The sequence below is a fragment of the Xiphophorus couchianus genome, chromosome 7, assembly GCF_001444195.1.
Source record: "Xiphophorus couchianus chromosome 7, X_couchianus-1.0, whole genome shotgun sequence".
NCBI classification, from domain to species: domain Eukaryota; kingdom Metazoa; phylum Chordata; class Actinopteri; order Cyprinodontiformes; family Poeciliidae; genus Xiphophorus; species Xiphophorus couchianus.
This window is the reverse complement of record NC_040234.1, coordinates 8,340,477-8,472,683: the sequence shown is the minus strand read 5'-3', so window position 1 is coordinate 8,472,683 and position 132,207 is coordinate 8,340,477. Positions and strand designations below refer to the sequence as shown.

General features: G+C 40.9%; 1 protein-coding gene and 2 long non-coding RNA genes across 3 annotated transcripts; 2 read left to right on the top strand and 1 right to left on the bottom strand.

The window, feature by feature from the left end:
- Positions 1-18,043: 18,043 nt before the first annotated feature.
- On the bottom strand, positions 18,044-104,986 carry klf7b (Kruppel like factor 7b). Its single transcript, XM_028022959.1, has 4 exons — positions 104,750-104,986; positions 50,684-51,326; positions 36,725-36,848; positions 18,044-28,194 (listed from the first exon to the last, which is right to left on the bottom strand). The coding sequence occupies exons 1-4, from the start codon at positions 104,849-104,851 to the stop codon at positions 28,143-28,145; spliced, it is 921 nt and encodes a 306-aa protein (XP_027878760.1). The 5' UTR covers positions 104,852-104,986; the 3' UTR covers positions 18,044-28,142.
- Positions 30,127-30,597, top strand: LOC114148044 (uncharacterized). Its single transcript, XR_003596186.1, has 2 exons — positions 30,127-30,239; positions 30,333-30,597. It is a non-coding gene; the product is annotated as an uncharacterized LOC114148044 (long non-coding RNA).
- On the top strand, positions 104,758-105,929 carry LOC114148045 (uncharacterized). The gene is made up of 2 exons (XR_003596187.1): positions 104,758-104,879; positions 104,985-105,929. It is a non-coding gene; the product is annotated as an uncharacterized LOC114148045 (long non-coding RNA).
- The last annotated feature ends 26,278 nt before the right edge of the window (positions 105,930-132,207 follow it).

The window sequence follows — 132,207 nt, the reverse complement described above, 5'->3', positions numbered from 1 at the left end:
TGGGGAAAGTGCTTAATTTGCTGCGTTGCTAGCGCTAGCAGTGGCATTGCGCCTAGCTATTTCAGCTTCCATAGCTACATGTTCTTTCAAACATTTTACATGTTCTCTACAACAACAACAAAAAATCACTGATTTTTCTGAGAATAATCTGGAATTACTTTCCACAGAAAAATCCATGAAAAAGTGAATCTGAACACTGAACAGCAAATAGACAGGGGCTCAACAAAACAGCTGCTGCTTCGCACAGCACTCTGAGAGACTTCACATAAATCAGAGAGAAGGTGCTGTGGAGGAATCATCAGCTTTATTTCTGACAAACACAGTTTTGTTTTGTTGTGTTTGTTCCCTTTTCTTCCTCACAATCATAGCAACATTACACCAAGCAGTAGGCTACCAGGGAGCGTTGCAACTTTTTAATATGTCCACCATTTGGCTGACATGACGCATAAATCTGGATGTGTAGGCATAAACACAATAAAAATGACGATTTTGTGTCAAATCCAACAATGCCTCACCGTTTTAGAAGATCAACTTACAGCAGGGCTGTCAAACTCATTTTCATTTTGGGCCATATCACAAATCTGAATGTTCTTAAAGGGCAAGTCATTCCAGAATATATTTATAAAATCCATTAAATTGTTAAAATGGCAATAAATAGATGTTTCAGCATTCAATACGTGTTTCTTAAATAATATTGAACATACTTTCAAACTGATCAGCCCATCCTCAGATTTTGTGGTTTTTTTGTTTGTTTGTTTTTTTCTTTTTGCAATCAAAATCACAGATTTTGTGCTGCTAATTTAGAAATATTTGTAAGGACTTTTTACGATATTTGCACTAATGTATGATGTTAAATGTGACTTTTCATTAATCGCCGTATCGATGACGAACTATAACTTGACATCAAGTAAGGCTGAGGCAGCAGTCAGTTAACTCAATGTTTTTGGCTAATTTTGAGAAAAATTTGCAGTAAAATCTGAAATAAAATGTAGGAATCTGTTGATTTTGTGTGAATTTTGCAGATCTGTGAAAAACTGGAGGGATTTATTGATGTAATTTGGAGTCTATAGGGCCATATAAAAAGCTACAGCGGGCCAGATTTGGCCCCCGGGCCTTGAGTTTGACACATGTGCCTTAAAGGTTTTTCAATCTATTTTGAGGTGGGAAAATGAGTGAAGTTCCCTGCAGTGGTGAAGGCGTACTTATGCTGCCCTGTAACTGTGGGGTGAAAAAGGAAAACGCATAATGAAATATACAAAGGGTCAAATAAATGTGGAAATGACTGAATGATGCAAACTTGGCATCTGAATGTGGGGATGAAGTAGTTTTAAAAGTCTTTCAGCTAAAATTCTTCTGAAATGTTGTACAGCTTGGTGTACTGGAATGGAAACCGTTGCGTACAAACTGCAAAATCTTTTATAAAAACGTGGGGCTTTTCATTCATCATCACCCACACTAATTGAAATTCTAGCTTTCCGAACAAACAGCAGAAAAAGAGAGGAGAAAAGACGCCGATAATACGTCAGCAGTTTACCTTCAACCACCCATAAAACATAAAACCGTGACCTTGCGCGCGCAACAACACGGATCCTTTTAAAAGCATTCTTAACTCTCTTGTTTGAACCTTCAGCCGAAAGATTTCACGCTCATCTTTTAAAAAAAAGTGCTCGTCACGTTGATTACCTGGAGGATGCTGGCCTTGCCTTTCAACGTAGCCTGGGCAACACGTTTTAGAATCCCTCTTTGGAAATCATAGAAAAGAATTCATTGTCGAAGGCAAAGCTGTCAGAGAGGGAAGGTAAGAGCAGAATAGAAAAAGCGGAGGGGAGTTGCGTTCTTATAAAAGCAATTGCAATTGCAAAAATCCTTAACCGTCTGTAATAAACTATCAGGATTTCTGTCTGCATAAGAAGCAAAATGTATCTACAGGTTCTTCCTGTACATTTTAATGTCAGAGGTTCAATTCAGAAACTCTTTTCTTTATTATGACTGAGCGGTGACGAAAACCCAAAACTGATGGATTTCCTAGAAAATTACAATCAACATTAAATAACACCAACAAATTAACATAATTTTGATTGAAAAATAGTTTCAAAAATGGTTATGGATTTGGGCACCCATGTGTTAAGCCAATCCTGTCTGTAAAAGGAAGGACTGGATTTCCCTTCAACAGTGGTCCAATGTCCTCTATTCAGTTGGAAGTAAATTTTGTACGTCTTTTTCGAATCAAATTTCAAGCGATAAAGAGGAGAAACACAGGATGGATGTTACTTGAGATCCAGCGTGACGTTTAGGAGCCATGCAATATGATGGTGTTGGTCCACAGTATTCAAAGTCCAAAATCATAGCAGAAAAAAAGCAACAATTATGTGCTCTCCAGCAATGATTTAAGTTCTCAATCAATCTACCTGGTTAAATAAATAAAAAACACATATCTTAAGACAGCCCCACTGCACTAGGGCCACCTTCTGGCTTAGATTTCTACCCTAATAATTACTTTAACCCTACAATATAAAGTGGAAATGGAGAGAGGTAAATAATGGCCCCCCAAAAATTATGGGTAACACTTTATTTGAAGAAGTCTGCATAAGACTGACATGACACAAAAGTGTCATTTGGTAAGTAATGACACTTTTAATACAACTTTTAAAGCAACTCTGCATTAAAAGTGTCATTATTTACCAAATGATACCTGATCACAACAGTCATAAACATTCATGAAGACTCCTTCATGTTCATAACAGGTGTTATGTGATGTTTATGACAGTGTCATGTCAGTCTTATGAACACCTTCGAATAAAGTGTTACCAAATTGGGTTCATTTTAGAAAAGGTTATTTTAGTTAATACATGTTAAATATTTCTAAAATATTGCAAAGAAGTCATGTCAGGGTCGGTTCGTGCTGTAATTTGCTGTAAAATATTTACTCTTCTTTGTTTACCTTGCTCCACACTTTCCATGCATTTATTGGAGAAAGTTGCGCTCCTGGACTTTATTTGTCAAGTCAGTTACCGGGAGGACATTGTTCCGTCGCCCCCGGAGTTTTAAACTTAACCAAGCAGCTTCGGCGCCACGGTGAACGAAGGCGATTGCGATGCCTGAACCCAACCAATTAGTGATGACAAAAACAAACCAAACAGCGGCGGGGAAGGCATAAACATTCTCGAATGTCAATCCAACACCCCTGCCGCCCCACTTTCCTCTATAACGTATCAAAGTGATCAGGGAGTTACACGGCTCCATTTACCCTTTAAACAGCAGAACTCGCCGTCAGTGTAAGGTAGGGAGTCAGAATACACCACAAGGTTACTGAGACGCAGTCAGTATCTATGCGGTAATATCGCAAACACACGGGCACCCCCGCACACACACACACACGCACACACACACCCTCCATGTACACACTCAGACATCTGCAGGCAACTGGTGCCATGGCAGCTAGCAGCTAATTGGATCACTGTCTATAAAGGAGGGAGGAGAAACGAGGGATGAGGGAGGACAAAATGGAGAGGAAAGCATGCAGAAGGGAGAAAATTAGATTAATGAGACCAAAAGCTCTCAGAAGAGCGCCGGACAAGGTGAAACTCAGCGGGGAGAAGTGCTGCAGATTCATCGGTATTCAAAACAAGCCATGCAGCATTGATATAAACTGTATATATATATATGTATGTACCATGAGCAAAACTAGTTTCTGTTTGCATTTGAGTAAAGTCGGTTAGCATGTTAGATGCTGTTGATGCAAACTAAAAAAGTGTGGCTCTTGACTGATTGGGATACATACAACCAGCTTTTCTCTGGAACATGTCAATCATCTTTAAATGCAATGAACATAGAGTGCTACATAAAATATTTTTAGTTTGTTGGCCCACCTCATGTCTCTTGACAATGTCGTTTAGCTTCATATCATAAAAACTGACAGAACTCGCTCAGAAACCTTGTGAATGCCTCATACAGTGACCTGCCAAGGTATAACACTCCATTTTACATATTTAGTCATTTTTTAACTTGTTCAACCTCTAAAATTATTCTTTTAAGTCTGTTTTAAGTGACAGACCAAAACGAAGTGGCGCACAATTTGGAAATACAAAGAAATGGATAGATGTTTTTATGAAAAGATTATCGTGGCATAAAAAGTTTTTGTAATGGTTCACACATTTGTGACAATTAATGGATAAAAGATCACCTTTTTCTGGTAGTACAGCTGTCTTTTGGCCACATTTTCAATGTTTTTACCAGCTTTACACTGTTATAGACTGATATTTTTTCCTATTTACAAAACAGCTCAAGCTCTTTTGTGACAATCTTGTAAGCCATGTATGATTTTGCTTTCATCTCAAGCTTATCTGCTCCTATTGTTTTGGTCTGTTACATAAAGTTGGCGTAAAACACAATATGTGTATACTGTACTGTGACTTTATTTGCAATTAATCCTATATTGTTTAAGCAATCATTTGCTGCAGTACCTTTTATTTTTTGGTACAAAAACAATTTCCATATTCAACTTCTATTAATCGTATTTTGTCAAAACGTGGCAAAATCATACGTTAAAAACAAACGTAATTGGCAGCAGTTCGCCACGCTGAATGAAAATTTGCAACACAAGTTAATTTATTAATCTTTTCCTGCAGAAGTCACGCACGACTGACTTGATCTTCGCTCCCAGCTTTATCGTCAGGCTATTCGGGCGGCTGACCAATCAGAGTGTTGCAGTGTGACCTAGTCAGACGTGGCATTATGTACAGATGTGAGAAATGAGAAACCACAATGTTAGGGAACGGGGCCAGCCAACCGCACAACAAATTAAGGAAAGTCTTAATCCAAATATGAATAAGGTCACACCAGAGTGAATTAAAGGCCATGGCAGATTTTTTCGTTGTTTATTGGTGGCCCCAAAATAATCCCTGAAACTGTCAGCTGGTTACAAAGATTTTTTTTTTTTTTTTAATTAGTGATGTAAAACAATCTCTGTTTAATTGGATTAATTGATTTCTCCACAGATTTAAAGGGTGACTGCAGCAATAGGTGCCGTGTCATGATCCAAAGCTGTTTTCATGTGTGTTTGTGTTTTATCAGTTTAGTGTTATTAGTGTCTCTCTGTTAGTGAACCAAGAGCGTAAGTCCAGAGGATGATGATTACTCAAACAAGGAACAGGTGAGTCTAACTACACTGATATGTGACAGCTGTGAAGGGGGGCAGGAAGATAAAGGGCTAACATGAGGCAGTATTGCAGGGAAACACAGGGATAAATGAAACTATGACAAAATACAATGATCACAAAAAAAGTAATGACAATGAAGAAACAGCTGTAGTCATTTAGGGATTTGAAGGACAGAAACCGCTTTGAATGTTGCAAAGCATACAAATAATTGATTTAGACTAAAACTGCATGTTTCACTGCATCGTCTAGCAGAATACTGTGAATATATTTGGCATCAATGCGAACAAAAATCAGTAATATTAGTAACAGAAAGTTCATAGTATCTGGTTTAAAACACAAAGCAGTAACAGAAGTAGCGGAGACTGCCACCACTCGCTAGTCACTGCACTACCCATGTAGTGTTGGGTTACTGTGGAGACGGAGCGCAGGCTGGTGGACAGACGTTATCTGCCAAGGAGTTGCACAGATTCTTTTGGGAAGATCTTCGTTTGGTGTTAGGAAATGTAAGAAGTGCCACTCTGCTCCCAAGGTCTCTGTGGTGTTCTACATCTGATAACACTTCATCAATATTCTCCACAGGAGGAATATATTTTTGTTTCATTTAGGGTTATAACGATTCCTCGAATGATTCGAGTACCTCGATTATTAAAATTCCTCAAGGAAAATGTATCTGCTTCGAAGCTTCATTAAATTTTGTTTTATTATTTAGCGCACCGTGTTACTGCCAGATTGGTATTTGTGTTGGGCAGCACGCTGACTTCCCCCTATCAGTTGTTGCTAAATGCTAGCAGCGTAATGTACAATTTTCTGGGTTTTTGTTGCTTTTTTTGGGGGGGGCAATAAATGTTCCTTAATTGAGTAGCACGATGCTTGGAGTACGACAGTCTTTGTCGTCCTGGAACTGTGCAGTGAACGTTTCAAGGTGAATGGTGAGAAGAGCGCTGCTGGTGTATTTATACAAGAGAGAGAGATCTTCCGATTACTCAATTAATTGTAAAAATAATCGATTGGGGACCCGATTACTAAAATATTCTTTTACAACAGCATGGTTTCATTGCTTACTCAGTGCTGTGAGGAAACGTTTGTCTGCTTTTTTTGTCAAACAAGATTTTTTTAAGATAAACAGATTTCATTATCAGTCAAAGATAAATTGGCAACATTAAAGTATTTGCAATAACTGCCAAAGTGTCTTTCACACTGCTTAGCAACAACTTCGGCCCACTCTTCTTTGCCGAATTTCTGCATGTAAGTATGGATGACACCTTGAAGAACATGCAGTTTAAGAACTGCTAGTGAGTAAAATCAATGGTTTCCATCAATTACAGCAATTTGTCCTGAATCAGCAAATCAGACCCACACCATCATAGTAAAGCTACCATGTTTGACTGCTGAAAAAACTCTTGTAATGTTGTTAGGCCGCCTGCCCAGGAATGTTCACCTCTGCCCCCTGTTTTCTCCATTAGACGATAATGGCTCCCTCTATGGTTCCCTGGAGTCCCAAAACCTTAAAAATGGATTTGAAGCTTTTGCAGACTGATAAGAGGTCAATGACCATGTTAGATTGGGGCATGATGTGTCGCTTTCTGAGATTTTTTAGCCTACTTCATCTTGTCAGGGCCTGTTGAGGTGACTTCTTGATTCTACACATAAAACCGTTTTAAGACCTGGTTGTGGATCGTGAACAAAAACAACAAAATCGTGGTTAATTACAGTTAGGTCAAAATTTAAGAAGATTGGGAGGATTTCTATTTTTTTTTTACAAAGGGTCATGTTGGGTTGGATAACTTTTCTCTCTTTACTCACTTAAAACATAGTTTTACTTGTGAAGCTGGGACATCCATTCCAGAGGACAGGCTGGAAAAGTTTAAATTGCTGTAACAAATGAGGTGTAACTTTTCAGATTAGGGTGAAACACTTTATTTGTCTTTAAATGAATGAATCCATTTAAAACCGTGGAGCTCAGGGCATACAGAAAAGAAATGAGGGCAGAGTGTAGAAAGTATTCTCAAAAAGTTCACAGCAGCGAAACTCATTCAGTACAAAGTGAATGAAGGCAAAAACAAATATATAAAAAACGTCTTTATTTGACCCATAGCTGGAAAGAAAAGGCTGCATTAGGTTGTCTGTGTTTGTTTTACTGTAGGGAAGGAACAACTCATATGGATAGTCTAGTGAGACAATGAGGGCCGCTGGAGGATACTGGTCTGTGTGTGTGGAGAGAGCATGTGTGTGTTATCGAGAGCTGACTGAGGGAATGTAACAGAGCGGCGAGGAGGAACCAGGCCAACTGCCACCAGAGTGCTGGCGGTAAATTTGGACGGACTGTCACAGCAGCTAGACTCATGTCCGTGTCGCCTCCTCCTTCCCCCTGTTGCTCTCCAAGCACAAACAGTCTGGATGATCAGTGTGTAAGCGTCTGTACGTGCGGGCGCGCGCCTTTGTGTGTGTTCAGTGGCCTGTCTGTGACATTGGTGTAGCCTTATAGCCAGATGGTAATAATGCCCCAATACCCTCCATGTGGAACAGGAACACTGACATGTTGTGAGCGCTGTGGATGCGGAGCAGCGGTGAGCAGTGACACGACCAAAGCTTTCCGCTGTCACCGCTGGACAACGGCACGGACAGCCCGACACCCTCCACCTCGGACCTCTTCCGCACTTCTCTGAGTCTCTTATTCCGATTGCTGACACCATGTTAGGCAGATATCTTGAGACGATTGATGAATTAACTCCCTCGCTTGCGATTCGTCTGCTACCGAGGCTTTTCCATTCAACTCACGTCACATCTCAAACGTTCATGACTCGGTCTCAAGTCTTTCAAGTCCATGGTTCCTGACCTTTAAGATGAAATGTTATTCAACCGTTTTCCCCTTTTAAAGCTTAGCCACTGGCATTCTTTCTTCCGAGGCCTTACCAGGTCAAAAGCATAAATGTTTCTTCTTTTGAGTCAGATTCTTGATGCTAACTTGATGTTCTCCTATTAAAGGCATGGCTCCACTCACGACAATCCTCGCTTTAGTAAAGTATAGCCTACAGATTCAATCTGCCACTTCAACATCTTAACCCTCGCCCTGCGACCTAAGTCGATTAACACTAAATATGATCACATATAGTGCTATGTAGTTCTACGGTTTCCTTTCTTCAGTCGTTTAAAGGTTTTAGATCACGAAACCCTATTTCAGAAGAAACACTAATGTACCCCCCCAAAAAAATCTGTTTTCAAAAGATGATTTAAAGTATCAAAGGGAAAACGTCATCCAAACCATCCAAACACAATATGTGAAAATATAAATGCCTCCCAAACCCATGAACTCGTTGTGCCCGTCGCAGTGGCAACAACTGCCAGACATTTCCAGTTTTGCCCCTCTCGTCTTTGCAGAGTTTTTTCAAATTCAAGCCCGTTGGATGGTTTTCAAGCATGCGCGTTCTGTTGAAGGTCGTGCCACATCGTTTCAATCAGTTTAAGTCCAGACTTTCACGAGGATGTTCCAGTTTTTTTCTGTTCTGCTGCACAAAGTGCATCTGGGCTTCAGCTGAAAGCAAAGGATCACGCTCCAAACTTCAAGGGATCAAAAATCCTTTTTTTTTTCACTATGTTTCAGTAGTTTGTAGTAACAAACATGTTGGATCCACCAATTTTGTGAGTCATTGATTTTAAGGATTTTTCATTTATTTGTTTTCTACTGTAAGATAACATGCTAATGTGAGTGTAATACATAATAAAGTCTGAGTGTTATTGAAATGATCAGGACTTATAACACTGAAATGGTCTACATTGTGATCAGAACCCCACTAAATAAAAATAGGGAGTAGAGTGAACCCCCCGTATTCACAGAAGTTAGGGAAAATCCACAAATACTTGAGAACCCTCTAAAAACCCTTAAAACCACCAATTGTAATACTTCTAACACGAAATATACCCTAATATTTTTCTTTGCAAAACAGCCAAATAAGTATCAAGTAGCATTGATCCTTGGTATTTCAATTTTCCAAGCTGCATTTTCTTTCCAGTATTTTAGATCTGCTTTAAAAACATATCTGTGAACTGTGAATTTTCTGCAAATAATTTGGAATGATCCACGAACAGGTGGGGATCCACTATGACATAAACTATATGAAAAATAATAAACAAGACTACCAAGAGAAGTACAACGGCATGCAAAAGTTGAGATACGTGGGTGTAAAATGCTATGAGGAGGGTAAGAAATTGGGGGGAACAAATTGGCGAAGTGGAGAATTTACCCTCAGTCACATACAACATAAATGCTACGAACGTTTCTGATTTGTTTCATAGAAACTGATGATGACTTAACTTTTTCTTTAGAAGAATTTGACCAGATGTTCCTCTGGCTCGTAGAATGTGAGACACAAACATGGCCAACATATTTTGACCACTCTTTGCTTGTTGAAGATTTTACATTCATATTTTACCCCTGATGTGCCTTTAAGGGCGCTGGCATTAGAAAACAATTGTGTATGCAAAGCTCATTCCTCTTTGGCAGTGACTGCCAAAACAAATGGATGTATTTCTGTATTGTATCGAGTCTTGGGTTACTTCTTGTTTCAGGTCCATTAAAGCAAACGCTGCAGCAACAACACGAGACCTTGACTCGTAAGAAAAGGTTTGAACTGAAAGTCATGTGTGTTAAATTAAGTGAGCATGTGAACTTCAGGATTCTGTAGTGAGTTAAATGTGGTTTTGCTGAATAAAGCTAAAGCCTTCGTGCAGCAATTTATCTACTGTTGGCGACGTAGTCTCTGCAAGAATGCAGCGAGAAAGGAGGACAGACTTTCCTCTGGTTAACACTGAACTGATGTGCAGCGAGACAGAAGTAGAGAAAATAGAGGTTGCTTTCTAAGACAATATATCTCTCCTCTCTTGGTCCTGTTTTTCTCTAAATCTGAGCAGACTCTAAATAATTTAAGGGGTTGTACAGTACAGCCGGTGATAAAGTCAACCAAACAGCAAAAGCTCTGACGGAGACAGGAGGAGAGGGTGGAGGTACCCTCATTCAATATTTGACTCTCGGTGATAAGAGAGACACACTGTGCTCATATTCTGCCAAGGTGGGAGATTTTCACAAGATTTGTTTGCCAGAAAAGGCAATTTTCCTGCACAACATCTACTATCATCTTAGAGAGGATGTTGATGGACGATTTCTCATGGACGATTATGCTGTAATACTTCCTAGACCATTCTGAACATCATTTGCATTTTGCTGTATGAGGTTAAATAGTCGTAGCAATTTCTTGTCACCTGTTTGTCATAATTTGAAGATTTGTACACTAATCCCAATCTGAGAAGAAAACATGAAAACAAAAAATGTATGATAATGTTTGCGAAGCAAAGAAAATGACAGCCTGGCTTGGATTGTTACAGTGGACCCTTGGTATTCAAGGGATTTAGCGACCACAACCATCTGCTAATAATTAATAGTTAAAACTTGAAACCCTCCTTTAAAAACGAGCATAGTCACATATCTTAATAGTTCAAACACCAAACATACCTGAGTATCAATTAATATGCAAAGTGGACACCGTATTAACTCTACTGACAAAGCAAACATCTAAGGTCTACCATATTTCGGCTCTTGGGGAAACAACCAATCAGTGCAAAACATCATAAGAATTACCATTGTACAATGGTATTGGTCAGGAAAAGGGTCCGAAGAGAACATCCGCGACATGTGTGTGTGTGTGTGTCGTCACAGTCACCAGTAACTTGAGGAAACACAGGGATATTACATGAACTCCAAAATAAATGTCTGAAACTGGTCTGAGAGGCTGCCAGCAACACCAAAAGGGTTTAGATAATTGATAGATGGATGGACAGACAAACACCCAAAAGCTAACTAGTTTTGTTTTTTTCCAAATAAAAGCTATATGCTTTCTGTGAAGGTACAAGCCAAACCTGCTAAGATGAGGTGCATGAGGTAAGAGAGGCTGACAGGGAAACAGAGATTAACTCTGATAGCAGGCTAACATGTGTTTGACCTCCTCAGTGGCTGTAAGCAGCAGATAAGCTAAAGACTTGATTGTCTGCTGCCCTCCGCAGACTCTGGCTGTAATTAGTTCATTTATCAGAACATGTAAAGATAGACTTCACACAAACCACTTCTCTCTGCTCCGGTGACCCCCTCCCCATCGTAGTGTGGACTCTTGACCAGTAATCTCCGCGCAATTATCGGGGGCCAGCTTTTAAATTTCTCTCCACTCGTACTGCACGCCGCACATTAAAAAACCGCGCGTCTGCTGAGAAGACTTTTCAATGAATAAAGTCAGGAGACGAACAGTTAAACGCCAAGACTGAGCGTCAATACTGACACTGCGGTGAAGCTCGTGTTTTAAACTCAGGAAGACAGAGTCACAGCTAATCAGGGTTCCCACCTTCAGCAGCTGGCAGGAGCTGCATTGAGTTTGGCAGCCTGAAACGAAGCAGAGCACCAGGAAGCCGGTGGTAGAGAAACACGGCTGCCCAAGAGCAACTCGGCGGGAGCTCCTGCTTCATTTATATCCTGCAAACACATCAAAAAAATAAGGGCCTCACACTTCTCTGTAGGCTTCAAAGCGGCTCTGATTTTTCACTGTAATGAGAATAAAAAAGAACACAAAGATGAGCTTCTTTACACGGATTAAAAACGGTATGTAATAACACATTCAGACTGTCCTCATTGATCTCTGGGTTGTCTGTTCACTCTGAGCTTATTAAGGGAGAATCTTGAGTGTTGCGGCTACTGTTGACAGTGTGTTCTTTGTGGCTTATTTATTGCATTTTCACCTGGAGTGTAACCGCTAAAGCATGCTTGAGGTGTTCCATGAGATCTCAAAACCTGAAGATGCCACTATTTTCTCCTCAAAGTGAAGCTTGTCTTGAGAGAGAGAGAGGGATTCTAGTTTATGTCTAAGCAATCATGAGCCCCCTTTAGGGTTGACACCTCATAAGTAGTGTTGGAGCATCCTTGGCTGAATAATGTCAAGGATATTATCGGTCCTTTACAAGTGCTGGGAAGTCGAGACTCTTAGAAGACTCACAATGAAAAGTTTTTCTCTAAAACGGGTTGTCGCTTTCAAAAATAACTGCATTGAGAAATGTTGTTATCCACATGGAAGCACTGAGAACAGCCTAAAACACAAGCATTTACACCTCCAAACCTGTAGGTGGTGCTAAACATGAACTATGCTTCATGTTTAGCAGTAAACATGAAAACAAGCATGCCAAACAACAAAGCACAACTGGAGTGTTTTGAGTGGAGTGACGACAAAGTCGCGCTTCTGCTCTTTGGATTTTAGGATTAATAAACTACAAGATGGCGTCACCTGTTATGTCTGCCGTTGTTTTTGCTAAGTATGATGCATTTGAGGTTATAGGTCCGATTGGCAGTTGGGCTAAAATGTTTTCCACTGTTCACATGAATACGCAAGGACAAGGTTTACACTCAGGAACCTGTTTCAGAAAAAAAAAAAAAAAAGAAAAACGTTTAGGGTCCCCTAAAACACCACTTTCAATCATTCCCATTTTCAAAAGTCAATCCCATTTTCTAAAAAATTAATAAAAAAAAATCCTAATGAACTGGGCCTTATTTTTGAAGTAAGACAGTAAGTACACTTGAGTTTGTGTCTTGGGTTATGATGGATTCACGTAATAAAAGCCTGTTTTATATAATTCCTTAAATCTGTTTTCTTTGCTCACTGCTTCAGCTTGGGAGAACTTTCAGCTCCTTTGTGACACATCAGAAGGGAAAACCTTCTTCTTGTGTTGTTTTTAGAACAACCATCGTTAACTGGTTAGAAATCTGAACACTGTTAACATTTAAAAGTGGGGGAGAGATGCTTAAAATAAAAATATCTGAGTATGCCATCTGTAGTCTTCATCAATTTGCATTGTGTTTAATATTTTACTCCGTTGTTTAACGCCATTTCTCATTTTATTGCGCCACCATGATCACGGCTGTAAAAAGGTTTGTTTTTTCCAAAAGGCTTTGAGTTTCTTTAAAACTTGATTTTAGGCTATAGGTTAAACCCATCCTCTAAGTCAAGGAAATCAAAATGAGTTTGACTTCACACCCATCTCACCAAGATTATTTTTCCACAATTACAGCTGCTTTTCTTTTATAACAAATGGTAAAACAGTCCATTGATTTCCAGTGAGAGAAAAAAATAGGCTCCTGAATAGGCAGATTAAAACCGATAAGATGCATCTTACCTCCCACCATACCCACCCACACGCCCGCTCTGTTAAATTTCACGCCCGGCCGATTCTTGTTGTGATTGGATATGTAAGACAAAGAAGATATGAAGTTCACGGCTAAAGCGATATTTAGGAAGACAAGCAGGTAATGAGCAAGAGAAACATGGCCGCTGCCTCCTGGGACACGCTTGTTGCTGCAGTACCTCAGGGCAGAAGAAAGGGAAAGGAAGACAGTTGGAGGTTTGTTATTTTTAGATCAGTGTGGTAGGTAAAAGTCCCAGAGGACGGCTCGGCGTATTTACAGAACTCAAACTGATGAAGAACTTCGCAAAAGTCCTACATATGACATTAAGGACCGACTTAATGTCTATTTTAGATCATAGCAACTCCATGTAGCAACAAAAACAGCCAATCAGTAGTCACTTCAAGCCCATTTACTAGCAATTTGAACAAACCATTTTGGAAAAGGTATTTCCAAGACTTTATCCCAAGATGAACGCTTATTTATTTGTGTGATTATCTTGAAATAACCCACTTTTCTTACGATATTTGCTTTGTTTAATTGTTTTTGAAAAACTTATCTCGTGGTAATTCTAAAATATTTTGAAATCACAATAAAACAAAAAAGGTGTCTGCTTTTGGTAGAGATCTAGACAATCGCACGAAAGATGAAAATATCAAATTAAACTGACAGCCTTTGAGTTTATTCTCATTTTGTCACATTATGCCACAAACTACAGTGGTATGTGAGAGATGAACACAAAACAGGATGTGATTGGGTAGTGGAAAGAGAAAACTAAAGTATTTTTTGTCCTACTTAAATAACATTTTACATTGTTGACCAAAAACTTACATTTTTGTTTCACCTGACCAGAGAACATACTTCCTTCCATGCGATTGTTGGCTTGTGGCAACTGCAAATACATTTTTTTATGCTTTTTTAAAAGTTCAACAATAGTTTTTCTTAAATTGTCAATCTCCCATGAAGACTGGCAATATTATCATGGAGAATATTACCCCTGGCTGCGTCTCTGATTAACGTTTTCCTTTCTTGAACCGTCATTTTCAGTCGACAACCATGTCTTGGTAGGTTTGCGACTTTACACATGTCATTTCTCTAGGAAATGACATGAAACTAGACTAAATGCCTGGGGATCACTTGAAAATTGACAACTTAAGGCTTTCTCATTTTCTGCTTCCATAGATGGGAGAACTTACTTTTCAAAGCGTAAAAAAAACCATTTTGATCTGGACGCTTGAACTCAGTGAACCATAGCTGCAACATGAGCTTTGTATACAAAATTACCTCAAAAAGGACCGCGGCCATGTTGTTTGAGGATAAACATCCTACAAACAGCCCATACTTTAAATGTACTTCAGGGAAAAAAAAGTAAGTAAAGCATCAGCAGCTTTTAATTTACATTAAATTAGCTGGACTGTGCTGATTTCTTCTCATCCCCCCCCCCCTGCTATCAGGAACAACTTTAGAGCTGCATCTGCTTTTTGACCAGATGTCGTCGGGATGGTTTTCACTTTCGCGCCACAATGTGATTATGCAGACCACATCTCACAAACGAGCTGATGTGGTCCTTCCCGGAGATGAGCGTCGGTGGGGGCGAACATGCGCCGCGTTTCTGTTCTGTCGTGCTGTTAAAGAAAGCTGACCACTGTCCCGCAAACACTCGCCAACAACGCCACACACTAGTGCTTGCCGAATAAGAGTATAAAGAGCTCCCTCGCCTGCCTCTCTGCCGCTGAATACGTGTGCAAAACTTCCACCAGGCCGCACTAACCAGCTTTGCGAGTTCCCGTCGTCGCCGAGCCAATGCGACCCGCTGCCGGGGAAACGATGATAATCCTCTGTGCTGGCCTTGCTGAGATGTCTTCATCTTAAAATGCCTGGTAAGCAAAGAAAACATAAACAAATGTAAAAAAAAAAAATAATAATAATAATAATAATTTTTAAAAAAGCTAAGTTAGAATTTACAGACAGGCTTCACACAGGCCTACTAAATCAGGTCAACGGCTATCAGTTCTGTCCTTCCAGATAAAAACAGTTCTGCCTCTTTAAATTAATTAATTAGCTCTTTTTTCTCCCACCATACGAGAACAAACTTACAGCAGGCCATAAACTATATATGAGCTCCCATCATCTGCTTAATTGATCCCCAATTAGCCATCAGTTATTTGATCGTCTCATCTAGTCTGCATGACACTGGTTTGTGTGTCAACTCGCTGAATGGCAAGTAAGCGCTAATTAAAGACTGCGAAGCCATTTTCGAGGGAGGGGGGAGCCATATATATTCATGAGGCTGGATTAATTTGTAATAAAGACGTAATTTACCACCAGTGTGGAGAATATGACCTGTTCCCACGCGAAGCGGCGTCTCCCCGCAGTACGTGGCTGCGCTCTTCGCCTTCTGGCGGACAGGACGGATCCATCTGCCGTAAACGGCCGGAACGGAGGAGCAATCAGAACCCCGTCCAACTCATTATTACCTCTGGATGACCACACAACGGTGATTTCAGTCCTGGTCCAGAAGATTTATTTATTTATTAACTCAGATCTGAACCAGAAGCTGATTTTTTTTTTGTCGTCTCTTACAAGGACATGATCTTTGTTTTGTTTTGTTTTTTTCTTTTAAAAAGATGAAAATCAAAAACTGTGCAGAGAAAAAGCCTTATTTTAAAGTGGAGGTAAATTATCCAAAACGTGCACTCAAAAAAAGTCTAATTGGATTTTTAGGAAAGTAATGGGGTTTCCTTTCTTGTTTAAATCCAATTTGGAGTCGTTAAGACTGTGACTGTTTAGAAAGCACACTGAGGCGAACAAAGAGGAATCCCATCCCCGAGGATATTGTGCGTGTCTGATTTATTTAGAGACTTTAATTGCTGCTCGTTCAACTACAGCAGCAGCATGATGTTCAGGTAAATTTATAGGAAAGTGTGATGAACAAGAAGGTTGTTTTGTGGAGTACTGAGTCATCACTTCCTTACAATGTTTGTTTTTTTTGTTTTTTCTACGTTTAACCAAACACAGATTAATGCTGAAAGTAAAGATGTCTCAGCAAATGCAAATGTGAATAAAATCAAACGTTCTTCTTTTTCACACTCGGGTGTTTCAGACCATAAAGCAAATTTAAATAGAGAAAAATAAAGTAAGTGAACACAAAGTGCAATTATATTTTTATTTATAAAAGGGAGAAAGAGTTATCCAAAACAACCTGACCCTGTGAGAGAAGTAAAAACGGCCAGTTACACGTTTTGCCTCTGGTGTGCAGGAGTTACAACCCTCGTTTCTTTGGGGAATTGATTGAACTTTGCCACATTGGAGGATTTTTGAGCCTGCACACCATGCTTAAGCCCAGACTGTGACAAGAAAACTACAAAATATGTTTTGTTTTTTTAAATTATGATTATTCAGAGGTGGACTTGTTAATTTGATGTGGATTGTCCTGCTGCTGTATAGTTAAAGTGACATTCAGCTTAGGGTCAAACAATGATGGCTGGACTTTCTCCTTTAGGATTTTCTTACAGACAACATCATTCATGGTTCCATTCAGAGTTCACATCCTAGTGAAGCAAAATTACCCAAATTCTTTATCAACTAGAGTTAGATCGGGCCTAAAAATACCAACCCCACCCCAAATGCATTGTGTTTGACCTCGATCCGACCCAACTGATTTACTTTAGAGGCTTGAGCCCAAAGTATACCTGACATATCTTTACTGCTTTTGTTTTTAAACCATTATGTAAGTAAGCAAGTGTAACTTCTTCCATTTTTAGCTTTTGTTTATTGTCTTTCAGCGCCATCTTGTCGCTTGTTGTAACCACAGGGTGAGTCAAGCGCAAACCATCTGAGATATCTGATTGAAAGGATTCTAAATGACTACTTTTCCTTAAAGCATGTGGTTATTTAGTTCAATTAAGTATATTTGATAGGGACAGACACACATCTACATAGAAAAACTGAACAGAACAGCAGTCCCATGTTTGCGTCATAGTGCAATAGCAACAGCTAATTCACAGCCCTTGTCCCTAGATTGGCTTTTTATACAGCACATCTTAAAACTAATACAAATTGAAGTAATAATCATTTAAAATAGCACAACATACTGTTGACAACATATACACAAACAGTGAAACATAAAACGTTAAGTATTTACTATTTACGTTAGTCTGCGTATGTGTCTTTTTATATTCCGGTAAGAATTGTCTTGTTAAAGACAACTTGTTTGTTACAGTGCCACACTGCACGTGCATTATATGTTGGAAGTCAAATGCGGGAACATCCCCCCTGATTTTATCTGTGTTTGGTTGCAGAGCAGAGTCACTAGCTGTTGTGCTATGGGATCAGGCTAACCACTGGTAGCAGTAGAAGCTTTTAACAATGAGTGTGCTCATCTGCGTTTCATTCAGTACCAACATAACGTGTTCAAAACATCACTTTCTGTGTGACTGATTAAACTAAATACAAGTCGTGACTTTCATATGTGGCAGCCATATTGAATTAAAACTTGGCTCAGGAATCTCAGCTGTTCCAAACTGGGATTAAGATTCTCTGGGAGTAATCTTCCTAATCCAGAGTTCAGAGGTTCCAGCTCTAGAACAAACTATAAAGATTGAGATGGGTTTTTTTGGTTTGTTTTTTTAAAAATCTGAGTGCCTTATAATTAAAACAAACACACCACCATAACCAGAGTCTACCATTTATTACACATATTACATTCTTAAATAAAAATGCTCCACTTAACAGTTCTTGCATAGATATCTTACAATACCAATTTAGAAAAGAATTATGAAACAGACCAGTAACAAAAATAAATTTTCTTCTTCCTTAATAAAGAACATTACCATACTAACATCATATAATACAAATAATATTTTAAACACTTTGTACAGCAAAAAATTGCAAGTAAAACAAACAAATTAGAAATAAGAGAAACTGAAGAGAGGTGGTGGTGAGGGGAGTGGGATGTAGGGTGAAGGTTTATGATTATGATGTTGATATGAACCACATGAGTCAAGGAGCCCCTGTTGGTCAGCCTAACGGATATGCTTGTATTTTATTTTATTTTTTAAGTTAATTTATGATGAAGATGTAATTTTAAATCACTTAATAGATAAAAAAAAACACTTTGAAAAAGGACAACATTGAACTAGTGGTAATATATGGTGGAAGCCATGATTGGCCCATTATTCTTTTAGAGTTTTGTTTTCTTGCTATACCAGAAGGAACATTTTAATTATTCTGAGAGACGTCTGCAACGTCTTGTTGCAACCCAGCAGCTTTTAACCGTACATGCTACAAATTATAGTGGAACGTAACCAGATCTTACAGCATTTATCCGTTTGTTTGTGACCTTTTCAGTAATTTTAAATTTTATTCAGTCAGTATTTCAAGGACATTTAGTAGAAATAAATAAATAAAAAAACACAGCGGATTTTGAGGATGTTTTAAAATGTATGTCCACAATCAGCAATAGCGTTAGGATCAAAAGTGTGTTTGGACATTCTTTGTTTTTTTATGACAATGTTGCTTTTTTACACAGCTGACTTTCACATTACAATATTATATGCAGAAGAAACTTCCTTATACACCTTTCAATTGCAATACAAGTTGCTTTTTGTACTCTGTCGTAAAGAAGTATTTGTCCCTCTCCAGATAGCTTCAGGCTTCCATTAGTTATCAACAAACTACTCTTATTAATAGACAAATATAACCAGAGGGAATACAGAAAGCAGTTTTCAAATGATGGTCTCAATTATTATCAAAAAAAGAAGCTGTGCAAAGAAACATTTTCCTTTTTTAAATAGATGATTAAACATCATGACCCAAAACCTTTAAATGTGGCTGAATTAAAACAGTTCTCCAAAAAAAGAGGCAGGAATTCCTCCACTGCCATGTAAGACTCTTTCTGAGTTATTATAGAAATTTAAAGGAAGTTCTAGACACAAACAGTGGCAAAATTACTTTTTGTCATATTGACATGTTTTGGGTTTTTTACTCTGCTAAAGGAAATGATGATCTCAAAACCCTTTCTGATATTAAAATTTGTCAAAAAAAGAGAAAGGAAATCTGCTAAGGGACAAATATTTTTCACAGGAAATAACTTTAGTATAGAAGAAGCTGACCAAGACAAGTTTCCTTTCAACATTTCTGAAAGTAGATCATAAAAGTGGTTACCTCTGAAAGACTTTTAGCCCAACTACAATAAAGAGATCGATCTGGTCGGTGAACAAAAATTTACAATAGTGTATTGCTTGTTAAAATGCCAGAAAGTTTTGGTACCAAACCTATTTAGAAGCAGAAGATAAGAGGAAGCTTTCTAGGCGAGAAAAAGGAGAGAAGTACAAACTAGAGAGCGAGCACCTACAGGGATCGGGAGAGTGGATAAAAGATTGATAGATTGCACTGTAAAGATCTGCTGCCGATGCAGAAAATCTTTCGCGGTCTAACCAAAGAGCATAGCTCAAGAGAAAACTCCTCCAGAACATGCTGGGCCACAGAGGGCTCCGATTGTTGAGGTTTGGGTCAGGAAGGTGCAGGGTGGGTAAGGTGAAACATACAGACAAAAAAATAAAGAAAAAAATTAAGTGAGTGGGTTAAAATGCGTGAGTCTCTTATATACCAACACGTCAAGTATGGACAAACACAATAGTTAGAGAAGGAGTCACTTGGATGGCACTGATACCAAGAAAATCAACCAAGTCACAGCAGGACTGAAAGTTAGCGTGGTACAACAGACTCCCCCAGGGTAATGGTGAAGAAAAGGGGCCTTTCACTGGACGACAGTCCGATCTGTTGAGACTAGACCAGCAGACAACGGTCCTGCAAAGTGCATCCTGGCTGTGTGTTAAATGTTAAGTGGATATTGGACAGAGTGCTCAAACAGACTAGGCTAGCAGTGTGCGCACATGTAGAGTGCAAGAGCTAAGTATGATCACGTAGTGCAATGGTTGCAAAAACTAAAGCAGATCTAGAGAAACGTCTCGGACGGTGTGGCGTCACAACGTCGATCATTTCACACAGAGAAAGAAGTCTGCGTGAGAGATCTTAAAACTATTTACAAAAAGCTGCCAGAAGTAACAATATCTCTTCAGGACAAGGTGGAGGGAAGCGGTGGAAACAAAAGTTTGGTTTCTCAGAGGAGTCTTCTACCCGGGACCAGAAGGGATCACCAAAGGCCTACGTGTCATAATTTACAAATGTCTGCTCCCAAATGGCTGCTGCTTTTTTTTTTTTTTTGGCTCTCTTTTACCAAGTTTTACAAACTTTGTTTGTCAGTACGTTGTAAACGCGGATTAGAAAGGAGTTCGGACAAATGATGAAACAGTTCTGTTATGTAAAGCTAAATCTGTGTTTTTATGGATGCATTTTTTTTTTCCTTTTCTTTTTTTTTAAGCATTTCACTACCAAAATGAGCGGCTTACGTCTCTGCAAGAAACAAATGAAGAGGAAGCTGTTTCATCAGTTTCCATCCAAGCTAAATAAATACATAAATAATCAATTAATTACACCTTACCCTGACCATAAAATAATGATATGCTTATTATACACATGCCAGTGATACTGCATAGATTTGCAGTATTTATGATTGACGTAACATGGTACAAATTGGTTATAAAAAAAGACTAATAACCAGACAAGCTAGACAATAGATGATGAGCTAACTAGTTGTTTAAATGGTTAGCAAGATTGGTAACAAGATGGTTGTTTGCTTAGCTTGGTATTTAGTGAGTTGAAGACATTTTTCTGTACTCATAAGCATTTTCAAAAACCTAGCTTGTCACGATAATACGTCCATCATTAATTACGTCTGATAATTATGTCTGGAGCAGAGGTACAACAGACTGAGCGGGTGTCTGAATCCTCAAAGACACAAATTGACTTACTCTCAATTGATTATTTTCCATCATGTAGTAATGGGTAGGCTTAAGTTACATGTGCTAGTTTGGGCGTTTTAATTCTAAAAGCACAGTGTATAATGAAACATAATCTAATTCTCAAACGAAACAAAAAGGCAGCAAATGTGAAACATAAGGCGAAGGTTTGAAGTGTGTCTTCTGTGTGTGTGCAAATGAGTAGAAAAGTACAACAGAACTGCTTCAAGAATGCCCAATACACCACATTAGGGGTTAGTTAAATTTTCCAAAAGGTGTGCCCAGTAAAGTGTGGGGCGTACATAAAGATAACTTTTTAAAATTCAGATTAATAAAGTTCACCAAGCTGAAATGATCAAAACATGTCTGTCTTCAGATATGGTTAGCTCTGAAATAATCACATTACCAAGAGTTTGACTGGAATAATCTCACAATCAGATTAACTTCCGAGTAAATGTCAACTTCCCTTGACCTTTATTGACCCATGAGAATAGTGAACTTTGACCTGTGATGATTATATAACGTTAAGGCCGACACTTTCGACTCAAAGCCCACGTTTAATTCGGAACGACTTGACCAAGCAGCCTGCGGTATCCTAAGCGGTTAAGTCGAACTACAGCTACCTCCCTCCCGCTGAAGCCGCCGGCGCCTCCATGACACCATGAACACCTTATTTTACATTCATGAGCAACGAGTTCGGCTCCGGCTTCCAGCAGACTGGGAACGTTGCGGAGCATGGAGAGTTTGTAATTAAGATCTACCGGGATGGTCGCGTAAGAAAAAAAACAACAACTAAAAAAAGAAAACAATCCCTTTCCTTCCACCTTCCATCTGTCTCTCGTTTTCTGCATCCCACGATGCCTCGTGGGTCTATCCACTACATCTACTACATTCACAGCAGTTCACTTGCAAATATGCAAATCTTTGGGCAAAACGTGTAAAGTGTGCATTCAGCATTCCTGCAGCTGACAGCGCAGTGGACAACTGCTGCGGACGGGAAGGGAGAGGTGAGGATGGAGGGACGGATGGAAAATCCAAACTGGAATGGCACTTTAACTGTTAAAGCAGGTGGAGGGTTTGATGGCGGGGGGCGAGGATCGACTAGCTGGGGGGAATTGGCAGAGAAAACGTCATTTATTAAAATGTTATCAGCAAGATAAGGCAGATTATTAAGTGATAAGATTAATATGCAAAACCAGTTTTTCTTTTTCCATTTCAGCTTAGATCTTTTTGTTATTTTTTACAAGTTTCACTACTATGTTCTGGTTCTCTGTGCAACGGTTCCAGATCAGATCTGGCTGCGGACAGCTGGCATCTGTGTGGCTCAGGGTCCCCCCTCGTATTTTCTTTTTTTAAAATTATTCTACTCGTACTATTCCGTTTCCCTGTGACCCAGAGCTATCTCATTAGCTCAGCCGCAAGAAGAGCTGGGAGTCGCAATGCTAATCAGAGCAGCGCGCGGTGGCAGCTAGCCGGCCCGGATGAGCCTCCGAGACGACAGGGGACCCGGAGCTGCACAGTGACAGGAAACCCGCTCTGACAGGCTGAGAGACAGGAAGGGGGACCAAATGCGAAGCTGCATCTGAAGTGACTCTGAAATCTGTCAAATGTCTGAGGGGAGAGGGGAGAAATTTGTTTCAGGAAGAGAGTTTATTTGCTTACGGTTTGACAGAGCTGCAGTTTTAACTGGAGCATTAGGGAAAAATAGTGGTGTTACCTGAAAGATAACGAAATGTGAAATTGATTTCGGCTAAATCGAGAATGGGATTTTACCGCATTTCAAATCGGAAAGTCCCGTGAGGCGCATGACATGTCCTTTGATTTTTCTACTATTCCTCTGATTCAATAAGCGTCGTGGGATATATTGATGAGTGAATAAATTAAGAGCCAGAGCAAAAACCCTAATAAATATATGAAACATTTTTTGGGGGGAATTAAAAAAAAAAAAACAATAATTCAACTCCAACTGTATCATATTGTCTCCCCCAACATGGTTGCACACTAGGAAAGCAGTTAAAAGCAGTTGATAAATGGCCGATGTGCTCACAGTATGCAGAATTGGGTTGAAACAAAACAAAAACACACAACATTCAAGCCATCAAAAGTCACAAAAGTGCAACAATCCCACATTCGTCATGATTGTATTCCCCCATATGGGATAGTTTCCATTCGCATCTCTATGCAAAATGAAAAAGAAAGGAAACATCAACATAGATTTTGTGTTGAAATAAAAAACAAGAGGTTCTTTTTCAGGCGGTCATGATAAAATATTTGCACCATCTTTCCGATCCAATCTGCTCGAACACGTTAGTTTCTTTTTTTGTTTGTTTTTTAAAAGGTGGTTTTATTCGATGATTATATTTCAGTTCATGGCTCGGGCCCCAGTTTTGTTACATTCGAATTCAATGGATTTGGTAACGTACAACACTTTTGTACAAACTGTTTCTGCATTTTTGCAATGCAAAGACACAAAATCTTGCCAAGTATTTTTGTTCATATTTCCATTGAAAATATGTTAGAACGCTTGAAATAAGACAAAATGAACTTACAAATAACTTTCCAGCAAGATATAAAAGATATAAGAGCTTGCTTAAGATCAATAGTTTCTAAATATTGATGATGAAGTTCTCGTTCCCATGGCAGATTATTTCACCCTATCACTAGTCCTTTTTTTTTTTCATCAATATTAAGGATGAAACAAGCGTCTACATCTTGCTGAAAAGTTACTCGCAAGTTAGTTTTGTTTTATTTCATGTGTTTTAAGATTCACTATAGAAACTAGAGGAAAGATACTTGGTAAGTTTCTTTGTTTGTACAGTGTGGTTAGAAACCGACACTGTGCAGTGTGGCTTTATGACGTTGTTCCCTTCGGTTTTGAACCAGATAGTCTACTATTTAGGTCCTAAAGAACTGAAAAAGGGTGCACTTACTTTATACCCTGACTGCATTACATAGACAGAGAAGAGTTAGTAGAGAAAGCTGCCGTTAGATACACAGGACTCGTACGGAGGCGGCACCCCGCTGGTCTCCTCTGACCGGAGAGACTCTGCCCGTGGCTGAAGGGCAGTTCCACGCTGGAGGTTTTTGGTATCGATTGTTCAAAGCTGCACCGTATATATATACACCCCACACCCCCCTCTACCCTGCCTACCTGTCCTCCACCCTTCAGGGGGCTTTCTTTTTCTCCACCGTTTCACCTAATGAATGCTGGCAAGGCCAACTGGCACAATGACTGGGCATGCTGGGAGTCGAAATCCTCCCTCGCCCCCCCCGACCAGCTTCAGGAACCTGCGCCCTCACCCAGCTGCATCAGCGAGCGTTGGACTGTCTGCTACAGGGCATGTAGGTGTTGGTGGGCGGATGGAGCAGCCGTGAGAGCGTTGGCGTTGAAAGCCCCCGGATTGCGAGGCTCGTGTTTTTTTTGTTTGTTTTTTTCCCTGCAACCACTGAGCAAAGAAAGTCGGCATTCAGAGATGCATGATCCTGATATTTTATGTAGGTTTTTAATGTCGTTCGCATTCGGGTCGCATAGACGAAAGAAGGAGCGCGGTCCTGAAAACCCAGCAGGTGATCCGACAGACGGAGGAGAGTTTTCCCGGTGAAGCAACAAATTCCTAGGTATTTCTGTGAACGTTGGTTAAAAATTCATAAACAAACGACGGCAAGAGATTCTGCATAATTTAGGGAGCGACGTCAAAGGGATCCGCTCGGATTTTTCGTTGACAAGTTTAATTTTGTTGTTTTGGAATCATTCTCCCAAATTCTGAGCATTGACAAAAAAAAAAAAGGCATAATTTTCTAGGCATTGAAAACTCAAAGGAGAGAGTTCAGGGATTCTGTTAATAGATTGTAAGCAGTTAATATCTTACTTGAAAAGATTAACTTTTTAGGTAAGAAAACTTAATATCTTTTCTTATTGATAACCTAAAATTTACACTTTAGGTTAGACCTAAAGTGTAAATTTTAGGTTTACACATTTAGTGTAAACCTAAATTAGGTGGTGACCAAGGTGGACTTTTAACATCTCAATACCAACTCTGGACTGAGAAATGACATATCAGTCTATGCAAATGTTATTCTGGAAATATTTAAATCATCTGTCTAACCACACAGAATGTGATGATTATTGACAGGAAATTGAGGTGGCGATTGGATTGGTTTTAAAAAAGAAAAGATTCCATTTGATCTTGTTCCCTCTGGGACTGGCTTACAGCGTCCAGCCCCGAGACCAACTAATCTGGATTTATTCTAAATGAAGCTGTATGCTGCAGGTAACTCCTTATAATCTTCTAACAAAAGCTGGCTTTAAAAATTACACACAGCCCCTTTTAAAAGCTTTGTTTTTGAGTTTTTAAACACTCATCGTAGTCGATGTCGTCGTAGAACTGGCCAAATGCACTCCGAGTGGGCAGCGCTGGAAGGTTCGGGTTCCAAGTTTCTAAATGAATGCTGCTTAGCCTCCTTTGTCGAATCGAACCTGCATTTGGGAATTCAGACGCTGATTTCCAATTTCCAATCGACGTTTCTGGAGACTTTCCCAAGAAACCACATTTTACAGAAGCAGCTAGCTGACAAAGTTTGTTTGTTTTTTTTTTTACCGGTTTTACGATTTTATCTGCTTCACTTGTTTTACCGTTTAGCCGCCCTCCCACCCCCCTTCCTCGCCCGCCGACTACAAAACACTGACCGTCGCCAACGACGACACAACCCGCGTCCTGCGGTACAGGAACCGATTAAACGCGAGGCGCAGACTGCAGCGAGGGTTTCTGTGGGTGACTGTTGGAGCTGAGAACAAGCCGATTTCTCACTTCAAAAGGATTTGGGATTGTTACCTCCAGCCGAGAGCTAAGATACTCTTCCACCAAACAACAGTTGCTAAATTCCTACTGTGATAAAAGATTTGGGAACAGAACATGTAATTCCACGAAGAGTGTGAGTCTGTCTGTCTGTGTGTGTTCATGAGCCGGCGTGTGTGTGTGTGTGTGTGTGTGTTTGCAATAAAGCCTGCCATGCTGCATTTTGTTTTCCAACTCTCTTCATTAGCTTAATAATTATTTTTCTATTTCTTATTAGTCTTATCTTGAGAGGCGCCAGGAGCGTAGGAACTGCAAAATGTGTGTGTATGTGTGTGTGTTGACGGAGTACATGTGCTTGTTCTGTATGCAAAGTGTAAAGAGAGAGAAAGAGCTGTTTTTTGTGTAGTATTTTTAACAGTCTTTTATAGTTTTTTTTTTCCATTGTGTTTCATTTTTTCTTTCTTATTTTAAGCTGTAGAAAAAAAAGCACAGATAACATTAAAATAAAAGAAGTAAGTGCAGTTAATGGATACAAAACAGGCGAAGTCGCCGGGGTCCGTGTGACCAGTTCTGTCCAAAACCAACAAACGAACGTGAAAGCTGGCATCTTCAGTCCCATGTGCGGGAGAAAAAAAAGAAGCAAAAAGCAAAACAGCAGCTCTCTGAGCCCCAGTTCTCACCCTGCAGTGCTGCCAGGAAGATGGATCCTCTGAGTTGGTGGAAACGCACATGGATGACTTTCAGAATAAAAGAAGAGACTAATGAATAATAATAAAAAAAAGTTTGCCAGTTTTTTTACGCGAGTGAGTCCTCCCTCTTAAGAACGCGGGAGGTCATCCTGGGGTTTGTTGTTCTGTGTTTGAGCTGTGTTGGGTTGCAGGGCAGAAAGAGTGCCAGAGAGAGAGAAAAAAAATGAAGACCTCTCTGCTTTTTGCTTTTATTCCAGTCCAAATAAAACACCGATCCTTTACTCTGAGCTGTTTCAGTTTTTTTCTTTCTTTCACCCCATCCATCGGCTGCTCACACAGTCTGCAGAGTCAGAGCGCACGGGAATGAAAAAAAAAGACCAACAACGCTCTCCTTTGCTTCCCACACATTTTGTTGAAGTCACCTTAGACATCCAGTCTTTCCTCTAACATTTCAGTGAGCTCTAAGAAGTTTTCTCCAAGAGAGAAAAGCGCAAAAATGTCTTACTTTTTTCTTCTTTTTTTTTTCCTTTTTCCAAAATTATGTATAGCAATACAAAGGATTATTGTTCTCTAAAGTAGAAAAAAACCGGGAAGAAAGTGTCGCTGCGCATTTCTGTCGGATGGCCTGCGGAGGCGGCAGGCGTCTCGGCGAAGGTCGAGAGATGCGAACTCCCCCTTTTATTTTTTCTTCGGAGGAGAGCCTGAGAGCTGCAGCAGCATCTGCTGACCGATTTCCCACGAACGCCCCGAAACGCCCCGTCGGGCGAGAGGGGGGTGGAGAGGGGCGTCGATTGTCAGTCTCGATCCGCATGGCGTCTCTCCCCGCAGACGCCGCGTCGTTGTTGTTTTTCTCCCACATAGATTGCAGCTGAGTGCGGCGGATGATATTTCCTCATGTGTTTCATGTAGGAAAGAGAACACACACAAAAAAAAGAAAAACGGCAAGAAAAAACATTGAGTATTTGAAAGCACTGACTAAGTGAATATTAAAGAGTTTTTCCCCCCGACCACGCTGGACTGCTTCTTCACCAAAATGACTCACTAATTTAAACGGGTTGAATACACGGAAAGAAAGTAAGGCGGCGGAGTGTTTCGTCGAGCGACTCAAGCACGGTTTGGCAGTGTCCAAGACCCGCGAGCTGCGCAAGAGCAGCCAGGGTTCACCGGGATGATGCAATAGAAGACGGATGTGCGAAGTGTGTACTGCTGCAAAATGTGAATGTGTAATATTAAAGAAAAACAACAATCTAGCTACTCCTCGTCTCCTCCTTTTCCCCCTCTTCTCCGATGGAGATCCTCGAAGCAACCGTTGAGGGTTTTTGCTCTTTAACGGTTTGTAGCTTCTCCGGCCATTCCTCTCTCCTGCCACTACTCCTCTTCATCCTCCACCAGTCGTCTTCCTCGTCCACTCCTCTCCTTTCCGACCCTCAGATGTGCCTCTTCATGTGCAGGGCCAGGTGGTCCGATCGAGAGAAACACCTGCGGAGCGAAGCAGAGAAACGGTGTGAGACAGCAAATCCGGGAAGTTAGGAGGCAGCAGGGAAAAAAAAAAAAAAACAGCATCCGAAGGGAATGCAGCAACAATTACAACATTGATTTGAATAAAACAACTAATATATTAGGCCTGGAAGTCTGCTGATCAATGCCAAAATCTGGATTTGTTGGCTCCAACTGCGCCACATGCCAGACCTCTTTAATACCCACCGGCTCTGTGTACTTTCAGAGACATTTCCATAATCCAATGTTTCGTCAACTTCCCACTGGAAGCACGTAATATGCTGGAAGTAGCTCACACTTCTGGCCCGCAAAACACCCGTATCTTATCTCTGGATTTGGGGAAAATGCTCTCATGTTGTTGAGATGGTGGGCCTCTCCTGGGCTGATCACAGATCTTCTTCTTGCTCCCTTTTAGTCACCAGAATCCTGCCAGTCTAGAAACTGTGCAAGCTGTCTGCAACTTCTTTGACAATGTTGTCTTCCAACAATTTGGACTAAGAAAGTTATATCATTGTAATAAATCCCCAACATGATATGTTTGTTTTCTATGTCACACAAAAAGAAACACTTGTATTTGTGGGGGTCAGAAATCACAGACCCTGACCCCCGATACCCGTGTTTCGCTAAAGTCAGTGAATGCTTGCAGCCCTGCCTAAACGCGTGTATAACTGCATATTTTGATAGCCTAAACATGTTAATATGCATCAACAGATCTGTCACAATGACAAAATTTTACTGGACGATAAATTGTCCCAGAGGTTATCGCGATAAATGATAATATCGCTGCTTTGATCCCATTTTCAAGTGATGCAGTAGGAATTGAATGGCTATAATGCAAAAAAAACATATTCTCAAACATCAAACTTTAAATTCTAAATGAACATTTTAACACTGGAACTGGAAGACATTTTAAATATCCAAAATAAATAAACAAAAACAACAAACTACAAAATGATTATGAAGGACAACTTTGCCTTCAAAAACAGGCTAGTTGAGACCAAAGCACCAGACTGAAGACTTTTGCCCTCTAGCTTTTGGTAGAAAGAGGGAGAAAAAAGAAAAACAATAAATCATGCAAATGGATATTATTGAGCCCGTTTTAATTTATCATGTGATTAATTGCTCATGGCGACAAGACAGATGATTTTGTTCAGTGGTATCTGTGCTGTACTTAGTAATGTGTTGATTGATTAGTTAATACATTTAAAAAAAATAAATGAATAGCACATTGCTCCCTCGTGATGTGCCAGAGAGCCTTTGGGAGTAAAAACAAATAAAAACAACCATCAAACAAATGAACTAGCTTTCATCAAGACTTTTAGAAGCTCTGTCGATGTCAATGAAAGTAATCAAAACGGTATAAAAATAAAAGCACTGCACTTCCAGACGTCATAACTGATGGTCAAAAAGCAAAATGCTGCACTCCAGTCTTACTCAAGAGCCGCTTCAGAGCCAGTCGAGGATGATTCTTATCGAAACGAAGATGACAAATGCATCTGGAGCTAAAAACCGGGCCGGCAGCCAGAGTAAAACCAGCCACAATCTGTGTCACAAGCAAGTGCAGAGATGATAGTCCCGTAGTTACGAAACGGCGGCATTGAAGCCGACCCGCTTCGTCGTCGTGCGCGAGCCGTGCCAAGATCTCACGACGAGTAAAAAAAAAAAAAGCCCAATTCGGCTTCACTGATTTTCCTAAACATGCCTCCGTCATGGCCGTAAATCACAGCCAGACCCTCCACGACTCCTCCAGCTCAGAGGGAAATGCAACTGCAGAGACTAATTAGATATGCAGAGTGAACAGGCGGGGCTGCGGCTGGACCATTTAACACGCTGCAGCTGGTGACATAAAACCAGGTGATGGCTTTTTTTATTTTTTATTTTTTTGAAAAAAATAAAATGAAAATAAAATAAATCCACAAGCAGTTCGGTTTTACAACGTGCGCTTTATGGGTTGTGAGAGTATTAAAAGTTGAACGCCGTCTGTAATATTCAAGACGAGCGATTTAACTAAAAGAGAAGAGGAACGGGTGAGAAATTACAAATTCAATTTGCCAGAGGCTAAATTCATTATTAATTAGTCGATCCTACTCTTTGTCTTTTTCGCTTGTTGTTCCATCCAGATACGAGTAGACACACAGATAAATACTCAAAAGGAAAATCAATAGTTTAATTTCACCGACTCTGCAGTGAATGATGCGGATTCTGCGAGCTGCCTCAGTTAAAACCCCGCCACCACCGGGTGTCGGTTAGGGTAGGGTTAGGGTTAGCAAGCTGATCATCAACCAGAGGTTTCCCCTCCGCATTCAACGCAAAGCAAGTCAGTTTAAAGCAAAACCTGTGTTTTGATGCAACTAAAGGTTTGCTTACCGATCTATTTAATAAAAAAAAAACAACCCACCAACAACATCCAACCAACTGCTAAACATAAAACAGAACAAAAGTTCGTCTTGTTTAGTGAGTTTTGAGTTAACGAACTTGAACTAAAGCTGATGTAAGCGAAGAATCTGTCCAAGACTTGGTTTTTTATGTAATTTAGCTTAAGTGTGAAGATATATTACATTTCTAAAAGATGCCATCAACTAACATGTAAACTTGAGTTGCATCCCATTCTTCCTCTGGTAGATATAATGTGATGTTAGCCTTCCTATTGCAACCATAGCAGCTCCAACTCTTCAGCGAAGACTTTCCGCAAGGTTTAGATGTGAAGCCTTCTCCCAGAAGTGCAGGTGAGAGGTTGTTTAAAGGGACAATGCACATTGCAAAATGTGCTAGCATTAGCCATAAAGGCTAGTTCTCATCTGTGGTCGGACCAAGAGATCTTCATCGCAGTCTCTCCTCTGATTCATCACCAAAGTGTTTTGTCAGGTTGAGATCCACGCCAGACGTGCTCATTCGTGTTTTTATGCACCTGGTGCAGTCGTGTTGGATCGACGTGACGGTGCGCGTCCAAACTGTTCGCTCAAAGTTGCGAGGATAAGTCATCCAGAATCTCTTGGGATGTTGAAGAACTAAGTGTTTCTTCTTAAACAATAGTCAAAACCTTATGCTTGAAATGTGCCGTTCTAACTGCCAGACCCAGATTCATCCACTGAATTGGCAGACAAAGACGCATAATCCATCGTTCAAGAGATCCACATGGAGTCCAGTGGTGACATGCTTTACACACCGCAGCCAACACGTTGCACTGTACAGAGATGTACGATTGGACGCACCTATTTTCCCAAAGGTAAAGTCCAGGAAACTCTCAACAAACTGTTATAAATTCAAACTTATGGCCACATAAAGTCTGGAGGTACATACTGTTGCTAATGCATCTGCAGTAAGTTCACAACATCTGCTTATTATACAGCTCAGCATCTGCTGACCCTGCTCTGTGACTTAGCTTAGACCAATAGAAGACCAGGAATGTTGGGTTATTAGGTAGAGATAAGTCAGATTCCACTGTGAATATTAATGAATATTAAGGTGACTCTGCTATTAATGTAGGCAGCTATAAGCATTTTAGAGGGAGTCTCACATTGGCTGTGTTCCCTAACCCAGGGTTTCCCCCAGAGTGTTTTAAGCCTGGCGGGCTACTGGGCTTTACTTGAGCCCCCACCAGGCTAAGCATTGCTTATTTATTTAAGTCCAAATTTTCTGTCAACTTTAAATATTTTTTAACTCAAAAACACAACGGGCTGCTGGACGAATGACTGCACTGCCCTGGCACCCAACCACCGGACTTAGGACGTTTTCTGGGGGGAAGCTGGGGGCCCTTTGTGAATGTAATCCATGCATGCTTTTTCTTCCTGTTTTTATCCTTCTGGATGACCACTTGGCACTGTCACAAACATCTGAACAATTAAATCAAGGCGACGTTATGTCCAATCCTTTTAGGCAACCAAAACAACAATAACAGCCTCTGAATGTGTGTGGCGACAGCATAAATGTCCAGATTCCCAGCAACCTGAGATTGTGCCAGAACACCGATTAGTCGCCGCTGACTGGATCGCAGCTACAATGCAAGTTTTGAAGATGCCAAAAACAAAAAAAGTAGAAATCTTTTTTGCCAAGCGAGTATACCAGCACAACAAGGGCAAACATCTTTTTTTTTTTCTCTCTGGTCTTTTTTTTATTTTATTATTTATTGTTTTTGGTGTTTTAGCAATGGCAACAGGTTCTAGGGATCAGCTGAAACCACATGGCGTAGACAGAACGCGGTTGGACGCGTTGAGTCCTTACGGTAAACAATGAGCGCTTTTACAGCTGAACTCTGCTCTCTGTTGTGTCAGGGTCTACTGTTTCCTTTTAGCTCCCAGCCAGCCATGTGGTACCTACTGTAACACCTTCACTGATCTCTCTGCATGTATGCGTGTGTAGGCGTGTGTGTGTGTGCGGCTGGACAGATGGTCATCCCAGTTACTGTGTCACTGTTGGAAAGGGGGGGGGGCGTAGCGGCTACTCCAGCTGGTAACCTCCCACTCTCAATCTCCTGAAACACACACACAGACTTCCTTCTTAGCTTCCTTTCTTCATCTTGACTCTCTTTTTTTTCTTCTTTTTTGTTTTTTTGTTCTCCCCCCCCATCACTCCTCCTTGCTGCTCCACGGAAACATCGGGGGGTCTTTGCTTGATTAGTCAGAATTAATAACATACTTGTGTGTGTGTGTGTGTGTGTGTGTGTGTGTGTGTGTGTGTGTGTGTGTGTGGGCGTGTGTGTGTGTCCTCTGGGGAAATACTGTCAGACTGAACATTTTATCAAATATTAACTTCTCTGGCTGCCACTTTTTGCTATTCTCATGGTAATATTTGCTGGACTCCTCCCACCGCAGATGTACTTTAGCGTTTGTGTGAATTATGCGAACCTCTCGACTCCATTAAGCATATTTGAATGTATTTTTGGAATTTAAGCACAAGAAAAAAAACAACTTATGAGGCTGCCTATGTGATATTATTATGAGTACACGAGACAATTACACCAGAAAGCTTCACAAGTAGACTTTGATATTGTGTAAAATAGACAAAGTTTTTACCATTTGATTTCAGAAAGACAATGAGCGTCCACAACAAAAAAAACTTCCTGGAAAATCTAAGGAGACGAATTTACGTCACAAAGAGAAAAGAAAACTCGTGAGGTTTTTTCTCTGAATTTTTGAGGGGAAAAAAGTCCGCCGTAATCTGTGGTAATCTGTCTCTTCTCATCCACATCATAAGGAATCAGCCGAGGTGATTGGAGAATTTGACAAAGATCCCTCCTGAGTGCATTTCTCTGTACATAGTCGCTGGGAAGAGGGATGTTCGGGCTTCCTAATGAACCCGATGACCCCGCGGCCTGAGCTGGCTTACTGTGCATGTAGGTGAATTCATCTCCGAGTAGAAATGCTGGGATGTTTTAGTTCAGAGAATAGTGGGAGCCCAATATTTTTAGAACGTTTACATTTTGAAGTTGAACGACTTAGATGTGTAAAAAAAAAAGAACAAAGTATTGATTAAAGCCAAAAATCTATGACATCAGACAAGCTGTTTTTGCCATAGTTGTATATCTGTATGCATATATTAATTCATGCAACACAAAATGACTTTGCATTTCTGTTTTTTTTTTAAATAGGATCTAATGCGGCCCCAGCTCCCAGCCTGGATTAGACGCTTCCAGCAGGTTTCTTTGGGGGTTTACGTGTTAAACCAAAACTAGAGGGAACCCACAACAGCCAATTACACTCTCTCTCGGGTGAAAGTTGGTGTGTGTGAAATAAATTGGGAGGTAGTGCAGGCACACACACACACCCACACACACACACACACCCACACACACGGAGTGGGAGTGCATATTCAAGTGGAGCTGGCATCTGGTGCCACTCAATTAGCTGCGACCTGCTTGCCAATAGCCTGAATCCATTTAACAAGGGCATGAGTAAGCACACACACACACACACGCCCCCCCCCCCCACACACACCTCCAACCTTGAGAAGCAAAAACTAAAATAGTGACAATGTGACTCACAAATACAGCTCCGGCTTTGGTGCGGTAGTCTTTCAGTCTGTCTTTGGTTCAAAAAAAAAAGAAAAGAAAACAAACACCCTCCCGTCAGCTTCGGCTTTGTTTTCCTTCAAATTGGACCGGACACGAGTCAGTGCAACAAACAAATTGATTCAGGATCGATTGGGAAAGCACGGTACATACATCTGTAGTCAATTTCCGTGCGCAGACCTGCCTCACACCCACGTCTTTCCTTCTCTCCCTTTCGCAATATAAATCCGCTAAGAACCAACTTAATTTAGAGTAATAGCATTCCTTATCATTAAATTGACTACACCGTGAGCTGTAGTGTTGAATATTTATCACTCTTCAAGATAAAAATCTCCCCTCTGAGCCGCTCCTTCGCAGCTGCTGAAGGCGCACAGCCTCTCTTAAGAAAACGTTCACAATTCAAAGCCACTAATTTACAATATTTTGTTTATTACTTAAAAAAAAACAAAAAAACTTGATCTTTCTTCTGCGTAAAAATAACAGAGAAGAAATTTGTTATGGATCATTACAATCCCCGAGCGCCGCATGTGACGCCTGTAGATTGAGGCTGGATGAAAAATGCTGTTTTATTTATCATTTGTCAAAGAAGCTGTCTGATTCCCTGCTGCTTTGAATGCATTAAAAACCAACGTTCAGAGGCAGCTTCTACAGAGAGAAAGGCTGTCGTACAGCGATATGACAGCAAACTGCTCCCATCATTCTTCCGCTATAACAAACAGAGATGAAATAAAATGAGAAACTTAATTTGGAGGCTTATTTGAGCTACTTCAAATGTCAGCTTGAACATGTTTTGTTGCGAGTTAAGTGATGTGGCTTTTTAGCTGGCGGAGAGTTGCTGCAAAACGGGAGACAATGGATGATGCTCTTTCTGAAAACGCATACAGACAGTGTTGCTTTCCCCAACACAAGCCAAACATAATTGTGATTGGCAGAAAGCAAGGCTTAGAAATGGTTTAAAAGTTGATTTTGAGTCTAAATAAAATCTTGAGAATTAAGTAAAGACTGAAATTTGATCATATTTTTTGGTCAGATTGGTTGGAGAGCCTTGGTGAAAAATAAGGTGTTAAGTTTAGGTCTGCACCATTCTAACACAGAAATTAGTTTTCAATAGAGCTCTAGCTACATCTTTAAGGTCATTGTCCCACACTTTACTACAGAGGGGCTTCCCCACAGCATGATGCGGCCACTGCCATGTCTCACAATGGGAGTTGTGTGCTAAGGGTTATGTACAGTGTTAGTTCTCTGAAAAATGTAGACTTTAGACCAGCAAGTTAGGTTGTTGGTCTAACTGACCAAATCTCCTCCTTCCTTTGGTTTGTCGTGCTTTTACATGGCTTGTGGTATAAAGTGGATTTGTTATGAGTTTCTTTCAACACCATCTGTCTTGCCACTCTCTCAAAAAGTCCAGTTTTGTGGAGTCTTTAACTAATATTTGTCCTTTTGGAAACGTTCTCCCACCTGAGCTGTGCAGCTTTCCATCTTAGCCCCGTGGCTGCTTCTCTGAGTCGGGATTTCTTTGCTCAGTCTGTCAGCTGAGGTAGATAGCTTAGGGGATCTCTTGGTCATTTTATAATCGGGAAATTTGCTTTTTAAATTTTGATGGCCAGCTTAACTCTTATAATTCATTGTGATTAGGGGTGCACTGATTGCAGTTTTCTGGCCGATCACCGATTATTGATCTATTAAAAATCCTGACCTGCCGATTCTGATTCTACCAATTTTTTTTTGTCTAAAATGTTGCTAAATGCAGCAAGAAAGTTGATGAGTTGCCAACAGTGAGATGACTATTGTGGTTTGTTTTCACACTCCACTGTGGCAAACAATCCAAATTGTGGTGGCGCTGCACCAACAACCACAGAAGCAAACAAAACCTTTTGAAGAAGACACTTCCATCTTAGAGAAATGTCAACAAAAGTGGAGCAGTGTCAGGTTTTAGCGGTTGTAGAATTTCTCTTTTATCTTTGGTAACAGACCGCGAGCCACTTCTCCCGCTAGCGTTAGAGTCTCACGTTTGATTTGGCTGTATTTACCCAGAATTCTCTGCGCTATAGCTTACGTCCTGCTTGGCATTCACATATGCAGCCGAACCGCACCAGAGTTCGCTTTAATCGAACCGAGACCTGGGTTTGTAGGCGGTCCAGAGTTCGATTAGGCAATAGGCAGTCCAGTCTGATTGTCCAAACAAACTGGACTTTCTAGGCAAACGAATTGGAGTTCGATTAAAGCAGAGGGAAAGGGGCTCCTTCCACTTCCCAATCAAATTCTACTTATGTTGTCCTTCACAAAAAATCTCACTAAAATACATTAAAAATGTCAGTTTCTAAAGTGACATGTAAAACGGATATGGACACCGTCAGGAGGAAGGAGAAGGGTCTCAAATTGACCCGCTGTGCCTCTAGTTGTAGGATAAACATTGATCCTTGTTACCTTAAGACGTCCCACAAATGCAAACGGTGCAGTGTGCTTGGTAGTAATCTGTGTGAATGAAAGGAAGCGAGTGTTTACCTGTCGCAGTGGTTGCACTTGAATGGCTTCGCTCCGGTGTGTTTGCGGTAGTGTCGCGTCAGCTCGTCGCTGCGGGCAAAGCGCCACTCGCAGCCCTCCCATGAGCACTTATAGGGCTTCTCACCTGACAGCGAGGAAAGGGAGAAAAAGAGCAGAAGGTGTCACATTTTATTACAATTTCTACATCTAATTTCACACGTCTAAACTACAGCTGTTCAATAATATGCAGGTTACCACCCCTAAGTTTTTCTCCAAAAAAACACACACACACACACACACACATTGCTACCCAGCTCAGGGGCGGCCAAGCAGAGCAGTTTTACACAACAGCCATTTTAATGAGCCAACACACTCAATTAGCTGTAAATGAAGTCTTTCAGCACTGCAGCATGTTAATTCATAATCCCAAATTCACCCTGAAATGAATCTCGTTTTGTTCCCTTTATTACCACACCTCCGCCCATCCATGCACAAGAACACACACACACACACGCACGCACGCACCCACACACAGAGGAGTGAGCTGGTAGTGGAGGGAGTGTGTGTGAGGGGGGCTGAAATGTAAATGAAGTTTCATCCTCCGGTTCACCAGATGGGAGAAGAGATGGTCTATTGTTCTCAGCCTGTAGTTATCTCACCATGATAGAAAGCCTTCCAGCTGTGTGTGTGTGTGTGTGTGTGGGTGGGTGTTGGGGGGGGGGGGGGGGGGTGTATGTGTGTGTGTGTGGCATGAAGGAGCAGGCTGTCTTCAGATGGGACCTGATGATGCATCTCTGTATGATGCATTTTCTCCTGCGTGTGCAAAGTGTTGGGTCAGATGAGTTAGCAGTTAATCTCCAACTCAGAAACTAATAACACAAACAAAAAGTGAGGAGAAGAAATATAATTCAGGTTTACTCCTGTAATTTAAAAAAACAAACAATTTTGATATTAAGTATAATAATTATAAACATAATAACTAATAGCTTTCGAGAAGGTCAAAATATCGGTACACTTTCTTTTGGCTTCAACTGACTGGACAGTGATTTATCAAAAAGGACACTGAAACACATTTGGACAAAATTAAATCCTTTTAAATTGACAAAAGTCATAATAGATAAAAATCTACTGAAAATCAAGCAGGGAAATTGTTTTTGAAATGCGGCTCCACACAATTATTAAAATAATAAAAAACATAACAATAAAACAGGCCTGGGCAAAAGGGATAATGCTGCAACTGGTAAATGTCACTTTTGACTGCTGTCTCTCTAAGACTTCAGAGTAAAACTTACTTCTTTCCCAGTCGAATGCAATAGGATGTATTTACTTTAGAATTTCTATGTCATCAGTTGTGCAAAAGTGTTAATATTTTGAGGTTAATTCACCCTTTTAATAGATCAGACTCCATTTCATATGCAGTAATTTGCCCCTTGCTTGTGTTTCTGTCCTGTAAACAAACTACAGTATTGGCATACAATTACTTAAACCATGTGTATACATTTATGTTTTCACTGTATCTATGCAAATGCCCCAACAAAATTGCTTAAATCCTGCATATAATTAAATTCAAACTATTTCATTATCTGATATATTATCATTCAAAAAATCTTGTATAACACTGTTTGTCTATTAATTTAGACTTTTAACTCCTTTTTTGGGCCACGTAAACTCTCACAAAACCTAAATGAACCTAAATGAGTCAAAAAGCCTGATTTTCTAATGGGAGACAATTAGTAGCAGAGTATCGAAAATTACTTTAAATAGTCGGTTGTTAAAGCGGGAACAAAATGTCCTTCGGAGCCACGAATTGATGCAGGGTCAGAACAAAACGGTCAGCAATTAAAAATGTTGAAAATAATCGAAACTGCGAGAAAAAGGGCAAAAGGGAAAATGACCAAGCTTGTATATGTAGATAGATAGATAAATAAATAAATAGCTATCTTTACTTCCTCAGCAATATAAATGCGACAAAGTGTTTGTTTGACTTGTTGAATCGATCTGAGCAAAGAAGATGTAAAGACATATTCAAATATTGCATTTTTAAATCAAGGAGGAACATGCAGAAGGCAGACAGGTTTCCCACTTTTTCACCGATTGCTGAACTAAATGAACTAAACTAAACTAAAAGTCCAGCAGTCCTCAACTTCCTTTAAATTCAATCGCACAAAGTCACAAAACTTGACTTGCGAGAGCTGAATATTCTTGGCTCAAATGTATTTCCATACAAAGACTCTACATTATAGTCAAACAACAACAAAATGACCATTTAAATTAACTATATTTGAAATATTGACCACAAAAAAGTCACAACCTGACGTACCCTTGATGTTCCTGGCTGTGGTTACTGTAATCGGGGCCTTAATGATTCCTAATGGGCAGTAATATGGCAGCTTACAGTCAGTTAGCCAGATGTCCCACCAGCCCCTCTTCTCCTTTCACAGCACACATCAATCCTCTTAAGAAGACAAACGTGCACACATTCACAGCTGAGTGAAGCTAATGTGGTCTGAAGCATTAGGAAACATGTAGAAAAGCCAAACATTCGCAATAAAAAAGCTTTTTGCCCACAAGTGATCCAGTTGTTAAATGGAACTGTGTTAATTTTTTTTTTGTTTCCCGCATTAAAGGCAGAATGGAAATAAAAACTGTCAGCGCATGCTAAGGGACTCTGTTCCCTGCAGAACATTAGCTTGATCTGCAGTACAGGGTGGTGTGGTGTCTGATATTATCATCAGAGATTATAGATTATTCCCAGGTTTTAACCTCTGATTTTATGAGTCTTTTATCTGCTGATACCGACTTTAGCTAATTCTCATCTTCAGGGCTAAAATATTGGAAGACATGAGAACAGCATTCCAGCCTTTCTACTGAGCACTTATTTATTTACATTAAGAGCAAAAGTAACATCCCACAGTGTATAAGAGAACTGTCGCTGCTAACAGGATTATTATTTTATTGCGAATCACAGATAAAATGATTTAGTGGTGGATTTTTTTGAACAGTTTATCATGTTATGCTAGCAGTTAGCTTGATTGGGGGCAGCTAGCATTCCTAAAACTGTAGCTTGTGTTATTATATTAATGTGAACCAAAGATAAAAATGATTCAGTGGTTGATATTTTGAACAGTTCATCATGTTATGCTCAATAACATGATACAGGTAGCCCCAATCAGCTAGCAATTAGCTTGATTGGGGCATGTGGCATCCCTAAAACTGTAGCATGTTTTAGGGTTTTGTAAATCTCAATTAATTTAATTGAGATTTACAAAAAGCTGCCAACATTTCCAAACTCAATATAAACTCAGATGATAAATTAGCTTTGTTGTACTGCAATCAGCCTTCCTGTTATCATTTGAAAGTCTAGCTCTCTGCTGAACTGAACTGCAGAAATATCCTATCTTGTCTTAAAGTACAGTTTCTTTTAAAATAGATTCTTCCCTTTAAGCCTTTAAGACATCGGGGTCTTGGCCGACCAAGCTGAAAATGGTTTCAGTCGCCACCCAAATTTAGTTTCCTCTCTTAGTTACCATTACAGGAATAAATCAGGCCACTAGAAACTTTGTTGTTGCCAGGATTATCAGTTAAATGCCTAAAAAATAAAGAAACACAAAGTAATACTCTGAACAAACAACTCCTATTGTTTTGACGCAGTGGAACAAGATGTCAAAGAAACAGAGTGGGAAAAAAAACAGAAAAAAGCACCAGACCATGACCTCTTCATTTCACTGTAACAGGAAAAGGAAACTACCTGTCAACTCTGAACTGCTTTAGTAAACTGTAACGCCACTGATTCCACATTCAAACCATCAGGATAGACGACCGAAAAACGACACCTGCCCACTCTGCAGCTTTGACAGCAAGGTGATGCAACGAAGCGTAAAAGATGATGTTGAACAGGAACACCGCACTGTGAATGATTGCCCCTTTTCTTCCCTTTATTTCCCCACAGTTTGCCTGTTTCTTTGATCGGAGACGACTTTTATCCACAGACACAACACGACTGCGGTTGCTCTCGGACTAAATTATCTACGCATCAGGAGCTGCACTCTCCCGGATTTCCATATTCAAATTCTCCCCGTCGTTTCTCATGCAGTCTGTAGCCGACTTCAACAACCGGGATTTGGGTTTTTATTGCCGCCTTATTGCGCTCTTTAGGTGACAGGTGATTCCTGTGGCACCGCTTTCATTTTGGCTGGTGTGTGAATATGGATTTTGAATAAAATATTCTGTATTATTGGGTCGTAGGGAAAGGAGCATCTAATTAGTCCCAGGTACCGCGGCACCATCCCACTGCTGTCCGTATTTCATTATGATATGCCTTGAATATCTCAGGTTAAATCACTTTCACAGAGACACAAAGTCGTGAATTGATAAAGGGGAACTCAGTTTATGTATCTTATGTGTGGTTTATGCTGCAAAGATGTATTTAAAAGCGTTTGGAGTAGGCTTGGATTGGTTTCTGGTTAATTTTCCATCTTTGTGTTAATAGGTCCATTCAGATTGCTCGTAAAACTATCCCTGCTGTTTATAAGGTTCCTTTAAAGAGAAACCAGAGCTATACTCCCTGGTTAATAAAAGGCTAAGCAGCATTCCTGCTTTTCTACCTTGTATGGTCAAAAGAAGAGAAAATTCCTCAAACCTTTTGCCTTGGAAAACAACAAGAGTCACCCAAAAAAGTAAGAAAAAATGGTAATAAAAAGAAAAAGTGATTGTTGCAAGAGTTATTGTGCCTCTTGGTAAAATAAACAGCCTAAGGCAAGGTGCTACCAAAGCAGGCATCAACGCTAATTAGCTAGCCAGCATGAACTTACTGCATTCCCAACATTGTTTTGCAAAGAAAGGAGAGAAAAAAAATGTTTAATTGTAGATTTTTGTCTCATCTCAAGTTAATTTACCTTCAAATATCTACAGACCAATAAAAAAACAGCCCCATGAATCTACTTTTGTATATCATGCACTGAAACTAATATAACTGTGGACACGAAGATATTTTTTATAGCAATAAATATAGAGATCAAGAATATCTATTTACATACCTGATAAAATAGATATTCTTGATTCTTGATCACATGTAGCCAACTTATTTTTGCTTTAATGCCTTGATATTTTAAAAGCAACATAGATTACCAGTCTATGGCTAGCTTAGCAAGATCTTTAAATCCTTAAGATTAACTCAAAATACCAAAGTCACTACCACCGCCGACATTAACTGGACAAATAAAAAAAAATTATTTTGGTATGGATGATTATCTAGTCTTTTATAGAATAAAGCAAACACTCTATAAACAGACAACATGTCTCCCCTTCCCTAGAGTCCAGTGGCAGTGCCTTACATCACTGGCTCTGACGATTGGTGATTAAAGACTTTAAGTTCTTTGGTTCGTGGAAACCCATTGTGTGTCAACGCGCTGTTCTTGACTGAACTGCAAGGTCTAACAGTTTAGAGGCCTGTAGCTATTAGCTATTAGCTTTGCAGGAAGCTAGCGGTCACTTGGAGCTCAGAATCCCAGCATCCAGTTGTCATTCTCATTTGTTTCCACTTTGTTAGAATATCTCTAGTAGTTTACTATGTAGGATTTCACAGATGCACAGACAGCATCCTGTTGTAGTGCCATGCTGAAATTGATTGATCTCCTGCGAGTGACTCATTCATCTCCAGTTGTTTGTATGTCTGGAGTACCTTTCAATGAGTTGTGCAATCTGGTGTATATTAACTGATTAAATCTGAACTGGATTACTCTATGCTGAACTGAATTTAAGAGACAAATTCAATTTGTCTCTTAAATTACGTGTTTGGCTGTGAAAACACGTAAAATGAAAAAAATATCCAATGTTTCTATTAGGACCACATTGGACCTGCAAAAGTCAGAAAACCAAATTATGCAGGACTCATCAACAAAAGAGTTTTTTTTAAAACAAAGCGTGTGTTTCCGAAACCCTCACACTATTTATCTAAACAAAAGAGGAGATCCCGAAAACTTAAATATCTTTTAATTCCTCGTCCCATTATGCATCGTCCTGTCCAGGAGCTGAACACGCTGTTAGATTTCAAATCAGTAGAGTCACTATTCACTTTAAGTGCTGAAACGTTATAATGCAGTTACAAGAAACCAAAAATAAACAATGTAGCTCCTGGTCATTTCTAACTTCCTGTAAAGACACAGAAATCTGTACTGTCCTACGTTTTGTTTCGAGGGGAGAGTAATCCTTCGCTACGTCTGTGAAAAATGCTATAATCTGTGATTCTACAACAGATTACTTCAAGCCCTGTGAAGAACTGCAGCAAAATCCTCCATGTTCAGCACTTACATCTGTAAGTGTGAGTCCTCCTACTCACTCCATAAAGTCCTCTCGTCTCTAAGAACTGCTATATTCAACCTACAATACCGAACCACTTGGCAGCTTATCTTTTCTGAGAAATACTCCACCATTAACCTACATGTGTGCGTGTGATAAAGGGAATGTGAGTTGGGGGGTAGTGAGGGGCGCAGGTGCCAGACAGGCGGACGTTTCACACCCGTCTTCAGTAATTGGGCAGAGAACCTCATCTTCCTTCAATAGGAGCCCTCTCAAACACACACCGCGAAGACACGCCAACACACACACACACACACACACACTGTTAGAGGAATGAAGCAAGGCCAGCCTGGGCCTAACGCCACAGCAACCATGACGGCAGCCAATTATAGCACGGCAAGGCAGGGATGCATGATAAAGTCACCTAGCAACTGAGAGAAAGAGAGGAGAGGAGCGTGAGGAGGGGGGAGGCTGAGAGACAGAGAGACAGATTAACAGGCACGGACAATCCACCAGCCGCCAACCAATTATGGAGGAGTGTGATGCAGTTGCTTGGCAACCTAAACTAAATAAGCAATTGGAAGAGAGATGGAAGCTAAAGGCAGGTGTGGGGGGTGCAGAGGAGGGTGAAGGAGGGTTCAGGTGTTGGGGGAGGTCAGCAAGGTGTTACCCCGACTCCACATGAGGTTGGAAGGGTCCCTGCTGCAGGTGGGAGAAGGGGAAGGGGGTTAAGCGGAGTTATCACAACAGTGTTTCAACCTGTGAGCCACATGCCTGAAGATCAGGATTTACATCATGAACAGCTAAATACATTCATATGTTTTTAGGGTTAAAAAAAACAAACATTGAAGTCTGCAACGTCTAAAATCATATAAAATGTCACTTTTTATGACAATATGTACATTTTTGTGTAAATCTGATTTAAATTTCTAAAACACTTGGCTGTTTTTTAATACGAAAAAAAAATAACCATGAAATAAAAATTAAACATGAGGAATGTGTCCATCCAAATAAAGAAAATAATTGCAACTATCTCTTTAGTAACTGTGATTTACTTTTGATTTTTCATGTTAGCACACGGAAAGTCGTTCAGTCGTTATTGCTGTTCACCAAAGTTTCCATGCTTGGAAGGTCAAGACCTCTTTGCTGCTAGTGAAGATAATTATTTGAAGCTCCGGCATCTACAGCTCTGAAACACTGATTTCTGAACTCTTCCTGAATTAAAACGTTAGTATTGTCGTTTCTAAATAGGAAATTGTTCTCTTTGCATTATTTGAGGTCTGAAAGCACTGCATCTTTTTCATTATTCTGTCCATTTCTCATTTTCTGCTAATAAATACTAAATGTTTGCTTGGGATTTCAGAGACATGTTGTCAGTAGTTCATAGAATAAAAGAACTTTGTTTATTTTACTCAAACACATATGTATAAAAAGTAAAAATCAGAGAAACTGATAATTGGTCTCTTAATTTTTTTCCAGAGCTGAATTTTGAAACATAAAAGTATTGCTGTTTGACAGCATTCAGAGAACTCAGAGTCCAGTTTAGATACAAAAAAGAGGTAAAATGACAGATTCTTCCACTGAAAACACTGCACCGGTTGTTAAGCACGGCAGTGGCAGCATCATGATGTAATGCCGCTCTGCTGGCAGTGGGAATGGTACCAAACAGAAAGATGTAGTAAGAGGAGAACCACAACAAACATAAGATCAAATAATAATACAGACACTAATAATACAGAAACTTACTGGATGCTCCAGCAGAATTTCGACCTCCAGAATTAAAACATTTTATCACCACAGCCACAAATTTATTTGGATTTTAAATGGCACAAAGTAGTACATAATTGTAAAGTTGGAGGAAAATTATCCTTGCTTTTCTTTTTCTTTTTTTACAATGAACCGTTTTTACTATGGATTTATGTTTATCTATGTCTGTTACTTTGGCAGACCCTTGTCTAAAGCAGCTTGCAAAAGACAGTATAAGAACACAATTGACAGAAGAGTTAATAATAAGCGACTTCGAAGTATAGGACCACGAGTCAGGCTCCTTCAGAATAGAGCGCAGGCACAGAAAGAAGCGTGGAAGGAGACGGTGAAGGAGAGGATAGGGCAGGAGATGCTCTCTTAAGAGCTGGGTCTGCAAACGTTTCTTGAAGATGGACAGGACTGCCTCTGATCAGGAAGCGTGTGGTCATCCCACTATTGTGGAATGTGTCTTGAGCGTGGAGTGAGGTCACTCATCCAACCGGAGGGACCGAATCATGGCATAAGCCTGTGCGAGAGCATTCGAGTAGATGGATATTGTCCTGTTAAGCACTTTGATATTAGGAAGAGGCAAGCAGGTCAGAGTTTATGTGAAGATGGATGAACCTAAATACGGGTCAGTGCTGCTTGGAAAGAAAAAAAAAACTGCTAGAGGGGGTAAGGACCTGAGACAGAAGCAGAGGTTTCCTTTTCTACAACATTCAGATGTCAAAGTTCAATATCTATATCATTTTTTCCCCCAATATGCTGCCTTATGTTGGTCTATCTCATACGTGTTTCAACAAAACACACAGAAATTTATGGTTGCAACATGATGAAATGTGGAAAACTTTGAGGGACGTGACTATTCCTGCGAAGTCGGACTTAAAAAAAAAAAGGTGAGAAATCCACCTAAAAGTGTGAGCCGAGTGAGCCAGCCCAACTCCCAGTGAGAATCTTCTTGATCACAATCAAATTAAGTCGATCAAGCCTCAACTTGCAGGAGAGCATTTAAAGCCAGTCGACATCAAAGCACCACCAAATCTATAATGCACCGGCAATCCGTTCTGCTGATAAACATGATTCTTTCTGGGCTGCAGCACATTTGTGTCGGAGCGAGGTGCCAGCGCCGCGAAGCTCACATCTACAACTTCTGACAGACGGGCACTCTTTCCAACGCGGCTCCTCGCGTCTGCAATCTCGGATGCCAAGTATTTAGTTAAGTGTATCTTTTTTTTTTTTTTTTGGACTGCTCCTCGAATAACAAGGATATGATTAATAGGCTTCCACTGCTTTTAGAGATCCAACCTTATCCAAGAGAGCAGAGGGAGGGGGAGAGGGAAAAGAAAAAAAAACACCCAAAACTTGGCTTTGGCTCTGAGCATCACTAATTGGATACTTTAGAGATTTACTGAATTAATTTCTACCTCTATTAAAGTTGTATTAATGTTACAACTCGGCCGTAATGAAGATCCACGCGTAAGAAAACGTTTACGTCACTCGTGCGTCTCGGAGAAACGGCTGGATCGTAATCGACGTGATGTGCCGGCGCAGCCCGGGCGACGCTCAGTCACTGACAGGCGTGAACATAATGATGCCTCCAATGGCCTCTGGTGAGTTACAGTAAGAGCAGGAAGGCAAAGCAGGCTTTCTGCAGCTGCGCCTCCCTGTAGGCTCTGCAACGCTAATCCCTGTCTACATGTATGTTCAATGATTTATGGTCATAATAACCCAAAAAGAGGATTAAGCTAATTAAACCGCAGCTCTGTGCTTGTAATGAACACATCGAGAGGGAATACAACACCCCGCATTTATACCACACACACACACACACACACACACACTGAAAGAAAGAAAGAGCTGCAGTGTCTTCAGGGTGTCTACTTTTTATTTTCCCCAGCAAATGACTCTGCCTTTAAAAGCTAATCGTCGGTTAGCATGACTCGACAGCTGAATCATCTGATTACAGATACTGCAGGCGGCAGTCATGCTTCCAGATGACTAGTAGCTTCATTCTGGATTAATATAATAGAGCTACAGGGGCTGGGTCCCCCTCCCCCCCACCACACACACACACCAGGTCCTCCAGGTGCAACCATGGAAGTGGAAAACCAGACCTGAAGCCATGCCGTGGTTTTAGGGGTCGCATAAGCATGTAACACGCTGGATTAATGATGCCAAGGTTGCCAGTATTAATACAGCGCATGTCTGCAGGCTGTGTGCTGTGAACCTGGGGAGACTGCTAACACTGGATGATGACAACTGGAGGACATGAAATGCATTAGACGCTGTAAATTGATGGTGTAGTTAAAGCTAAAGTTGAATAATGCTAGCTTTGGGCTGTGTGTGTGTGGGCGTGTGTGTGTGTGTGTGTGTGTGTGTGGGTGTGTGTGTGTGGGCGCCTGGGACCCATGCGGCTGATCTGTGATGGGCTCAGGCTAAAGGATCAGAGTGTAAAACAGACCAGTGGGTAGCTGAGAACCAGCCTGTTACTGGTTAATAGTACAGTAAACAAACAACAAAAAAAAAGGCAGAAGTGTAAATACACTCGTTTTTAGCAAGAGTGTCATAAATGTTTGGTTTTTCAAGGATGCTTTTTTTTAAATGCCGAATGTCATGTAGCAGCTTTAACCATCCACAACCAGTTTAGTTGTGTGTTTGGGGTCATTGTCCAAAACTCACGTCAAAGACGGTTTAGAAATGGATGAAACAGAATAACGCTGAATATGTGGAGGTCTACGCCCCAAAGGCTGGTCCGTACTAGAAAACCAAGCAGCTTCACTGAGCTCCACCAACTCAGCAAAGACGTACAATTTTCAGCAAGATTTGTGCGAGGAATTTGATAGTAGCAACACAAATATCTGGTCCAACTACAACCTGCTAAGAGGATTATATCTATTATCATTCCACACCAAACAAGAACAGCTCAAATGCTTTAATAAAAGACATGAGTGTAAGTAAGCCTTTGATCAACACCATATATGGAAAACCAATTTTAAAAAGCCTCCATTCAGGACTCAGACATGCACTTTTACCAAAAATAATCCACATACTGGATGTGGAGAAGCACAATGAAATCTTCATTTTTTTTCTAGAAGTTGCTGAACTACAAAATGAAAGGACTGCCTGAAAAAAACAAACACTTTGGACCGGTGTTCTGTTTATCTGTGCTACCCGTAAAGCCGTCCTACCTTGTGGTAATGCGCACATTGATGCTACGTCGCATACTGCTTACTCAGCAGATTTCTCATAAATACGTCCTACCTGTGGAAGTTTTGTTTCATGTGTTTTATTTCATCGAAGATTACGGTAAGCCGTATTTAATTTATTTTATACCTGGCTTTCATTAAGCTGCTGTATTACTTCATGTATTTACTTTACATGACAGGCAGCTTATCAATGGCTTTAGTTTGCCATCTGCAAAGTCGTTTCTACTGTAAACAAGTCATTGGCGGTTAATCAGGACAAAATACGTTGTTTTGTGGGCTATTTTGTCCCTATATTTTAAAATATTTTAGTTTAATTACACTCTTTTTTTATTAATAAACTTTGCTAAATAGATGTTAGCGAAACTATGTGGGATTGATGCTGTAATAGCCGTGTAATATTAGTGTATATTAATCATATCCTATCATTTCAGGAACACAATGACCTGCGCAGTTTGAACACATTGTGGCTGCATTTGATAAACTCTGTCATACAACGTATTAATGCGCTAAAAAGAGTTGCGGTGATCTGTATTTGTCTGTGTTTAATTTAATTCCAATAAAAACCTGTTTCCCCTGTCTGATACTGTTTTATTCTTACAAACACCTTTGTATTTAAAACCTTTTTTTAACAGGTAGGATATTCTAGTAAAAGGATTAGTGCAAACATCTACAGCTTTTCATTTTAAATGGATAGGATATTCAGATGAAGGAATATTCTTGTGCTTTCGTCATGTATATAAATTGTTCCAATGCTAAGCTAAGCATAACTTCTAAACTTCCACTTCAGTCCCGTCACTCAAATAATGTTATCCAATATATTTAACATTAACATAACCTGCTATAGTTTTCTGTTTGTAAACATCACGGTAGCAGTTTTGGACGTGTAGCACGGACAGATAGACTTAGCTATCTATCCGTGCTACGGCAGGAAAATCTGACGAGGTAGTACTGATAGTCAGAGCACCGGTCCTGAATCTGATGGAGAACCTGTGGAGAGAGTTCAAGTTTCACACCTCAGAGACATGAGGAGTATGATAACTATAACGCCAATAAAGATTATTTCTCTGATTATTGCGAAAGACAAACACTTTGCATTATTAAAACTTAAAAAGATACAGGTTTTCTTTCAAAATCTATTTCTATTTTCACATTGCGTTATCTTCTGATAGGAAATGTTTCTGTCTCATTTCCTATCAGTAATAAACTTAGTGACTGAATGGAGATAACTTGAATCTGACACTACAAGATATATTAACATTTTTCTAGCAATTAATGACTAGGAGAGGTAATTGAGAGAAATACAACCTTTATTTCTATTCTTGTACTTTGAGTTATCCCCCGTCAGTCACCTCTCTTGTGTGTCTTTCTTGTACCAGAGCTCCTCTCCTCATCCTAGGAGCCGGTGGCTTCCTGCCCTGCACACATTAGCCCTGTCTGTGCTCTGTCTGAGGGTCACTGAGGGGGCAGCAGCAGCAGCAGGAGCTAGAGCTGCACGTCAGAGTCGCTCCAACACGGCTGATTTGGTACCGTCATTTAGTGCCAGCATATCAATCATCAGGTAATTACTGACGCGTCACCTTTTGACCCGGTAGCTGCCGTATTAAAATGGAGATAAATACTCCTGGAGGATCATGTGAGAAGAACCGTGATCTAAATCTCTGTAAGAGGCTCAAACATCTGGTGTTCCCCCCCCCCCACACCCACTCTTCCATGGATTTATCCCGAGGTTCCAACACTGGAATGGATTTAAGTGTACGTACAGTACATCTGCCGGGCCACAGAGCGGCAAGCACATTAACGAAGTGACTACTGGGTCACACGGACCTCACCACCTTGTCTGATGAAGCCATCGTCTCTGTCTGCTGTGGGCTGCTTTGAAGGTTTTCACCTCTGAGGACAATGTTTATCAAAGAGAACAAGGCCAAACGACAGATGTTTGATGTGTGCCCCATAGGAGCAACAATCACAAGTCACTTTATTAGGTTTATTAGATTGTTTACAAGTTGGACTCCCTGTTAGTTCTTCCGAGAATAGTTTCATCAAGGTGTGGTAACCATTTCCCAGAGATTTTGATCAATTTTGACTTGGCCTCTCGCCGTTGCTGCTTATTTATCAGCTGCAAGCCAATAACGTGACTCTTTCATTCCAAATATCCCAAAAGAGCTTTATTAATCCAGTGACTGTGGAGAAGTGTGAACTCATTATATTGATTAAAAAAAAAACGTTTGAGATGATTCGAGTTTTGTGATATAATGCATTGTCCAGCAGAAAGTAGCCATCAGAGGACGGGCAATCTGTGGTCATAAAGGCAGGATTCATGAACATCAGCAACACTCTGGTGTTCAAATGATGCTCAACGATTACAAAAGGTTCCCAGAGTGAGGGTTAGGGTTAGGGTTAGGGTAACCCTAACCCTAACCCTTACCCTGACCATTAACACCAGCAAGTCATATTCAACAGCTCTAAATGCTTTGCGCTGTTGACATGTGACGGACAAATTCTCCATTTGAGTAACATGCAACCAAGCAAAACAAATAGAAATTTGGAAACATTTCCCCAAATCTTTTAAGTAAAACTGGCTAAAATACGTCTCTAACGGTCAATAGGAACAAATGTAGGCATAGAAAATAAAACTCGCCTTAGGTGTTAATAAAAACTTATATGGTTTAAGCAGAATCATCATCAGCTTTTTTAGGGCATGTTACTTTTAAGAAAACATGCAGCCTTTTACCTGTGTGGGTCCTCTGATGTGCCTTCAGATGGGAGCTCTTGGTGTAAACCTTCCTGCAGCCATTAAACTGGCACCTGTGGACTCTCTTCTTGTTCTCAGGAATATCTCCTCCCAGACTTCCACCACCTCCCTGCTCGCCGTCACTCAGCGCTCCTCCTCGGCTCGGCGGGGAAGGCAACGCACGTGCCGCCACCACCTTGGTCGCCCCTAGTCCCACCTTCTTCGCCACCAGCTTAAGCGTCAACGTGCCATCCGCCGTGGCGGTGAGCGTCTGTGTGGGCTTAAAGAGGTGCCGGCCGAGCTCCGGCGATGACGGTGGCGTCAGGGACGTGACGGCGGCGCTGAGCTGCGCGGCGCTGACTCCTCCGAGGACTTGGTCCTTTGTGTCGGTTCCGGCTACCGCCTGACCCTTGTTTGGACTGGGCACCTGAAGGATTTTGGCCTGAACCTTGGGGAGGGTTACAAGCAACGGCGGCGGGCTCGGCTGGTCGGGGAGGCTGGGCAGGAGCGGGTCCATCAGATCTTCATCGCTGTCGCCGCCTTGCATGAAGGCCGGTGTTAGGAGACAGTCCAACTCCTCGTCAAAGAGCTCCGAGAGTCTCTTGGGCTCCGTCTGTAGATACCTCTCCAACTCTAGACATGTCTGCAAGGAAAAGGGACACCAAAGTCAAAACCACATTTTTCTTCACCTGTTGTCCCATTTTCATTCAACTTCCTTCAGACTCAACAGGGTTTCACACAAATCCCCATAACTGCTTAGGCATCTGAACGTTGGGTGAAAGGCCCAGAGACTTTCCAACCAAACATCCACCTAAACCTTCATCCACACGACCTTTTACATTACGATAACAGTTTCCAAACATCAAGAAAGCCTTGCCTCACACAATCTCTCCATACATCTGCATACTCACTGGTCTCCCAGTCTAATTTAACTTGGATATCGGCTGTAGGCGTTCTATTTCTCTGCAGCTGCTGACCATGTCACCTGGCACACGGCAGTCCTGCGAGAGGAGGGATTTACTCTGTGATTGATTGCCGCTGCCTGGACAAGCTCTCTGGAGCCCTGAACTGTGGAGGCCTTGCCTGTTTCTTTCTGCTCAGCCAAATCAACCAGCCGTGGAAGTTATATGGAGAGATAGAGGAAGTGAGGTGACAGGTGAAGACAAAGAATAATAAGAAAAAAAGAAAAGCAAAGAAAGAGAAGGAGATAATGAGAAAAAAATAAAGAAATATGAGAGTTTTTTTCTTTTATTTATCCATCTACAAGAACTTTTTTTTTTTCCTGCTACACATGTTGTAGCAGAATCACCACAGTTGTTGGTCTGCTGACCCTCCAGCGCCTTTCATCAAGGGCACCTGAGTCATTACCTCAAGGAATCGGAGCCAAGAAACCTTCCAGTGACTAACTCAATTTTACAACTCCAAGCCTGCGTTTGCCTCTCAAGGCTTAAAATGTTTTTTTTTGTATTTTGTGCCGTCAGTCAACGGCACTCCTGAGTTGTACAAGGAACTGTTTGTTTCAGGATTGTTTCTGCTTTGATTTTTATTGTATTTTATTGTCAACATCTACAACCAATCCCAGTGTTTGATGATTCTGGCAAAATGGCTTTCTGCCTACGGCCACAGAGCCCAGGCGGTGCCACAAGGCAAAAAAAGAAACAAACAAACAAAAAGAAAAGATAGTTATTGGGCAGTAGCAACTGTATTGGATTTTCCATTGCCAATACACTATATATGTGGCATCCACACATAATTTCCACTGAAAGAAAACAGTATGTAAATATTTATATACATTCATACCACGGTGATGTCTGATTCATAGCTTATGATTCAATCTGATTACTCCACAGTGAGATTAGAGAAATCTACATATTCTAATCAACTAATATGCGATCAATGGTGTTTTAATACTCAGATTTTCTGATAAGATGCATCATTTTTTGTGTGCTTTTTTGCAGAATGGGTTTTGTCGACATGGGTATATTTGTCTTCAAAATTTGCTAGTAACATATTTCTGTCTGTCAGGAGACACAATTATTTAGTATACCAAGTTTAAGAGATGGAGGTAAAGCTTACAGAGATGTTTCACACAGAGCTAACCTGATTCTTATGTTATGATATAATAATAATAGCTGCAATCCTAATTGGAGGCAATGGAAGCCAAAACAATGATTGCTGGAAAATGAGCTCATTTTTATAAACTCATACACAAAACACATAAGGAATGAGTATGTAAGTTGTCCATACCTTCCAGTATTTTTACTTGCATCACATTCAGTGTACCTCAATAACATCACTCCATCGACAATATTATATTATATTATGCTTTCTACAGATAAAAACGTGCTACATTTAACTGAAAACTACCAGGAATAAAGTCTGCTGTAAGCTAGATGACGGCAATAATCCCCAGAATCCATGCAACGCCATAAACCACTAATAAGGCTTTCAGCAAATCCCACCTGAAATGTTTCTAAAAGGTCGATGTTCTTTTCGATTCAATTGTTTTCATCCCTATCCTGAAACATGTTCTTCTCCTCGGTTCATGTTAATAAATCCTAAAACAGGCGAAATATCTTAAACTTTCTACCGCTAACGTTCCTCCAACAAAAAGCATGATGGATTATGTGCAGCTGAAGGAACAGACAGACGTGCAAACCCACAAGTCAGAGTCTGCTGTACTTTTGTCTTTGTACAGCACACTCTTAGTGACATTTGTATCTTCTTGGTGATATTTCTAAATATAGCTGGACGTTCCTGCAGGTTGGCAGCTAACATTCAGCCATCCAGTTCATAAAATTAGCCTGGTGCCAAACTTTGCTCAAATGCTGTACTGTTATTTTTCACACTGTAATTTTTCTTTTTTTTATTGAACACATTGAAGGGAAATTCTGCTCACACAGCTGCAGAGTTATTTTCTGAAAGACTTCCGAGTCCCTTGTATTAAGTGGCATCACTGGTTAACTCTTGTTTTCTTACTCCTGCAGAACAATTACTTCCATCCATCCATCCATTTTCCGTTCACCCTTGTCCCTAATGGGGTTGGGAGGGTTGCTGGTGCCCATCTCCAGCTACGTTCCAGGCGATACACCCTGGACAGGTCGCCAGTCTGTCGCAGGGCAACACAGAGACATACAGGACAAACAACCATGCACACACACACTCACACCTAGGGAGAATTTAGAGACCAATTAACCTAACAGTCATGTTTTTGGACGATGGGAGGAAGCCGGAGTACCCGGAGAGAACCCACGCATGCACAGGGAGAACATGCAAACTCCATGCAGAAAGACCCCGGCCGGGAATCGAACCCAGGACCTTCTTGCTGCAAGGCAACAGTGCTACCAACTGCGCCACTGTGCAGCCCAGAACAATTACTTTCATTTTGTTATTAGCTCATATTAGTCTAACGTTTCTCAGTTGTTTCTCTATTTGCTTAGGTCAAACAGTCCACATCGCAGTCAACTCAGTACTTTCCTAAAGCCTCGAGTCTCTGCTTGTGTCACCACTTCCTTCTTTGTGCCCTCTTGGAAAGTGAACCTCGTCTTTGGCCGAAGGCCACTGGCAGCCGAGGGTTTTTTTACACTGATGCCCTGGCTCTTTCTGCACGGGTCGCTCAAACAGCTGCCACACCAACATTTTTCCTGCATTTTCTCTTCTTCGGCTGCAGCCGCATGGCTCCGACTATTCAGTTTTGCAGCTTTGCTTTGCTGGGCTTTATTGATGAGACAAACCAACATATTTCATGTTCACGTCTGTCGACTGGCGATAAGCTGAATTTCTTTTTTTCCCTCCCCTTTCTCCGCATTTCTTAAGGATGCTCATTTGCATATGAATGTAAATCAAAAGATATTCCTTAGCAGTGGTCACTGGCTCACGAGGATATGTGAACGATGATAAGCGTGCATGTAACAATGTCTTTTGGAAAATGAATACTAAGGGGCGCAAAGAGAGCCTGCTTGGCCTTTTTGTCCAGATAGTTGCTTTGCTTTGTGAGCATTTGTGTTTCTTTCATTAATCTCTGGCTGTTGTATAATATCTAGTCAAGTATGCAATATGACGCTATTGTGCTTGTCTTCATACGAGATTGTTTGCTAAGAAAAAGACTCGGAGTCCAACAGGAGATGATTAATTAGCTGTCAGATTATCTGGTTAAACAAGTTAAACAAGACAAGGTGGGAGTCAAAGCAGCACCTTTATGTGTTGGTGGGGATTTACAGTAAACGACAAAGCCAAATGAGATTGTTGGAGATTTAAGCAGCAATCTGAAAGTGGTCAGACTGTAATTTCCTTGTATTTAGTTATTTTACATGTTAGTGAAAAACAGTCCCATTTATTTGTTTACTTACTAATTTTCAATAGCCATTGTCTCCAGTTATGCTCTATTGGTATACGGCTTCCCCAAAGCAAATTGCATCATTTCTTTACTCCTCAATAAAGTAAAAAAAATAAAAAAATAAAAATAAATCATGCATTCTTCTTAGTGTTTACCTAAATATAAATGTATGAAAAATGTGCAAAATCCTGTCTTAAATTTGGAGGTCCTCGCTGAATCTTGTGCACTGCGTCTTTTCAATAACAAACTTAACATCTGGCTTCATTGTTTAGTTGCTAAAAACATAAACTTTACAATGCCACATGAACTGCAGTATTTACCAGGGCTTCATGGTATCAAGAAAATGTGCAATTTTGACGTCACTGTGGAATACTGCGATTAAGACATGGGTTGCCATTGACCCAAACTGATGCTTTCTTCTAGTAGCTTTTCAGAATCATAAAAAGAGAAACAGAAAATCCCAAACCCTACTTTTCTTCATGTATGAACCTGAATATGTGGGCATCAAGGGCAGGAAAACACCAACAAACTGGCCAAATACAGTATATATATTTTTATATTGTATGCAGAGCATGAGTGCATGGAGCTTGTAACATTGCACTCATTGTGGGATTGTGATTTTGCACACATTGGTATCAAGATGATCATGAGTTGGTATATTGTGCAGTCGACGTGGTACCCAAATTAACCTAAAAAACAAACAAAAAAAAACATTTCCATGATTTCGGTGACTGCTTCTTACTGATCATATGCAAAACATTTCTAGACAACTGAGGTTCTTCTTTTTTGTTAGAGTGTGGGAAAGTATCACAAATTACTGCAGATCTCCTTTATAAGTCCTGAACCCATTTGAGTTCTGTACATTTTTAATTACCCTCTGAGTGACTTCTCAAAGAATATTGTACCATCGTTTTAACTCCGAATTGAAAACAAGAATAGAAACACCTTTGTGTGTCCGGACAGGGGCCTGAACGATGCTTGGGAGTTTGGGGGGAGGGTGAGCTGAGGCAGAGGATAGAAAGAGCCTGAGGGGGCGTGAAGAGAGAGAGAGAGAGAGATCAAATCAAACCCATAGACGGCGGTGAACGGATCGACTCTGACATCACGCGTATGACCTTCTCCTTCGTCTGTTTCTCCTACACACTGTGAATATCAGGTAACAATGACATGCAGAGCTTGTGTGTGTGTGTGTGTCTGTGTGTGTGTTTTAGAGGTTTTGTTGAGATTACATCCGTTAAAATGGTTCTGTGAGGGTTAAGATGAAGATTAAGGTAAGAGTTTACATTTTTTTGAGAAGTAGGCATTCAAATATTATATATCCCCATATGGATGAGGTTACACCGATATGTGTGTGTGTGTGCGTGTGTGTAGCTGCTGGCCAACAGCTTAGACTGATAGCATGTGTACGGCTCACCTCCTGTTCTGTCCCATAACATATGGAGAAAGGTCAAATCAAAAAACACACACACACACACACACACACACACACGCCTTCAGTCACATATGGGCAGAAAGTGGATTTCAACACTTTGGATGAAAACACTGAAAACTGACTATAAAAACTGAACAAAACTCCTTTAGAACAAAACCATAAACCTTCCAGACTGCCTCAGTGGCAAAGGCCGCTCAAACTGGAAGCCAAATTTACAAAAAGGAAACACTGTGTACACACGATTTCAGCAGGTTTTGCTGCGACTCGCTCTGTTCATCTGGTTTTTGTTCGACGTAGTGAAACAAATACTGGACTGGAAGGTCGAAGCTCCGGTATCGCCGATGTGCATGTGCATGTGACATGTTCTCAAAAGCAGAAGGTGCAAAGGTGTTATAAGCCACACAATGTAAAAATACTCAAATTGATAGTCAAGTGTATATTTGAGCAGCTTGACTTTAATGAATATCAATTTATTACAGGCTTAACTACCACATTGTATTGTATTTTACAATATAAGAAATATATATCTTATACAACTCATGCATATAGTTGAAAATTATATCCCACAACCTTGAACCTATTTTCAACTTGCGACTATGTTGCTACTTTTCCATATTTCAACATTTCTTAGACACTAATTAAAAAATAGATATAATATTCAGTAAAACATGGCTTTAAAAATACAAAGCAACATACCTTTAAATGCTGCTTTTAAAGCAACATTTAAAAGCTTTAAAAGCAAGCTATATAATGAAACAATATATTTCATCATAGATCGATTCCATAGCTGTATTTTTCCAATGCTTGAAAAGATTCTGTGTTCTTCCTATACAGAGTTTGTGTGGGTTCTCTCTGGGTACTCCGGCTTCCTCCCACAATCCAACAACATTAATCGGTCGCTCTAACTTGGTGCGAGTGTGTGTGATGCGTGAATGTCCTGTGTGTCTCTGTGTTGCCCAGTGATGCACTGGTCCACTGTGTACCCCACCTCTTGCCTAATGACTGCTGGAGATAAACACCAAGCCCCCATGCGACCCTGCAAAGGACAAGTGGGTATAGACAATTTGCAGGTAATGGTCTACATTGTTCTGGGTTAGTGTTGAAGTCAGCTGCATGCATTTCCAAGTCATGCATTCTGCGGTACATTTAGATATAAATCAAAGTAAATTGATGCGTTCAGAAACAGGACGCATCATATTTAACCCGATAAAGAGCAGCGGTATTTGAAAATAGAGGTATTCTATCATCTCTTGCTGCATCTCTTTCCGTTCTCTACATGTGCGTGTTTGATTTAATATTTATCTAAAATAGCTGCCAGTGACGTGGACGCTCAGTGTGTGTGTGTGTGTGTGTGTGTGTCTTTGGCCTGCTGAGGTCTATTAATAATGAATGCAGAGAGCACAGGGTTCTGGATGGAAGCGCTAAGAGCTTTTGACAGACAAAGGATGATCGAGGACAGAGCTCCACAAACAGACTGAAGTGGGTCCAGCAGGAAGACAGGGGCTGGGGGGGGACCGTCTGTGTTTACATGCAGTCTGTTATGTGACTATTACCAACATTGCCATTAGGACAATGATGAAATTAAGCCATTTACATGATTCTGCAAAGTGACGCTTCCCGTTAAGTGTCGACTTCACATGTGGTTATTGCTACATAAATGCTGCTTGAGCAACACAACATTAAACAGCTTGAAAATGGATTCAGCCAGTCTGTAAAAACACCCCAGTTATTAACATGAGCAGTATCATATTAAACTCAATTAGCAGTGTTTGTTTATTTATTTATTTTTTACAAAGTCTTTGTTTGGGGAAGGATTCATTTGTTTGCAAGAACAAATTTTATGAGGAGTTGCTTTTTAAACACATAAAACCAAATGTTTGAGTTAAACACAGACCTGGTGCATGTTGGGGGTCTTTGGTCGCACAGAACCAGTATGAACTGTATGTCCTCACACCTGCCCAGTTTAGTACCCAGTCTCTTGTCGAGAATAAATAATTCTGTGTTTTCCTTCTGTCTCTTTTAGCTAGTTGCTAAGCTAAAGGAAATGGCATGTTAGGAAATGCAATCGAGAGCTCAGGTTAAAGGAAATGACACAACAGGGAACGCAGGAAGTTACAAAGGAAGTTACCAAGTGTTGCTTGTTGCCATTTTGTCCTGCTAGCACCTAAAGGCAGCATGAGAAATGGACCGGTTGTATTTTGGTATTAATAAATGGAATTCATGAATTCAACTCACTGACTTTTCTTCAATGTCGTACGTCAACGACTCAGCGCGGAGAATGGATTAATTCTCCGCACTCTCTAGAAATATCGCCCAATGTTTAGATTTAGAAACATCACAGTTTTCAGCAAAACACTGTTGAGGAAAATATTTGACATACTCTTATTCATAACTGTGTATTGTCTTAATCATCCTCACAATAATTTGCTGGGAAAGAAACAAAGAACAACACAATATTGAATCATTCATAATCCACTAACTGCCTGACTGTGACAGGTCTGTTTTATTCAAGTGCAAGAAAGTTTAAAAGTTCTGAAAAGTGAAAGCGCTAAGAAAAGATTCTTCTCAACAAGTGGCGAATGGTACGCAACAGAAACCGGCAGTCCTTCATTTATGGATATGCTATGTTGAAAAAAAAAAATAATATGGATATACAGCATATTTTAAGACATACTCAAAGAGTTAAAATTCCCACTTTCTTGAAATACAGAGCATTAGTGTTGACTATTGGACTATTGCACCGCTGAGTAATGTTGCATTGCAGTTCATCTAAAGTTAGCATAAAGATGAATCTAAGCATAACCAGGCGTGAAAAGAAAACTCCTGTTCATGTCACGAGACGCAATGTAAGGTTCACAAGAAACAGACAAGATTTTAGAAATTTGTTTTTTTTTAATGAAAACCTTTTTATTTTCTGTGTAAGCACAGACTAAGGTTTCACAAACTGTGATTTAAAGAATTTGCAGAACATTCAAGTGCTGATTAAAGTGGCGCTTCACTTTAGCGTCAGTCCAAAGCTTCAGAGCAGACGCTAACTTTAGCACGAATACCGGCAATTGTGACAGTCACAGTGTCTACAACGTTTTTATTTCATTTTTAAATTTCTGTTACCATTTCTTTTGCCTTCAGAGGACAGAATGTTTTGTCAAACAACATAAAAGTGGAAGCGGCTTCCTCTGTGTTTGTGTAGCAGTGCTCTCAAGCTAGCCAACTTGTCAACATAGCTGATAAGACACTTCCTTTCCAACTTCAAAATAAGAGTTTCAAACATAGATACAACAGAGTTTCGAGCAATAAATAATTCAAATTCTTATCCAGAGCTCATCACAATGGCTTACATCAAAATCAAAGCAATTGGATAGTGCTATGGGAGACATAAGTGAGATTAGGAAATTTGTGATTTTTTAATTTTTGGCAGAAATCAAAGCCTTTCCTGGCTGCTGTGAGTACTAAAACTCACTGTATATGGCGCCCTGGTCTACCGCCATGCTGTGTGTTGTGCTTTTAACGTTGCGAGAACTCGTCATTATTAGAAAAATCTCTGGCAAAATAATCTAAGAGATTAAATTCATCAAATGACTCCATAGGGAAACCTAAGTAAGACTAAGGTATCAAAGAAACCCACAATAACCTCCAAAGATTAAATGTGCATCTAAATATACAAAACCGGTAACTTTTTTCAATTCATTAGTTTGTTAATGATCAGCATAATAAAAGCTAAAATAAAATAAAAAAATCATTTTAACCAAATCTTAGAACCGAACGGCATCATAAGATCAGGGGAGCCAACAACTTTTCCTTAAACCTCTTCTGGACGTTTCTAATAGCGTACACAAACTCTTACTAGTGAAGAAAGCCTCCTTCTACGCTTCTCATCTCATTCACTCCAGTCCTTTATTTTGCTTCTCTCTTTTTATCTTTCTGTATTAGAATTTGTTTATGCAGCCCTCTTTACTCCCCTCATGCAGCTTTTAGCTTCAAATTATGTTTTTATCTTTGCCTTTTTTGTTCAAATAGGTCATAATTAAAGTGCTTTGGCTTCCATAATCTGCTCTTTGAAGCTGTACCTCTTGATGGATCTTGCTCTCTCCATACAGAGGGGGCTCTGATGGCTAATTAGCCACTCAAAAGAAAAAGCAAAAACGAGTCTCTTTATTCAGTTAATTCGCTGATGCGGTTGTGTACACAGAGGGTGCGTATGTTTGTAAGAGTGAGAAGAGCATAATGACTTTTAACTGATGTGTGTGAATATGAGATGCCTCGTGTTCGAGAGCGTGTAAAAAAAAAGAAAAAATCAAACAGAAGCCATTGGCAGCAGCGAGCAGCTGGCTTCGGCGAATGCGAGTCTGGAGCTTCTTACAGAAGCTGCTTGTGAAGACGCTGGCGCTCAGTGCGATAATGACAACTTAAACCTAAAGCGTCGACATACTTCTGGCACTTATCAGGCTTCCTGACAACAAAATATTTTGTTCTTGACGACTATAGAGTTAAAAGGTGGAAAATATAAATATTTTGTCCTTTAACTTTCCCTTTTTGTTGCCAATTAGTGGTCAAATTGCGCCTTTGCCAATTCATATTTCCGTTTTGCACGTCTAATTGAGTTCTATCCCTCGCTACTTCCATCTACTACTTATTCATATGCCATTTTCTTAATCGAGGGTGCATTATAAGTGGTCATAGAAATGCTTAAATCTCTTAACTCAAGTGGATATTATTATCAGAACATTTCGTATTTTACTCTGTTCTCATTTATTTTTGTTCTCTGACTAAACTCGCTAACTCCTATAAGTCAACCGATCAAGTAAGGATAAAAAGCAATACAGCGGATAGATGCTGACCAAAGTATAGATTATAGGATACTAGTTGAATCATTGGTTGTTATGTTGGGTGTGAACCAGTTGCCTGTTGTGACATTTTGTTGGTTCATTTCATATTCAAAAACATTGGGAACAAAATTAACAAAAGCGAATTCCACAAAATGGTATTCAGAATCAAAACGAACAACATCCGCTATAACTTCTACTTTAGTTGAAATAATATTTGTTATGACACTTCCTGAGTGTTAAAGTTTCATGTTTTAGGAAAGATAAACCAATTCACAGACATGTGCTTATACAATAATGAAACTGATTTAATAAAGTTTTCAAATTAAATCTTAAAATGTTTCATCTTAAAATCTGTTCAGTTAAGCTGAAACTTGTATTTGTGAATAAGCTAGATTTATGACAACCGTATATAAACTTAAAGTATCGACCAGCTTTTTAACACTAGTGACAGAAACCTAATGGCAACACAAGCTTCTTTGCTTCTTCAGTGAGTGAGAAGGAGAACAGGCACAAGGGGAGAGACCAAGGAGAACGCAAAGCTTCATGCAAAGCGAGTGACTGGACAGTCAAAACAATTAGAGTGAGCTAAAGAAAAGGCAGCAGTATAAAGTAGTTTTATTTTGATGACACAAAGTGGATGGCAAATTTAAAAAATAATGTATTATATAAACTTTTCTGCCATTATTTTTGGATTTATTTGTTTTTAAATTTACAACCATGAAATGTTTCAATTCATCAGTAATAAGGAAGAGCTGTCTGTGAGCAGTCAAATAACTTCTTTATTGTTAATCTTTTTTAAAAGGACTTTCTGCAGTCATTTAGATATATATGTGTTGCGTGGTAGATTTTTTTCATATTCATTTTTCCTGGGATTATAATACAAGTCCTTTTTATCCTTACTCTAATTCATTTGCACAGTGCATTACCATTCTGTTGCTTCACCCAAACCGATTGTATTGCAATCAAATCTTATTCTATTGAATGATAGCGGTGACCATGAGGGAAATGGATATAAAAATAAAATGAATCACATGAAATATTCAGTTGCTTCTAATTTACCTGTAAAATATTGGATTGCTGCCGGTGTTTTGAGATTTGCATCATTTTCCAATCCTAATCCATCTCACTTTTGTCCTCATCCTACCATGCGATGGATTTCAGACTGGTGTTACAATAACTGTTAACAGAATAGTTAATTATTACAATGGACAGATTTCCAACACTAAACAATCTTAATACAAATTCAGCCATTTTTAAAAATGGGTTTCTATGATGTGCTCATCATTTTTTACCTCTTCAAGTTTCCACTAACAGGCATTCAGGACCTGGCTAGCTTGATTCAAGTCAGGCATATGGACAGTTCTGGGTTCTAAGAGTGGTACCGGGAGATAGGCTCAGGGTTATCACTGATGCTGAGGTCCACCACAAAGGTTTTCTATTGGGTCTTACATCTGTGAAGCACACCGTTGCCCACCTGCCTCTGTTTCACACACGTCTCATTGTGTCCCACATCATGGAAATGAGACACAGACCCAAAGGGAGTAGGGCGGGAAAATGCCTTTTGCCGTGTTGTGGAAATAAAACGGCATGGATGATAAGCCTGAACCTCTGCAGGCTCATGGACGGCTGCCATTCTGGACGGCTCCAGCCTCATGCCTGCACTGTAGCCGTCCCAAGGCTTTCCAGGCTGGATTATTCCTACTGGACAGCGACCATCTCAAGCTGCCTCTGCTAACTGGCTGGTCTCTGCTTCCAAAACCAGTGAAAGATAAAACTGAAGCCCTGCAGTTTACAATTTCACCTTCTTCATCACTGCTTAAGTGCTTCAACTTGTTAGCTATTCTTTAACGTTCAGCAACATGTTAATATGTTTAATATGAGGCATCAGTTTCATTCTTATCACTAGGACCGTGTGAAATAATAATAATAATAATAAAAGACTGGCAGTTGTACAATATCCCAATCAGTTCTGGCCACCAAATTGAAGAACACTCTTGATTATGTCACAATTTTTAGGACATATTGTAGCTGGGAATGACTGTTTAAACAGTGATGATTTTTAATGATTTCAACTAAACCCAGCAATAAATAAAGATGGCTAAGTGCCTACTGACTTCTTTTGCAAAAAAAAACTAAAGCAGAGCACTCTACGTTAGTCCCCAAGTCGGATTTCACCAAATATATATATCGTGTTTTATAAGAAACTTTATGAAAGTTGAGTCAGACCTCTCATTATCTGCTTAAACAGTTGATGAAACAGAAAAACCCAAAGCTAAGAAATTTGAGCTCATAACTTATAACATTAAAAGTAATTAAAGCTTTTTTAACAGTTCAGTCTTGATAAAACGTCACAAAATTTCACAAGCTTACACGTCTTTGAAATTAGTAAAATGATTCACATAACAAGAGTTCTGAACATAAACATTGTTTGGTCTTGATTGATTTGTAGTAAAGTGGACATATGGAAGCAATGACTTCAGAATAAGTTTTATAAATATCACATGATGCTGTTTGGTCGATCTGTCTGGACTGATGAAGATTCACTCACTTTCGCACTGCAAATGCTTGAAGTGGCTCCAACGGAAGGTCAGCTTGATCTATTTTTTGACTAATTCCCCTAGGTACTGTCATTTTTAACATTTTGCCGTGATATTAGTGCAAAATGTAACGTACTTCAGTGGCAGTAGCACAAGGTGCATTTCACACCCTTCACTTCACTACAAAAAATATTGCGACATGAGTGACGTGCACATACAGTAAGTTAAAGACAATATTTGAGGTTTCACAAAATGCGCTCAAAATCTCAATGCTTAGACCCACAAAGTGCTCATTTTGACAACACATTTGAATTTTTCTTTAGCTAAAACGTAGTGACCTTTGGTCATCATAAGCCACTCTCAGACCAAAGTTCAGAGAAAACTACACAAACCCGTCTACTCGCTACGCATCATGGATCTGCTGAGATCACTGATGGACCTGGTGTGCTTTCAAATCATGCACCCAGGATTAAAGAACAAACAGTGTGTGGCCTACATTTCCCAGCATTCAACTTGGGAAGACAGAAAGACAGCTGGACTGTTTCAATGCATTCAGTGTTTTAAACACAAGCACAATTCAGCCATCGTCAGCATGTTTTTACCCACATAAGGTTATTATCTACTGGCTTCAAATTACTATAACACAGTAAGATATTTAGCGAAATGGATTTAAAGGTCGATGTGGATTTGGAAAACAAATAAAAAGCCATATTTGTTGTTTCAAACAACATCAGACTCCCTGTTTCCAAATGACTAAAATACATTCCCTTAAGTATTTTCTTCTCATTTACACTAATTGGTCAAAATTGCAAACATTTCTGTGACAGTGCAAGATAGGAGAATCTCAATGTAGCTTTTGTCAGGGGAAAAAAAAGGTCATTCTTTTGTCAACAAAAAGGTTACAATCACTCAAGCTAAAAAAATACTAAAAAATAGTCCTAACATCATGTAATATAACTTCATTAACCTAAGAGAGATAAATAAATGGCATCATAATACCAAGTCGAGTCAACAGGTTCCTGTAACAGACAGAAACAGCGTATATATCATTTTGTTATAAGTGACAGCAACACAGAAGAAGACAAAGTACAGTGATGTGACAGTGACAGAGGTGACTGTTGTTTTGAACACCCGTGTGTCTCTGCGTGTGTGTGTGTGTGTGTGTGTGTGTGTGTGCGCGCTCCCAGTGCGTTCAGCTCTCCTCTCACTCTGCGCTGATTGAAAACACAGCATGATAAAACGGAGAGTCCTGGGAGGCCTGATTTGAAAAGCAGGAGGAGGCTTCAATAAAAAAAGAGGTTAATGGAGACGAGACCTGACGGAAGAATGTAGCGACACGAAAACATCCGCTCAGACTTTTATCTGGGAGATTAGTCTGGACCGGCTGGACGCGCCCCGATGTGAGGGCGGCAGCGAACGCACACGGGCTTTATGTCTGTCGCCTGCCGGACTCGGTCATACACGACTTTGTGAATGTTGAAAATAACATGAAGGAAAGTCTTTGGGAGACATTTGAACATAATTCCTGGTCGATAGCACTAAAGGAAGCTTGATGTCGTTTTCTGGCTGCAAATGTGAAATAAAAGTTTTGCAGCTTTAGCTGAAACTAAAAGCATCCAAGTGCATTTTTTGTTTTTAACTGAATCGATCCTGAAAAAAAAAAATGCTAATGGTACCTCATTTGCATCTACTATGGCAACTAGTAATTTATTAAATCCCAAAATTCAAATAAACCTCATTAGCATGAACAGCATACATACAGTATATTAGATGTTTGAAACTGTGTTTATCCTTCATTAAGAAAAAGGAAATCAGAAATTAATCTGAAATATCAAATTTAAATCACTTTAAACTGCTGTGACTAATTTTGATTTAACGACATTTCTATTTTGACAACTTTGAGAACATAAAACAATTTTCTTCTCAACTATTTCTTCCAAAAATCTATCTGCGACCTAAAATGTTATTTACTAAAACGTACTTATGCTTATATTATTTAGATTAATTTACACAACTGTGCTTTTTGCTTGCCAGTGTTGTTTTCAACTTAATCATTTCACCTTGAAAATTATTAAGTTAAATTATATAATATTGCTCTTATAGTGCACCAATTTCTCACTGACTTCTTAGTATGAGCAAAGACTTTACATTTAAATGTTTCAGATGCACATTTAGACTGAGCATCTACGATGACATCATTCCTCTCTGAGAGGAAGATTGTTTTGCTATTCCACAAATTTAGCATTTAAGTGTCTTTTTAAATTTTCTCAAAGCACAGTCCATTTCTCTGCATCCAACTTGCTGAATTAAAGACCTGCTGAAACTGGACCTGTTTCTCACATGCCACCTACAGGAGTGACACGAAGCAGCAAGTGAATCAACACTTCATCTAAAATTAGGACTTCTAATTGGAAAGACACCAGAGAGCCAATTAAAAGTGGCGACCTCCACATGAAAAAGAAGGAAAGAACGATTAGCCAATGAGAGAGACTGCAGAGGAGTGACTGAAGACAGACCGATTTGGGCTTTTATTGCTCACACACACAGCTTCACCTTTGACCTCTAGCCTCAGCCAATTAAATTTTAATCAACAGTCTCTGATGGAGGAGAGCACTCAGACCCTCCTGCTGTGTAACTGCTTTTGCTCCCTGCCTTTCTTTCTGTCGTCTCTCTATTCTCTCCATCTTTTCCTGCCTTTGAGCCTTCTCACCTCCATAAACCTTCACACACACACGCCCACGCTCACCCACACACACACACACATCACTCTTTCCTTCCTCATTCAAAAATTAAAGGTCACCAATACTTCTCCCCCCCCTCCTGGTCTTTCACCTCGCCCGACTCTTTCCTGTCCTCTTATCCCTCGGCCCAGAGACATCTGCTCAAGTTACCAAATAAGAAAACACTCTTCCCAAGTTAAATCACGACATTTGGACCAACATCACATATCTGAAATCAGTCCATGGCTCGACAAACAAATCACTCTAACTCGATGTCACCGAACGCTGAACGCTCCGGAGAGCCAAACCACATTTTTTCAGACGGTGACACTGAAACAAATTCAACAATAAACGGGCTGCTACAAACCATGCATCAAATCTAAAGTTTTGTCACTATTGCCTCCATGTGAAATTGTCACTTGTGTTCACAGACAAGATGGAACATATTTACAGGTATTCAGTAAAAAAAAAAGAAAAGAAAGACAACTATAACTGGAGACTTTATGGTAAATGTTAAAGTCTAGTAACAAAAGCTGTTAGTGCTGCTGCCTCCCAGCAAGGATGGATGGATGGATCTATTATTTTCCAGTATATAATGGTTATAGAATAGCATAGCTACACACTAAAGCCTAATTCATACTTCTCAGTCCACTCTGCTGTCCACCTAAGTCTCTTCAACTCAACATGCCCACTTAGGACTGCTAATGTGTGTCTGTGCAAAACTAAGACATTTGAAATCGCATTTGATTTTTGCGCCAACAGGAACAATAATCCTCCAAGTCAAATGGGGGCGCCAAACATACAGCAGATGAAGAAAATGCAAAGGTTACATCACGAAAACAAGACAAAAAAAACCCCTGCAATAATAACAAAAAAAGCATGTTTTAAAGAAATACAGAGGAGATTTCTACTGTTTTCCTCAAATCAGTTTCTTTACAGACAGTAAAGGAAGCAGTACAGGCCCGTTCCACACTGAATATTACTGGAAAGTTCACTTATTCCACTAACTCAATTCATTAAGTAAAACACCATCATGCAGTTTAATCACACCGATGTTTTTTTTAACCCTTCATTTCTGCTGTGACGACTGTCAGCTTACAGCTAATTAAAAACAAAGCTTACATAAGACCAATAAAAAAACATATTTATTATGCAGTGGTTATTTTTAAACGGTGCTTCAAATTTGCCAAAGGAGCCTCATCAGATTGAATATTCTAAATTATTGAACATAACTGTCTATCTGAGGAGTGCAACTGTTTAAGCCAAAAATAGTACTAAAGGAGCGCTTGCTAGCTGGTGGCTAGTGTCCACAGAGAGGCATGTCAACACCTCAGTCAATCAATCAATCAATCAATCAATCAATGGCTCATTACCAAGACTTTTGCCAAACTCAAATTAACATTATATCCTGTTTTATTCATTCATAAAGTCAATATTAACAAGTGTTTGACTATTTTCTTTGCTCTACTAATGTGTTTTTACATGTATATTGAAGTATTTACACTCAGTAATATTCAAAAGTAATTAATAGCAGTTCAAAACAGTAGCAACATGGTCTGTGCTTTTACGATTTAATGTTGATGTGTTAAGTTAGGTGAAATTTGTCAGGTTAATTCAGAGTTATTCAGAGGATGCAGGAAACCTCTATACAAAAACACTTGTAAATAAGATTTTTGTGTGCCTTTTACTCTTTGAATGATTCATGGGTCAGACTACGGCGAATGTTAACTAACTCCTCTGGAAAAGACAGCGGGTAGTGAATTTTAAAACGAGTTGAGGAGCAGCCAGAGCAAAACGAAAACCCGGACGATCTTCAGAAAACTTTTTATAGCACCGTAAATCAGAGAGCGAGCTGACAGAGGGCCAGGGCAAAGAGAGGAGCCTCGCTGCAGAGCCATCTGCTTCTTCAGCACCAAGGACAGCGCCGCAGATTTATCTATAGGCTGCACAGTCTGGGCCGGCTGCTGGTACTTCAGGGTCACTGGCAGGAGCTGGATTATAACATGCACAAACACCAGTCAGATGGAGGTCAGGCAGACCAAACAAACCCCTCCACCCTGGAAATGTCTCTGCTGAGAGGTGACAGAAAAGAGGAGGAGGGGAGGCAGTTTATTGGCATTTAGTTTCTTCCATAAAAGTTCGTACATTTTTAACTTTCTAACATTTTGTTACTGTGTTGTATTTTGTACCTGACTAAAGTAGCACATGATTATGAGGTGAAGAACTTACATGAAAATAATGCATTTTGAGCAAAGCTTAAAAAAAACTTACAGATCTAAAATTATACATTAATACTTTATAAAAAAAACAAACACATTTTGCTTCAATACAAAATTACAGCAAAGGGCGGACATTTATGGCCATTTAAGTTAAAAAAAACTTAAATGTTGGCTTGTTGACAATCTCTGTTGGCTTGAATGGTGAGGAGAAGTAAAAGTACATTTCAAAAAGCTACCACAGATGGGCTTACAGTAGGTCTGGACTTTGACTGGGCCATCCAAATACGCCATGTCTGATCAAGTCTCACCAGCTTCTATGTTGGTGCTCAACGAAATCAGTCACAGAGCATGATGCTGCCACTACCATATTTCACCCAGGAGGGGTTTTCAGGGTGATGTGCCGTGCCAAATGTTTCCACACATTTTGCATGAATGCGCCAACATTGAACTCCAGTCAAAAATACTGAAGTGTGCGGTTCTACTGTGATAAAATTTACTTCCAGATGTTTTTGTGTATGTTATTGGGGGGGGGGGAGAAGTGAAAACAAAAGGTGGTGAGAACTGAGATGTGATTGAACACAGAAACAAACACACAGAGGACGAGAAGCAGGAATGTATGCTGTGTAAATAATGAGCTCTTTGGAGTGATTTAGTTGGCTCTTCGGGCAGAAACAGAGCTCAGAGGCTGAATAATGTCCTCAGGAAAAAACCAGGACACACTGGATACGGGAAAAAGTAAAGCAAACCCTTTCTCTCTGCGAAGCAAATAACGTCTCTGACGTTACAGAGCTTACACGGCGTGTCGATTTAAATTGTTCTGCTTTGCAACAGGCACTAAACAAGAAAATCCATCTTTCTCTCCCTCTGTCAACCAAACACGCACACACACCCACACACACACACCAGTTTTACTGTCCGTGATAATTAAATACGAGGACATAAAATTAATTACCAGCTTAATCACACAGACCTACACACCCAAATACACACAGCGCTCTAACACGGCAGGTACAGCCTTTTAATTCGAGGAATAATTTAATGCCGCTTAACCGGGCTTTTGGCCTTTCCCCATCTCCCTCTGTCTGAGTGACTGTGTGTGTGTGCGCGTGTGTGTGTCCTCGTCATTTCATTAATTGGCTGGAATGGAAGGACTGAAATCTGCGGCAGAATCATCTGCTGCTCTGTCTGTTGTGCTTTCTGTTAATGAGGCGACTCTCTCTGCGACTCTCCTTCTGTCTGTCTGCAGGTCATCCGTCATGTCGGACGGCCCGTCCTTCCTCCACCATGAGGCTAATGCCCGGGCTGGAAAAAAAATGATGGGCTTATTGTCCACATATCACTCACACACACACACACACACACACACACACCACGACAGTGACGGCAGCTGAACACAAACCGTCATGATCTGTTGGATCGCTACTCAAGCTTAGTAATTTTCTAATTTGTTTTTACATTTGCATGGCTGGTTTCACATCACTTCCTGTTTATTTAGTGTGTTGCCTGGTTTACTCGGTACTTTCCTTCACTTTCTCAGTATTATACTCTCCCACAGCTAAATACTCGCTGGTTCGGTTCAGTTACTCCACTGAACCAAACCAGGCTGGCTGTTGGTCTGGTTTGCTCTTGTTTTCTGTTATTCAAACTAACTTTTACTAAAATATAAAACAAAAGTATACAATCAGAATAAATACTTCCAGGGCTCCTTAGTGTTTCTTTAAAAAAAAAATAAAATAAGTAAAATCTTGTGAAGAAAAAAATAAAATTCAAATTAGCTTTTGGTAATTAATAAGCCGTCTCCGGTTCTCTTTTTTCTTCCTCTGTACTTCCCTTAAAAAATGTTTAAATGTTACAATAAAATCCTTCATTAACTTCCGTCTCACTTTTCCTCTGTTGTCTCTGCTAATTTAAATTTCTGCCATCCCTGCTGGGAACATTAAAGTCAGCTCCTGTTTAATTTGAGGGTAAATCACCGGATAAATCCCCTCCCACCGCCCCCTCTCTTTTCTCTTCCTACTGCTTTCATCAGCCAGCCTGTTTCGGACGCTCGGAGCACCGCACGACAGTTTTTCTTTTCCTCCATTCTCTCCCTTTCTCTCTCCGAGCGCTTCAGCTCGCTTCCATTGACGCCACAGTTCGAGAGTCACGGAGTAAAACTAAACATTTACCACTTGAGCGCCTGAAAGTCGTTGACTCCGGTGCTTTGATGAAAGTAAATGTGAAGAGGTAAAGAGACGCTTGTGCCGAGTGGCCTGATAAAAGCTCCGCGCCATGATCCATGATGGAAGACAGAGATGGGATGAACGTAAACGACGACGGCGACGTCAGTCGGGTCAGGTGGAGCAGCACGGAGCCGGCTGCCGATTCACAAAATTCACTCACTGACATTTAAAAGGCTGCAGGGGAGAGAGCGCTTTGGGTAATCAAAAAAAAACAAAAAACTAAACTAAAAGAGGGTTTAAGAATGACAGACGTCCTACTGTTCTCGTCACAAAACCCATTACATTAGTTTTTCTCGGCTGCTCACTTATTACTTTATAAAAACTTGCCCGCTCCGACTGTGACTTCATTTAAAACCGTCGCAACCTGCTGAGAGTTATGGAGTTTTTGACAATTACTTAATCACATTGGCAAAGCACAAGAAATAATGAAAATAAATAAACCCTCCATGCCCCGGCTGGTTGATTCAAATCTAAAACAGCTTACAGATTTCTTCTTTTTTTTTTTTTTTTGTCTTTTGTCACACTTAGATGTTTCATGTCATGAATTAAAATCAGAATAAATACAGGAACCTCTCTACAAACAAGGAATTTATTTTGGGTGGGGAAATGCTATCCAACCTCGCATTGTGTGAAAATTACTCCAGTTGGTAAATCAAAATTTTATGTTTTTTTTCCCCCACTGATGACAACCTGGTCTGATAGACGTCCCACCGGCAGAATGAAAAACTCAAACAGAACCCGTATAACAACAGGACGGACACCAGGCGCGAATTCACACCAGCCTTCTTTAGTCTGCTTTGCTCAAACTCTGGTTTGTTTTTCGGTTCGTTTTGGGAGGTGTGACTGTGTAATCAAACTCTGAAACAAACCCACGTCTGCTTAGAAAACCTATTTGGCCACAGTGAACTCTGGCCCGGTCTGAATGACAAGCAGAACAAAGACCGCTCTGCGAACTATGGCGCAGGGCATTCTGGGTAAATACAACCAAAACAAACCGTCTAGCGCCGGCCAGTGAAATCTGGAGCCACTCCGATTTTCTTTACATTTCGTTAAGAAGGAAGTTGAACGCTCAGAGGCTTTTGTGTCGTTTCCCTCAGTGGTTTTTGGTGCAGCGCCACCACAGGCGAGGAGGGGAACAGGTTTTTCAATTAGTTTGGTTCGTTTGATACGGTGCAGAGAGAAGGTGAACGACACACCCGGAAAATGTGACAAATGCTGTAATTTTGGCCTCCAACTGAAGCGAAACTACGGAACTATCAGGTGCGAAAAGGATTTCAACAAGCAATTTCTCATTTCGTGGTCTGAATAACTAAGGAACATTTCATTTGTAACGTAAAAACCTAGCAAAGCCATTCCAAAGGCAGTGGGACTCTACAGAACCACAATAACAACCAATAATCACATATGGGTAAAAAAAACCCACATGGAGCAGTGAAGAACCAGGGGTTTCTATCAAAGAAAATCATTTGAGGTGTATTTTTTTTGTGCTCCAACTTAAGGTTCGTTCACACCAAACGCATCTTTACATTCAAAGTCTATGTGGAGGCGCATAAAGGGCCATTGCGGCGAGTTTCGAGCGTCCAGAGCGGCGCGATTTGAACCGTTTGTAGCGTTTGACACATCGAGCGTCTCCGACGCTCCGCATAGACTTTGAATGCAAACCAGACGCGCCTGGCGCTCAAAACTTGTTTGGTGTGAAGGCCCCATTATGCCTACGAAAACGTCCTGCGTCACCATCTTTGTGCGTTCTAAGGCAACTCTTTCTCAAACAAATGTTATCAGAGGCAGCACGTCTGCAAAAAAATGACCCACCACCGGCACTTTACCAAAGCTGGTGGACACAACTCACTTCTCCACTCCATTTTTCTAGATATTTTTAGCAGTGTATTGCAATAACAGTGGTATTTGCATTTTAAATCACTCTGAGTCACAAGTTTTAAATATAGCTTAACGCAAGCCATCCCAACCCCACGCTTGTTTTTGTTATGATTCATCCCAGCTAATTTCGCTGAATCAGTAAACCGCTTTTACTAAGCTGCTGCTCAAACCACTGAGCTGCTTCACTCCGTGAACGCCTCGTCAGAAGCAAAAGAAGGGAAAACTGTACCACAGCACCTGATACGGTTTTTTTTCTCCCCCCCAACCACCAAAAATATCCTCCGCTGACTGCCGCAACAACTCCCTGAGGGAAACAGCAGTACTGCAACATAGACGGTGCAGAGGTTGAGTGTGTCTGAGTGTGTGAAACAGGGAGCAGCATATGTTCCACTCAGAAGCTGTTTGTGTTAGAAAGGTGCGCTCACGAGTCGTGCAGCGTTTTATGTTGAACAGAGGTCTGTGGAAGATTTCAAAAGGCTGATATTTAGGAGCTTTTTACACCAACGGAGACGGAGGTTTAATCACGATTAGCCTCCTGTGCAAAATTAATTTACTTTAAATAGGGATTTAGCAAATAGTTGTCTGTTTAAGTGTCTACATTATCACATAAAGTCATAAAATTGGTCCCGCATCAAGCGAGCGAACTCTGTAAAAATGGCTGATCTTTTTTTTTTCAGGGTTTATCAGTTTGGACATTAGCGTGAGTCAGACTCGAATCCAAAATGTCAGGCCTCAGATGGCGAACACGGGTTCATATTCGCAAAGGAAACCAAGCTGTGTTGGAGAAGCAGAAATCCATGCTGAAAAGTGATGCTCATCGTGGGTTACACTTGACTTTAAAGCTCAAAGAACGCTTAGCTTTTAAGATAGTAGATATTTTTAGAAAGCCATGACTGAGCACAGGTTTTTTTCAGGAGGATATGCGTCTATGGGTGTGTGTGTGTGTGATCAATTACTGACGGTCTGCACAGAGCATTTAATAGCTCTACCACAAGTTCATGACCACCTTGTAATGAGAACAGTATGTGCTGTGAATCTCACGTGTAATTGCTCACAGGACGTGAGGGTTTCCTGGATCAAACTGATTTTGTTTTTTTAGAGTGATCAGTGGCTATTAAACAGATTTCATCTTCTATGGCATGTCATTACGGAGCTATCAAAAAAAATTTTAAAAAGGAATCAAGAACCGCATTTAAAAGGAGGGAAATCCGGCACTCCAAAGCATAATGCTTTTAAAGTTCAGGTTTTTAAACGATGGAATTTGCATTTTACCATGGGTTGATCTCTTACTAAAGCAGAGGTTATTATGCTGATTTGGATAAGAATAAGTGTGTGATAAAGTCAGGTTTAACTTGATGTTCTGCTGTGTGATGTTTGACGTGGTTAAATACAGGGTTGGATGCGTTAAGACAGGGGTGTCAACCCCATTTTCATTTTGGGCTAAATCAAAAATCTGAAGGTACTTAAAGGGCCGGTTGTGCCAGAATGTATTGATAAAACCAACTAAACTGCTAAAATATCAATAAATAGCTGTTCCTCCAAGATTCTGTGATTGTTTAGTGGTGTTTGGAATTGAAATTACGAATTTAGAAATATTTGTAAGGTATTTCTATGATATTTGCGCCGATGTATGATGTTAAATGTGACTTTTTATTAATCGCCGTATCAATTACAGACTATAACGAGACATTAAGTAAGGCTGAGGCAGCAGTCACTTAGATTTGGTGTCTTTGACCAATTTTGAGAAAATTTGCAGTAAAATCAGAAAAAATGTGGAGATTTTGTGAATTTTGCAGATTTGTGAAAAACTGGAAGGATTCATTGATGTAATTTGATGAGTTATATAACTCTAGACTCATCAGATGACTGATTAAGGATCCTCCATTCGTGATTTCAGTCCATCCAATACATAAGTTGCACATCACCCGTCATTTGATTCTGAAATAAATGATGAATTCACTCCTTGTCTTGTGGGACTTGGCTTTCTGTAAATGGTCCGTGTGCAAAGAACCAAATGTGGCTCAAAGAGAAGATTTAGTTACAGGAACCGCAATTCAAGTCAAGGCACCTGCTGCTGTTGTTAGCAATCAAATTAAAGACACACACCGTGGTCTGTGAAATAGATTGAGCTCTGATTCCCCTTTGGAAGCGCATCGTTAGAAATGATGTAAATGCAAACTCAGCGAATGCTTGAGTTAAATCACAGTTTCAGCTGTTCTGTCTCGTAATTGGTGCTGAATGGTGGTACAGGTGGACACCCTGCTGCCCTGCATCAAGAAGGTCCTGGGTTCAAATCCCAGAATAACAGGCCCAACGCATTTGGGCTCTGGATCATTTTAAACTTTATTATGTCCGACTGTAGATACAGACAACTTCAGATGGATTGCATTTAACTGTAGCCACACACACACACACACACACACATATTCACATGGTGTCAGTGTGTAAATGGATGAATGAATGTAGTGTGAAGAGTTTTTGAGTCCTCTGGACTAGATAAGGCATATTAACTTTTACTGACTAATGCAGATTAACAAACATCTGCTTTACTTAAATGGCATGTTGCATTGCCTTTCCTATCATGAGAAGCCTCAGTGTCACTGCCTCGCAGTTTAATCGTGATGAGAATTAGCAAAATAAAGGTGTTAAAAATACCTTTCTGGAATTTTTAAAAAATAATTTGAATTGCTCTCACCACAAAAGAAGCGCTTAAATTTGAAGCTGACTTTTTAAATTTTTTAAATCTTAAAGTACGAGATCTTGTCGTCACAAAAAGAACTGAATCGAAATGAAAACTTCTCCAACGACTCCCGCCGGGTTCGCCTCCTGATGGCGAAACAGATGGCAATCTCTCAAAAAACCAAAACATCATCACTTCTGAAATGTCACACGTTTTATTTTATTTTATTTTTTCTCACTGAGATCAATAACTATTTAGTTTTGTGTGAGTTGAGACTCATCTTCGCTGGCCTGATGTTTGTCGCTTGATTTAAGAGCCCTGGCGGCTGGGGGGGGGGGCAGAGTCATCTGGAGATTTTTTTTTAAAGATGAAAGGACACTCAGTCACACCTGCAGCCAGCTGTGTAAAAGGCAATAAAGAAGGTGAAGGGATGGATCCACGGGGAGCTCATTTTTCATAAAAATACCGTCAAGCTTTATTATTCAGCCTGAATTACTGAGGTGTGGAGGATTCCCAGGTGATCATTTGGACTGATGTATGTCACTCGCTCGCAGTGTCCAGTTAGTCTCGTGTCTCCGTGCAATAAGGCAGGGCTAATGGCGTTTGACTGGCAGCGGCTTTATTGCCCTCGTTTCCAATCCATCTACATGCTGATTGTACTGACGCGATCATAACCGGTGCAGCTCAGGACAATACGGTTGAAAGCTGGCGCAACACTGTCTAAAACTAATATGCTCACATTACACACACACACACACACACGTCCAGCCTCCCCTATCAGACCTCTCTCCTCTCTCTCCCACCCTAATTGACCATGAAAGTACCCCTATAAATCGAGTTACTGCATTGTGCCTGTCTACTCATATAAAAAGTGCTTTAATGGTTTTGCTAGGAGCTCTGTTGGGAACATTAGGCAGAACTCTCCACCTTCATTAGCCCATTAGTCTGTTTCAATATTGGCACTGTCTCATTTGTCCCCTCCTCCCCCAGTCTGTCGGGGCCGAGACTCCGCAGGACCGGGTCTGGAACGCGCCCCGAGAGTCCGCTTCGGACCGGGTCAATCAGCCACGGAGCCGCCACTCGCCGACAGATTTGACGTCGTCGCTTTGGGAAACACCTAAAGGAATACGATTGTAAGTCGTCCCTTTATTTGACGGCGAATAAAGGGATATAGGGTATATAACTAAGGTTTTAACCTTAGTTATATACAAGCAGAAAATGCTGCTGGAAGTGGAGTGCTTATATATTAAGGGAATGTCAAAGATAAAAACCTTGAGAGAGAAAAATGCCCTTAAATTTAAATGATCTCAACAGGACATACTTTAATGTGAGGGCATTCCTTATCAGTTCCTGTCTTTTTCAGCAGAGAGCCGCTATCGCACTGTCATGGTCAGGAAAGCGCAGCGAACTCCCACCTCTTTAGTGTTCAAGGATTAACCCATTAATGGGTTTTTCTGTGGAGCTAAATAATTCACCTATTTTATATTTTTTCCAAAAACCGTATGTAACATGTTTGAAAGAATATGCAGCTTGGGAAGCTGAAATATCTCGACACTCATTAGCTGCCTTTTGCCAACAGACAATCCAAAAGCGGCAGTAATTTTCCTTGGTGCTGATTGGCTGAACCCCACAAGAGTGGCGATAAGGAAGACCATCAGGCTAGCTTCTGCTGTAGCGACAAGGCAGTTTCTACTGCGCGTTTTGAGGCATAATGACCTAGTTTTTGGTGTTTCATATTAATATGTGTAGTTATATGTTCAAGTTTTTAGAGGTAATCTCAAATATACACAGATATTAACTTATCACTGTCACTTATGAAAACCAGGAGTCCACAGTGCACACATTATTTTTCATTTTTAAGATTTTTCTGTGGCACTAGTGACCTTTATTCAACACTGCGTTGAGGACTATAGCCTTTATACACAGAACAGCTGTGTAAACGTTTATATTTTTACAATGTATGCAAACAAAATAGTTTAAAAAATGTAAGCCAGACACCTTTTGATTTTTAATTATTAATTTGATTTTAATTAATTTGATTTTTAATAAGTTGCCACCTCACTTCTCATCAAACCACCACACCTGGTGGACATAAAAACTCTCTTATGATATACTTTAAGGTTTCACATAGGGAGACACCCAACTCTCGGGTGTTGACATGTAACGTTTTTTCCACAAAATTGTATATTTTACCAATAGTTAGCTGTATATTTTGTTGAAATATATGTGAAGACAATAATAGTTGTTGGGATAGATCTCAAACACACCCCAGACAATCCAGTTGGCATCCAAACTGTGTAGACTTGTTGATAAATTACGAGGTGCTCTTTCAACAAAAACGGCATAAAAATATAGAAAATATGAGAATAAAACACAAAAATGAATACATTTTTTTAATAGTTTTGAACTAATAAGAATATTTCAGGTTTGAAGGAGAAAAACATTCATATGATTTGCTGCAGGAGCCATTTTGGGACCAATTGTGAGTTTTTCTGGAGGATTAAAAGACTTGTTTATCATGCTAACATATCTCTGGTGGCTAAATGCTAACATTGCCATCCCATTTGACCTAAAACAAGAAATGATCAGTTTGATTTATCATCAGGCAACGGAGAAGAAGGCCTATTTGTCTTTTTCTCCGGTCCACGTAAATATCTGGCCTCAGCTAAACATTTACATGATGCATAAATCTAAACCTGCAACAATGTTGTGCTGCATTATGTGACTCAACTTGCAAAAACCGCAAGGAGCCAAATCAATGCCTCGAAGGGATGAATCGATATCGCATTAAATAATATATCTGCGTCCAATAAAGATTTCAAAAACGCAGCCGGAGCGAGCGCAGGGGCCCGGTGCCACAGAGACACACAGTCTACCCGCCCACCACGCTCAGAACTGGTGCACTGAACTCGATGAACCCAGAGAGGCGGAACATTATGATAGCGCTGACATATAAACCGGCGTTCCTGCCAAGCAGCCGGGGATGAGACAGCAAGATTCTATATGTCCAAAAGAAAAGAAAATAAACTTGGTCATTCTTCCATCCAAATTTACAGGTTAATGGGCGTGAGAGGGTGCAGTTGTCTCGGTGCGTTTCTAGGTGTAACTAAGTCACACCGCAGTGTGTCCGCAGCACCTGCTCAAATCAAGATAAACGTGCTAATTTGCAGCTGATGTCTGTTCCGGCTTTGCTTCGCCTCGCAGTCCTCTCTCCGCCCCCAGTATCGGCTGCCGTCAGCAGGTAGAGCTGCATTATAGTCCTGCTTTTGGAAAAGATGCTGATAGCACTGCTGCATTTTCTTCAGCGTGCAACAATATGTCAACCCATTTATTACCGAGTCCACGTGTGTGTGTGGGGGTGTGTGTGTGTGTGTGGGTGTGTGCGTGTAGGGGTGGATGTGCGTGAGTAAAGAAGAAGCCACTTTAAGTTCAGTCAAGCTGTGCCGAGCGTGGCCTTTACCTTCCCGTCCCACTGCGAGGGGCGCCGGAGGGGGGAGGGCGCTCTGCATTGTGTGACCGGGTTCGTGGGTATTTTTTTTTTCATCCTGTGGCAGTGTCACGGAAAAGAAGAGAAAGCATCAGACTGTGCCACCTACGTCCTGCGGATGCTGTCAGAGGGCAGGGTGAGCGTTTCGCATAGATTTAGTACCAACTTTCACGCTGTAATCCTAATTCTGTGACGGCTGCTCCCCGTCTGCCCCCCCTGCTGCTCCCCGAGTGGCCGACTTTGAAGATGCCAAGCTCTGGTACATAAGCCATTTACACCACAGCTACCCAATTTGGTAGCCTTTCTTCTGACTGAGCGAGCAGGGACATGCAAGCTTCAGAGGTTAGAGGTTGCAGCGCTCATCGGGGGGTCCCTTCTGTGCGCTCCCAGGCCCAGCGGGGAGAAGCAACACAGAACATGGAAGAGGTTCATGATACCAAACCGTAGCAGTTCGGTTCTCGCTTTGAGCGCGTGGCAGACCCCTAAAGTATCTGAAAAAGGTCAAAAGAAATGGCAAAACTCTCGACTTGGACTTTAAAAATCAACCAGGTCACAAAATTAAAAAATGAAAATACTTACACAGAGCTGACTAAAGATTTTGCCCATCGTTTTCTTGCGGGTCTGTCACATATAAATATATTACATCAAACACATTTAATACCAAAAAGACATTGCTAATGTAAATACAATTTAAAGTCCACTTAAACAGAATCCATCTGACAACACGAAGTAGGCTGAAATATCTTAAAAGCAAAACATTCAGACCCAAAATCATATTATATATCTTCCAGGAACATATTGCCGTTTGATAGCATGATATAGTAATCATGTCACCTTCAGTTGTTATATACATGCTATATCAAGCATAAAAGAAATTTGACTTTGCAATGTAGCGTCCTGAAATTGAGGCTCCGTCTCTTTAAGAAGCTTCTACTCTTTCCGACACTCCGTCTTCAGCAAATCAGAATGATGCTAATAAATTAACCTGTTTACTCAGAAGTAGCTCGTATGACGAGCTCAGCAGTTCCACCAGATATCAATTTGACACGACACTGTCCCTTTAAGAAACCTAAAAAAAAAAGTAGAGGCGCATTGTGTAGAGGCAGAGCGGACGCCCCATGGAGGCGATTACTTCGTCTGGGGTTCAATCCCCGACCTTTGGACCTGGGCTATATGTCTTCTCCCCTTCTCTCTCTTTGCCCAAGGCCTCTGGTGCCAGAAAAAACTTGGGTTAAAATAAATTAAACAAAAAAAATCAAAGTCACTGACACCTATTAATCTAGTCAGAGTTGCAAAGACATTTCCAAGGCTTTGGGGAAGGCAGTGAACCACAGTGAAAGCCATTATCCGTGATTGGAGAAAACACGGCACTGTGGTGAACCTTCACAATCGCGGGCGGGTCGCCACCGCGCGACCGAAAACCAACAACTTATCGAAAATGTCCGAAAAGGACCTGGATTCAGGTAAGGTCAGCTTTCCTGTTTCAGCAAGAAGAAAGCTAAAATGTCATCCATAGCAAACGTCATATCTTCTCATATTTTGTTGATTTCCCTCTGGGATTAATAAAGTTCATTGTTCACTCTGAAAGACGTCGACTTATAAATAAATAAATAAATATAGACTGACGAGGTTGAACTTTTTCAACGATGCTCCTCTCCATCAGAACCTTTGCCTTTATGTAAACATAAACCAAACCATCCATCACTAAAGCGAATCAGGTCAAAACCGACCCATAAATAAAACAGAAGGTGACGAATCCCAATTTTATTGACTTTTTTTTTATTCCTCCGGCTTTAACTCCAGAAGCTCTCCGCTGCGCCACGGCGGCGGAGAGCTCATTAGCTCACCCGGCAGTTATTTGTTGAGCTGTCGCTCATCGGCCATTTCTCACTCTGTTAAATGAGCTTATTGTTAGTGACAATCATTTAGTTTAAATGGCTGCTACTCTGAACGACGAGGCCGATTTTATCACCCACGCGTCGTTCGCAGGCACCACAAGCTGTTAAATGATGTTCTGCATGATGATGGTGTTTATATATGATGTCAACGTTGTGGTGCTCAGGGTCTGCAGGGGTGTGTGTGTGTGTGTGTGTGTGTGTGCTGTAAGGACACACAGCTAACTAGAGCACACATGCTGACTCTTACCCCTGATGTATTCTTGGTGTATTGCTGACAGCCTGCAATCCGAGGAATACATTTATTTAATGACTGCTGGGCATACACGAGTGTCGACAACAGTGTTTCCTACTGTTCACTTAACGCAGACGATCATTCGTAGAGAGTGAAAAATTAGTTGTTTTTTTTTATTCAGGACAGAGCAGATGACACTAATAGACAAATACATGATTATAATAGAATTATGTTTTCTCTGACATTGAGCTATCTTGTATATTTTATGTTGTAAAGATAAACAAGTAAGATTCCCTGCAGGAAACGAGTCTAGAAAAATGACGACAGCACAGCAGATCGAACAGGTTTTATCTGCTGCGGCAGGGTCGTTTCATTGCTTGCAGTGTTAAATTACAAAAGTAAGCCTTTATTTTCCAGCGTCCCCTGCTGTGCCATCCACTAAAAAGCCATTAAACATTAATCTTTTTGGGGGGGGTGCTAGAGTTAAATTAGCCCTTCCAATTTGCTTGTGGCCAAACCGGTGCGTTTATCTGCTGAAAGTGACTGCCACCTTATTAAAAAGTTTCCCCTACACCCAAAAACAGAAGCAGGAAAAAGCGACCCGGTGGTGGCCGTCCGGCCTGTGGAGTTCTGGGTAATGGCCACGTTGCCTGGCCACTTTGTTAGGTACACGATTATCCGTAAACATATCGATTCAGCTGCTCACACTGCGGTAACCGAATGCATTCAGGTGACTAGGGAAGAAAGTCTAAGAAAGTCTAAACATTAAGAGGCTTTGAATGTGGTGTTGGTGCAAGAATTTAGGATTTTTGTTTTTTTTGTAATATCAGAAACTGTTCATCTTTATAACACGACCATCTTTTCAGGGGTGAAACATAAGATTTACAATTTGAGAAATTATCCAGTGGACAAGAAGGCAGAAGTCAGAGGAAAATGGGCAGACTGGTTCCAGATGCTAAAAAAAGCAACAGTAGCTAAAGAACAAATAATCACTCGTTGCAACCGTGGGATGCGGAGAACAGCACATCCAGCCCCGAAGCTGATGGTGCAACGGCAGCACAAAAACCGCATCGAAGTTTGTAGCTGAGGACAGAAAACGGACGCCAGTCAAATCATCTCAAACTGGTTCCTGGAACATGAAAAGTGGTTCGTTGAACTTCTGTGGCCTCCACACGGTCACCACTTCGGCATCAGATCGATCATCTTTAGGGATGTGATGAAGTGGAAGATTTGCAGAAAAAACTGTGTGATGTTTTGTTAATATAAACCAAAATCTAGGAGGAACATTTGACACGGTGTTGATCTACGTTTTAGGAGGTCAAACTTTGTATCCATTAGACATCAGTGTTGGTATATTTCAATCTCTTTAAACTCCATTTTTTAAAGCATAGAGGATGATGTTTACTGTGCAGTTTGTGTTTTATTTTTGTTTTAACAGATGTATAAATTCGGCTTTCAGCGCTGACGTATGCGTTTTGCTGTATGTCTCCTTTATGGCTTTCATCCAAACTAACAACCACAGTCATACGCGCTCTAGGATTTAAAACCACAAAAATACAAACATCTAAACAGCTCAGTGCAACATTTTAGAGAAGTTTGCTCTGATTTTGCTTTCACTGTAAGCTTGAGGATTTAGGAAAAATTAACCTGGATGTAAAAAAAGAAAAACAAGAAAGAAGAGAATCATCTACTGGAGGTCAGACTTTCGCTGCTTTTAACCTTTAACAGAGCCTCACTTCAAAAATATTGACGTTTTTCCTTCATGTTAGCTTTATTTAAAGGCACTGCTGGCGTCTTTTGAACTTTTTTTGATGGTAGAAGAAAACAAATAGATTTTAGAGCAACTAATGAAGATTTCCTTCTTCCTTCCCTGACTGATGCATTTGAACAGTGAGATCAGTTTGATCCACAGCAGCTTCTCTCTAAACTACGGCTACAGCTGAAGGGCGCAAGTGAGCAAATGTCAGGAAATTCTGACTTTTTTTTGTAGTCCTAAAGCATTTACTCTAAGCTGACATCAAAATGTCTTCAGACTCTTAAGATGTTTTCCTAAGGAAACCTTTTCTTACGGAAACCTATTTATTCCTAAAAATATATATATTCTTTTCTTTTTGGTTCCAAAATCTGAATAAAAAACACAAAAATGCAACCAGAACAAACTCAATTAATATTTATTGACACCGGAATGCAAACGAGAAAAGAAATTAAAATAAAACCGATGGGATGAAACAGGAGATGTATCGGATCGTTTTTTTTTTTGTTGTTTTTTTTTGCCCGTTTCCATTCTGTCCTGAGTTTTTCCTGATGTGAAAGAGAAGAAACCGTTTTTGAAGTTCCTGTTTGTTAGATCTTTGGCGCTGAGACGCTGCTAAAAATAAAGCAGAATTAATCAGATACATAAAGTCACCGGTGCCCTCCGCATGACTGCAGCCTTAAACTCTCAACACTACCTGTCACTTTGTAACGTCGCTTATTAAAACGCATGAAAGCGAGGCGGCTATAAAAAGATAACCATTACATTTTGGTTAGAATAAAAACCTAGAAACTAAAAAGTAAAGACGTGTGAAGTTGTGACAAAAACAAAGTGCATCTGGAACTCTGAATGACCCAGAAAGTGACTTAAAAAAAAAAAAGCGGGTGTTTATTTCTATTTAGCTTTGGTTCTCCTCAGGCCAGCTGGAAGGGCTGCAGACAACATGTGGGTGCGTCTGCACGCGCGCTTCTGTGTAATCTATTTAGGATATGGAGATTACCATTAAATCGTCCGGCAGGGATTACACTCCCTTTCACCGAGCTGATTTACAGGCCACACTTATAAATGGGGGGTTAACAGCTTGTTAAGAGACGCCGGATTGTGTGTGTGTGTGCGCGCGTGTCCCACGTGTCAGCCTAATCTCCATTGCTCGGGGCGATGAGAGGGACGAAGAAAGGCAGCCGACGCGGCGAACAACACTGAGACAAAGACGTGACGAGGGGATGGGAGGAGTGAGACGGAGAGCGGAACAAAAGAAAACAGAGAAAATGGTCGGCGCAGTCACCCGGCGAGAGCGCTGGAGATGAAGAGGGGCTGTCATCTTTCCTCTGCGCGAACCTGCGTCAGCAGCAACACTACAGAGCGCGTCTTCGAGCGCCGAGCGCGCGCGCTAAAGGAGACATCTACGGCGAGAAGGCTGCATGGTGAAGGAGCTGAGGTGACAACCTGAATCTACAAAACATCCAGCTGCGATGAAGAGGGGTTACTCTTCTGCAATTAAACCAAAGCATTTCATTGACAGATATTCTCTTTTCAAATGTTTTCTATTAAACAACTTTCTGTCTGTAATGTAGTTACATTAAAAAAAAAAGTTTTTACTTGTAATGAAGTTAGAGATTTTCTTACGCCGACAATTAAGTTTGCAAATTAGTGACATTAGGCACAATATGAAAAAAATAATGTCTATTGGTTATTGGGTCCAGATTATTTTATTTACACTGGTATTGTTCAAACCGGACTTTCAGACTGAATTGAGTCGCATATTTTTAAACAATATTTGCACAGTCCCAGGGAGTTTTAGAAAACTTTTTACGTTTACTTATTCATGATTTATTGTTAATTTCTTATCAACTCAAGTACAAATGTCATTAAATGCTGAAAATTTAAACACACGCAGAGGATTCCCAAATTACTTTCCATCACTGCCTGACGTTGTGAAAATGCGACAGACTGAAAATTACAGTTTTTATAGGAGAAAAAAAAAACTGGAAGAAAAATAAAAGTTGAAAAAAAAAAAAAGGGAATAATGGGAAAAAAAATTGCAAAAAATGTTCAGAAAACACAAAAGGCAACATATTTCTGAAGTTTCTTTATGTATCTTTGTTCTATTTACTGAACAGTTACTTCATTGTTTTTTTTTATTATTATTATTGTTATATCCATCCGAGGCCATGGTCTTGAGCCGGAAAAAGGGTAGAGTGCCTTCTCCGGGTCGGGGGGGGGGGGTCCTGCCCCAGGTGGAGGAGTTTAAGTATCTCGGGATCTTGTTCACGAATGGGGGAAGAAGGGAGCGGGAGATCGACAGGCGGATTGGCGCAGCGTCTGCCATCAAGCGGGCGCTGTACCGGTCCGTCGTGGTGAAGAGAGAGCTGAGCCAAAAAGCGAAGCTCTCGATTTACCGGTCGATCTACGTTCCCACCCTCATCTATGGTCATGAGCTTTGGGTCATGACTGAAAGAACGAGATTGCGGATACAAGCGGCCGAAATGGGTTTTCTCCGTAGGGTGGCTGGGCTCTCCCTTAGAGATAGGGTGAGAAGCTCAGTCATCCGGGAGGGACTCAGAGTAGAGCCGCTGCTCCTTCACATCGAGAGGAGCCAGTTGAGGTGGCTCGGGCATCTGGTCAGGATGCCCGATGCGCCTCCTGGACGCCTCCCTGGTGAGGTGTTCCAGGCTCGTCCCACTGGGAGGAGGAACCGGGGAAGACCCAGGACACGCTGGAGGGACTATGTCTCTCGGCTGGCCTGGGAACGCCTCGGGATTCCCCAGGAGGAGCTGGAACAAGTGGCCGGGGAGAGGGAAGTCTGGCATCCCTTCTTAAGCTGCTACCCCCGTGAACCCACCCCGGATAAGCGGAAGAAGATGGATGGATGGATATTTTCATACTGGCAGAAAAAAGTTAATAATTTGCGCAGTTTTTCTCCGCCAATATTTTGGCGTCAATCTCAATAAAATCCTATTCTCCCAGAATTTTGGAGAAATATTGAAGCATCGTGTTTGGCATCATATTGACCAGTTCCAAAATGTTTGCGTCTTTTATATTTGTCGTCTATAGTGAACGGCATGCTCAAAGAATAAAAGCCCTTCCTTATGAGATGACAGAGAGCTCCCACTGCAGCCTGTCGCTGCACTTTGCAAAAGGAGCTGATAACAGAGGAAGTGTGCAGGAGACGCACCGATGCGTATCAGAGACAGAAAGTCAACAACACTGTTGACCTGCCAACGATGCCGCTTGGCGTAGTGTTTACAGATCAAAGACAAGCGGAGAGCAAAGCTCTGAATCAACACTCCAACCGAGTGGGAAAGTCTGGAAGCTGGAACTCCGAAGGAACGCGTTTTCGGCTCGGTGAAAACGAGGGTCATTGCTGGAAACCACATCCGGCGACACATCTGTGACCCGCCTCCCTCCGGGGCGTCACTCCGCTGCCTCGCCTGGCAGACGCCGGGCTGCTGGCGGAGAAAAACTGCGCAAGCTGAAAAGTGAAACAACGGACGGCGAGAGACGACTTTGGTCAAACAGAACAATACAAAAGCGGAGGATTTTTTAAAAGCTTTTACGAAAAAGCAGCTGGGAAGGTGATCCGCTTGGCTTAGGTTTGTTTTTATCCAGTCGCAAAACTCCCATCCTCATTAACACACACATTTTCTTAAAATGTTTTTGAAACAAGGTGAGCTGCCTGATTAATTTATTTACAACAGTCGCTTAGTGTAGCATTTAGCAGTTGGCTGATAAAGGACGTTTTACCACATTAAGGTTGACGCTGCCCAGGTGGCGTTTCTGTTAGCAACGCAGGGGGCTGTAAATGAACGGCTAATGAATGAAGCTTTGTGGTGGAGAAACTCTGGATGTTTTCTCAAATTTAATCTGTGAGGATTGATTTACACTGTAACATACTGTGTGGAAAACATGGAAAGATTTGTAAAAACTCTAGTTTTTTTCTTTGATATCAAAAACACTCAATATGTTGATCTGCACATTTTCTATAAAGATGAACTGATCCGTTTATTTAAGGTCTGATTAGTCAGTTTTTTCCTTCGAATGAAAACAACTGGAACCGGTCGTCGTCGTCCTGATCAGTTGTAATCGGTCATCAGCGGGTCAAATATGGAAAAGATATTGGTTTTTCTATTAATTAATGGTTAGATTGTTGTGCTTAATGAACATGTTTTTAGTTTTGCAAAGATCAGATAAATATATAAGGGGCATCTTCAAATATGTATCTACCGTTTGATTCAAAACTGCAACCTGCAGCATATTTTCTCTTATGTGTCACAATCCATATAAAAAATGTTTGAGTACTCATTTGCAGACTGTAAAAGATTTGTTTTTTGTTTTTTTTATATACACTTATTGGGGAGTGTATATAAGCGTCTGCATTTCATTTGTGATGAACAAAAACAAAGGTTGTTGGCAAATTCATTGGTGCATCACAAAATCATTTTTATCTAACTGGCTTTTGTCTGGAATAAAAGCTTTCCTCCTGTTGGTTTTCCCCGTTCATAGATGGTTAACACACACACACACACACACACACACTCACACACACACACACACAACTGAAGGGACAAGTCAAGGCCTAAATTAATACATAACGAATGAAGTCATCACTTATACATCCACCACCCTTTATTTCACACACCCAAAGAGAGTCACGCATGCTCACACAACACAATGACCTCATCCCCCACTTTATCCCCCCACCACCCCATCTCACACACACACACACACACACCCCTCATGCACAGAAAGGGTCAATCCATTAAAAAGCAACAGCAGCTGATCCCTGGCTGTATGTTGCACTCGTTTCACTTCATTGTCTCCAATAGACTAATGTAAATATATCAGAGGGCCATTAGATGATCAGGATCAGTAATGGAGTTATGGCGGCGCGCACTATAACATCTAATCTCTAACAAAACGTCAAAGGATGTTTCAGAAGCTGCGTGTTCGGGTTTCTGTTCTTTACTGGCTCTTCACTAGAGCTTCATAAAGAGCCGACACTGATAGAAATATTATCAAATGCATCCTGAACAGGTCTGATTAACAATTCGTTGTAGAAGTTGGTCTTAATTTCTGTGCTTTCTATATCAAGCACAGTAACTGAACGTAAACATTTTTGTTTTGCTCCCTGGACGGAGTATAAACTAAACCTCTAACGATTCAACATGTGAACTTTTTTTTTTCTAAAAACTGAAAAATTAAAACAAAATACAACAGGGTTTTTTTTGCAGCGTTTATATTAGTAATAGGAGTTTTAAAATCCTTCTTTTCAGTTTCCCCTAATCTTTATCTGATGTTGACATTGTGAAAGAACATGTTGCTGTTGGTTGATGTGTTTACAGAAAGAACATTTTCGGAGTTTATCAAATTTTTTTATTTTATTTCCGTTTTCACACCAGAGGAGTTTGGCTCTCTTTAACCGGAACAAGAGTCCATTTCTGCTTTGTTTGACTTATTTAGACCAAACAAACATTTAAGAGTCAGGAAGAATATTTAAACAAAAAAAAAAGCCTAAATCCATTGTGTGCTAACATCATTGTATTAATGTATATTTGTTATTTATTACAGTTTAACGCTATAAATACAGTGGACTCCCACAAATACATGAGACCACTGACTAAAAATGATTTGCACTGCCAAATCTACCTTAAAATGAATGGAGACCATCTTACACAGCAGAAACTAAAATCTACAGTCCTTCCTCCTTAACTCGACTTTTGGGGTTACAGCCAATCAGCGCCAATGAACGAACGCTGCTTCTGGATTGGCTGCTTTGCAAATGTCAACCAATAATGCGTCAAGCAGCGTTGTTGTATTTTAGCATCCAAAAGCATAATTTTTGTTCAGATATTTTAGGGTGTGCTGTACAAAAATGTCTGCTCATGGATGAATTTTCCACAAATAATTTGGAGTACCCCAGAAAAATCAACAAATAGTTGAATATGTGACAGGGGTCCACTGTCTGTGAGACCTTGTGTGTTCAAAACCTTATGGGGAGCTGAAACTAAATGTTTAGAAGAAGAAACATTTAAGTGAGCTTCTTCTTCTAACAGATAGAGAGGTATGTCTGTTTTGTTGAATAAATACACAGGTACTGTAGTTAGTCATTCTCCACTGCTGCATCTTCGAGCACAAAGCGAAAATGGTTCAAGTTTTGATTTGTGCTGCACCTCTACTAAAGACTCAACAAAATCCAGGTGGCTCATGTCTGACTGTGGTGGCGACCCGATTCTCAACAGAGCAAGTCTGATAAAAACAGATGTTTCGATGCTTAAAACACCGAATCTAAACCAGAATCGCCGGTTGTGCTTCTGGTTTAGACTATATGCATTCACATTCAGTCCTCAGTTATTCACAGAGAACATGCCCCTCTCTTTAAAAAGGTCACAAATAACAGGACGCTTTCATGTTTCATCCAGCATTCAAACCACAGCGTAATTTATATGTTTCATGTCATTCTAAATCGGACTATTCGCTACATTTTCAAACCTTGAATGGGAGCACCTGGATTTGTTTGGTTTGTGTGAAGAGGATTAGGATTTGCAAACAGCAGATATTCTTTGATAAAAAATAATTTGGTTAGGCAGATAATCTTATCTGCGTTGCATTATTATTATTATTTTGCCAAAAGAACTTTTAAAAGCTTCATCGTCCAGTTGCTGATTCAACACATTACTGAGGGTTTGTGTGACAGGCATTTAATTTAACTACAAGAAAATCCTAAAAAGGAAACATGTACCAGATTTTGTGGGCATGTGCGCACGCACGCGTGTCTGTGTGTGTGTGTGTGAGAGACTCCTGGGAGGCAGCCATCGTCATCACACCTTCTCTCCTTTCTTTTCATACACACCAGGGTTGCCTTCTGTCTTCTCTACCTCCAGAGGTTTTGGTATTTTGAGGAAGCCACTGATCTCATCGGCCCTGCTGGAAAGCAAAGCAGGTGGCTGCATGAGTCATGCAACCTTGACGTGTGTGTGTGTGTGTGTGTGTGTGTGTGTGTGTGTGTCTGTTTGCGCATTTGCAGACAAAACTGTCTCTGCATGAAAGTCTTGGGGGTAAAAAAGAAACACTCTCCTCCACTCTGGTAGTTCACGCTTTAATAATTCAGACGGCTCCCTTCTCCCACGGGCATGCACTCGCACAAAAAGAAAAATAAAATAACAAAAATAACAAAATAACGTTGTGTTTACAATTGGCATCAAAGGGACATTTGCTTATCATTCAGGAGGAAACCGAGACCATGTCCAGTCTAATGGACGTAATTGTGAAAAAGCTTCTTTGTCTGTGCCTGCGAGCTTCAAGCTGCGCTCTTCAGCAGCAGCTTCACAAGCCGCATGACCTCATGTTTGTAAGGCAGGCTGGAAACGATTTTAAATCAGATGAAAGGGACGGGTGATATGACGACTTAAAAGCCTGGCACGATGCTCTGCAATAACAATAGTTAAAGTGTTTAAACGTTTATTGTGCTATATGTTGGCAAAGATGGCAAAACGCACAAAAAAAAAAAAAAAATGACCCATCGAAGCCAAATGACCAATCAAATGGGTTCACAGCACCAGCGACTTTAATGGTGGAGTTTATCCCTAAACAGGCCACAATATCAACTTTTAATCTTTTTTTTTTTTTTTTTTTTTTAATAGTGATGTTTATTGCTGATTTTGTGGAATCAACAGTTTACCAAAACAAAACAAAAAAAAGACATTTTAATGTTTGGGATTTGAAAAAGTCTTGTACAGTTTTCCATGGTTGCAATAAATCTGCATTCTTGTGGGACGACATTTGTCCATCGCATCAGGGGAGTGATATTTAAAGCGTTTATTATTCAAAACAATTCATTTGTCCTTGAACTATTTCAGTTATTTTTTTGTTTTAAGTTGACACGTAAAAGATTTTCGCAAAAACCAAAAACCTGATAAGTTTAAGACAAGTTTAGGACAATCACATGCATTGAACAGAAGTATAACAATATGACTACTGCATCAATAACAGAAGTATTTAGACTGATTTACAGGCGGTGGACGTAGTTCTTTTTGATCTCATTTTAACATTTTCTATAAAATCAAAAATAAAAAGGTCTTTCTTGGGGGGGCTTTTGTAAATCGGCTGGTGACTGGATTCGGATGCTTTTTTAGCTCGACTGTGCCGTGTCAGTAGAAAACTCAAGATGACAGCTTAAAAAAAAAACATGTAAACTATCATGCATTCAAGGAAAAGCAGTGTCTCTCCGGACGGAGGAAGAGGGGGGGAGGCGGCGGCGTACGACGGCATCATATTTATTTTTAATCACTACCTTATCTTTGAGCTGTCATATCTGCACAAGGAACAACAGGAACATGGTGTTGATGATGACATGTGCACGGTTTGATCAAATGAACAATGGCTTTGTACGCTGATAAGACAAAAAAAAAAGAAAGAAAGAAGTCACCTGCTGTCTGAAACAGTTCTCTTTTTTAAAGAATAAAGACTCGAGTAAACAGAAGTAAAAGCTACTTAAACATTGTCAAAGTATAAAAAAAAATAAAAAGAACTCTGATGTGTTTGCAATTAGTAAAATATCCCATTTTCCTACATAGACACTTCTAATTTTCACTCTCCTCTACAACTTGTTCAAACACACTTAGCAGTGAGTTCAGAGCCGAAATGCACTTATCCACACACACGCGCACACGCCAACACACACTGCAGCACTTGCACACTCCCTCAGGTATTCCTGGCATCATAATGGATTAAAATAGCTGGCGACCCACATATCCCCGTCCACCAAGAAAGGCACCGTGGAGCCAGACAATAAAAAGAAATTTCCTTGTCCACAGCTGGCCGGGTTCAGGAGTTTTAATTATGAAAAATACCAAAAATGGCCTGACAGACTGTGGCCCCAAGATTAAAAATGACTAGTATTTTTAGCCACGCGACACACTCAGAGATATTTGGAGATCAGGAAGACGAGATATTTCGCAAAGCTCGGTGTAGGAAACCTTGCAGGGCCCACCATAAGTCAAAACAAGTTGAGATATTTTAAGGAAACTAGGTGCTGTATTGTCAGAGGCAACGTTTAGGAAGAAGGTGGAGGAGGTTCTGTTTCTGCCAGCCGCCGCCTTTTCCTCTCCAACCTGACATAAAGGCATGCGTCTGCAGAGGCAGGAAGAGAAGCAGGCCAAAATTCCCAAGGTCATTCTCCTCCAGCGCATCTGACCCATTTACTGTCCCGCTCTGAACACGCGCCACAATCATGCCTGAATAAAGGTGCACTATAATGCAGCGGCAATGCTTTGGCTGCTCTGCAACTCCGTCTCATTTGTCACAGTCGCACCTTCGCTGTAGTGCCGCCGTACACACCGTCTTTCAGCCCGACGTCCCAAAGGAACCTCTCCACAACGAGACACTTACGGTGCGACTTTGACTCCTGCTTGGCAATAAAGCAAAAAAGAAATTGACATGTTATGGGCATGTCAATTTCATTTGGTCACATTCAGGGCCACACTGTCACAAGAAGGTCCTGGGTTTGAATCCCAATCTGAGGTGACTCTGTACGGATTTAGCATGCTGTATGAAGGACTTCCTCCCACAACACCAAAACACTATTAGGTTAATTGGTCTCTGTAGAAAGTGTCCTGAGTTGTAAGCCTGTGTGTGTGTGGTTGTTTATCCTGTGTGTGTGTGTGTGTTGGCCGGAGATGAACTGGCGACCCTTTCAGGGCGTGTCCCGCCTCTCGGCCAGTGACTGCTGGGGACAGGCAGCAGCTCCCGCTGTGACTCTGCAAGGACAAGCGGGTACAGATGATGGATGCTCGTTTCGCCTCCTTCACCTTTATCATTTTGATTCTTTTCTTTTCCCCTAACTTTTTCCAGTTGCTACAAAAGGGAGCCGTCTGCTGTGGGGGCGAGCCATGTGAGGAGATCGGCTAACGCTAACCTGTAGAAGGTCACTCCGAGGAGAAACAAAGCCAAAATAAATGAGTCTTACACACAGTCCTGTGAAAATATTGTAAAATGTATTTATAAATGACAACTGAGTTGTTGAATTGCTATATTACTCAACACACTTAACTACAAAGATACACAAATGGATACATGAGTACGAAATGGTTTTTAACCAGGTGTAGGAAGAGACGAAACGGCAGAGCAAGAGACTGACATGGTGCAGCGCCCCCTAGAGGACGTGGGGAAAATGTTCCTTTGCGTTATCTCGCAATAAGCTTTCTGCAATATTTGCTGGTCTATTTTGTAAACAGTCACAAATGTCAATTTAAAATGTAACGTTTTCACTGGAGAGCCTCAGTGGAAATGTGTATTTTTAACTCTTTGGTGCAAAAAGCTGATAGAAAATTGATTTACTCACTGCATGTTTATGTCTGTTTGTGTCAGGTTGTGATGGAAATGCACATGAAAACTTTAAACCGTTCAGACCAACACAACAGAGACACAATCAAAACTGTCAGACGATTTTATTACCCCGTGATAATAACTCAGAAATAGTCCAAATAGTTTGGATGTATTTTTTCCTTTCTTTCCTACTTATGGAAAGTTTCTATTTGTTTGTTTGTGGTGCGTTTCTGTACTAAAGAAAAAGATATAAAACTTCAGATATTTCACAATGAGATATTAGCATACATGGAAAAACTTCACGAAAACCTTCTACAATAGCAGAAAGTACGATGGTCACAATAAGAAAAGCTTACAGTATTCAATTATGCTGCATGAACTGATCAGTGCAATATTGCGACAGAATGCAAAACAATTGTGCTCGCAAATAAAACCATTAAACTCGCTAACAGCATTTACAACACAGATTATTAATCTATTTGTCTTCAGTTTTATTGAAGTCTAAATTATTGTTTTAAAACCAAACAGACTTAGGACATATGTATTATATTTCTCCCATAAAGATGATATTTTCCGTTTTCTTCAGTTTCTATGAGACCAAAAGCAGCAAAGTAACAATAAGAGGTGAAATAATGAATTTAATGACATCTATTCACTTTTTAATGAAAAGTGACTCACATCAAGTGGATATAAGTTCAGAATTATTTCAGTCTTTAATATATTTGGGTAAAAAAAAAAAAAAAAGATGTGTCAGAATCAGAGGTTGGAACGGATGTCATCCACAACTTTACTGTTGAGGGAAGGCAAAATATGGGAGATTTACATATTTTTGTACAGTAATACGATTAGTGATTGGTTTTTATAGCAGCGGTCCAATTGGTTTTGAAGAAGAAATAGATGATGAGTCTAAAACCTTTCAGGTTCAAACTCTGCCCTCCGTTTCTATAAGACTTGAAAATTGGGATACTTGATGGTGGAAGGGTTTTGGATGCATGGCATCATATCTTGGTATGGCAAACTATCCTTGTACGAAAGTATTTTTCAAGAACTTAAATTTAGATCAAGTACGACAAAAACAGGTGTGGAAGTCGTATTATTTTTGAAGGGGCGTCACAGAAAACCCCTGCTTCATTATCACAACTGTTGACCAGGAAACGTGTGTCTGTCTCGTGAAGTAGACAGCTGGACACTGAATGACTGCGCTGTTAAAGAGCCAGCAGATGGTGAAGGAAAGCTGGGCTTTATATATGCTGTAAACGGAGCAGTAGCCACAACTTTATAGGAATGCTCTTGTATAATTTTTCTCTGAGGGTGAAAACAAAATGCTTTGTACCCTCACCAAACCATACAGGCTTTTGTTTCTAGTCACAGTTGAATTGATCTGTGTGTTTGCGATAGTGTGGGTTCGTCTTATTGGACATATATGAAGACAAAAGCAAGAACAAGTGTGTGTCCTGTTGGCCTTGGCAAGCTAGCGCACACACACACACACACACATGCCCCAACACACACAAACACAGGATGTTGCACATTCATGGTGTGCAACATCCTCTGCACACTGAATGATCTCATCACACACACAAAGGGGCTTAAATATTAAAATCGCAGCCGAAGCCATCCTCTTCATAGGCTCTACAAAAAGGAAAACACACACAAGCAGCAGTAAAAGTAAAGCTATGTGTTCTCCTAAGATAAATTCACAACCAACGAACGCCCGCCACGCGTTTTGGAAGCACTTCTGCTCTTGCGATTGCAAAAGAGAGGAAGCAGAAGTGGAGAGAGGAAGCACATCCTACGTCGACTCTGTTTGTGTTTCCAGCAGCTCCAACAGAGAACAAAACCTCCTCTACTCCATGTTAACCTGAGTTACTAACATGTCTTACCTTTAAAACGTGCAAATTTCAACTGTTCCCAGACAAAAAGGGATGTTTGGGTGAGATGGGGGTAGAGGGGCAGAGGGAGGGTTTGGACGGTTGCCAGGTCACAAGGCTTCATCCCCGAGCCAATTGATCCGCAAACACTGGCTCAGCAGGATGTGGAGACAAAAAAAGACTCAACACACCTGAGCCTGTGATCACAGCCCTGACTGCTGATAATGAAAGTGAATAAATTAAACACTGCTGGGTGTTCGGTTAAAAAAACAAAATACAGTTTTAAATTCTTAGCAACATGATGGAGAATCGTCGTAAAGTGTGTTTAGTTGGGGGGAAAAGTTTTCCTCCCATTGTTCTAAAAACGCTTCTCTTTAAGTAATCCGTTTTTTGTGGGGTTTTTTTTATTATCTAAATCAATTCCTGACCCCAGGCGCCAAACTGATCAATTAAACCCTTAAAAGCCATTATTAGCCACAATCTACGTTAACAAAAACATGTCATTATTAATTTCTTAAGTAGGACAAACATCGTTTTCTATTCTCTTTTAGCTTCAACAAGTTTTTAAGATAAGCAGAGCTAAACATGTTCGTCTCCCCAAGATGTGATGGAACTGACACTATTTATTCATCTTTCTTTCTTGCTATTTTTTTATTATCAAACAGCAGGTTGTAAACCAGAACAGCACAGTTCCTAAAATGCTGGGCTTTTGGTTGGAAAAAGAAAAACGTGGTAAATCGGTACCACGTGAGACCTATTAGGACGAGTCGCTTCACAATAACAGATATCCCGCGTGTGCTCCAAGCATGCAGAGATGAATGAGTAAATCTCCTTATAAACTGTAGTAATCGGGCTCTGCGGTGAATAGAGCTGGAGAAAGCCACTCATCTTGAAAGATCAGGACTATAGCTTTCACAGCGTAAGCTCTCTCCCTCGCTCCCTCTTCCTCTCTCTCTCTCTCTCTCTCCATCACGAGTGCAGTTCATTTGTTCTGCCTTCCTGCCGTTTCAGTCTGACTGCTCCGTTTCTTGTCTAATCTCTGCCTTATTCACTTACTGAATCATGGGCTCCCAGGACACCGTCGGCGGGTTTTGACGCCAGCGCCTGGAAATTATGAGCTGAGGACAATAACAGCGTCTCTACCTCATAATCCCCCCCCCCCCAAAAAAAGAAAAGGAATGGAAAAGTATTTTTAACCAGCATTATCAATGGAACATAATTCTTTTTGAATTGAAAGTTTATCTTTCGATTTGTCCCTTTTCAGCTTTAGATGACGGAGCAATACACAGTTTTTTCTTCTTCTGGCTAATCAAGAAACTTCAGTTCAGAATTTCATTTACCTTAAAAGTCTGCAACCTTCATCTAACTGCAACTAGCGACGTCAGCCGCGCAAATGCGATTTTCCACATTTCATGCGGTCCAAACTCTGCAGCAGCAAGTTATTCTTTACTAGGCAGGGAGACCAATGAGATGAGATCCGAGTCATTGGAAGAGCAAACCAACAGGTCGTTACTGAAGACGTGATTACGTTGCATTAAGCTAAGCAGCCATATTGGATTTGGAGGTCAGTGTCGGAGAGGAAGCTCCGACTTTCCAAATTAAACCTTTTGATTCCAGAGGATGTTCTACCTCTGAGAAGCACAATGTAGTAAATCTCAGTTCATATCACTTTGTAAAAGTGTGCAATAACGCAATTCAACAACATGAAATATTGTTTTAGGCATCATATCCCAAGCCTCGTGCATTCAGTCTAAAAATATGCTTGAAAATCCAAGCATATATTTCTGTGCTCAAGATGCTGAGGCTCGCAAAGAGCGTTGAAGTGAAAAAAAGTCAGAAAAATGTGGATTCAAATTCAGGAATATTACAAATAAACTCATTTGCATGTTTTTTGTGATACTGTGCAGCTCTACTCGCTGCTGAAAAATTCTCATATTGCTGTGCAAATGGAGGCCATCTTAGGATTACAAGCAGCAGCGTGGCAACAAACGCATTAGCATCCTAGATATCATCTCAAGACGTATTCCTGGATAATTTGATGCATCCATGCCACCTTTTGAAGATTTTTTTTTTGTGACACTTGAGGCTTTCGTTCAAACGTAGCTGGGCAGGAAGAAGGGGAAGACATGTAGCAAATTGCCCAGGGCAGGAAGCAGAACTGGAGACGACTGTGTTGCGAACTGCATCGATGCAATCAGTGAAAATGTGTCGAGAAATAAGTGACTGGACTCTTCTTGCCGATACGAAATTAACAAAATCCAACAAAGGGCTTAAACGCCACTGTTGCTCAAAGTAGTTTTCTCCAAGATTATCACAATCGATGCGCTTTAACTCAGACGATGCTGAAGATCAACATAATTGCAGTCATTTCCTTCCTGGGTTGCTCTCCAGCGATTCAGCAATCCCACCATCCAAAAACCCAGCAACTTACTGCAAAGAGCTACGGTTGGTCAAAACGCAGCATCACAGGACAGATTTTTGATGACCTGAAAGCGCAGCACAAACAACATGAAGCACATCATTTAAACGAGAAAATGCTGTAAGAAGACCTCCCACGCAGAAGCATGTTCAGAGACGCCAACGATGAATTTCTGAGATTTTAATTTGAAATATGTATTGCTTCACGCAACACGAGGGCACTGGAGTAAAGTTCGAGTTCACTTGATGAAAGAACATTTTCCCACGTTTAAAAAGAGCCACATTTCCGTCTCTCTCATAACTCAGCGCATGAAGAGAAGCTTTATTCGTCGACCTCTTTCACCTTTCTTCTTGCGCTGCTCTCACACTTCCATCTTTTTCTCTACATTCTTTTGTTTCTCTCCCTCAGCTTCATCTTTTTTTGTCTGCTGTGACTATGACAAAGCAGCTGTGCTCCGCAGACAATTACATAACTGCGTGTGTGTGTGTGTGTGTGTGTGTCAACCCCGGGCAAACTGTGAGACACACACCAAAGGAGGGCAGAAAGAGAGAAAAGGAAGAGGACCAAAAGTCTCGTCTTTTCTGACTAACTTTAATCTGCACTTTTATTTTCTCTGCTGGTGTTTTCGGCATCTCTCGTTCCTCTTCCTCTTACCAAGTGCCCCTCCGTCCCCGCCCCAAACCCCTCCACCCTTCACTCCATCCCCAGAGTTACTGGGCTGTGAAATGTGAAAAACTGCAGCATGCATGGCAATTCATTATCTTGTCAAACTTCCCCGAGCCCGCCTCAAGCCGTGGGCAGATAGTGAGAGAGGAAAACAGAGTGAGAAAGGAAAAGAGAGAGAGAGAGAAAACAGTTCATGCAGTGGTCACTGCAGCAGGTCAACAGGTTGCAGAGGAGATGAGAAGGAGGGCAAAAGAAAAAAGCAGACGGTACGCATGAGTAGCTGCACAGCCTGCAAGCGTATTCTGCAGCTTGGATACTCAAATGGTTTACTGGGGGTTGTTTTATTTTTATTTACTTTAGAGATCTGTGAGCAGTATTCTGTCAGAGCTTAGTGATCATTAGACAGTTTGGTTGGATGTTTGTATTGCAACACAAGCAGACAGGAGTTTTAACTTTCTTTTATGCTTTATAAGCTAAGAAAACAACACAGGATGTATGAGTAAAAACTCCATCCTTTGAATGCCAAGCATGTTTTTATTTTACTGTCGTTATTGTGTTTGCCTATAAGTCTTATCTGCTGTTGTGACATGCATGTTATATTGTACTGATTGGGAAGCTGCATATAATTTACATGTTTGAAATAAATAATACAGTAGGTCCCGTTTTAACTGTTTTTTGGGTTTTTTTTTTTTTTATTTGCGTCGACCTTAAAAAGCCCCAAGATGTGTTAATGGGAGTCCAGTTCAAAGATACAGGAATCGAAAGAGGAAGGTTAAAGAAATGGTATTCATGAGGCTGGAAAGATTTTTGCTTTAGCAAATTTAGGATATTTTTTAAGGTTGGTTGTAGAAGCATCTCTCTATAACGTCTGATGATATTCTCTCTTTGGGTCTGCTTTAGAAACATGACACGTGGTTCAACCCTCTCACACTTTTTCAATGCAAACTGTAGCATAATATTAAAAGCACAACCCCCAGACTGTCGCACAGCTTTCTGCCTCAAGCTGTTAAAATACTGTGAACATTATATAAATATATCACTGCATTTATTTACACTCCAAATGCCATTCCCAGGTAAGCACAAAATGTTCTATACATCCGCAAAGTTCTGATTTTAGCAACACGTTTCTTCTCACTGGACATAATGTTAGCATTATGAAGCAACCAAGACGTTCTCAGAGAATCTGTGGAGCCAAAGTTTAGGGCGATGACAAAAATACAAGAAAACACGCGGAAAAAAACAAAACAAAATCCACTCAGGAAATATAACTTTGATTGCTGTAACACCATTAAAGGCTTTTCAGTTTGTAATTGACAAGAGTGTGAACCTTTTTCAACATGAAATGCACATAAAAATAGTAGGAAAGTCTGAGAAATGATCCAGTGTCTGTGTCATTTCCAGTCAGAAACACACCTCCTAGTTGAATAAACGTAAAACCTTTTAATTTAATATCCATTTTATTACGAGCCAAGCTCAGTCACCAGCTTGCCACATTGTTGCTCTAAACGATAACAAGCTGCACCTAAAAGGGCAGATAAAAGGGACTTTTCCCACTTCTAAAAATCGCACGTGTTAGAAATATGTGAGCGTTCCTATTACTGGAAAACAGAACCGGATAGGACTGGATACTGTTTTGTTTTTTTGGGAGTTTTTTTTTTTACCATTTGCGCTACCACACTGTCCGATTGCATTGAAGAAGCAGATTTAGGCTTGTAGCCTTTCCTGGACAAAAGCAGGCAAGGTTTCCCTGTAACACAGTACTGGCTGGTCTAGCAGAGTGCTGTAATGACTCCACAGCAAATAAATCAATACGCTCGAAAAGAACTACAGACACACACAGCATGTAAACTAGCAGACAAGATGAGAAAAAGATATTCGAGTCAGCCGGTTTAAAGCAACGCAACACTTTTAAATAGATACCTGCAAACCTTGCACACACACACACACACACGCAGCCTGTAAATGCATCTCTACAACATCCACATAAAAAAAACAAACCATGGCCTCTACTTCAATTACACTTTCAACATCCCTCTGTTTTCGCTTTCTCTCCTTCCCTCTGTTTTTCATCAGACCTCCGAGCGGCTCTGCTGTGGAATAAATGGATTACTCCTAATTGGGAAGTCTGAGTTTGATCCTTGACCACTCCGCACAGGCGCACAGATCCCCTCCTCCCCCCAAAAGCCCATCACTTCAGTCTTAATGCAGAAAGATGCTGCAATTACACACAGGACAACGTCAAATGCAACGAAAATGACAGGCAGGTAAGACAAAGGCTGCTGTTTTCCCTGCTTCTGTTACCATGATGCAAAGCAGCTGATAAAAGGCTGCATGAGGACACAAAGCCCTGAGAGATAAATGATAGCCACAAATCAGGTTGCCTGAGCGTGCGTGTTGTTTGTCTGACTGCATGTGCGCAGGGGCGTCTGTCTGTGTGTGTGTGGTTCTGTCCGTCTGACAGCAAACGGCCAATTACTGCCGAAAGTGGCGGGATGAGTTCTGCCAGACCTAAGCTTTCCATTAGTGCATGCCAGCCAAGCATGTGCGCATGTGTGTGTGAGTGTTAGTTTGTGTTGGCGTGCACAGGGGTGTGTGTGCGTGTGTGTTTGTAAGCCTATGAGCAATGGAGTAAATGAGGGAATAGCGAGAGACAGAAGGAACAAGAGTGGAAAAAATGCGGGTGTGCCAGGTTTCTGTCCGTGTCGCAGCTAGTGCAGATGCATTCAAAAAAAAAAAAAGAAAACACATTCTTTCCTTTTTTTTTGGTTCCTTCAAGCTACAATGACAGAGAATATTCCATACATCAAAACTGGAAAATGGACCATAAATCCTCAATGCTGAGGAAAATAAAAGTCAAAATCTGCTTAACTCCTAAAATGTACGATTTATTTAAAAACAGGCCGACAGAAACAAAGAGCGGGATGAAGTAGTGGTTTTCTAAAAGCAGTCTCGTCTTGCTGCAGAGGGCCTTCCAGAACATTGTTAGCCTAACTTAGCGCAAACATCTTATTAGCAAAGCCATAAAGCAATGGAATTATTCTGAACAAGCAATTCAGGTCAAATAGAAGCTGGTTGCTTTCTGCCTCCAAATCTATCTAAAATATTATAATTTTCTTGCCAGAAAGGCATCTTGGGATTCCTTGCTAAGCATTTCCTTAGCCATCTACACAGTAAGCAAACCTGTAATAAATGTATTGAAAATGGACAGTAGTCTCTTTCTCTCTCTCTCTGCAATGTGTCTAATGTAATAAGCATTTCCTCGAACCAAGCAGGATATTATTTCAAATGCTGTGAGAAAAAAAAAGCTAATTAGAAAACCAATCAGTTTTCAAACTAAACAGCTTGATGGATAACCGACTGTCATTTATCTTTGGAGATGAGCAGCAAGTCACTGGGAGGAGGAGGCTTCCTTTCCATCACCCTAATCTTTAGCTTCCTGTTGAGGATTTCCATTAGATGCAAGTCTGGACTCTGGCCAGGCTGCTAAAAAACAATAATGTTACCTCAAGTCAGAAATGTAAAATGTTTAAATTACTTTAAACCTAAGTCTGTTAGGACCACAAATAATCTTGGTTCTAACTATTTATATGCTCCTGCTCTTTCGACACAGATATCTCTTTAGTTCAGCTAGCTAGGCCAGGCTAAGTGCTAAGTCAGGTTGGCCGAACATGCAGCTACTGGACCAATCAATGCTCTAAACCCGCTTTGAATTTCTGGATGTGTCAAAGGTTTTCTGGATAAACTATTTATTTTTTAACTAACATGTAGAAGTCGGGAGCACAGCTGCTTCAGACCAAGAAGGTTCTGGTTTTGAATCCAGGCCTGGATTCTCCCTACATGTTACGGCTTCCTCTCATAATCCACAACTCTTAGGTTAAATGGTCTCTCTAAACCTGTAAGTGTGTGTGTGTGTAGAGGTGCGGGTGTGTGTGTGTGTGGGTGTGTGTGTGTGTGTGTGTGCATGGTCGTCTGTCCTGTGTCTCTTGTCCTATCATGGGCCGATCCTGCTACTCAGTCACCCCAATGGACAATGGACATATGTTAAGTGATATTTAGTGTCTATTTTGTCTATTACATTTAGAAGCAGAAACATGTAGTTTCTGCTTCATCCAACCCTGCAACAATTTCCATGTGTGTGTTTCACAAACACACACACATACCCACGCCCCCCACACTGACAATCCAGAGGAGACGGGATGCTACACACAGGCCCAGGAGAGACGTTGGATTCACATGGCTTCATATGATCCGTCTCAAGTTGACAAAAAACCGAACCGTTTGAAATCAAATCAGGTCCCAATCAGGCAGGTAAACAATTCGACGAGAACAGAATGGCGGGAGATTCGAGTGCCTAAATAGTAGGTTATGAAGCAGTCTGCAGCCTGACTTGCACTGTCAGCTGAATGTCGCGGTGGCTGACATGCATTATTCAGCAGCATTATCTGCAAACAAACAGTGGCAGGTGTGGATGTATTATTTAAGAAAAAGTCAATTCCTATTAGGCACGTGTCCATCTCCTACAGCTTGTGTGTTTTGTGTCTCTGAGGATAATCCCAAACATACCAGGCTGACAGACTCTCCTATTGATCACATCAGTCACACAAAGAGCAGCATCAGCCTCCAGGAGAAAAACGCGCACATTTCTCCACCAGCCCCCATCATCAGCATGGAACCAAACGCGCAGAATCGCTTCGCTTTCACCGTCATTCTACTCTCACGTCGGCACCGCGCCATCACTTTCACTCAATAAGTTACAGCTTGTTAAATATATATATATATTTTTTAAACGATGACAAAAAAGCAACCAAAGTTGCCAGTCACCGGATGTTGCCGTCTCTGCCTTTTTGTTCAGCCGTTTCCTCCGACTCTGAGCGGAGTTGATGGGAGGATCTCTGAGCACATCTTCCCAGCGTGGCACATGACAGTGGCAGCATCATGCTGCGGAGGGAAACGGATGAGAGCGGAAAGGAGAACAAGACAGAACTGAGTCCAGGACGATCCTGGAGGGAAGTGACCCGTTCAGCATCCAAAACAGGCATGAAGAAAACCGTAAGGAGCTCAGTTTGCTGTTTGCCATAGCAACAAGGACACAGCTAGCATCAGGATGAAGGCAGTCTCATCAGATGAGACCAAACCTGAACTTCATGTCCAACATCCAAAAGGTTCTGCGAGGAGGAAAACTACCAATGCGCATCACAACCGTCCCCATGGCGATACACGGCAATGGAAGAATGATGCTGTGGGAATGCTTACTTAGCCTTATGGACAGGGGAAGCTGTTGATGGAGCCCTCAGTCCATCAAATCACATTCATTTATTAAAAGGACCCAGTCAAAGCCCGGATCTAAATCTACGTGAGAATCTTTGACTGGAATTAAAAATTATAGTTTCTGCAAAAGTCGGATTCGTTTCCTCCACGCTACCTCTTACCCCCTATGTTTCTGAAAATGAAGGGCTACTAAACACATACATAAAAAAAAAAAACTTGCAGTTGTACTTGCAGCAATTTCAGGGAGTCATTTTTTCCCCCCATTAATCGACGTCGTTTATCAGAATCTATAGCAGGAACAGCGTTTCCAACCTCAACCACCTGCTTCTGGAGAGTTTTGCGCATCAATTCCGGGTGGATTAAACGCTGAAGGGACTCCTAGCAGCAACAGCGTCATGCTCCTGCTTTTACATTAATGATCAGGGGAGGTTAATTAAGCCTCGAGTAGCTGAGCTGAAGGATCACGGGCACGTTCCTTTTTTTTGGAGTGTGCGTAAACACTGTTAAGAGTGTTTACGCACACTTTTCTCCTCTTTAAACGTCGCCAGTCTGTGCCATTGGTGCGTATGGATGTATCCTCCCCCTTCCTTTTTCCCTCTGTGTGCAGGCGTGCGTGCGTGCGTGCGTGTGTGTGTGTGTGTGTGTGTGTGTGCGCGCGCGTGTGTTTTTCTCCTGTCAGCGGACCTCGCGGTGCTCCATGTGAGCGAAAGAAAAAAAAAAAAAAAAAAGACGCAACTAACACGGGGCTCAGCAGCGACTCCCCTCCTAATGCAAAAACCACTTTTTAAACCCGCACAGAAAACATCAAACATGCGCACTCAGGACATTTTATTTCAGTTTCTGATTGTTTTTAAAAGAGACGGGAGGAGACGAAGGGCTGCACAGTGGCGCAGTTGGTAGCACTGTTGCCTTGCAGCAAGAAGGTCCTGGGTTCGATTCCCGGCCGGGGTCTTTCTGCATGGCGTTTGCATGTTCTCCCTGTGCATGCGTGGGTTCTCTCCGGGTACTCCGGCTTCCTCCCACAGTCCAAAAACATGACTGTTAGGTTAATTGGTCTATCTAAATTCTCCCTAGGTGTGAGTGTGTGTGTGCATGGTTGTTTGTCCTGTATGTCTCTGTGTTGCCCTGCGACAGACTGGCGACCTGTCCAGGGTGTACCCCGCCTCTCGCCCGGCACGTAGCTGGAGATAGGCACCAGCAACCCTCCCGACCCCATTAGGGACAAGGGTGAACAGAAAATGGATGGATGGATGGGAGGAGACGAAGAAGAAATTAAAAAAAAAGCGCATCATCTCTGACCTGCTGCCAGTTCTCCTCCAGGGAAGGCATCGCCGAGAAATAACCAGTGTCATGGACGAGTTGGAGTTCCTGGAAAATACTGTAATTCGCCAAAACATCCATGGTTGACGAGGAGGGGAAAGGGGGAAAGGTAAAAAAAAAAAAAAAAAAGACGGCAAAGTAAAGAAGTCCGGAATAGAGGCGATTAAAAACGCACTTCTTCTTTTCTCTTCTTTTTTTCCTCTTTCTTTCTCAGAGTGGAGAAAACAAACCACAAAAAGCTGGAGGAAAAGCGCGAGCTGGTGCAGACGAGCGCACCTGAGCACTTTAATTTAAAAAAAAAAAATCGAGAAACGGCAACGTGGGTAGAAAGTGTGTGTTATTTGATCTTTGTCAGCGCAATCCCCGCTCTCTCTCTCTCTCTCTACTCCTCCAGCTCGCTCTGTCACGCCTTCTCTCCTCAATCCGGGGGTGCCAGATCTATTTCCGCATTGCCAGATTGCCGATCGGGCTCCGTCCGAAGCTGCCAGGTTGCCAGGTTTGCTCCTCCAGCAGCAGACTGTACCCCGGCGCGGAGAGGCGGACGGGAGTTCAGGAGGAGGAGGAGGGGGGGTGGGAGGCGAGAGGCGGAGCCACCTTGTCACTCAATTTCATGCGTGACCTTATAAGGCAAATAGGGTTGATGATGTCACTCTTGTCCAATTAAGGAGGCGCTGAGACAGAGGGAGCGGGCGGGGCTTTGAGGGACGCAGCCGCGCCATTGGCTGCGTGGGGACGTCGGTCTCGCTGTAGATGGCAGCGAGGGGGTGAGTTATTTTTAGAGGCCTATATAAAAGCAGCAGCATTCCTCTCTCAGTCATAACAGGCTGCACGGGCAGAGAGGTGAGAAGCGGGAAGTCGGCGGCTGCGGCGCGCGCGACGAAAGTGTGAATTTGCGGAAAGTTGCAGGTGAGAGTCAGAAGAAGAAGAAGAAGCAGCGGTGATAAAAGAGAGAGAGAGAAAAAAGGTGCCGGGTTGTTGTTTTGGAAGGCGCGAGCGCCTCAGCTCAGATCCCTCGTGTGGTTTTTCCTGTGGTTACGTCCTGCGTGGAGAGCAGCGACTCCGTGGGAGGAAAAGCTCGGCTCAGCCCGCCCTCCTGCTCAGTTGACAAGAGGTTTTTATTTTTGTTGTTGAGAGTGAAAATAAAAATGCAACAAAAGCACGTTTTTTTCTGTTTAACTATTCATTTCCCTTCCCCTCACTATGAACATAAATATAACTGGAAGTGTTAACTCTCCTTTTCATCACTTCTGCTTTTCAGCTCCCAGTGCATAAAATTACCTTAGATATGTGCGATGGAATATTCATACATGACAATTTGGATAATAAATGGAGCAAAAAGAAAGCAGAAGCCCCATCATGCTTAAAGTACTTAGCTTACATTTCCTCTAATCAACGATTTTAACTTAAAAGTTAAAAATCTGATTTTGCTTCCGGTTGTGTTGTACATTACTGCAGTTAATGTGCAGTTTAAGACATTTACACAATGCCCTGCGCAGAGCTCAATTAATTAATTCATGGTAGAAATGGATGTGACAATAGCTACCCTACCAAGGCCTTTCACCTTCCACATGGTAACTCTGAAGAAGCTGCAGATATCCATAATAACTTAATAACTGGACAACAATCAACTCTTCAGTCCACTATAGCCTCTAAGAAAGAGTAGCAAGAAGACAAGACACTGTTTGTAAAAGCCAGAGGACATGTGGAAGAAGCTGCTTCGAACAGATGAGACCCAAACTAATAAATAGAAACAAAATAACACTCTACTGAAGGTATGCGGAACATTTGAGCGATATCGGAGTTTCGTCACAAAGCAATACGACAAGCTTAAGCATACAGTCCGACAGTAGATTGGTTAAGAACAAAGAACATTCCTAGTCAAGGTTCAGACAAAAATCACATTGAGAACCACACTTCCCATCCAGTCTGAGTTTAGTGCAAAGAATAAAGGGGAAACAATCTGGCAATAGCTGGAGATATACTCTACTGCATCATTACAGCAAAATGGGATTTTGCAAAAATATCCACACCACATTATTAAGTTTTTATTAAAAAAATAAAACTGTCAAAATGGTTTTAAAAAGCACGCATAATTTACCAACGCACTTTACAAATTTGCTTAAAAAACTGATATGTTTTCAAACGGTTTCACTACATTTAGCCACGAAAATATCACGTGTCTTAAATGATGAATATGGGAAAATACCATAGTAACTAATTGGGCTCGTCTTGTTTGATCTTCAGAAATCTGATGACCTCACTAAGTTTCCAGATTTCTCTGTATTTACAAACTTTCCATATCGACAAAAAAAAAAGAAAGGAAGAAAGTCAAGAAGGCAATGAAAGGTTTGACTTGTGCGCAATTTCTTAATCATGTTTGAACAACAACAGTAATTTAAACAGAAAAATGTTTAAAATGTTCAACAGAAGCCATAATGGGTTGTCAATAGTCAGCCAGTGCTGGAGCATCTGGCAGTCAAAATGGGACCCATTGAAACTTCATCGAGCATGCAAGGAGATATTGGGTAATTAATATAACTTTTAGTAATTTACTTAAACCAATTCCTAATTTTAAGAGCCTTGACTTTAAATTTTATTCTTGAATTGTAAAAGAGTTTACACAAAACTCTTTTCCTGGCGCAATAAGCACTCTGCATGGCTTGTTTTTTTTTTTAGCTTTAACGTTGCTCTTTCCCTTCCTAACGCGCACGTAATGACGTTAGGATTCTAATCCAGTGATTTATGCATCCTGAGTTTGCATTTGACTGAGAAACCAAATGGAAACCTCTCTCAAATGTCAGACATCAGATCCACATTTAGCCCAATAATACAAATCGTCTTATATCTCAAGCAACGATCATCATTCGCAGCAGGAATGTTCCATGTAGAAATTTCCATTCATAATTTGATACAGTTCAGATTGGCTGAAGGTGTGGCCCCAGGTTCAGGTGTTAGGCGGCCGTGAATTGTGCAAATTTTATGTAAATATAGTCTAAAAGAGTCTGCCGGAGGACGGAACAGAATCTTGCAGGCAAAGAAAGGACAGATTAAAAGAAGCCAAGCCAACTTCAAGTGAGCAAATGTCAGCAAAAGGCTGACGTATAAAGAAAAATATTGAAAGTTTTAATGTGGAATTGCTTCAAGAGACACTAAAACTCAATGTCAACAAAGTTGTAGCAACTTTTAGGCGCCTATAAATAAGAGCTAAGCATGGGCTTGTTCTTACAATCTGACATTTTGGAGTAAATCTTTTTAACATTTGCACTTTGTATTCATAGCTCTTTGCAGTCTTAACCTCCAACATACTATTTTCTTCTTCGCAATCATCTTATCTACATTGAATGCAACAGAACGAACACCACCTCAAACCCTTTCCACATTTGTTCAAGCTTCAAACAAATATGTTTTTGAGGAGGGGCGGAGGATTGTTCTGTTTGCTGCTCTGTGTTTACTGACCGGGTGGCTGCCTGGCGTCGCCTCGTCTTTGGCGACCTGGGCAGGAAGGTGGAGGTAGTGTTGGAGGTGGAGTCTCCTGTGATGTTGGTTGGAGCAGGGACAAGGGCAGGCCATGTGGAGCTGTGGGCCGGTCGGTGGGCTTACCTTTGACCTCTGCAGGGCATAAGGGCATTTATTATCCTTTCACTGGCCGTCTAGGGCTGGTAGGGCCGGATTTAGAAGGATGTGGGGCCCTGGGCCACAGCCAGGTTTGGTGCCCTATCCCCAAAAGTAAATTTGTTAAACTAATGCAAATCACAGTGCATTTATAGGTAGATCTATACATCAGCGGATATGAATTAATGCGTTCACTGGACTGTGGCTCCACTTTGTTTCTAAAAAAAATAGATTTTTAATTTAATCATTTTCAAATACTTGAGTGGTGTTTATATTTAGAAAAATCAAAAACGCAGAGCTTACCTGTTTTGGGACAACCATTTTTAAATATAGTACAATATTTGCAAAACATGCATCTATTTTTTTTTTTTTTAAAAAGTCCTTTTTAAAGTCTGGCCCAGAGGGCAGGAGCCTATCTCCAGCGGTCAATGTGGGGTACAACCTGAACAGGTACCCACTCACAGGGCAACACAGACAAAAACAACCAGGACACTTATACCAACGGGTAATTTGGTAGATAGATTAATTTGGTAGATAGATTAATTTGGTAGATAGATTAATTTGGTAGATAGATAACTGATAGATTAACCAGAAACTGGCTTGTTTCTGGTTAATCTATCAGTCACGTTTTTGGACTGTGGGAGGAAACCAGAGTACACAGAGAGAACCCACCCATACACAGGGAGAACATCCAAACTCTCTCTCCACAGATTCACCCCAGGCTGGGATTCAAACCTAGAACCTTCTTGCTGCAAGGCAACAGTAGTGCTACCAACTTCCATCATGCAGCCCAATCTTTATTACAATAGCTGTAAATACAATCCAGTGCAACAAATTGCCTTCGGAGGTCACTCAGTTAGCAAACAGTCTCCGTCCATTTCTAGATATATACAGCCGTTCTGTGAAGGTTTGCTAAAGAACATTAGGGACGACCAGGGAACGCAGAGAGTAGGTCAGTGTTATGATATAAAATATTGCAAAGGGCGTTGGACATTTTCCAAGCAACCATTCAAATCATCATCTACAAATGGAAAGTTTATGGCACCACTGCAAGTGTGCCAACATGTAACACGACATGTTGAGCAAGAACAGCATTAGTCGGGCAAGCAAACAAGAGTCCGATAGTAACTGGTGGAGCATCAGAGATGGTTGGAAAATGTATCAACTAGACAGCTGCAACTCCACAAATCTGACCTTTTTTTTTTAACTGCGTCAAGAAAAACAAAAGTCCTGTTGGTAATGTGCCCCAAGTCATTGAGGGGACAGCAAACATATAGCTGGAAACTAATAACACAGATCACCATCAGCACACCGTTTCTATGGTGAAACATGGTAGTGGCAGCATCATGTGGCAATTGACACATGGTCTAAAGGTTCAGATTTGAACCCAATTAAGAATCTTTTGCAAGAATTGAAAAAGCTATCAGATGAAAAAAATGATTACTTGGTACATGGATGTATATTTTGAGACATATGTAAACCCACATAAAATGGAAAATTAATTAACCTATGATTTTTATTTATTTGGTTTAATAATGAGGGTCCATCTGAAAAATATGATATGAGTTTATGGGGTAGGAGTTCATAAGTGTCTTACTTCTTCCTACTTCGAGCATTTTAATATCATAGCACAAAAAGGTGTCTTTTGCACTCCCTGTTCATGTGTGTTATTTTATACTGCTGCCATATTGGAAATAAATAAAAGACACATTTTGAAAGCTCTTATTTAAAATGAAAAACTCATTTCAATTCCTATATCTGCAATTCTGGTAAGATATATACACCTAAAGCCTTGCAGCTGCACTACAGCAAAAGGGTGAACTATTGACTAGGGGGCTGAATACAAAATGTACAGCACAACCTCCTATTTTTTCTTCTGATTCCTTTCACTATACATGCATGTACTCCCTTTTCTTATGTCGTATCTATTGGATAATACACTAATTAGTTGAGGTTTGCGGTTTGACAGCGTGTAAATGTTCAAAGGCTGGGGATATTTTTCAAAAACTGATTATTATTCATTTTCCTCCTGGCTTAATTTCCTTTTTTCTTCAGTTTAATGTATTTCCACTGAATACAAATGCCACTGCCTTTGCAAGTGTTGATTATTAGAGTAATAACTAAGCATAATTAAAAGCCAAAATTTGAAACCCTAATGTGTCGCTAAAACAACAGCGTCATAAATGCAACTGCACCTGGAGAAAAACCTGCCGTCTGCATTGACAAGTAAACAAAGAGCATTAGCAGTAACAGAGATTGTTGCAGAAAGACTACATTTCAGTTTCCCGAGCAATAAAATTACTGCGGCGTCAAAGTTTTTCTTAAAATTGGGGAGCTGTTTGAATGCGAATGCCTTCCAGTCATTGTCATAGTAACCAGAGGGCTCTGTGCACTGTAAAGCTCGGCAAACAAGTTGTAAGTTTTGATGCGCCCAAGTAAATCAAAGAGCAGGCCGAACGTTCCCAAAAATAAGCCCGAAAAACGCTTCCACCTGTCTCTGTCTTATGTAACAGCCACATGGCACGGAGGCCATTATGAGGATTTACGTGTTATTGAGTTTAACGCTCGCCGTGCGTTTCGCTGCGTGCTCGGGACTCTTCGCAGCTCACGCTCAACATTTTCACCGTTTTGTCTCGTCTCCGGGGAACGGGCAGCTTTCCTCCGAGGACTACCGGGGGCCAGATGGCTTCTCCATCGACTGTTTCAGGACATTTCCCCCATTGATTCTTTTCTTTTACAGCTCAGGCTGCCACTAAAAGAAGGTAAGGGCTGAGGAGGCAGAGAGAGGGAGAGAGAGTAGAGGGGCCAGGTCAATCGATATACTACTGTCTGCCAATGAAAGGACAATGGGAAGATTTACATGGAAAATGAGACTGGTTATTAAAGGAAGAAAGACATTTTATTCCTTAAATGCTCACCTTCCAGTAACTGTTAGAGCGAGTACATTAGAGGACTCCGAGGGGCTTAAATCTGCAATTGTATCCACTAAAGGCATTATTATTACACTCACATAACCTTCCTCTCTTCCAGATGTTACTACTGCTTCATACCAATACACATCTTTCAAATACTCAGCTTACAACCTATATCCAAGTTTTTAAAAAATAAATAAAAATGCACCATCTTTACATTCATTTCTACAACTTGATCAACATTTCAATCTGAGAAAAAAAAAGCTCAAAATTGTTCCTTGTTTTTGGTCATTATTAATTGTGTTGTTAGCACCTTTTTATCTAGCAGAAACACATTCTTGTAGCACATTTCTAGAGTTTTATGATTCTAGATTCATATCACATCAGAGAGTATCAAGCCATTATGAGTTAGTTTGAGTCTTTTTTTTTTTTTGCACCATCCAAATGTTTCAAACTCATTCAAGGTTCATTTTTGTGTCTGCCAATCAAATCATCAAATTGATGAATACGTCCAAACAAGCTGACTGGGTTGTGGCTGTGACGAGCTGACACTGCAGAACCTGAGAGTAAATAGTAAATGATTATTGGACTGCACTTATAGAGCAGTTAGTTTCCCTGCTTGTTTAGCCTCCCAAAACGCTTCCAAAACAAACGAGACAAAATAATTCATAAATAAAAAATCAAAGAGTAGCTAGTTCAACTGAAACAAAACGGTTCAGTTCAGGAAAACATGTTGCATTTGAGAAACATTGGATGGGAGCAATTCAAGCTGAGAGCGTCCCCAGAACCAGAACCAGAACCAAACATAGGGGAGCAGCATTAAGCTTCTATGGGCCACAAATCTGGAACAGACTTCCAGAAAACTGCAAAGCAGCCGAAACATTGAGCTCTTTAAGAGCTCAAGACTAAAAACCAAAAAAACCAAACTTTTGAACCATAATAAATGAAACACTGACCAATATATTTGATGTGTACACATCAAAATACAATGTTTGTTAAATTGTTAAAAGTGCGATGTTTTCTTCATAACCTTTCTAACTAGCTGCTGAAATGTGCTATATAAATAATGATTGATTTGAAAAGATGTGATACTGCAGGACAAAGAGAAAATCTGCATAAAAACCTGAACACTTCCAGATTTAACAGATGTTTACAGTAGGCTAAACTGTAGTGGAAATGTATGTCTAGCTACATATATAATGACCCACCAAGGTTGAGAAAAACACTTCAAATTGGTTGATCAGGTCATGTACATTGGTGCTATTTGAACCGACATAAAACAAGCAAACACTTTGCCTTCCTTCTGTGGCTCATCAGGTATGTAAAGGAGAAAGGGAAAATGAGAGAAATTATTAAAAAGGCACAAGAAGGATTAGGTCATAAGGAAAGAAAGAATTTCACAGTCAAATGGATCCCAAATTTATTTGGGTTTTTCATTTCAGGCAAAATCCCAGGAGGGGAGAAAATGGGGGAAAAAATAAATCTGGCTGTGTGTGCGCTGGTTGTAGACCACATGTCTCTCCACCAGCTTTATTTATTTATTTATTTTTTAAATTTCAATTCAAATAAGGCATAGAGCATTTTTGTAATATCACTGTATATTTTTATGCAAATTCGGATTGTTGGAAAGGCGAGTCCAGGCCAGAAAGGTCATCAGACCTTTATAGTGGCTGAATCAGGCTGTTGTGCTGCACATGCCTCTCCAACGCCCCACAAAGCAGCAGCGTCACATTACGGCGTCACACTACGGCGCAAACCTGCAGCCTTTAAATGTGTCTCTGCTTGTGTACACCTGAATCAATTAATCAGGTTTCTATCGGGTTTGGAGACAATCAAACCCTTTGAGTCAGGTGTGTTAAATCTAGAGCACATCGAAAAGTTGACAGACATTGACACGTGAGGACTGGAGTTTGACACACATGGCATAGAGAATAGGGGTAACACCCATCGACTGTGGAGTGATCACACTTATTACAACCTCAACATTAAATCTTTCCAGCACCCAACGTTACGGTGACTCTGGCTGTCGAATAGGGATAATGAAGAGGTCACGGCAGTTTTGTTGTCTGGTCTTCATGAGTTTTCTTTGGGGGTTTCAGATGTGGAGAAGGTTAAATTGTGTCCCTCAAAGTATTTAGTGGGAGTGCGGGATACCTGGGATGCTTTAACGTCTACCCAGTCCTTACACAACCAGAGAAAAAGCTGTTCACATTCAAATGTTGAACTTGTTCCAGTTGCAGGTTGAATTTTCCAAGGGTTACAGACCCTGTAGATAGTTTAATAGGACTTGATGTCAATGTATAATTGTGGAGGTGATGGGATCTAGTTTGGCAAACAACCAAAGGTTCATATTGGCAAACATCCAAAGGTAAATACTTAAGGCACAAGCTGTGTCTTCAGGCACATAATATTTTCAGGATATCAGACAGGCACTCTTAAGTATTGGACACTTTCCATTGGGCTGGGGATCAATTTTTGCATCAAAGCAGAGAAATTTAAGTACAACGTTGTCCTTTTTCTCTGCCAAAAGGTGAAGGTCTTGATCTTTGGTCTGTGTTTGTTCAGACCTGACAATGCGATATGGTTTGTTTGTAAAAGAATGAGATCCAGGATGCAAGGAGCAGCTGAAATTAGCCTCCTCCACAGGGTTACATTCAGGTTTAGAGAAATGAGGAGGGCTCTATAGTGTGACAATTTGATTCGGATGCCTCCTGGAGACCTTTCTTTAGAGGTTTCCAGACTAATACCAATGAAAAAAACCTAAGAATACCTGCAACCTGATTTCAGAGAAACACGTCACAACAGTCAAATGGGGAAGAAGAAAAGGCTGATGCCTAATCTAATTAATTTCATCAGAATTGTAACCTCAAGACATTTCCATGCATTTTTATTCAAGATTTAATTACACAAACAAGCCTTTTCTCATTAGCAATGGATTCCTATTGTGTATTTTCACAGCATAAAAGCAACAAAAATAATCACAAAAAGTACAAATAATTGAGCTTTAGCCTGCTTCTATAATCTCATCAATCCACCCTGGTTACTACAAGGATTTAGTGCAGACATCTGTTTACTCACATGATTATTATAAATAGAAAACAAATGCAGGAAAATACCATAGCGGTGTTGCATCAACAGCTCATCGAGTAAAAGTCGGGTCTGAAAGCAACGAGTCATTCCAAGTGTTTTGATGCCAATGCGTCCAAAATGTTCACCACCCATATTTTGACATTTTCACAGATTATGAGATAATTATAACCTCGGCGCCCCTCGGAGTGCAATGATTTTCATCAATATGTAAATTCTTTTTTTTGTCTCGACACTTAAAATCAGACCGCATACCGAGTCTGTCACCAGCCAATCTCTGTAATGCCGTTAAATCCGACGCCAAATCCAGGAAAATTAGAAGTCTTTTTCCAATTTAGATTGGGATGAGAAGAAGAAAATGGTAAATAAGCCCAGACAATTGATTGGAGGGGGAGGTGTAGCAAATAGGGTTTAGACTGCAGAAACCTAGACATTTTAATTCTATAGATCTGCAATAACAGTGAAATAGTAAAATGTAAAAGGCAAACTTGCCAAACTTAAACCTTTTCGCATTTGGTCATATTACAATCACAACTTTTCATACATTTTACAGTGCTGATATGTGACACACCAACACAGAGTAAAGGACAATTGTGCTGCGGAAGGAAAGAGATTCATAATATGGTACTTTTTCACAAATAAGCATCTGCAAAGTGTGACATTTGCTTTTAACTCCCCTGAGTGAATAGAATCATCATCACTGCAATTACAGCTACCATTCTATTGAGGTCAGTCTCTACCAGATTTACACCTCTCGAAACTCAAATTTTTACTTATTAGCAGCATCTTTCAACTGCGGTTTCTGTTTTTGGCCGAAATTCTCAATTGGCAATAAGCCACCTGTCAATCGATCCAGTGGGTTTGTCAGCAATCGACCAATCAGCGGTCGCAGTTTGTCCCGAAGTAAACGCCCACTTACCTGGAGGAACTGACCCTCCGACAAAGTGCGGACAAAGAGAGTCGGGGAAAAAAGAGTCTGGAAAAAAACGGTTAAACGTTGTCAGTGGAGAACATGCACTAAAGATGCACTTCACCCAGAGCACTTAGAGGACGGAACAGAGTTTATTCTGTCTCCAAAGTCCAAATGGAGTCTGGTGAATGAAACAGCGATCGACGTTATAAATAAAATGAATCTAAATCAAGGTTGTCGTCATCATTACGTTGAGATCTTCAAGGTTAAATCAAAGATTAATGCATCAAGCTGGGTGAAGACAATAAAAGGCTACAAATGGGTCAGTGTGTCTTTGTAAAGCAGTAACTTTTCAAGTATGTGGTACAGATATTCATACACAGCCTGACACACGTGATCAAAACACAGTTAATTTTTTCTTGTTTACATACTTTAGTAAGTTTTGCAAGCACACAATGCGCCTGACAACTATGTGAACGATGCACAGATACAATGACAGAAAACAAGACTGATCAAATATTTAGATTAAATAGAATGCGTGGCAAATATCTTCCAGCAATATCAATTTAGAGCAGCCGGACAGCCTAATAATTCCAGCACATTTTGGCACAACATAGTTACGTCTAGATGCCCTGGGTCTAAAGGCCAGTAAAGATGCCGCATGATGCTGCGTGTTCCACAAATTTAACAGGCTCATATGAAACACAATCATTTCTTGCAGAGCAATTTAGCGCCTCTTATATGCAATCTATTAATATCATTCGCTTGGGCTTTATCGTCAATTTCTCAGTTGTTTCCCACAAATAACTTCACAAATCTGACGTTTGACTCGTTTGAATTTTTTTTCTCCATCTTCTTTGCCTTGGCTGAAATACAGAAATGCTTCACCAGAAATCTCAAGGAATGCCCTTTATAACCGTGTTTGTCAGAGGTTTGCTCCGTGCGGATGGAGCGATCTTCTCTTTGCGTTATATCAATTGGATTCATGTCCGGGCTTTGACTGGACCACTGTAGCGCTTCGGTCTTAACCATTGCGCTGTAGTATTGGCCGTGAGTTTAGGGTTGCTGTCCTGCTGTCTTACTTTTACTACATGCATGCTACAGAGCAGCAGACAACAAAGTCCTCAAAGGCTTGTCCAGAGAGTCTCTGAGTTCACAGCCAGTCACCCATAAAACAAGAAGCACCTTTAAAGGCAGCCACTCTATCCGACGCTCAGTTCACGCTCACGAGCAGAAAAACTTTCTCGCTCAGTTCAAAGTTCACCGGAAATATTAACGCCACTTATGAACGCATGTCATTTGAATGCTTCCATGCCCGGTGATGTGCTTCGGAGGCGACACGGGCATCATGTTCTGCTGCGAGAGTCACATCTGAACCACTGAGCCGGATGATCCGCAGGCGGCAGAAAACATTTCGGCTGTTAAAAGTGGATGCAGGGTGAGAGAGCAAGGTCTAAACCAAAATGGCTCACGGAAGCAAAGATGAAAAGTTTTTTCTCTCAAAAGCCAATACCAGCTCTTAGTATTTTATCCGCGTAAATCGCCAAACCAAGATCCAAATGTACATCTGACGTTTGTAATTCTGCATTACTGAAACTTTTAAATACTGCAGGAAAAGACGAAGCCAAATAGCCCCAACGCCGAAACACTGAATGTTTAACGGGTTGATTTGGAGAAAGTTACCGTTTTCAGGTGCGAAAACGCCGCCTCAGTCGGAGGGGAAACTGGATTCAAGGCAACAGTTTTATGGATGCCCCACGAGGCTGAGTAACTACCCCAGGACTTTTACTAATACATGTTTCAATGTCGGTCACTCGGGGACAGCCACCGTCACAACTCGCCTCTCCTTTACACTCCGGCAATAACTGTCATTATTGCAATATTTCACTTGTAATGTCACCGACATCCGCGCAATCCAAGCGCGCTCATTTCGCAACGTTTATTTAAATATGGACGCGCAGTGCATGTCTGCAGGCGCGAGCGAGAAAAGCCTCTCAGCGACGACACAACGCACCCCCCCCCCCGCCTGAACAACCTGTAATATTTCCTGCCCGCTCCCCTCCTCCACGTTCTCACACTCCTGTGATATTTTTAATAATGAAGAAGAAGAACTAATATATCCTCGAGCTGAGGGAGCGATACAAGGTTAAGCATATTCTGTAGCTAATTGCGCTTTCTGGTTTTTAATAAAGAAAAACCACACGCCTGCAGGCCTGCTTCTGTGTGTGTTTGTGTGTGGGCGTGTACACTTGTTTGTCTTCGCAAAATGTGTTTCAAGCTTTTTTATGGATCAGTCAGAGGGCTTTTAAACGAATAACTCTGCCAGAAATATGTCTTGAACTTTGACTGCTTTTCTTCCTTTTAACACAATAAAGGTCCAAATTCACTAATCAGCCTCTAAAATGATGACGTTCTTCTTCTTGGGACCAGTTTTGATATATACAGACCACTGCAGACACCTAAGAGCTCCAATTGTTAAAAACACAGAAAAACTTTGTTTTGACAAAATATTTCACTTCCTGCTCAATTCATCCCACCCACTAACAGGTGCAAGGACTAAGAGATAATCAGTGTTATTCACTTAATTTGTTCAAACTATATATATATATATATATGTAAAAATGTAAAATGTTAATTAACTTTTGGGATCACCGGGTTTCATTGTATACATTTTAGCTTAAATTGCAGACAGATTTGAAAAAAGGACTAATATTTTAGTGGTTGAAAGCAGAGCTATAAGTGTCTAAAAACATGATAGGAAATGAAACAACAAAGCAGAACTAACATGACTGACAATAAGAAAGACTTTGTGGAAAAATCAAAAATCGTCATATAGAGCAAAACTTTGAAAAAAGAGAAATAAATATTGGTGAAGCCTGCATGCATTACTCACTGGAAACATATGGTCAAACCGTAGAAGAAAACAAGATGAGCCAAACTACTTTTACAGGTGTCCTATTTTTTTTTTCACATAACATTTTCTTGGTCAGCAAAAGCGTTTCATCAATATATATTAGACTAATCAAGTTTAGGCAACGTATTACTAAAGGACAGAATAAAAGCGAGAGAAAAACTAATGTAAAAATCATTTCCCCTCTTTAGTGAATGTGGAAGACGTACTCGTTCCCTTATCTTTATTTTTTGCCGGATCCTGAAAGGGGGGGAAGAGATTTGTTGAACTTTTATGGAAGATGGTAAACCTGTTGGTCTTTATGTGGATTTAAGTCGCGGCTTTATCGTGAGCGAAAGCTATGAAACAATAGGAAAGAAAGACAAGTGTGGGAAAGGAAAGGCCATCAAAGTGAATGGTGGGTGGATGTTGGATAGTTGAAGAGCCCGCCGAGACATTATGTTCTTTATGAAGCCATAAAACAAAAGGCTGCTGCCTTCCCCTTCATCCCATCATCACAATGACCTTCATTTGATGACCGGCTCTGTTCGCTGGCTTTGTAAAGGCCAACATAATGGATGTTTATACATACCAGACATGCAGCTGCGCAAATAACATCATCACCGTTGTAGTGCCACATCAAACTGGACAGTAATCTGCCTCGGGCTCCAGGTTTTTTTTTATTTATCTATTTTTTTATGATTGACACGTCTGAATTAATCTGCTCATTTGGATGTGCTTGCGACAGGAATTAATTACCAGCCAATTGTGTCGAACATATTAATTTAGAGACGGTTATACAATGCATTAGCCCAGGCACTCATTAGGCATGGGGTTTGTCTATGGAAATCACACGGGCGGAAAATGCGGTCCAATTTGCCACGCTTTGGCTCTCCGTTAACGTTTCGCCGTGCTTTCAGAGCTCCTCCTCCTCATTTCACATCCCCGGCTCCGGTGCTCTCCTTTCTCCTTCGGCAGCTGACGCCAACAAGTTTCACCGTTCAGTTCCTGTGGCTCGGCAGCAGGAGTGTGGGGGAAAAGTCTGGGTTACGAAGTACTGTCACACTGACAGGAAGTCCTGAGCTTGTGAAAACGTTGGGGGGAAAAAAGGAGAAAGAAACTTGTCTGTTTCCCTACTAAAGAGGCCCGCATGTGCCTTTTTATTACTACCACACTATTCATTGCCATCATGTCAGCTAACCAAATTATTATGTCTAAATTTGTAAAGCTCACTTCCTGCCGCCTTTTGAAATGATATTGCAAGTGCGATATGTGAAAGAGGGAAAACCCGGACTCGCCACATGAATGAAAATGTCCTGTCATTGTTGCACGGATCATAAGCTCAAAGATTTCCCAGCAGCACCGGCTGAGGTTTACCCTCGACTGTCCAAACGGGTTCCTGTGTCTGTGCCGTCACTTTGGGTGGCAGCCTTCAGTCTGACACTTCAACCTCCTGCACTTAATCAATACAGCAGATCCTTAAAGGGACAGTATTATGTGTTTTCCAGACACATGGAGTCACTTGCAGCATAGTCAGGTAACGCAAGTAAAAATTACTATATACTCTGTATATCAAACATGACTTTGTAATTTCACGTCTTGAAATTGTGCCTGTGTTTAAAAACTCCTGCTGTTTCTGAAACTCCGCCTTCAGGAAGTCATCGCCTCAATTAACCCTCTAACAGAGTTTTTACCATCGTTGCACTGAGATGTAGCTCCTATAATGAGCGCCCGCAGTTCCACCAGGTGGATTGTTAATTGCTTCTAGCTAGTCTGAAGGAGCTCAGTGGGGAAGCCGCAGGGGAGGAGCTGTGTCTGGAGGCGGAGCTAGGTCCAACCAGGCGTTTTGCACAGCCTTTCCGTGTGGAGCACAGAACACACCAATCACTGGGTGAAAAGTATTCTTGTGTGCTCCATACGCAATGGATGAGCTGCCACTGCAAGTGACAATCAATAGGAGTGATAAGACTGAGAAATGACACCAGATCCTTTCCCAGACCCAGTCCCTCCTGCGTCTCCTCCCAGTGGGACGTGCTTGGAACGCCTCGCCTGCAGAGGTCCAGGTGGCGTCCAACCAGATGCCTGAGCTACACATGAGCTGTTTGACTGAAATTATATTCTGGCTCAAACACACCCATCAGGTTCTACACTGAGATTTTAATCACTGCTTAATCTAAATATGACCTGCTGCCACAGTCACACCAGGCAGATGAACAAGAAAACAAGCAAAGAAAAAAGAATGTTATTGAGCAACACCTTATAAGGTCAGAGGCCTTTCTAAATTCAAAGGGATTTCTCTTTGTTGGGAAGAAATGTCTTAAATTCATATTAGTAGCACATACTCTCTAAATAAATTCATAATTTTCACACTAGGAAGGTTACAAAATACGTCTTATACCTGATATATGGTAGTTTTTTGAGCAGATGGGAACTGATCCACAAAATTGTAAAATTTCATAAATTTACATTTTACCAATCTACTGTCCAGGAAAAAAGTGGTTAATGCATTCAAGCCAGCGTTCTTGTAGTTTTACCACAGGTAGACTATATAGTTAACTTATTATATCCTCTTCCTGCCCTGTTGCTGGACTTGAGCAACCAAAAGAACTCAAGTTGCACTTGCCGGCGAACCAGACTGAGCTTGTGACGAACTGAGACTGATCCGGATGAGTCAAAGTGAAACAAATTGAAATGAGGAAAAGGGAAGAAGAAAAGCTTCTGTATCCTGCCGACGCCGTGTTTCTCAGATGCATTCATGTTTGGGTAAATTTGTTCAAAGACAATCAACTGTAAACTTCAGCTTGACGTTATCGTAAAACTCACTCAACACGGACAAGTGACCTCTCATCTCAGGGCGACGCTGAGGATAGAATCTGATGTTTTTCGTGATTATAAAAACCGGCGAGCCTTAAAATCTTGACAGAATCTTAATGCCGCTCGCCCCCATTACTCTTTTGGTGCACGCCGGCGGCGGCAGCATGGCAGCGCAAACGCTGATTTCCCTCCGGCCAAGAAGCACTTTGTTCCAAAGTTGAGCTGCACTCTGCGATGTCTCAGAAGTGGTGCGGCAGTCTTAAACCGAGTTTCTGTTCGGCTGTGTTCCTGTCAATTTTCATAACTGACAAAAACAAATGAAGGTACAACTGGATGCAGCGCTCATGCTGAGAGACGGCTGCTGCTCCACTGAATACATTAGCTGTATGAGGCTGTTGCTATGGCGGTGTACTGCAGGGATGTGCTTTGTGTGCGCTGCTGTGTTGCCTATTGTGGATGTTTGTCTTCCTCCAAGCAGTATGCGTGTGTGAGGGTGTGTGGGTGTGTGTGTGTGTGTGAGGGGGGCTTCTTTGGTGTGTTACTTGGTGGCAATGTGTGTGAGCTCCTCAGCGGTTCTACATGGAAGGAAGTTTTTCCAGGCTAGCATTTGTGTGTGTGCACATCCCCAGCGTGTTGCTGGCATAGCGTGGCATGTTGCTCTAACAGGCTTGTCCTCCATTAGTGGCTCAGCATTGGGCTTAAAAACTGGGGGGTGGGAGGACGAGAGATGGATGCACACACACCCACACACCCCTACTCAAGCGACAGTCAGACAGACGTTCTTAAAATTCTACTCCAGTAAAGCTGCGGGGCGACGGAGCCTCACCACAGCGGAGCAATGGGGCGTTTTGTATTTCATTTAAATGATTTTACCTCAGATATAGAACCTGGTTTGCATGAGGCATGATTACAAGTTCTGTAGCCCGATTTCAGATCTCTGTAGAGTGTAAACACATTACTAGTCATCTGATATACTGGCATTTTAAAGACAAGATTATGGCAAGAATCGCTGAAAAACATGGTATTTTGAGAGAAACAGTCGAGATCGGTTTCTTCCTCGTCTGATTTGGGTTTCCACTCTCGGCTGAAATTGTTTGAGTTGTGCCAGCTCTGTGATGGATTTTTACTCTTGGATCAAACTCACAGTGCTCACTGGAAAAATGACCCGAAACAAACTTACTGCAGCAAGAAACCTCTTCCATACGAAGAACAGCGGAAACCTCCAGGAATAAATTGTTGTGGAACTTGAATACAAGAGCAAAACGTCAAATCTTTGAAAAAATATGGCGATATCATTACATTGTAAGTGTTTTCTGTGAGCAAATGGTAATTTGTATTGTTTGTTTGTTGTTGTTGTTTTTTGTTCCAGTTATGATGCAGCCTTGACCAGGTCATCTTTGTAAATGTGATTTCTGATCTGTGTGACCAACTTTGTTAAATAAAAGTCAAATAATAATTTAAAGAGTTTTAAAATCTTAAATGGTTGACAGATGACTTTTCAATATTCAGCCACCAATTACCTGCCCTCACCCAAATAATGGACTACTTGATTACTTTAGTATATTTGCTAGAGATTGTGTATGATAGACCAGCACAAAGTAGAACAGGATTACTAAGAAGAAGCAAATTTATAAACTATTTTGCAAATAGAAATCTGAAAATTCTAGAATTTGAGTAGTTTTTGCACTGACATTTTTGGGCATAAATGGTATGGAGGAACACGGCACATTACCCCGGATAAACAAACAAGCCTGAGGTACCCGTTTTCACCAAGAAGGATAGTTTTATAAAATGATACAGAATTCGTTTACACACATTTGTAGTAATGTCGTCTCTTTTTGTTTTCAGAATGAAACGGGGACGGTCCGACTGGAAGAAAACCTTTTAACGCATTCTCTGTTCAGCTGTGAGTCAAGCTGCTATCTAATCATCTTGAGCTGTTCATAATCTAGTCAGCAGGCCAAAGTTCACGTAGCAAGACGGGGGAGGAGGTGGGACACACATCCACTAACAAACTCACAATAACATGGATAAGCTACACTGCAACACCTTGACCCCAAGGACTGTCCTTGGTAAAAGTTGTATTTACTGACTGTGTGGAAGCTGTCACTCAGACAAGTCCTGTTCATTGCACAGATACAAAAAAATGAAAAATACTAGCATCCCTGCTGAGTGTGTGTGCATGCGTGACACTTGACTGAGGGGAGGTGTAATCACTGTGCAGCTTTTACAAACAAAGACAAAAGGAGGAGGAGGCGGCAACAATTCAAGCTTAGATTTGGTCAGTGTGTCTGAGCCTCCCACCCCAAAGAAAGACAAATCTTTGTTTTAAAAGCAAAAAAAAAAAAAAAAAAAACGGTAAAATATAATACCAACTTTGCTCTGAGTTCACAAACCAGTATAAAAATCTGGCACTGAACGTTAGTGACCAAGAGAAATGTACACTGTACAACCAAAGATTATGCAGATAGCTACAACAAATAGTTAATAATGAGGCGCTCCTATTGTGTGTTCACACCAAACGCGTTTTGAGCATCAGGTTTACATTCAAAGTCCATGTTTAGATGCATTGAGGGTCGTTGCGGCGCATTTCAAGCGTCTTAACGCGGCGAGATTTGAACCGTTTGGAGCGTTTTGAGGCTTTGAAGCGTAGAGAGCGTCCAACACTTCCTACGGAAAACAACGGCTAGAGCTGACGCGTCTGACGCTTCTCCCCATAGACTTTGAATGCAAACCAGACGCGCAAAACACTAGTTGTAGAGCAAAACGTCAAACGTCTGCATTCAAAGTAGGGTAACGAGTCGAACTTGAAGTGTCGGACGCGTTTTGATGCGCGTAACGCCTTTTGGTGAGGACGCACCATTATAGGAGCTCATTGAATTCTAGCATGATAATATGACAAGATGCCAATCATGCAATGGTATTCCACACTCAGCTGGTGTTTAATGAACGGAGGTCACTACAGTTCTGGAGAATGAAAAGCTGCACACTTCCAAAATTCATGTGGCCTTCAGATTAGCTCAAGAACAAAGAGAGCCTCAATGACTATCCATGACTGAACTGCTGCATCCAAACCTTACATCACCAAATGCTATGCCAAGCGTTGGATTCATTGGTGTAAAACAATCTCTGGACTCCTGCAGACATGTTTTCTGGAGCTACAGATCTCACCTTCTGTTTGGAAATTTTAACTGTTGTATTACAGCTTCAAAAACGTCGACTTCATCATGCAACCAGCATGTCCTGAACCTCAACTATCCCAAGAAAGCCGAAGCTCGCCTTTGAGGCAACTCTGCGTCTCTTCCAGTGAATTTGAATAGAGCCATGCACTGCAGGATGCATTACATGAACCTACAGACATAGGTTTTCCAAATGAATGCCACTTTTCCAGGCACACGCCACATGGAGGAGGCCACAGGGGGCGAAGAATGGAGAGAGAATGGAGATGGCAGCAAATGAGGAGGAGTTTGACAAAAAACAGGGAGCAGAAATCCTCTAACGTCTCAAATCTGGGGAGCAGAAGGCTAGAAAAGAGCAGGTGTGTTGATGAATAACTCAAACCAGGTGTGACGAGAGCAGAGGGCCGCCCGAAACTGTTGAGGGGACGAAGCAAGAGAAGGATGAGCAAATAAAACGAGAACGCACATTTTTCTCTGCATTTTCTGTTGTATTGCACATTAAATTACAAACACGTAGTTTGAATCTTACATTGATTCCTCATGAGAGCAGGCATCTGCTTCAAGCTGATGCTCGCATGCATTCAATACCGTTTAGATAATGTGTTTGAAATGTGACTTGATTAAAGCTTACAACTCGGTGTGTGCCATTTCCCAGCAGATCATCAATCACATGTGTAGGATCCGAATGCTTCCTTTGAAATTACCTCAGCTGCTTGTTGCATTCGCTTAATATTATAATCATGTCTATTGCAGGCTTCTAATTGAATAGTTGTGATGTAATTATGTGTATTCCACATAGGAGAGAGGGAATATACCAACGTGAGAGACTGATTATTGCTGAATAATGGGACGATTGTTATGATGTAGTAAAGAACAGAGGCCCTCGTCGGATCCTTACAGGCTGCTTTCACTGAACTCAGGAAAATAGAGGCTTCCGTTTAACACAGAGCAGACATGAATCTGAATTTAACATCAGCTGAATTGGTGTTCCCATTAATCCAAGCATCTGAACTGATCATGACGGAGAGGACCTGCGTACATTTGCATCAGACCAAATTTATTGTCTGCGACATTTGATACAACTTCCAATTTCTGCGTTGTGAAAACTACAACTTATCCTCTCACATAAAGCAGACTTAACTTCTTGTAAAGTTAAGTATGTATCTTTGCTCTCATTGAGGAATTTTACACAGATTTTTTTTTTTTTTTTACAGATTCTATGCCAGAGCTATATGCACTAAATTACCCAAGAGCATTTAACTAATTACCCACCATAAAAAGTGGGGATAAATTAGGCTCTGACAGCCATGCAACAGCAGGGTGTAGTTTTGGGTTACTCAGGTCATTTGGGCCACTTGAATCTGTGCTGTTACCCTTCACAAAAGAAAGCACTCATGCTGCAGATTTGTTTTGCTAAGATGTTTGTCCTTGCTAACTGTAATGGCGTTTCACACTGCTCTATGTAAGAGTAACAACTTCTTCCTCTCTGAGTGGCCAGATGAAAATTTCACCTTCAGCCATCTCAAAATTGTACCCAAGGATTCATCAGGCTTCTGGATGTCCACAATTGTACTCTTTGGTTTCATGATGTCATGATTTTTGAGGTGTTGCTTCAAAATACATTAACTCATCAAAAGCTTGTGAATTAACCAGAACCTTAAAAAGAAACCATCACCTAGACCCAGGGGTGTCGAACTCATTTTCATTTTGGGCTATCAAAAATCTGAATGTTCTTAAAGGGCCAGAACGTATTGATAAAACCCATTAAACTGTTAAAATATCGATAAATAGCTGTTTGCTTCAGCGTTCCATAAATGTTTCTTATAATTAAATAATATTAAACACTATTATATTATATATATATTATATATAATATTTCACCCGAGTGTCCAAGACATACGGCCGCAGATCCGATGAAACGATGACAAAGTCGATCATCGAACTGCGGCCTAGGGTGTCCTGGTGCCAAGTGCACATATGGACACCCTTATGCTTGAACATGGTGTTCGTTATGGACAATCCATGGCGAGCACAGAAGTCCAGCAACAGAACACCGCTCGAGTTCAGGTCGGGTGGGCCGTTCCTCCCAACCACGCCCCTCCAGGTCTCACTGTCGTTGCCCACGTGAGCGTTGAAGTCCCCCAGCAGAACAAGGGAGTCCCCAGGAGGAGCACTCTCCAGTACCCCCTCTAAGGACTCCAAAAAGGGTGGGTAATCTGAACTGTCGTTCGGCCCGTAAGCACAAACGACAGTCAGAACCCGTCCCCCCACCCGTAGGCGGAGGGATCCTACCCTCTCGTTCACCGGGGTAAACCCCAACGTACAGGCGCCGAGATGGGGAGCAACAAGTATGCCCACTCCTGCCCGACGTCTCTCTCCCTGGGCAACTCCAGAGTGGAAGTATGTCCAGCCCCTCTCAAGGAGACTGGTTCCAGAACCAGAGCCATGCGTCGAGGTGAGACCGACTATTTCTAGCCGGAACCTCTCGACCTCACGCACTAGCTCCGGCTCCTTCCCCACCAGAGAGGTGACATTCCACGTCCCAAGAGCCAGTTTCTGCAACCGAGGATCGGACCGCCAGGGTCCCCTCCCTTGGCCGCCACCCATCACACAGTGCACCCGACCCCTTTGGCCCCTCCCACGGGTGGTGGGCCCATGGGAGGGGGGGCCCATGTTTCCTCTTCGGGCTGAGCCCGGCCGGGCTCCATGGGTAAAAGCCCGGCCACCAGACGCTCGCCATCGTGCCCCCCCTCCAGGCCTGGCTCCAGAGTGGGGCCCCGGTGACCCGCGTCCGGGCGAGGGAACACCAAGTCCAAGGTTTTCCTTCATCATTGGGGTCTTCGGGCTGCACTTTGTCTGGTCCCTCACCTAGGACCTGTCTGCCTTGGGTGACCCTACCAGGGGCATGAAGCCCCAGACAGCATAGCTCCTAGGATCATTGGGGCACTCAAACCCCTCCACCACGATAAGGTGGCAGCCCATGGAGGAGGATGCTGATTTTGTCTGTTCCCGTCTGAAGTTGGAATATTCTCTGAAAGAACGATTTACAGCAGAAATTCAACATGTTAGTTCAGAGCTTCTGTTTTAAGGATTGGTGACCCGCAGAAGTCATAGAGTTTGTCGCAATATGTTCCACATTATGTCTGTTTTCTCTACTTCAGTATCAAGCTCTTTCAGTTTCAACTTGGCAGCAGGAAAAAAAAACCAAAAACCAACACATCCCGGTCACTTCTGTCCGGGGAAATGTGACGCATGCAAACCTTTTTGGGCCGATTTTCTCCTCCATCTCAGTTTGTTCATGAATACATTCATATTTTTGGAAAGATCTAGGTTCCTCCCCCGGCCCCCATCGGCCTCAAACCTTCATCTCGCCGTACTTCTTTGCAATTAGGATTCAGGACGGCTGTCACCTTGGCCTCAGCTAGCTGGAGCTGCAGAGGTGTTCTGAGCTGAAGTATCATTAGCGCTGACATTATCAGCTGCCGCCTTGCAGGCTCTGAACTATAAAGCGTGCTGGCGTTCAAAGACTCTACCTTCATAAACAGAGTTTTGGGATAGGTGGAGCTGGCGGTGTTGGAGAGAGAGAAAAAAAAGTGTTTGAGAAAGATTAGGTGATGGTGAGGAGAGACGGGGTGGCAAAACAAAAATGAACTCAAAAGTTTTGAAATAAACCACTTGTGTTTTTCCTTTTAGAGTTTTGAAGTTGGATCAGGAAGCAAATGTATTTTATCCATACCTGAGTGTGAACGATCACATTTTCAGCAACAAATCTTTGATCCGATTCAAGCAGGCGAAGGATGAAAGCATCTATGTTTACACTGAACAAAACATACTGCTAATGGAAGACAATGCAATCACAATAAGGATAAAACACCACGTACTGCTCAAGCACTCATCAAATCTGGCCTTTTTTTTAAAGAAAACAAAAGTCATTTTTGGAGCTACAAAGGAATGGCTTAACTAAAACCAGCTAATTTAAATTACTGGTGGGCCACAAAAGGTATTTAATTAAGAAAAAAAATTGTTGAGTGTTTTCTTTTATTTTTAACTAATTTAATTTATGTCATTAAAGATCCAAAACAGAAAAGGCTTCAGACTGTTGCCTTATTAAGAGAAAAGCAGAATTTTCAGAATTGTTTGGGTGATCAATTGTTGTCAACTTTGTTGCCAAATTTTTTACCACTCTTGACCACTGGGTCACAAACGGTGTCCGGACCACGCGTTGGACACCCCTGGTTTAAAACAAAGCAACAGTCATGTCTTAGAACGGCTCAACAAAAGTGGAACCCTAAATCCGAAAGAGTTCTGTTCTAAAACTTGAAACTCTGACGTCCACAAGCATTTTCCACTCAATCTGACTGAGCTTTGATTATTTAAGAAGGAAGAATTCATTCTCTGGATCAGCAAAGATTTATTGCTGTTGTAGCCGAGTTAATTTTATTTCTATTTTTCTCATAACTGATATCAATGAACTTTCTCAAAAGACTTTTTTGTTGAATTACAGCAGGGCTATTTCTGTTTTATACCGTTTTTATTTTTGGTTCCCTAATATTGTACCATTAAGATGGTTATTGGTGTTGCACAAAGCACCGTTCAGTCACGGAGCTGCAGCGCTGCTGGTAAGACGTGTGCTAATGCCATCTCTCCTTCAGAAAAAAAAAAAAATAGGTTAAAGGTCATTTTATTTATATAGGACATTTTCAGCAACAAGGCAATATGAAGTGCTTTACAGGATTTAAAAAGAAATACAAACAAAATAACACACCAAAGGAAAGAGCAAAAGAAGAGAAAGCTAATAATATTGATCCAAAGTGTATAAACTAGATACTTGATAGTAATATTTATAAAGTTAAAAATACTTCTGTTTTGTGCTGCATAAAAATACGACTGTTTTTTAAAGACGTTGGGTTTGGTTAGGATGAAACTGTCATTTTTATAAAGTTTGTCAGAACCTTTCCCTCCAGAACGTGTTTGTTGGGCCGCAGGCTGAGCACGTCGCGCCCGCTGGCTCAGCGTGTCAAACTCATTTTCATTTGGGGCCATATCAAAAATCTGAATGTTCCTAAAGGGCCGGTTGTGCCACAATACTTTAATAAAACCAATTAAATTGTAAAAAATATTAATAAATAGCTGTTCCTTCAGGATTTCGTGATTGTTTAATTGTTTTTTTGCAATCAAAATTACACATTTTGTGGTGCAGAAAAAAAAAATGGAGATTCTTGTTGATTTTGTGTGAATTTTGTAGATTTGTGGAAAAACTGGAGGGAATTATTGATGTAATTTGGAGTCTAGGGTGGCCTCATAAAAAGCTATGGCGGCTCAGATTTGGCCCCCGGGCCTTGAGTTTGACACATGTATGTGCTAAATACACACTGTAATCTGTTATGGTTGTGTATCTTTTTATTTAAGGACTGTATTTCAGAATAGGCCCCTGATGCATTCTTTTACATTTAAAGGAACATTAATATTTTCTGCTCGTCAGTTAAATGAAGCAGGAACTTTGGGTTTTGTATTATATTTTTGAATTTTATCCAGACCATTTTGCATTGTATTTTCTTGATGCCAACTTGTACACAATTGTATTTGTTGTCTACATATATAAAAAGAGAATCTGCCTTTCTGTACTGCTGGAATCTGGTTGACTGTGTCCAACACATCCTGGTTCAAGTGTGACTTTATTGAGCCGTTTAACAACTGGTATTTTTCTACCAGGATACATTAAAATAAAGCAAAATGACCTTTATATCTGATGTCACAAAATTTAGGGAAAAAAAGTTCAAGGCTTGTGAATAATTTCCCCAACGCTCTGTGTCTTTTGAAGCAAGTAAAGACGCTTTTTTCCCCCCCAGAAAGTCTAACAAAAAGCTATTTGAAAGCTGTAAGAACTGCAGCTGTGTGTGGATGGGTGCACAGTGGCAGGATTGCTTGTTTGTACCTGCATGAAGCCACCGCAGCTGTGAGACAAAAGTGGGATTACCAGAGCTGACTTAAATGGATTACAGGGTCTAAAAGAAACCGAGGACCACAGGACATCCGAGCTGCACCGTAATATGTACACATACATACAAACGCTTAATGTTTGCCTCTATTTTCAAGTGAAATGTCACAAACTGTTCGTATAATTGTTTCTGAACAGCCCGTAAAAGCTATGGCAGCTGGCAGGTATGGAAGCAAAGAAGGGAGAAGGAGACAGACACAGAGAGAGAGAGTAAAGGAGATTGCTGTGGAGAGTAAAAGTAAAAATCAATCCGCCTTGAAATGGTGCAAGATTATCACTGACAGAACAACTGCTGTTTATGTGACTCGTGAGACTAAAGATGCCTTAACAGTTGTAATGTTGTTTGCTCCATAAATTACACCACCGTTCAAATTCGTCTTTAAAGCCTTTTCTTGCTTCCCTCGAAAATATTGAGGTTCTGACTTTTCTTTGCAAGAACAGATTACAGTACTTTTTTTTTTAGTCTGAAGTATTGCGTATATAAAAAAAGAATTGAATCAAATCTAGGGTTTCTAACCAGGATTGATGTGTTGTTCCTGTTTCTGGGTGTCTCAGTGTTTCAGGTTCAACGGCGGCAGATAAAATTGTTGAAGTACCGATGCGCTCATGTCACTTCACATTCAAACATTGTTGAATGTGTGGTCTACCTTGTGAATTGAATTCTGGGTTTTTTTGTTTTGTTTTTTACAGTGCTGCACATACAACAGAAGTCAGACTAAACAGTTTCAGGTCAGATAGGATTGCCAAAATGTGTTACTTTTGGTAAATGTGTGCCTCTACTAGGTCAATGCTCCAAAAGTTATATGCAGATAGAAACATTCAGCCATGATGACAAGCAAAACAAAGAATCAGATTCTGTGTCACAAACATGAATATGTTTTGGTGAGAAATGTGAAAATCAGTTTCTGTGTAAAAACAATATATCTTATGAAGATGTGTTGGCAGAAGTCCAGTGGAAAAGTGTCATTATCCTTTAGCCTCAACTGGCTAAAGTACCGCTCAGATTTAATTGCTCCAAATACAACCAAAAAACACAGAAATGTTTGAAAATTCACTCAAGGAAAAAGAACATTGGAGACATGTTCTGTGGTTTGATGGAGACTTCTAAAAAGGTTGACAACACCACCTTTAATCACTTAGAGAGGCAGAATTATGCTTTTTCCAGGCACATGGTGCCATTTTACAGCACAATCAAGTGCATATGTTACCTTCAGATTCTATAAAAATGCTATAATTGAAATTGAGCCTCTGTCTCTTTAAGAAACTCCTGCTCTTTATAACACTTCGCCTCCAGGAAGTCATCACAACATCGCTTCTCTACTAACCTTTTAACATTTTTACCAGTGTCACACTGAGACGTAGCTCCTATAATGAGCTCAGCAGATGCCCAATTACACCAGGTGTTTGCTAATTGCTGCTGGCTAGTCTTAAGGAGCCGAGTGGGGGAGGGCTGCTGCTCTGTGAGGCGGAAGCTTGGAAACTGTGGCTCAGAGGAGGAGCTTCGCCTTGAAGGCGGAGCTAGGTCTCACCAAGCGGTTTGTGACACCTGAATGGTTGCCACGGGAGATTAAACGATTTCTCAAACATGCATGAAAGAATCAAGGCACCACTAATAATTATATTATGATATGAATCTAAAAAAATATATAATAAAATAGCATAATACTGCCCCTTGCATAATTTGCTCAGATAAGTAGCTGAGGGGGCTGTAAATGGGTTTTTACTCATTTTGGTGTTAATGACATCAACACAGCTGAACTAAAGGGGGCAACAATGAGACACCATCTAAAACAGAAGTGTTGTTACTGATGCAAACCTCTGACATCATTTCCCTCCCAACTCTCCACATTCCACCGTTTCAGGATGAAATGTGGGATCCTGTGCAGGTCTAGTGGATCCTGGTTTCCCCCTGGTGCACAGATTCTTTAACAATCTGTTAAAAAGAATTTGTGATTTTTATTTATATGCATTTCAAATTTTGACATTCCTCTGTGCCAGCGTGAAACACCAAAGTGATTTTTCAGGCGCTTTTGTG

Excerpts from the sequence above, each read along its gene's own strand:
- klf7b (XM_028022959.1), bottom strand. The coding sequence starts at position 104,851 with ATGGATGTTTTGGCGAATTACAGTATTTTCCAGGAACTCCAACTCGTC. Across the intron at positions 51,327-104,749 it reads TGGAGGAGAACTGGCAGCAG|ACATGTCTAGAGTTGGAGAG; the intron begins GTCAGAGATGAT and ends TTTTCCTTGCAG. Across the intron at positions 36,849-50,683 it reads ACATCAGAGGACCCACACAG|GTGAGAAGCCCTATAAGTGC; the intron begins GTAAAAGGCTGC and ends CCTCGCTGTCAG.